General features: G+C 38.6%; 6 protein-coding genes across 6 annotated transcripts; 2 read left to right on the forward strand and 4 right to left on the reverse strand.

Moving 5' to 3' along the window:
• Nucleotides 1-18,399: 18,399 nt before the first annotated feature.
• On the reverse strand, nucleotides 18,400-31,345 carry LOC110153802 (transmembrane protein 182-like). Its single transcript, XM_055159415.1, has 5 exons — nucleotides 31,123-31,345; nucleotides 27,758-27,875; nucleotides 26,184-26,282; nucleotides 21,083-21,220; nucleotides 18,400-18,854 (listed from the first exon to the last, which is right to left on the reverse strand). The coding sequence occupies exons 1-5, from the start codon at nucleotides 31,279-31,281 to the stop codon at nucleotides 18,631-18,633; spliced, it is 738 nt and encodes a 245-aa protein (XP_055015390.1). The 5' UTR covers nucleotides 31,282-31,345; the 3' UTR covers nucleotides 18,400-18,630.
• Nucleotides 31,346-31,789: 444 nt separating this feature from the next.
• LOC110153801 (sodium/hydrogen exchanger 2-like) lies at nucleotides 31,790-43,702 on the reverse strand. Its single transcript, XM_020917723.2, has 13 exons — nucleotides 43,453-43,702; nucleotides 41,903-42,125; nucleotides 40,427-40,667; nucleotides 38,713-38,963; nucleotides 37,211-37,428; nucleotides 35,037-35,233; nucleotides 34,870-34,959; nucleotides 34,429-34,499; nucleotides 34,178-34,318; nucleotides 33,228-33,324; nucleotides 33,061-33,141; nucleotides 32,832-32,895; nucleotides 31,790-31,911 (listed from the first exon to the last, which is right to left on the reverse strand). Exons 1-13 carry the CDS (start codon nucleotides 43,700-43,702, stop codon nucleotides 31,790-31,792), a joined length of 2,046 nt encoding a protein of 681 aa, XP_020773382.2.
• A 521-nt stretch (nucleotides 43,703-44,223) lies between these two features.
• si:dkey-237j10.2 (uncharacterized protein LOC568721 homolog) lies at nucleotides 44,224-48,530 on the reverse strand. Its single transcript, XM_020917706.2, has 2 exons — nucleotides 48,248-48,530; nucleotides 44,224-45,875 (listed from the first exon to the last, which is right to left on the reverse strand). Exons 1-2 carry the CDS (start codon nucleotides 48,408-48,410, stop codon nucleotides 45,298-45,300), a joined length of 741 nt encoding a protein of 246 aa, XP_020773365.1. The 5' UTR covers nucleotides 48,411-48,530; the 3' UTR covers nucleotides 44,224-45,297.
• Nucleotides 48,531-49,205: 675 nt separating this feature from the next.
• sh3bgrl (SH3 domain binding glutamate-rich protein like) lies at nucleotides 49,206-80,529 on the reverse strand. Its single transcript, XM_020917713.2, has 4 exons — nucleotides 80,322-80,529; nucleotides 63,467-63,652; nucleotides 54,560-54,640; nucleotides 49,206-52,639 (listed from the first exon to the last, which is right to left on the reverse strand). Exons 1-4 carry the CDS (start codon nucleotides 80,364-80,366, stop codon nucleotides 52,601-52,603), a joined length of 351 nt encoding a protein of 116 aa, XP_020773372.1. The 5' UTR covers nucleotides 80,367-80,529; the 3' UTR covers nucleotides 49,206-52,600.
• Nucleotides 80,530-81,386: 857 nt separating this feature from the next.
• Nucleotides 81,387-84,591, forward strand: hmgn7 (high mobility group nucleosomal binding domain 7). The gene is made up of 6 exons (XM_020917714.2): nucleotides 81,387-81,541; nucleotides 82,493-82,525; nucleotides 82,712-82,741; nucleotides 83,321-83,368; nucleotides 83,463-83,582; nucleotides 83,677-84,591. Exons 1-6 carry the CDS (start codon nucleotides 81,527-81,529, stop codon nucleotides 83,722-83,724), a joined length of 294 nt encoding a protein of 97 aa, XP_020773373.1. The 5' UTR covers nucleotides 81,387-81,526; the 3' UTR covers nucleotides 83,725-84,591.
• Nucleotides 84,592-95,571: 10,980 nt separating this feature from the next.
• LOC110153800 (terminal nucleotidyltransferase 5C-like) lies at nucleotides 95,572-113,476 on the forward strand (the record flags this gene model as incomplete). Its single annotated transcript, XM_020917722.2, has 5 exons — nucleotides 95,572-95,712; nucleotides 102,343-102,657; nucleotides 105,530-105,871; nucleotides 107,981-108,479; nucleotides 113,436-113,476. Coding segments are annotated over exons 1-5 (1,338 nt in total), but the record flags the coding sequence as incomplete, so codon positions are not given.
• Between the last annotated feature and the right edge of the window lie 30,703 nt (nucleotides 113,477-144,179).

Here is a 144,179-nt window from a genome sequence, read left to right on the forward strand (position 1 = left end):
TGTTAAACCCTGATTGTAAGAGCGCATTTAAACACACTATAATGTATCACACTGGTGCGATGAACAAAGCAAGCCCCACGTTATCTGCCAATGCTGAGGCCTCCCATCTGTCTGCTCAGGTTTCTCTCATTACTCTCCAATCTCCAGTTCACCACAGATAAGAGTAAAACTGCAGTCGGAGATGCACACGTTTCTGTACTGCTGTTTCTCACAGTGGTGTAAAGGTGCAGTAATTAGCTGTCATAATTAGAGAGATAAGAATTACTGTGGCCGTGTTCTGGGCTGTTTTTATATTACGCAGATAAGAAAGGTTTGTGTAAGGCGTGTTGTGATACATGTCGGTGAATGTAGGGAACAGTAAATTAATTTATATTGATATTAGAATCCCAATTATGAAGCAGTTATTAAATTTGGTAGTAATTGGTTGCGTGCACTTTGAGAAACAGGTGTATTTGTGTCACTGAGCTGCTCGCAAACTGTAAACAATAGAAAGCTTTTAATTTGCAAAGTTCGGTTATTATCTGATTGGATTAAGAAAATGAAGGTGTGCGGGAAAAACTGAGACCTCTGTGGTTCAACAGACAAATGCCAAATATGAACTTGTATGATTTTAATTGTAACACTGACTATGTTTACATCCAAAAGTCTGATCATTATCTGATTTCTTAAGTCTGTTGGAGTTTCATGTGAGTAATCTGATTTCTTTGTTTGTTCACGGCTGTGCATACGTTAACAAGGGAAACACAGTTAAAGGCAAACTTGTAAGCTTTATTAAAAAATAAATAAATAAATAAATAAATAATAATAATAATAATAATGATAAAGACTCTGATTTCCAGATACCAGTGTTACTCTATTGAAAGCTTACCTCCTCAAAAATCTACCTGGAGTTGTGTTTTGTTTCATTCACATGTTTGGGTAATTCTTTGTTATTAGTCTGTCTACATCTCTAAAGCTCAAAATGCTGTGTTCCACTTCGTGATGTCATGAAGCGGTAGTTTCAGGAAGTTAACAGCTCCTTTTACCTTTTGCTCAGTATAGAAAATAAATGATGAATGAATGAATCTAGTGAAGGTGTATGAAGATTCAAAACACAGTGGAGCACTTCCTGGTTTACATTCAAGGTAAAGATGACAATACTGACATATACTGAAAATATTGACAACAAAGAATTAATAGATTAACACATTTAAGTGTTGTCATGATAGTTGCCTAAAGTGTTTTTTCAAGAAATGTGTATGTGTACAGTACAAAATGGGGAAAAAAAAAAAAAAAAAAAATGTGGGGTTAAAATTATATTTTGTATGCATAATATGTAATTTATTTTTGCTATATGTAAATATTTGTTCAATGTACAGAAGCAACCACATCATTTTTGAAACTATGTCATGAATAGGGGTGGGTTCATATAAGTTTTTCTTCTTCCCACTCCTTTTCAAAAACTGTGCTTTTCTGTTTTTTACAATGTACATGTAGTATATATGATTATTGTTTCTCTCTTGGCACAAACTCGGAATAAAAACGAATCAATCAATCAATCAATCAATCAATCAAGAAAACCAGCACATTGTAAACAGATATAAAAAAAATATGCTATTAGGCTAATGAAAAAGACTAAAAATGACTAAAATTGCTCTCAGTTTGTCAGTGATATAATATAGTCATGCTGGATTTTCCGAAAACAATTGTAGAAGCCTTTTGAGATTTTCTGCACAGGTAATATAAAAAAATCATGTTATTATTTGGGATTCACTGGAGGGATTTAAAGTATTTGCCGTTTCTCTTCCTGGTGAAACTGCCTGTTCGTGCCATTTCAGTTTTGCTCTGTGTCACTCAACTCAGCTTGAACCTTCTGTTTGTCTGCACATCTGCGCTCTATGATACAGCAGTTCTGAGTCTGAACCAAATTTACATTTTGGTGCACAAGTTATACTGTTTTAAAATGAAATTGTATATACTTAAAGGTGCACTGGAGGTTCCATCACCTGCTTGTATCCATGGAGAGGTTATTGCTTTGCACGGAATATTTTGCAGTACGTCATTTAAACTTTCTCTTTAAAAAAATAAAATAAAAAATTGCTAAATATACCTTGAAAAACATGTATTTTTACTGTGAGCCCTTGTCAAAATAGAGATTGTGGAACATGGAGACGTGGTGGACCTTTACGTTAGCACAATTGCATTTTAGTTTGTGGTGGATTGTGAATAAATATTGTGACATTTTATCCTCAACTTTCCCCCATGTCTCCTCCTGTCCTCCCCCTTCTCCTTTTCTCCCTTTCCATTCTACCTCCTCCTCTTCCTCCTCCTCTTCATTCTGCCTTCTGCTCTTCCTCCTCTTCCTCCTCTCCCTCTTAAACAAACTTGTGCCTCTGACATGTGACTGACTCTTAAATAAATCCTGCTCTGTGTGAGATCCTGGGCTGGTCCCTGTGACCCAGACTGAACCTCCGCTAGTGTAAAGCACAATCACGTCTGTTTGATCAGAGGAGCACCTGCAGAGGCCCAAGCAAGACGAAGAATCTCTAAACCTGTACTGTGAATCACCTGTAAATATCAGGTTAGTTTAGTGTTGTATTAAAACAAAACCTTGTGCCACTATAGGAAATGACATGAGACAAACTTTCCACATGCTTCTTCAGAATTTGTGCATGTACTGTGGTCTAAAGCAAGAAAAAAAAAGATCTGATGAAAAGTTTTTTTGTTTTTTGCCGTAGCATCATCTCAAAATAGAAAATATAAAAAGTTTAAAAAGAGATAGGCCATCTGAGTTTTTTGTTTGTTTTTTTAGGAAGTTGCTGCTCCCTGTATCTCTGTAAAGATATTGGTGTGTTTTCTGTTTGATTTGACTCAAATTCAACAGTGGTGTGATGGGTTTTTTTTTTCCCCCTTTTCTTCTCTTTTTTTTTTTGTTTTGTTTTTTTACATTTGCAAAAAAAAAAAACCTGTTTGGATTTTTAGAATATCTTTGTCATTTGGGGTAGTACTGGTCTACGACTGAAAAGAATTCATGATCTCGGGTGGTTTTTGGTCACATGTGGCATTACAAACTGCATGAGAAAAAATAATGCATTATTTTTAAATATATTTCTCCACAAAAGTAATAGAATCTTAGCACTATTTTTATCTTTGAATGTTGAATGGTTTCTAACTACATTTTTAAAAATACTGAATAACAAAAACTCGATAACAATCTCCTCAGCAACCCCACACAAGGAAAAATCACGAAATAGCCATTTTTTCCAGTGTGATTTTCTTGCAGTGCACTCTTTACTTTCTTGTCTCCTTCTCTTCCTCGCGGTCCTCCTGAGACACAGTGATAACCGGGTACAGACGGACGGAGGATGTGTAGAAGGGAGGGGGAAGAGGGGAAAGAGGGGGAAGAGAGAGAGCGCAGGGGCTGCTGGGATGTCCGACTCAGGGATATTTAATCCTCTCTGTGAGGGGTGAGCGTCTCTCTCCCTGTGTTTGGCTTGAGCAGATCAAAGCAGCGTTCAGGTCCTGGGGAGAGGGAGCGGAGCAGTGTGGAGCTAACGAGGCACTGATAGATGAGACCGACTCCACTGTCCTCAGCTGCAGCTCTGTCTCCATGCACCAGGAAAGAAAGAATAGAGAATAAAACAGCATATACGCACAAATATAAGAATACTTCCCCTTATTTTCCATTCAAATGCTTTGTGTAATATGCATTGTGGGTTTAATATTTACTGATAAACCTAAATTATTATTTTTGAAAAGATATAGCATGGGGTGGTATATAACAAGATGTGTAATATAAGGAAGGAATTACTATAACAGGCCAAATGATACAGGTGACCATATGCAAAATATAGTTTATCATTCATCGCAATAATAAACTATATGATGTTATGTTATGATGAGTCTATTCTGTTAAATTGCAGGAGTGAGGAAAACAATGAAATAATGGGTAACAACAATGGATAAGGGCCACATATCAAAACGAAGCAGAAGCCATAGCCTGGTAGCCTGATTCATTGGATGGTTTCACTTTGTGGAAACAGTCTGACGTCGCAGCGTTAGGATTCGTTCACTCTACTGTAAGCTGTACTTTTTTTTTCATTTAACCAATCACTGCTATTTGGTCGTGATGTAGGTAATGCCCCAAATCCCGTAGGAAAAAGGGCAATAATGTCTTTCCCCTTGATAAAATTCACCAAACATTCTCTTTGTTCCAGCTTTAAATCCTGGATCTCGGGAATTGTTGACAACACAGAATGTCTGTCTTCGTTTACATCCATCTCGACCGCTTTGTTTACTGTTGTGCTGTACCACAAAAGTGACCCAGACAGATGCTTGAGTTTGACGTCATGGCTTCACAGGTCTTCGCTGATTGGCCGGTGTGCGGTCTACAACTTCCGGGGTTCTTGCAAATCGTCTAGTGTATTCCAATTCCTGACTTAGTTGCGGGAGGGAAATGAAATTGAGCGGAGGCACTAGGTGTCACCAGCCTGGCTCATAGACTGGTGCTCAATACAGTGAATAACTGAAATATGTTTATTTATAACAGGATATAATGTCAAGCTTAGATCCTCAAAAACACACACTACTTATTTAATACTGGCTTTCTCAAGGTACATAAAAAAAAAAACGTGCAATATTTTGGACATAGGACCTCATTTAGTTAGCCAGTGTTGGAGACGGGTGGAGACTTTTTTTTTTTTTTTTTTTTTTTTAATATTCCATCCAGTTGTATTTGCAGAGGTCACTGGTGCTATGGTCATAGTTTTCCTGCCACTAAAAACAGTCTTACTCACTCCACAAAACACCAGAAGCAAATCAAATAATATTTGATAATGATAGAATAATGTTTGAAATAAAACTAACCTTGCATCTCATGAATCGTCGCATGTTGAGGGACTATTTTCTCATATATCATTCCGCTGCTGCCAATCTTTCTGCTGCTACTCAGACATAAATCCTTCAAATGCAAAGTTAGTTTTACTTCTAAAATTATTCTATCAACACAGACATTTACATCGACAGTTTGGCGTAATAATTGTTTTTCCTCAGGTGTTTTGTGGAGTGGGTAAGTTTTTAGTGGCAGGATAACTATGGCCATTGACATGCACTAGCCTAGCACCAGCGACCTCTGCAAATACAAGGAGTGGATGAATATTTTAAAAAGTGTCTCTACATGTCTCCAACACTCTGGCTCAGTAATATCCAACAATAATGTATTTTGTCCAAATTCCAGACTGTCCCTTTAAGATATTTTGAGCCAATTCACCTGGAAGCTTGAGGGTTACATAAAACAGCCATGTAGTTTGAACATAGTTTGGACATCCCTGAACAAAACTGACCAAACAACTTTATTAAGACTGTCTACCTGCTATTTTCTATCTCACAAATATTAACAAGACAGCAAGTATTCACTTTAAAATACTTATTCAAGATCTAGTTTTTAACATAGCCTTAAACTCCACATAAACTGCTGACTACTGTGTTTACAATCTGGCAATGCACTTGGATCAAAATAAGACGTATTTAAATGTTCTCATTAGAGGCACATACCTTTCCCTTTTCCTTAATTGTAAAAATAAGATTTGCTCTTTTTGCAAAAACATAGCGTTTGCCAACTTGAGTATAATATTACTTTGGAGATAGAGTCCTGAGCACATTTCTCTTCACCCCGAGGAGTTTGGGAGCGGTGGGGGCTGCCAAACGAAGGAGCAGTGATAACAAAACTGATGATTTCACTGTTTCCTTTTCTATTTGTATTTTAATTTTACACCAATCCCTTGAAACACACGCGAAAGCTAAGCCCGCGGCTCCCCTGCCACTCGCCTTCTGAGGTTTGTGCAGGTCTGTGATAGCACGCCTCTGAAATGGAAAAGAGATAAGAGTAAATAAACAAATAAATACAATAAAACTGAATTTGTGCTGGTTCAGTGCACACATAGGAGAAGAGAGAGGGAGAGAAGGAGGGAGAGAGGGAGGCAAGAGATAGAGAGAAAGGAGAGAGAGGGAGAGGAGAGAGAGAGTCAAATGAAGGCACGTCTTTGCAAGGTTTCCTCAATAAACCCACACAAAGGTAAATACCTAAGTGAATTCAGACTCGTTCCATTTATTCACACAAATCTGCCGAGGCCGATACAGAAGAGACACCATTTGGCTTTCCAACAATGAAGATATCAGTTTCCTCGGCAGCGTCTTCTCCAGATACCATCGTCCTCCATTTTGTACAAAAAGAAAGAAAAGAAAAATATACAACTCCAGGACAATAGCATAGTTTAGTGTCAGCTCGTCTGTGTTTAGGTGAAGTCACAGTGTTTGACCTGAAAGACCCAGAGGTGGACCAACCATCTGAAATATACTATTATAATTATATATAGTAGTTACAATTTTTATTTATTTTTTGCTCCTACTTGTTTGACTGAGGGATGACACAGAAACATGCCCAAGTGCAAAATGTAAAATGCAGAAGTGTAGATTTGTTTGCAGTGAACTCAGACATGACATCTCACATAACAGCATGTAGCATCAAATGATTAATAGAATTATTTTAAAAATGCAGTTTATGGGATTCATGTTTATAGGTGCCATTTTGTGTACTTTCGCTGCGGCAACAAGGCAATTTTTTTCATCTCTCAAACGCACAGAAAAAGAAAATACAAATGAATTTATAAAGTTGCATGTTGAAACTTAAGGTAGAGAGCCTGCCGCCTACTTGTTTCCATGGAAATGTTATTGCTTTGCCTGGAATGCTCCACAGTATGACATTAAAATATCTTTCATTTTGCAAGTACAGATTTTAATGATAAAATACCTGCATGACTTTATTTGACAAGATTAATGCCATACTGGGGGATATTCTTAGCAAAGGAAGGACATCCAGTAATGACATGGAGACAAACACATAGTGGCATAAGCACACATGTTTAATGTAATCCAGCATTATTTGTCTGTTTATCTTCTAAAGCTCAAAATTCTCTGTTCCACCTTATGATGTCATGAATATAAATAATAATAATAATAATACATTTTATTTAAAGGCACCGTTCTGGGCACTCAAGGACTAGCCAGGCTGGTGTCACCTAGTGCCTCCGCTCAATTTCATTTCTCTCCAGCGACTAGGTCAGGAATCAGAATAAACTTGAAGGTTTGCAAGAATCCTTGAAGTTGTAGACGGCACACCAGCCAATCAGCAAAGAGCTGTGAAGTGGGCAATTACTTGGACACCACTGAGCATTCCGGTGCATTACATACGTCACGACCAAAAAGTAGTGACTGGTTAAATGTAAAAAAAGTACCCACCTACCGTCGAGCAAACGGATCCTAATGCTGCAAGGTCAAACAGTTTCTACGAAGTGAAACCGGCTGATGAATCAGGCTTCTCAAGGACTCCAGACAAACAACAATTAAGATACACAATTAAAAACTGTAATTTCCAAGATCACTTCTACCTTTTACCTTTTGTTTAGCAGAGACTGGCAATTCCAGATCTGAAATCAATCATCCAAATGTGTAAATGAAACAAAACACAACTCCAGGTATATTTTTGATGAGGAACCAACATTATAACAGACCATAAAACTGTGTAATATGGACCTTTCAGTTTCGGGATTTTGTCATAATCTGATCCTATACAAACACATGAATCTCCCTGCTCCCTCTCTTTCTGTAACCATCCAAATATTGTGTGTTTGAGTCTGTTTGAAGAGCCCCACACCAGGCTCCTCTCTGCAGCTCTTTCTTCTCACATGTTTCTTAATTACACTATCATAGTTCTGTTAATTACCTTATCAGCTCCCAGTAATCCCACGGTCACTGACGGAGAGCTGAGAATCAAAGCTGCCCCACTCGCTTTCATGTGTTTAGTATACTCCTGATGAATGCAATTTTGTGTTTGAGAGAAGTTATTTTTGTGAATGATTAAAAGGGAAATAACAATAAGAGTGGTTTTGTTTTGTGTTGAAAGTGTGTTTTAATTGTTGCTCTAGAGAGATTGCTTGTTGTCACTGAACGAGGACTACAGTGTGGGACTGTAGATGAGGTATTCATTAGGCGGATTCAGTTGTTTCAAAAGCTAGTTAAAACCTTTGCATTTGTAATTTCTGTAATAAAAAAAAAGACCACGAGACCCCCCATGGTGCTTTGTTTTACTATACTGTTCAAGTAATACTTTGCAGCTGATGTCATCAACATTATCTGTGAGTGTGAAGCCAACTGAAGGCACTGCTCTGTTAGAAGCTCAGTTACCCAAGTCAGACTTGAATCTGAGCTTTATTTTAGCACAATCTGACCAGAAAAAGGTGACTTTGTTGGGACATGATTTGTTGGGACATACATGACATGAGTCTCTCACCCAAAAAATTCAGCTTGATCATCACCACAAGACGTAAAAAACAATAAAGAAAATAACTGACTTCCTCATCTTTGAAGCATTTTAAAGCTATGTCTAAAATTCAACCTTTTTTAATTCCTTTGAGTCTGCAAACATGACCCTTTGATTTCAGATTTATTCAAGCAGAGTATACAGTGCCTTGCAAAATGACACAACAACCCTTGCACTGGAAAAAAACAACATCTAGGTAAGTGAAAATGAGTTAAATTGAGAACATTTTACTTTATTTGAGTAGATTCATCTTGACAAGTAAAATTATCTACCAATGGAACAAATGTGCTTTTCTTAATTCAAGCAACATTTGATTTTGTTTCCTATTTTAAGTGTAGCAAGATGCATTTTCATATTTTAAGTAGAAAAAGTCTTTACTTGTCAAGTGAAATTTACCCAAATCATGATAAAACCTTCTCAATTCAAGTCATCTAAACTTGATTAGATTTAGTTTTTTGCGGTGTGTGAGCTTTAAGTCATGTTAAAATGTTGTTACCTCCTCAAAAACACACCTAGAGTTGTGTTTTGTTTCATTCATACATTTGAGTACTGTATTTTCCACACTATTAGGCGCTCTGGATTATAAGGTGCACTGTCATAGAATGGTCTATTTTCAAACTTTTTTCATAAATAAACTGCACAGGACTAAACGAAACACAACAGTTAGATGGTTCAGTCGGACTTTGTTTGCTGTTCACGGTGACTCTGGGCTTTGTTCAGTTGTGGCGTGTAGGGAGGGTGCTGTCTGGGACCGCTGGATTGTCGGCGTGTTCGCAGTGACTCAGTTGTTCAGTTGTGTCTAGAAGTGGCACATTGCACTCGCTTTTTCGGTTCGTTCCTCCGTTCCGTTCCTCGTCCGCGTGGAGTGATGGGTGTGGCTGCAGGTGTTTTTCGCTGCACAGTCTCTCTCTGCTCCGTGTGTGTTTGTGTGCGCTGTGGGTGGTGCGGCTGAAGTCGTGCTGGGACACCCGAGTGGATTCGTGTATAGGGCGCTCTAGATTGCGGGGCGTGCAGTTGTTTTTTGATGGGGTTGGAGGCTTAAGAGCGTGCCCTATGGTGCAGAAAATACGGTAACCCTTTATTATTAGTGTTTCTACATCTCCAAAGCTCAAAATGCTGTGTTGCACCTTGTGATGTCATGAAGCAGTAGTTTTCAAGTTAACAGCTACTTTTAACCTTTAACCTGGTCTGAAATGATTCAAATGATTCTAGTGAAGGTGTATGTAGTTTAAAAACACAGTGGAGCATTTCCTAAATTACCCCATAACATTATAAAGATGGAACAGAGTGCTTTCAGTTTGAGAGAAAAACAAATACGCCTAAATATGCAGGAAGTGTGAATGTGTGAATGAAACAAAACACAACTCCAGGTCTGTTTGTGATGAGGAAACAACATTAAAACATAGATCAGAAAAAAGTGTAATATGGGCCCTTTAAAATTTCACAATTTTACTGATTTATAGGCTGCATTAATCTCATTTTAAATTGAATTAAACAGACCTGGAGTTGAACAAACCTAACCAGTGCATAACAAGATTTCCTCATGTAGCCGTCTGCTTTTCAATGGAAGACTGTTTAACTGTTTGATGTTGAAATAATGGTTTAAATCTGCACGCTTTCAAATTGAGTTTCGTGGCTCGTGGCGTGTTTACCTTGAGCGCTGTGATGCATTACACATGTGTCAGAGTTACCTACATACGACGTAATGAAGAAATAATTAGCGGAGGCCTCTGCTCATCACGCGTGGAAGATAGCGAACAGTGTTAATTCCACTCCTAATATGTTAACGTATGCGCAGATGTTAATGTAGCCTTCGTAACAGCTCCTTCCTGTGTTCCTTTGCACCTCTGTGTTTTCCCAGCATGCATTTCACTCCCCTCTCAGCGCCTCTGCCAGAAAGAAGCCCTACTGGATCTGTCAACTTGGGGGGAGAATTTCCATTTTGCAGCTAACTCCGCAGCCTTTTGATGGATACGTCTTGGCGACTTTTATCTCTCGGTTCGTCTGCAAACTAATTAATATTTTTTTCCTCCTCGCCCCTCTCCTCTTTCTCTCTTCCCCTTCAGGCAAATATTTGTTTCCTCAGATGTGAGTGTGGGCAAACCTTCCTTGCTGCTCCATATGCTGCCAGCTGCCAATCAAAACTCCTCCTCCCCTCCTCCTCTTCTTCCCCTCTTTTCCCCCCCTTATTCTCTCAAATAAAAAGATTCAGGGTAGCGGTGGAGGCAGTGCTGTGATGGGGGTGAATGAAGACGTACTATAGTGAGAAGAAAAGGAGATGGTTAAGACACACGCCCAAAGCAGTATCAGTGCCTGTCCGTGCCGCTATACTTGCTATTCCAGTTTACCTTTTAAGTTATTTATTGTTCAAAATGGGATGCTTCTGAATAGGGGATGTTTGCCAGACAGCTCTGAGTTTTGGGATCTCGCTCTCACGTACACACATACTAGTACACGTAAACATCTAGCTCGGTTTCCACGTGTTTTGGGGACATTACATTGGCTTATGTTCATTTCCTGGAGACTGATCTCAACCTGAACCAGTAACTTCTTGCCTAAACTTAACCTAAACCCTGAGACTGTATGGAGGATCCGTCTCCTGTTTGTTTCCATAAAAAATGTTATGTTCCACAGTACAGATTAATTATGAGGGAGACAGGCAGTTTACAGCACTACACTATATTACAGGTCAGATCTGTGGAGAGTTTGCCTTGTTTACAAAAGGAATCACTGTTTTTTGTTGAGCAATAGAAACACCTGAAATGAATAAATGCTAGATGGATATGTTTAATGTACCATGGAACATTCAAGCGAAAGAAATGACATCTCTATGCAGACAAGCAGGTAGCGGACCCTCCACCTTTAGCCTTAACCTATCTTAAAGCTGCTCTAGCTCCACTTTTCAGATTGAGGATCAGCCACTTGCTTGACTCTGTAAAATATTTCAGAGTTGTTTTTAACACCAAAAGTGTTATTTTAACTATTTGAAAGTTAAATGGGGGTTCGAGTTGGGGTTATTTGCCAGAGTTGATGTGGATGAGGTTAATTCAACTTTCTCTAGTGTTAATTCAACTTCCCTTAGTGTTAATTCAACTTCTATTAGTGTTAATTTTCCTATTCACCAGTTCAAACTCTTGTGAGAGAAGACCAGTTTGAACCAGTGTTTGTACATAATTTCACCTTAAATTATCTAAAATAAAGTAAAAATAAAATAAAACACCTCTGTGTGTTGTTTAGCTAAATCAGAATAGATCTACAAAGTGTTATCTGTTTACTCTCAACTTTGGTCCAGTGTTACTTAATTAACATTTCCAAAAATATTAAATTAACACTAGAACAGACTGGACTCATATAAATTCTGAGAAAATGTTAAAGTTGATTCTGTGAAAGTCAATTTTAACACTCCACTTTTTGCTGTGTATATTGCTCATATTGGCCTTATTCCCCATATTCCCCTTATTCCCTGTATTGCACATACTGCCCATCGGAAAGCAGGTCCCCATAATGTGAGTGTGTGTACATATTTTAGTTCACGCAATCTGACAAATACTTGAGCACACACACATATATATATATAAAACAACAGACTGAGGTGTGTGCCAACCAAACCCATCCAAACATGTGTCGAGCCAGAGGAGGACCATCAGAGGAGCAGCAGGTGAGGAGCGGCTGAGCAGAGAGGGTGAGGAGAGAGTGAGGAGAGGTGCAGGGAGGAGGCCCCAGGACATGAGCTGCACCGCTGTGTTCACTGCTGCTGTCTGCTCCGATTAGACCTCTGCTCCGTATGAGTCTGTTAGCAACACACCGCTCTATAGACCGGAGCATTTTTCACATTTTTACTCTTGTTGGAAGGTTTTATTTGGTAGTGTGGAGCTGGTAGTATTAAAGATGCACCGCGTAGCTTTTCTGGAGGAGGGTCTAGCAGCTACCAGCTTGTCTCGTTGCTTTGGGATGTTCTACAGTAAAAATATAACTTGTATTTATTAATTTAGAGGTGTTTTTATTACTCAAAACTACCTCAAAGACATGCATTGTTACTGTGAGAGAGCCCACTTCTTCACAGATCTGACCCGTAACTTGGTGATGCGGCCTGCTTGTTTCCTAAATGAAATGCCATACTGTAGAACATTCCAGAAAAAACAATAACATCTACACAGAGTCAAACAGGTGATAGATCCTCTGCTAGAAAAGTTACACAATGCACCTTTAAGGACACTTCAGGTTCAGCTCATGACTCCCTCTAGTGGGTAACCTGGCAACAGCTCAATAGTTTTGCATTTTGAGTACTCTCATCAAACTATGACGGCTGTTCAGAAAAAGAACTTTCAGTATACCTTGAGGTGATTTCTTCATGTTACATCTTCTTGCAGCTCTGATTTCAAAGACAAATTGCGAGATTAAACTGCCATTGCTATGTTTATTTTGCTTAATTTGGGGGATGCTGTCGTCATAGCATTTGACAAACCACCAACAAGAGTCCCAGAATTTAGATGGATTGAAATGACAAAGTGAGTACAGTATGTGGGACTTGGTCAGTTTGAGAACTCACACATCTGGCTGTGCAAAGCTCCAGTGGGCCAAGCAAATAAAACAAGCTGCAGGGCATCTGAAAGAGTTGAGATCTTTGTATTTGTTCATTTCTGAAACAAGAGACATAACCTGACCTTGAAAATAAAAGATGAAAAAACAAAAGCTTATACAGGCCCTGTAATGTACTGAAATAAACTTACACTTTGTGATTTTCAGTTTGCCTTTGAACTTAAATCTATTTTCTGATCTGTGTTTTAATGTTTTCTCATCACAAACATATCTGGAGCTGGGTTTGTTTCATTCACACATGTTTACCACACAAACCCTGCAGATTTAGGTTCTTCTCTCAAGCTGAAAACACTCTGCTCCACCTTATGATGTCATGTGGTAATAGAGGAAGTGCTCCACTGTGTTTTCAAACTTCATACACCTTTGCAAGAATCATTTGGATGAGTTCAACGCTGGAATTGCCGATCTCTACTGAACTAAAGGTAAAAGGTAGCTGTTAACTTGAAAACTTGAAAGCTGGAAAAGAGCATTATGAGTAGACAAACTAATAATAAAGGGTTTCTCAAACATGAAACAAAACAAAACATCTGGTATGATTTTAATCTGGTAACAGCATCGCAACATTGCTCACAAGAGTCACAAGACCAGTCAGCTAATTGAATGCTGACCCTTAAGCCTTAATCTTCCTGTGAATAGCTATTTTTATACTTTTGTTTATTGTTAAATTTTTTTTTGGAGGAGGCATGTTTTTGCGTCCAAACCAGTTTTTATTCCAACAACTGAAAAAAGGCAACACACAGCGAAAACACCGTCCACCTGCTCCCCTCTGCCCCCACAGTAAAGATTAGCACTAGTGTGTGTCCAAGGGATTTAGTCGCTACAAAAGAGACAAAAAGACTACAGCTCCACCATAAGGCCTCTTTCTCTCTCATATCAGATGTTATCAGGGCGGCCATTTTGACAGGCTTTATCTGGAAGTGTCCGTCTGGCCCTGTGCACCCCTCAGTCCCCGCCTCCTCCCCGTCTCCCTCTCTCTATCCTGGGACATACACAAGAGGTGGAGGGGGGTACGCTTAGGGCCCATGGCGGGATAGGGACTCCTCACACAGAGCAGGTAATCGGCTCACAGTTAAGAGTTTAGGAGCTGGACTGTTTGGGTAAAAGTGTGGCCCTGCTTTGAGTGGATTAGTCACCGGTGTCAGACCAGGTGCTCCGGGGCAACTGAGGAGACGGGGCAGTCTGCAGAGGGTAGACTGGACAAAACTAGTACTTATGGTGGTATCAGTGATTTTGTGTGCTGAAATATAGTAATGTAAAGTCATTTTGTACATTTTTTAAAGTGCATATACTGATTATAAAGGCCAGCAGTTTATAAAAAAAAAAAAAATAAAATGTTAACAGTATATTATTGACTGATGAATGTTGTGACTTATTATTATTATTATTATTATTATTATTATTATTATTATTGATTTATTAATTAATTAATGTATTTATTATTTTTAACATGACAAAAATTTACACATTTTTCAAAGTTCTAGCAGGGCTGGACGTGAGTGATGTTCGACTATTTGACTGGGATAACTTTTTGGTTTAACTTTTTACATTTTTTCTTTGTTAAATCAACAATGTTGTAAAGGCCGCTGCTGTTGATTGATGATGATTTTGAGCTATATAAATTAAATTGAAATTGAATTAAATGGAAAACCAAGAGAGACTGAACAAATACTGTATCCTCTCATAATTATGCTTTTAATCTATGATAATCTATTAATCTTTTCTGTACATTTGTCAGTGCATGTTTATTATTTATACTAATACTTTAGCAGTTATTCAGCTCATGACTCCATCTAGTTGTACAAAGTGGTATAACACGCCTCACTTGTTATTTTTGAGCCCCAAAACATGGGACAATATTAAGGCGAAGTCTAACGTTTAAAAATAAGCTCTTAGGGACAGTAAACTAGCTTTCTCATTGAAAACAATAATACATTTTATCTATATTATGCTTTGCTAAATACTTAAAAGTAGGTTAAATGTTAAAAGCTGTTTTAAATAGATGAGTTTTGAGTTTCTTGAAGGTAGAGTGCAGTCACAAATGTTTAAATTTAGAATACAATCACACAAGTTTGCACCTAAATAATACAGGATCACTCAGCAGGTAAAGAATAATGTATAAATAGATGATGATTGACAATGATTTTTCAAACCAAATCACTATTTACACTTTAAAAGGCATTTAAAGTCTTCTTCTTCTTCTTCAAGTTCACATTTAACTGCAGTTGGTTAACTCCACCTGTCAATCACTCAGAGCTTGACCAATAGGAGAAGAGAGTGGAGTAAGGAGCTCACAATAAAGACACTGCACTATAGAGAAATCTTAAGTAGTAAAGCAGTGGGTCACAAAAAATCACAATAAAAAATCTACAGAGGATGAGATAATTTTATCGCTATAGAAACCGTAGTCCCCCCTGCTCCATACATTGAAAATTCAGCTAAACACAGAACAATAGAAAAAAGCCACATCTTATTCTCACACAAGAATAATGCCCTCTCATTATCCCAATCATCTAGATATATGTCCTATAGCTTCTTTAAACCCAATGGGGTTAATTTGCAAACCATTTATTATTTAATTAGGGTGTCATGTCTTTCGTCACGTGACCGCTGTATGCATATTATTATAACAACGTAATTGCTGACACTCCAAACGTGAGATTATTCCTTCCTTAAATGAAGTGATATTGTGAGGCCATTGTTAGAGATGACAGAGGACTTAATTAAGCCTGATTAGGGCGAGCTACAGTCACTGATCCTCTAAACATATATACACGTAATGACTTCCTTTCCCTTTGACACAGTGTTGTATTGGTGGCTTCAGTGTTTATCAATGGACGTACTGTGCCTCTGATGTGGAAAGCATGGGCGCCCTCTGGTGGACAGTTGAGACATTTATCCAGCTACTTGTTTTTATGTACTTATTTAAAGGAAGCAAGCGTAATAGCCAGTGTTGGGGAGTAACAGATTACATGTACCGGAGTTACGTAATCAGAGTACAAATTATGAGTAACTGTATTCAGTTACAGTTAGTGTTTTAATGAGTGGTAATTGGATTACAGTAACTTTGTTGAAATAAGTGGAATACACGCTGGCATTTTCCTGTTTTCACATTTTAGGCTGTATCCCTTTTTTTTTCTTCCTCTTTTTTTTTTTTTTTCAGTAATTCCACTCATTGCATTCATAACATAGAAATATATAAATATGCATTACTAAATATGCTGTTATTGTAAATGTACTTATATAAAAATGTAAATGTAAAATGTAAACCAGATCTAAACCAGGACTGAACCAGGACTAAACCAGGTCTAAACCAGGTTTAAAGCAGGTCTAAACCAGGTCTAAACCAGGTCTAAAACCAGATCTAAACCAGGACTAAACCAGGACTAATCTAGATCTAAATCAGGTCTAAAACCAGGTCTAAAACCAGGTCTAAATAGAATAAAATAGGACTAAACCAGGTCTAAAACAGGATTTAACAGGACTAAATCCTGCTGCATGGACCGTGTCTCCTCCTCTTCTATCAATAATATTTTTAATTTGGTTAAGTAAAGTCTGGGCTTTTTTATTGTCTTTTATCAGAAAAAACATCTTATGTGAAGATGACCTCGTCTTTGCTTCTCTACAGCAAACCAAGTAATTCAAAGTATTCAGATTACGTTACTCACTTTAAGTAATTTAGTGGATTACGTTACAAACTACATTTTGGAATATGTAATCTGTAATCTGTAGGGGAATACATTTTAAAAGTAACCTTCCCAACACTGGTAATAGCTGATTAGTTTAAACTGTACTGTGTAATCTTTCTTGTAGAGGGTTACTGCTTTGTCTTGAATGTTCCGCAGTATGGCATTAGACTTATGTATGATGCATTTATAGAATTACGTGTGCTTTTATGCTCAGAAATACATTGAAAAACATGCATTGTTACAGTGAACGTGGTCGCTTCTCCACAGATCTAACCTGTAACTCTGCCTGGTAGTTTTATCTGCTTGTCTCCATGGATATAGAGTTAATAAGTTGAATGCCATACTCTTTTAACTTTTGAGGCAGAGAAATAACTTCTGCTTGGAGACAATCAGGCTGCAGACCCTCCACCAGAAAAGTTTAGTGCATATCTTAAATTGCCTAAATTTGGAAAAAAAAAAAAAAAAAAAAGAAAGAAAAAGAAGAAAGAAAGAAACAGAAAAGAAAAAGCCAAATTAAACTGCTGTCACATTTTTAAAAAATATAGTCTGATAGGAGCTTTAATCTGACATATATAATGTGTTTTATTTTCACACTAAATTGTTAACTGTTTATTACTGAAGAGCATAAGAAAATATGATCTGAAATAGTATCTTGAGATGTTTTTTACTCACTGCAGTGCTCAGATTGCCAAAGATCCAAGTGCCAAAATTTAGATTTAATATATCCATGTTGTAGCCATACTTTCTTAGATTATGCATTAGACATTTTGTATTTCTTTGTGCTATAGTCCAGCAGATAAGATATAGATAGCTGTTGTGTTTTATTGTGAAAATCATCCAAACACACGTGAAAACATGACTGAAAAGAATTACAGTGGGACATGTACATATAAACAGTGGACCAGTGATATTTTGTCGTAAGCAGCTAAACTCAGAAGCTCTACAGTTGAGAGCTCTGGTTCTACATTACAGTGTCTGCATTACTACATGGTCTGCATAACTGTCATGTCGACATGATCGAGACATCTTCACACACATGCATGACCAGCCAGAAGTCTTTTCTTTATGTTTACCACTTTCTTCTTTTCAAATAAGCACAGAAGACATAAAATACATGACAAAAGATGTACGGGATTACAAATAATTAAATAACTCAACTATATATTTTATTTATATATTTTATATCAAATCCTCAAAGCATCCACTCTTTACTGTGTCGACAATGCTGTAAACCCTAGGCCTTCTCTCACTGAGCGTCATAATGAAGTGAAATGAAATGAATGAAATGTTTTCACTTCACAGGTGTGCCTTATCCGGGTCTAAAGCAGTGATAAACGCAAAAGGTTATTTTGAGTTTATATTTTGTTTACTACATTCCATACATGCTATTCATAGTTTTGATGTCCTCAGTGAGACTAAACAATTTAAGCTCTGAAAATTAAAATTTGAAAATATGTCCAAACTTTTGACTGGTAGTGTAGCTATATACTTTATTTGTCTGAAACTGTTTTACTGGATTAAGCAACTTTTTTTTGTTTGTTTGTTTCTTTCTTTGTGTTTTTTCTTGAGGTCCTTGAAGTAAACATGCCCCCTTCACTGGCCTCTCACACTTGTGTCTCATTAACATCTGTGAAAAGAGATGAGATCACAGTATAATGATGCATAATGATTAATATAGAATCTGGGCTTCCCCCGTGAGCAGATAACTCACGCAACAGTTGGACTCAACAGCTGAGAATGAGACAAAGTAACAGGCTGTTTAAAATAAGAACCTTTAATGAGAGGAATATCTGATAATATTGCCTTGAATTCCAGGTTTATCACACTATAGAGAATACAAAACTTCCTGAATAATTTCAAGATAGGGTTTATAAATGCTTTGTTTCAGTGTTGGTCATATGCACCAGATCTAGCCTACTATTTACATGAGACTAGTACTACTGAGTCCCAGGGCTGCACACCCAATCACAAGTCCTTTTCTTTATGCTTTTAAAACTTATCTCCCCCCAGAGCTCGGGCGATGCACATGAATGTAATCCCAGAGACGAGCACTAGGGGCACTCCAGCGGCCCCCACCATGAAGGACAGGCCGTAGTGGATCTGGACCTCCGCCGCCGGACACGTCTTGCCGTTTTCCTGAAGAATGTAACGCCGCACGTCCACAAGCTCCACCCACATCACGTACAGAAGCAGCACCGCCAGGAACAGACAGGCTGAGGAGGAGAGACAGTTATAATAAGATAATAACAGCACAATGTGTGGTCTTGAGAATCCCTGAACCCGTCTGATCTTGGAAGTTGAGCAGGTCTGGGCCTGGTGAGGAGCTGGGTGGGAGACCGCGGGGAATACCAGGTGCCACACAGTCGGGAGTCGTGGCTCTGATACAGACTGTTGTTGTGTCCTTGAGCAAGGCATTTCCTCAATCTCGCCTTGTATGAGTGTTGGTGGTGATTGGAGCGACTGAGGGAGCAGATTGGAAGCCTCGCCAACACCGCCGAGTGAAGAGTGAATGAATAATGCACTGTAAAGCACTTTGGCACTCTATAACCCCATGCATTATTAGTATTTGTAGTCCTTACAACAGAGTTACATGATTTTGGTGCATTATTCATTCGTTTGGACACACTTACATCAGTAATTTTGCCACTTTGCCATTGTGAACGTGGAGTATTAAATTCTCTAAAAAGCAGGTTGCATGAAGCATATCCTCCTGGGACCCGAGCATTAAGACAGACAGCATTTAGCATTTAGATTTTGTTCACTTTTCATTTTTCATTTTGGTTAATATTTGGTTAATATTTACAATTTTGTAACATGTTCTCTGTAATGGCCAGGGACATTTTGGTGTTAAATCCATGTGAAGTTAACAACCTAAAAAAAAACTACTTTTTTGATGACCAACATCTCTGACAAGCTTCTACAGTCGTCTCAAAAAACCTTTTAGACTTCCTTTTAATTTCTTAATTTGTTTTAATCATAGTGCAGCCACAAACTATTTCCTATCAAGTATTTGTTTATTTATTTATTTATTTATTTTTCCTGGACACGATGGCACCCTATAATCCCCCAGCCCTATTTAGGCAAAGGAACCTGTTGCCCCCATGAAACACTTCTCAAAACACTTCAAGACATCTTGCTGGGGGTGTTCTACATGTGGATCTAATGGTGGACTGTTGAGCAGATTTAAGATAGTCTGAAAACTCAAGAACATTTAAACAACACATTTTCAGGAGCTTGTGATCAATACAAGTGTTCATGGTCATGTTTAGGAGTTTGATTTTTGAGTGTGAGTAACTGAAAACTGTTGGCTCACAAATCAGCTGACTGTATTTCCAGCTAAGTCAGTTCTTTCTGGTTAGTTTGTGTTAAAATAAAGCACAGATTAAAGTCTAACAAAGCCTCAGACAGAGCAGTGCTTACAGTTAGCATCACACCCCCAGGGAATGTTGATGACAATGATGGAAAGTATGAATAGGTTTAAATGAAAATGTCTGGTATAAATACTTAACAACCTTAAATATAGAAAGTGTACTCATTAGGGGTACAAGTCTCACAATACGATATCGTCACGGAATGAACCTCACGATACGATATTTATTGTGATATTGTAGGAAAGCTCACGATATGGTGGGGAGGCTCACAATTAGGAATGTAACAATATCCAAATCTCTCGGTACGATATTTTCACGATGTACATCTCGCTTTACGATATTTATTGCGATATTTTGTGGAGGACAAGCAAACAAAACTGTCAATACGCTATTTTTTCCTCTTAAAATGCCTTGACAAGACTTAATCCAAAGAACTAAGACTTAAAAGTGCTTAGAGGTGTTATTTCTTCTTGTAGTCTACACTGAAATGGAGCAAAGGATCATGGTCTCAATTCAATTCAATCTTTATTAAGAACACGTAATATCCAGTTCATAGTGTTAAGAAGGAAATAGTAAGAACAAAACTACAAAAGTGTACATCTCACTTCATGATATTTATTGCGATATTTTGTGGAGGCGAACAAAACTGTCAATACGCTGCTTTTTCCTCTTTCTGGTCCTGTTGTCGCCATTAAGAGTCGATCTCAAAACCCTTAAAGATATACTGGTTAACTCAGTGTCCTCTATAAAGGACACACATGAATGGGCCGGGTCTCAGGAGGATAATATAAATAATTATTTTACCAACAAAGACATACACCCTCATGTCCAGTAGTTTTGTGCACTGTTGTCAATTATTATCTCATTAATTCATGTTTACACTTGTTGTTATAGTAACAGCTGTGTTGCTTTCTGTTTCCTGTTTGATCCTCGTCATGTGACAGGTCTGGACAGCTGACAGTGAAAGCAGGAGCAGGCTGTATTCATGTATCTACGTTCAGATAGCCCCGCAGCTCAGAGTCCACTCTCTCAGGGCTATAATTACCACACATGTTTGCGTGTATTTTTACCGGCAGCGATGAGGAGAGCCCCGCCCACTCGGTACAGTTTGTGGCTGTAGAACGGGACACCACAGACCAAGAGGAACCCACCAATCAGAGCGCAGAGCAAGGCCAGGACGATCAGGACTGTCCAAAAACCTCGAAAAACTAAAAGAAAAAGAAAAAGTGAACAGCTGTGTTACGTAAGAGCTCTAGACATAAACAAGAAAACAACAAACAGAATACAGTCAGATTTACAGAAAAAATATAAGAGCAGTTATTGCAGTTAAAAATACATTAATAGCATATTGAATATATAATCATTTCTAACCAAATACGGACCTAACATGTAATTAACCTTGGACAGGCAACCACACTGCAAAAAACTAACATCTAGCCAAGTTAAGAATACTTGAATTAAGAAAGTTTTATCATGATCTGAGTAAATTTCACTTGACAAGTAAAATAATCTACCAAAGAAACAAGGCTTTTTGTACTTAAAATATGAAAATACATCTTGCAACATTTAACATAAGAAAAACAACAACTCTTTGCACTCAAAATAAGAAACAAACTCAAATGTTGCTTGAATTAAAGGTGCACTACGTAACTTTTGCTTGCTTGTTTCTATGGATGTGTTATTGCTCTGCCTGGAATGTTCCACAGTATGACATTAAACAGCTCTTCTTTACATTTATTAAATTACGGGTGGTTTTACATCTAAAAAATACCAAGAAAAACTAATTCTGACTGTGAGTGGAGTTGACTCTCCACAGATCTGCAGTGTTGGGAAGGTGACTTTTAAAATGTATTCCCCTACAGATTATAGATTACATATCCTAAAATGTAGTTTGTAACGTAATACATAAAATTACTTAAAGTGAGTAACGTAATCTGAATACTTTGGATTACTTGATATTGTCATGTTTTGTTGTTTTTTTTTAAACTACATGAATGTAGCGAACACATCCTGAAAATTCATGTTTGTTTTCTTCAAATTGTCTGTTGAGCTCAAGTCTTCATGAACAGACTTTTGTTTACTGTAGAGAAGCAAAGACGAGGATCTGGTTTAGTCCTGGTTTTAGTCATAGTTTAGTCCTGATTTTAGTCCTGGATTAGACCTGGTTTAGTCCTGGTTTAGATCTGGTTTAATCCTGGTTTAGACCTGGTTTAGTCCTGGTTTAGAGGTCCTGGTTTACTCCTGGTTTAGACCTGGTTTAGTCCTGGTTTTAGTCCTGGTTTAGCCCAAAATGTGAAAACAGGAAAATACCGCAGAGTAATCAATTTATTTCAACAAAGTAACTGTAATCCAATTACCACTCATTGAAACAGTAACTTTAGCTGAATACAGTTACTCATAATTTGTACTCTGATTATGTAACTCCGGTACATGTAATCTGCTACTTCCCAACACTGCAGATCTGATTTGTAACTTGGTCAGCTTTGGTCTCCATGAAGATAAAAAGGAAGAATACCACACTGTGAAACATTACAGACAAAGGAATAACATCTCCATGGAGACAGACCCTCCTCCAGACAAGTTACACCTTTAAGAAAAACACACACTTTTTCCATTGGTAGATCTTGTCCAGTTGAATCCACTCAAATAAAGTCAAATGTTCTTAATTTAAGTCATTTTAACCTGCCCAGATTTTGCTTTTTGCAGTGTTTTCATTCATTTTCAAGGGAGCAGTTTGTCCCCACCCTCATGTTTGGTGAGACGAATACTTGATGTGAAATCCAAATATAGAGTAAGATGAGTGCTTTAATGTGTGCACAGACATTAAGACTTACATAATGCTGCCACATACACAGTTGCAGACAGTTGACTATTTTGTTGCTTATTTTTCCTACAGTGTTGTCTTAATGATTCCATGTGCATTTTTTTGGCCCAAATTTGATCATTGTCTAATTTCAGAAGTATTGTGTAATCTGATTTCTTTCTGATGGTTCACATGCGCAGGTTCTTACAAATTAAATAATGCAAAAAAGGGGCAAAGTAATGCGGTGAAGAGAAAAATGAAAGAGAAAATATTGAAAGTGGTTATATAATTGTTTGTACTTTGTCTTCCAAATCCAACCGCTCATGAGGTTCAGTCTAATGTTTAACTGACTCATGTCACCAGGTGTTTTGATGGTCAGATTTCTGTTGTGCATCTACCTGTCAAAGTCCAGAGAGCCTTGGTATACTATTGATACTTTGCAGTGACCTCTTGCTGGGGGTGTTCTATATGTGCCCCTAATGGTGGATTGTTGAGCAGATTTAAGATAGTCTGAAAACTCACGAAAATTTAAGCAGCGCATTTTCGGGAGCTTGTGATCAATACAAGTGTTCATGGTCATGTTTAGGAGTTTGATTTTTGAGTGTGAGTAACTGAAAACTGTTGGCTCACAAACCAGCTGATCCATATTTCCGGCTAAGTCAGTTCTTTCCAGTTAGATTGTGTTAAAATAAAGCACAGATTAAAGTCTAACAAAGCCTCAGACAGAGCAGTGCTTACAGTTAGCTTCACAGCCCCAGAGAATGTTGATGATGTCTGGTATAAATACTTAACAACCTTAAATATAGAAAGTGTACTCATTAGGGGTACAAGTCTCACAGTACAATATCGTCACAGAATGAACCTTACGGTACGATATTTATTGTGATATTGTAGGAAAGCTCATGATATGGTGGGGAGGCTCACAATTAGGGATGTAACAATATCCAAATCTCGCCGTACGATATTTTCACGATGTACATCTCACTTTACGACATTTATTGCGATCTTTTGTGGAGGCAAAAAAACCTGTCAATACGCAATTTTTTCCTCTTAAAATGCCTTGACAACACTTAATCCAAAGAACTAAGACTTAAAGGTTGTATAGAGGATTTTTTTAGGGGAAGTGAAAATACAGTCCTTTTTCAAATGTTGTGCATGCGTGACACCACCTTCCTCCTCCACAGCTCCCTCAGTAGAAACATCTCCTCCCGCCTCCTTACTCTAGAAATCACGCTTGTTTCCAGTCAGTGCGCGTTCAGAATTACTGTTGAAGTGACCCGTCTAGAAGTATTTTAGCGACCGACGCATCAGTTTTTAGTCCCTTCGTCTCTCTGGAAGGAATCTCCAAGAATCACCTCAGTTTGTCTTCGCTCCTTTTCTCCTTCTCTTCTTCTTTCAGCGACCTCAAAAACGGACTTTCTTTTGCGGCGAACTGCTCGTGGATTCTCGTCCGCCATCGCAACAAACTTTGTGCGAACTGCGAGGAAGCGACAGTTTGAAAAAGCCTCTAAGAACCGCTGCATAAACCACGTAATCCCCGCGCGATGACGAGTCAGTTACACTAGAAACGTAGGGAGTTTGATTGACAACAGCCAATAGAAAATGAGGCAGCCTTGTTTCCTACTGGCTGATGTTTTTTTTTGGTCATCATAATTACAAGGCTGCTGCATCTCTGTAATGGTATTTTAAACTCTCATTGACAATTTAAAACTGAAAAAAAATCCTCCATACAACCTTTAAAAGTGCTTAGAAGTGTTATTTCTTCTTGTAGTCTGCATTGAAATGGAGCAAAGGATCATGGTCTATGTAGTTCCCTCTGTCTATTTCTGCACCATAACTCTTAATTTAAGCAAAGAGACTTACAATTCGATATACCGTATTTTCCGCACTACTAGGCGCTCTGGATTATAGAACGGTCTGTCATTGTTTTGAATTGTTAGGATTTTGGTTTTTGTGTTTTCTCCCCCTCCCTCTTTGTTTTTTCTTTAGAGCTTGAGTGTGGCAGGGGGCGTGGCTGGCTTCTCCCAGAGCAGATGAGACAGACCTGCAATCAATTCCTTCATCAGCCTCTGTACAAAGCCTTGGTCTTCTCACCACCACTCTGCCAGATAATTCCGTTCTGTTCGGTAGTGCTCAGTCTGCCTCTTGGAAATATATCTGTTTTGTTTGCTGCTTCTGTGTACTTCTTGGACTTACCTGCATTTGTCTCTGCCCAGGTGTCTCCGTTGTCTTCAGCCGTAACCTCTGGGAAAGCCGGCCAGCTCCCTGCCTCCTCAGTCTGTTTACCTTTTGGAAATAAACTGTTGACCGTGTTCTGGCTCTGCTTTGGGGTCCGTCCAGTCAAACCGTAACAAGAATGGTCTGTTTTTGTACTTTTTTCACAAATAAACCGCACCGGAAACACAACAGTTAGATGATTCAGTTGGACTTTGTTTGTGGCGTTCACAGTGACTCTGGGCTTTGTTCAGTTGTGGCGTGTAGGGAGGGTGCTGTCTGGGACCGCTGGATTGTTGAGGTGTTCGCAGTGACTCAGTTGTTCAGTTGTGTCTAGAAGTGGGACATTGCACTCGCTTTTTCGGTTCGTTCCTCCGTTCCATTCCTCGTCCACGTGGAGTGATGAGTGTGGCTGTGGGTGTTTTTTGCTGCTCAGTCGCTGTCTGCTCCGTGTGTCTCTGCGTGCGCTGCGGGTGATGCGGCTTTGTAGTTTACTTAAGTCGTGCTGGGACACCTGAGTGGATTCATGTATAAGGCACTCTGGATCGCAAGGTGTCGTTTTTTGATGGAGTCGGAGGCTTAAGAGCGCGTCCAATAGTCCAGAAAATACGGTATTGTAATGATTCACAATATTATTGTGAAAACTTTGACGATATGATATCACAAAATTTCGGTTATTGTTCCATCCCTTGTACTCATGCTATCTGTGATTTATGTTTGGTGCACCTCTAATTTTACAATAAAAACAGAGGTGCACTGTGTAACGTTTCTGGTGCTAATGTTATTACTTTGTCTAGAATGTTTCACAGTATGGTGAAAGACCAAGTTTCAAGTCAGATCTGTGGAGAGGCAACCCCACTCACAGTCAGAATGCTTGTTTTTCTAGGTATGTTTGAGTTATAAAATCACCTGTAATTGAATAAATGCAATGTAGAGCCTATTTAATGTCATATTGTGGAACATTCTCAGCAGAGCAATGAGAAACAGCAGGTGAAAACAATCAAAAAGTTACACAATGAACCTTTAAATTGTACAATTTTTTTATTTACCTATGTGCAGTACTTTGGCAACAGACTTTGTTTATAAAATGTGCTATAGAAATAAAGTGGATTGGGATTGGACGGTCATCTCCACAGACCCGTCTCATCACTTACCTGCTGTGGGGTCGTACATGGGGTGGGGCACAGGTCCGATGGCGACGGGCAGGGGGAACAGGTAACCATGGATACACACTTTAGATTCGGGTTGGTTTGCTGGAATACAAAAGAAGTTTCTCACATGAATATTCAGATTGCGGTTTTACAAAAAGAGAGTCCTGATTAAGCACAGAATGGACTATAATTTAATTTAATGCTATTGGTAATTTAAATACATTTATAACTGCCCTGTCAAATATCATATTCCTAAACATTTGTCTCTTGTCAGAAAGACCACAGACCTGGGCCTTTTGCAGCTGCTTCGTGGAAAAGCTTGGAGACATGTCTGGGGGATATTTAATTATGTAACAACTTTTTATTGCATTTGGCACCGAAATCCCACTCAGATCCAGACGCTCTTTTGTGTACTGGCCCCATAGGTTTTGTTCTCACTGTCTCATGGAGTAAAAGAAGCCAGGAATCAGCCACAGTTGTAGTCTTCATACTTTCATCCCTGTACTTTTTTACTGTATAATGCTGTTTAATCACTACTGACTGTTACTTAACCATAAAAGTGAAATATGCGTAATTGATGTAATTGTAAGTTTCTATCTACAAATGGACAGTGTTGGGGAGTAACAGATTACATGTACTGGAGTTACATGTAATCAGAGTACAAATTATGAGTAACTGTATTTGGTTACAGTTACTGTTTCTATGAGTGGTAATTGGATTACAGTTACTTTGTTGAAATAAATGGATTACTCTGCGGTATTTTCCTGTTTTCACATTTTGGGCTATTCCCTTTTTTTTTTTCTTTTTTTTTTCTGTAATTCCACTCAATGCCAGACACTAAACCAGGTCTAAAACCAGGTCTAAACCCAGGTTCAAACCAGGTCTAAAACCAGGTCTAAACCAAGTCTAAACCAGGTCTAAAACCAGGTCTAAACCAGGTCTAAACTAGGTCCAAACCAGGTCTAAAACAGATCCAAACCAGGTCTAAAACCAGGTCTAAACCAGTTCTAAACCTGGTCTAAACCAAGACTAAACCAAGACTAAACCAGGTCTAAAACAGGATTTAACAGGACTAAACCATGCCGTGCGGACCATGTCTCCTCTTCTTCTATCAATAATATTTTTAATATGGTTAAGTAAAGTCTGGGCTTTTTTATTGTCTTTTAGCAAACAAAACATGATGTGAAGATTTCCTCATCTTTGCTTGTCTACAGCAAATCAAGTAATCCAAAGTATTCAGATTACGTTACTCACTTTAAGTAATTTAATGGATTACGTTACAAACTACATTTTGGTATATGTAATCTGTAATTTGTAAGGGAATACATTTTAAAAGTGACCTTCCCAACACTGCAAATGGATGCGGGTTAGTCCTGTAGCATCACAGGAGTAGTTCTCTCCTTCACAGTGGTTCTCCTCCATGTTCCTCTTTATTTTTCCTTGCGGATAAGGAGGGTCTAAGGACAGGGCATGTTCTGGGGCAGTTATCCAGTTACATATTTTGGTCAGTCTGCTTTCTAACGGTGATTTTGGTGAGTAGAATAACAGCCCGTTGTCTCCCAGCGGGTGATACTCACTGTACAGGGTGGAGAGGTGAGGTTCTGCTGTGATCTCCACTGGAAACACACAGCGCCAGAAGAAGCCCTCGTGATGAAGGGTGAGAGCCGAGGGGGTGACATGCTCCAAAACTGTGATCTGACAAAGAGAAAGACAGTACAGCTTAAAATAACATAGAAATATACAAATATGCATTACTAAATATGCTGTTATTGTAAATGTACTTATATAAAAATGTAAATGTAAAATGTAAACCAGATCTAAACCAGGACTGAACCAGATCTAAACCAGAACTGAACCAGATCTAAACCAGGACTGAACCAGATCTAAACCAGAACTGAACCAGATCTAAACCAGGACTAAACCAAAACTAAACCAGAACTGAACCAGATCTAAAACAGGACTAAACCAGGACTAATCCAGGACTAAACCAGGTATAAACCAGAACTAAAACAGAACAGAACCAGGACTAAACCAGGACTACAGCAAGACTAAACCAGGTCTAAATCAGGACTAAACCAGGACTAAACCAGAACTAAACCAGGACTAAACTAGGACTAAACCAGGAATAAACCAGGACTAAACCAGAACTGAACCAGGACTACAGCAAGACTAAGCCAGGTCTAAATCAGGACTAAATCAGGACTAAACCAGAACTAAACCAGGGCTAAACTAGGACTAAACCAGGAATAAACCAGGACTAAACCAGGTCTAAATCAGGACTAAACCAGGATTAAACCAGAACTAAACCAGGACTAAACTAGGACTAAACCGGGAATAAACAGGACTAAACCAGAACTGAACCAGGACTACAGCGAGACTAAACCAGGTCTAAATCAGGATTAAATCAGGACTAAACCAGGAATAAACCAGAACTAAACCAGGATTAATCAGGTCTAAACCAGGACTAAACTAGGAGTAAACCAGGACTAAACCAGAACTGAACCAGGAAAAGTTACAAAGTGCACCTTTAATGCTGTTTTAACCTTCTGCATCTGTGGGCTGTATCTGTAAAAAGCTCTATATGGATAAACTTTAGTGACTACAGTATATAAAAAACATATAAAAACCCGAGTCCTTAAGACATATAAAAACACATAAAAAGTGCTGTGAAGTCCCTGATGTGAGTTTTGTCAGCAGAGCGCAGAGACAGACTGAATGTGGTTGTGATTACAGCCCTTTGGTGTGTGCACTTTTCTACACACACATGAGTCTGCAGTGGCCTGTCTCTCACATGATTGATGGAGCTGAAGAACATGAAGAAACTTTGTTGGAAATGTGTCTCGACAGCTGCTGCTGAGATGGAGGGAAACCTCAGCAGCAGTTCAAAGAGGATGGAGCTCCTTAGCCTCCTTGGTGTACTGTCCCATCAGAATTATAGGGTTTTACTGTTCTTTTTTTTTTCCTTTCCTTTTTTCATTAATCAAAACTTAATTTTCTTCTTCTTTCTACTTTTCTTCTGGATTTTTAGGGTTTGATACATTTTCTGTCTGTTTCTGATTGCATGAGCATCAGAGCCGAGACCAAGTCGTTATTTTTCAAGCCTCAAGTAAGTCTCAAGTCTTTGACCTCAAGTCCGAGTCAAGTCCCAAGTCAAAGACAGGCAAGTCCAAGTCGAGTCTCGAGTCACTGGCCCATAAATCCAAGTCAAGTACAAGTCGTCTGCTTTGAGCTTCAAGCCATTTCAAGTCTTTAAACCAAAGTACAAAATATAGCTTTGGTTTTTGCAATTAATATGACTTTTAAACTAAATTGTACTTTAAAAATTCATGATGTATTTATATATGAGTATTTATGAGTTGTAGAAATGCATTATTTTTTTCCTTTTTAAATGTCTTGACAAGATCTTAGTGTATTTTGTCATGAGTCTGCAATGAAATGGAAGGATCATGTTTTTTGTAGTTCTGTTTTACTGTATTGTACTGTATATTACTGTAGTACATTTGAGGATACCATCTCACAGTACTTCAGTTACATCCGAAGTAACAAATAGAGAACTTGGATGGACATGTTAAAATTTGTTCCTGTAAAATTAAGCACTGCACAAGAAAAGTATTTTCGAAAAACATTTTTTTTAGGAGAAGCATCAAGTCTTCTCAAGTCACTGGGCTCAAATCCAAGTCAAGTTCCAAGTCACTGACCTTCAAGTCCAAGTCGACTCGAGTCCCAAGTCTTAGTCCATTCTATCATGTCAAGTCCCAAAAAATAGTGACTCAAGTCTGACTCGAGTCCAAGTCACGATTTGCAGAGCATAGTCAGAATCTTAAACCACAATAGCTCAGAACTTTCCAGAATGTAGACAGAACCCTAGAATATGTTTAATATTGATTATAATGTTGTACTTTTTTTTACATATATTGTTTTTATTTAGCATCTATTTACTCAACATGCTAGACTTTCAGGACTATTTTAAGAGATTTAAACTTTGTGTATCATGCGTTTTACATTTGTGCCTCCTTAAAAAATACTCTTTATGTAATAGTTTTTGTGCTGAAATAGCTCATGATACACTACATCGTATATCACACACACACGTCTTATTATCAAAATATGTTTTACTTAGTATGTCAGTGATCCCAGGAGAATAACAAGTGAGACATAACTGGTCCCCATAATCCAGGAAACATTTCAGACCCATATATTGTAATGGCAGATGTCTGTGTCTGTCATCACAACAGCTGACCTTTTTTTTATAAGAGATAGGAATACATCTGAGGTCACACTTCGCTGACAGTCCAATATCTGTCCACATTTAAGTTCACACTTCACGCACCACATCAAAACTAAACTGGGACTAAACCTGGATTAGAGCAGGGCCAGACCAGGGCCAAACCAAGTCTACATCAAGTCTAAACTGCACTCAGACCTGTTTTAGCAAGATAGTATTACAAGTATTACAATCACAGCTTAACCTTTGACATTACTTGCCCCATGCTGAGGACACGAAGGCAGGTTATATCTATAGCCCTAAATCTATAACCCCAAATCAGGAGCTCAGCTTTCTGACTAAATAACTGGCTTGAGAACGACACAAAAAATAGACGTTCAATTTCACATGTGAGCTGTGGGCTGCTATATTAACAGTTTGAAAAAATATATATATTTAGCTCAGTAAAATCAAGGATGTTACCACTTTTCTTTTTTTTTTCTCTGTCTTTAAAAAAAAATTGTGCATAAATCAGCATATGATAAGTATTCAATCTGAACTCTCCATTATTGAGATCATATTTAAAGCAACATTTGACAAAGTTTAAGCTATTTGCATTTAAAACAGGGTTCAAAATTACGCTAATCTAATGCCTAATAATTTAGATCTCATTGCGTTGGCATGGTAACATCCCCAATCTTGCACATTAAAACACACAGGAACATATATTTGCCTTACCACTGTACCATTTTCATCTTGCGTCACTTTCAGCATCTCCGTCCGCCCGCAGTCATCGCTCGCCACCAACCAGTAATCCGTCGCAAACGCCAAGAAAAAACACAGGGTCCCCAGCACCCCCAAAACCCCTCCAGACAAGGCCGCTGCACCCACCTTCATATCGCCCTATGCAAAACTACCCCTCTATAGTCCCAACATAAGCCCCTGAGTTTAATAGTGGTCAAATCTTTTACCCCTGACCAGTAAACACACAGGACCACTCCCCAGTACAATGAGCTTTCTAGGGCATAGACAGTACAGGGGAGGGGAGGGGGAGAAGCTATTTTGGGGTCTGTAACTTGGGGCCTTGTCAAATTACCAAAGCGAAGTATGAAGGAAGAAGCGAGCTAGTCCCACCGCCACCACCGTGTTGGTAAATGCAATAGTATTTACGACACGGGGGTATTTCAAAGCTCGGCGCTACACTTGGAGTCTCACTTTGAAAATAAATTAGACGGGACGTGCAAATGACCTACGACCCCCAGCCAAAAGTTCAGGCACAGTTTATTATTGTACACAGCAAGGTGAGTCATTAACCCAGTCCTGAACCCCCAATACTGTCAGTGGGAGTAGTGCAAAAGAATGGAAAGCAATAGGAAACAAAAAGGTGATTTAATTTATCAGAGAATCAATTGTTCTTTTCATTTTCTATGTCAAAGCTGAGGTGTTTTTTGGGTCCGTGTTTTGGGGCTGTCTGTAAGTCTGGGAGAGGGGAGTCTAGGGAGGCACAGCTTGGACTTATGGCACAAACTGTACACAGAAAAGACAACAACAACAACAACAAAACAACAACAACAAAAAAAACAACATGTTATTACTACTACCACTACTAATACTACACACTTTACATAGAAAAGACAACAAAGAAAAAAACGTGTCACTACTAATACCACTACTACTACTACAACTATTACTACAACAACTACTACTACATACTGTACACAGAAAAGACAACAAAGAAAAAAAAAAAGAACTAGTTACTACTAATACCACTCCTATTACAACTACTATTAGTACTACTAATACTACAACTACACACTGTACATAGAAAAGACAACAAAGAAAAAACTAGTTGCTACTACAACTACTACTACTACTATTACTACTACTACTATTAGTACAACTACAACTACTACTACTACTACTACTACTCTACTACATCTACTACTACTACTACTACTCAACTACATCTATTACTACACCTATTACTACTACAGACTGTACATAGAAAAGACAACAAAGAAAAAACTAGTACTACTACTACTACTACTACAGCAACTACTACAACCACTAAAACTACATCTTCTACTACAATGACTATTAGTACAACTACTACTACTACTACTACTGCTACACACTGTACATAAAAGACAAGAAAAAAATAGTTAGTACTACTAGCATTACTACAACTACTACTACTACAGCAACTACTACAACTACTATTAGTACAACTACAACTACTACTATTACTACTACTACTACTACACACTGTACATAGAAAAGAAGAAGAAAAAGTAGTTAGTACTACTAGCATTACACTATTAGTACAACTACTACTAATACTACAACTATTGCAATTACTACTGCTACTTTTTTCCAAGTTGAGTTTTTAAAGGGTGATAAAATAGATTTTGGAGAAGATGAGTGGTGTCGTCTATAACAGATCTCACCAGTGTGGGATCTGCGCAGTCCACTCCTCAGAATGTGGAGTTCATTAAACTCTGCATCCTCCACCTAAATATTGAATTCAAATCTTTTAATAAATGGGTAATATGAGTAAAACAAATTTAACTGGTCTAATTTCTAATTCGTGTAATGTTATTTGTACTTGTACAAAATAAATAAATACATGTTTTCTTAACATCTTAAAACATCTGCTTGTTGGTATTGCTTTTGTACCTGTGTGTCCCTCTCTCCCAGACTCCTGTGTCTCTGCAGGCTCCTGTCCTGGTGCAGAGTGTGGCGGCTGTAGGCGGGCATCTGAAGGACACAAAATCACTTTATAAATATGATTGTTTATAATTATAGACTACACTGTTACTAAAAGTATTGCTGTGTTTTTGTACCCTGCTGTTGAAATGATGCAGGTTTCTAGAGAGGATTCTTCTGATACTGTCCATCTCTTCTGGAAGCAGAGGGCGACTGGCGGTTTGAGGAACTGTTCTGAACAAAATCATTGAAAAAGTAAAAGTGTTCTAAATAACTTTTCTGGTATAGGCTTTTCCACTTTTTGTTTCTGTTGCTGTTGAGATATTATTAACTATATTGGAATCTTCCGTGGAGGGATTATCATTATTACCCCCCTTTTAGTTTTTTTTAATGCCTTGCATTCTTACTGTGGGTCACTTTTCCACAGATGATTGTATCCTCTTGCATTTTGGTAATTGTTTGACTGTTTTATTGTTTTTATTGAATTAAATGTTTTAGTTTTTTGTTTTTTTTCTTGGGAAGTGTTAAAAGTGCTATACAAATAAAATTATATTATTATTATTATTATTATTATTATTATTATTATTATTATTATTATTATTATTATTACTTCCTCTTAAGTTTTTGTCTTTCTTACCTTGTTAGTTGTGCATAAATTCTTCATGACAGAATATATTTTTGTGGACCTTGTTGGATGAAGATTTGGTGATGGGGCAGATTTATGAAGCTGGTGAAAAATACATGAGGCATTTCCACAGATATTTTGCCAAGAAAAAGCATTAACGTAAGTGATGTTTTCTCTACATCGTGGCACTTCCGGCCGTTTGAATGAATCCAACACAACACTGTTAATTACACCACAGCATTGTTAGTTACATACGTGTTATAGTGTCTGTGTTACTTTAGAATATTACTCTATTACTTATATACAATTAAGCATAATTAATTAAACTTTTAAATAAATCCAAAACAAATATGTGATGTGGTCTGAAAAACCTCTGTGTTTCATTTCTTAGAGTGCAGGTTTACATTGTAAGATAAATAATATATGCGGTTCATACCATAAACATAACATTGTGAACTATACCTGGCCTGTATTGTTGTCTCTCTGTGTGCCCCCTGCTCTCTTCTTTCCAGCTCCTGATAAACTCGGAGAATACTGGAGCGATTCTGCTGCTCCTCTCGAATCAGGAACCGACGCAGGAACTTTGTGTTGAACTGCTCAAACCTGTGCATCACAAAATGTCACACTTTTTAAAGGGCTCCATAGGGCTGGCTGTGTGATCAATGGCGTCCTCTAGTGGTGACTGTGAGTACTTGAGCAGACTGAATCCTTACTTGTCTTTCCAGTAGTGCTGTCCCCAGTATCCCACCACATCCTCGATCCCAGCCAGAAGGTGATCTATGAGCTGGGAACAGAGAAAGAATATGGTTTAATTTTTAGTAATTTAATAGTCCAAGAAAATGCTTTAGAAAGAAACATTCAATTCCCAAATCTTTAAATTATATTCAGGTGGTTTTCTGTTTGAGAGAAGAACTCAACCTAAACACATAGGGTTTGAAGACGTATTAATGAAACAAAGCACAACTCCATAACTTATTATTATTATTATTATTTATTTTATTTTATTTTTTTATGAGGAGACAACATCATAACATAGCATATAGCAGAAAATAGCATTATATGAGCCCTTTAAATTATTATACTTAAACTACTATTCTGCTAGTACACAAAATGATTTCAAAACCCCAAAACAGCCCTGGTATTCTCTCTCTCACCCGGCTGTGGATCTCCTCACTGACAGTGGGCAGAGCTCTCTTCTTCCTCTTTACATCCAACAAGTCCACCAGAGGCTTTATGGTCATGCCCTGAAATGCAAAATCACAAAATAACCTTGCATATTTATGCAGGAGTATTATTATTTTGAGTAAAACTTTGACCTAACCTGGACAAACACAGTGAAGAGGATGACGATGATGGTTGTAGTGATGAAGAGCCTCTTCTTGGGAAAATCATCGATGAGAAAAACGAGAGAGAAGCAGATCGCCCCTCTGAGGCCACCGTAGGCGATGATGAACTGGTCTCTGAATGTCACTTTGTTTCTCCTCACTTTGTTCACCACAGCAGTGAGCAGCAGCACTCCTGAAAAATGACACGGGGAAGTAATAGTAGTTTACTATATTTATGAGTCATTTTAAAGCTATAACACAGACTTCGGGTGTAAAGCACATTGTCTATATGTAATTAAATATATTAGATGTCAAGTCTGACAAATCGTAAGGCCTAGAGTTTGTGTACCTATGCACTTCTCAACCCAAGAGCAGAAGAATGGGAAAAACCGTGTGTCTCATTTTGTTCTTTATCAAACAACATGAGAAAACATTTCAATCTGAACTCACTCAAAAATAGACTAAGTATGCGCTAAGAATATAATAACATAACTTTGGTGTTTAGTCCCCAGAAAAGAACAATGACTGATGTACTGGAGGTGATATTATGAGACAGGAGTGTTCCTCTTGGGGCCCACACCCTGTAGTGATGAAAAACTCCTCTGCAGAGATGGGGATGGGTTGGAGGGGGGGCTGTGTGAGCTGAACAGTTAAAAGATATTGCATGAGCGTTGTGAGTCTGGCACAGAGAATAGCTGGTGGCACAAGTGTTGATAGACTGGACCGGCAGCATACGGCAGGAGAAGAATACCCTGAGCAGGTAAAGCAGAAGGGAGCCTTCCAGTCTGAATCTTTGGCTGTCATGGTGTTAATTTTCATTGAATTATTTTACTATTCGTGACCCAGTTTTATTTTGTATTTCTCTAGCCATGTGTGTGTTTTGACTTCTTGTTGTATTGATTGTTTGCCCCACCCTAATGTCTCACCTGTGTCTCATTTATGTGCATATATACCCTGTGTTCTCCTTTGCCCTTTGTTGGTTCATTGTCATTATGGCTGTCATGTCTGTTTGGATTTTTTGTGTTTGGTCATTCTTTGTTTTATTGAACAACTTCTGCTCTAGATGTGACATTGTTTCTATATAAGCCCTATATTACGCAAAATGGACTCTTGAGAGCTTGAAGCCATGCATACAGATGTTGCTTATATATGTATTGTTATGTTAAGATAATCATGTATGCCGATGATACTGTGGTATATACTCATGGTAAAACTGTGCACGGAGTTGCTCAAAAACTGTCAGAGGAGATGACTGAGGTTTCTGCTTATTAAAAAAAATATTGACTCACTTTAAATATCGACAAAACTGTCTTCACTGTTCTTTACAAATTGTCACAAACCTCAAAACTATCCTGAAATTCTGATTGGCAGAAGATTAATAATGTTGATCAGGTGACATATCTGGGATATTCTGGAACGAAATGTATGTTTTAAAAAGTTAAACGCTATAAAATTCAACATGGCCAATTTCAGATACATCTCCTTGACTACTGAATCTAAATGCAATGATAACGCCACACGTTCTTTACTGCATAACGAGTTGGTCACAGACTTGTAAATCAGCTCTGAGGCCTCTACAATCTTTATATAAAAGCCTCTAAAGACCCATGACAAGAAAAGTCGGCTATTCCACCATTGTCATATTCTTGTGAAACACCTTTTGAAAACCTGATAATGTACACATAAATGTTTGTCTGCTGTATAAGATCATTCATGATACTGCTGCTCCTCTACTAAAACACTTTGTTTCTGTGAGCTCTGAAACTAGTTCCCGAGCCACTCAAAATGCTCTGTTCCACCTTGTGATGTCATGCAGTGGTAGTTTTCAAGTTAACGCCTACCTTTTGTTCATTAGAGATTGGCACAGGCTGTAGTCATCCAAATTATTCTAGTGAAGGGATATGAAATTTAAAAACACTAAAAGCACTTCCTGTATTACCACATGACATCACAAGGTGGGATAGAGCTTTTTGAGCGTTGGAGGTGTAGACAGACTAATAATAAAGGATTACTGTTCGAGAGAAGAACTCAGACTAAATATAGGATGCAGGATTAGTGTGTTAAACTTGTGGGAATGAAACAAAACACAACTCCAGGTATGATTTTGATGAGGAAACATAATAATAATAATAGAAGTGATAACATTTGTCAGATGATGCAGTGTTTTTACCTGTTCCTCTCCAGATGAGGCAGAGCAGCAGAGTGGAGCAGACGAAGGCCCAGCTCCACATGTGCACGTCCTGGATGGTGGACACGCCCAGAAAGATGAAGATCAGAGTCTCACTCACACTGCTCCACATCTTCAGGAAGTACTGGATACTGCTGTTACTGCGCTCAGACACGTTAGCCTCCACGTACTGCTTCATGGTCACTGCACACGTCACTATCCTGAGAGAGAGGGCAAGTTTAGACAGTGAGAAAGAGGTCTGTATAAGTAAGTGTAATCATTTAGGGCTTTAAACTAGAGACACACTGATTCAGCAGTAGTAAAAACCAGGTTATTACCAGGTTTTAGGCTGTGCAAAAGTGCAAAATTATTAAGATAATTTGTGGTAAATTAGCGCAGATTTCACTGATTTGATCCATACTCTTTTTGGCTGTAGGCTGGGACTCATTTGAATTTTTAAAAACAAATGTATTGAAAATATATTTTTACATATTTTTATACATTTACATATTTTTATATCTGTGCTTATTGTAAACCCAGTATTTTAGGCGAGGATTTCCACTTCAATTCATAAGATAAGATAAGATTCGCCTGACCTATGTGAAGTTTTGATTGCACATACCTCTGACCTATGTGCGGTTTTGATTGCACATTACCTTGACCTATGCACAGTTTTGATTGCACATTCCCTTGACCTATGCACAGTTTTGATTGCACATTCCCTTGACCTATGCACAGTTTTTGATTGCACATTCCCTTGACCTACGTGCGGTTTTTGATTGCACATTCCCTTGATGTATGTGCAGTTTTTGATTGCACATTCCCCTGACCTACGTGCAGTTTTAATTGCACAGTCCCTTGATATATGTGCAGTTTTGATTGCATATCCCCCTGACATATGCACAGTTTTGATTGCACATTCCCTTGACCTATTTGCAGTTTTAATTGCACATACTTCTAACCTATGTGCAGTTTTGATTGCACATTCCCTTGACCTATGCACAGTTTTAATTGCACATTCCCTTGACCTATGTGCAGTTTTGATTGCACATTTTCTTGACCTATGTGCAGTTTTGATTGCACATTTCCTTGATATATGCACTGTTTTAATTGCATATTCTCTAAGCCTTACTTTATTTATTTTTTTAACTGCACTATCTAAGTTTAGCAGATTAACGGCTAATGGCACGAAAGAAGAATGTTTGAATCTGTTCAGTTTACAGTTTGGGATCCTGTACCTTTTGGCTGATGGCATCAACTCATTACATTCATTACATTTTTTATTTATTTTACTGGTGCTTTTGTAGTTATGTTGTTTCAGTGTGATTTGCATCCAACAACTAGTCTGATTAAACTAGTGCATGTGGCTCTCAACCAACTAAAATGCCTTACAAAAAAGCACATGTGTAACTTTATTCAGGCTCATTTCTACAACTTTTATGTAATATTTATGGAGTAAAAAAATAAAAAATACAATACAAATGTGTTGTATTGTGAAGACTCACGCTGTGATGCCAGAGAGGTGGAGCATCTCGGACGTGAGGTAGGACAGGTAGGAGTAGAGGAAGACGAAGAGGGGGGCTATGACTGGGACTCTGGGGGTGAACCTGGAGGTGAGAGCAGCCACCAGTCCAAAGAACAGCCCCACAAACAGACCCCCAAAGCCCACCACCAGCACCCTGCACCCCCCCAAGAGGACATCCAGACCAGAGACCGAGGGCAGGCGCAAGAAGGACTCAAACAACTGGTACAGAACCTACAAAGAAAGTTTCAAATATAGTCAAATGTTTTTTTTTGTTTTTTGTTTTTTTTTGTTGTCTCTCCTAATTCAAACTCAAAATATGAACTATAAACTATAACTATACTTAATATAACGAGAAACTTACCAAATAATCCCAATTCAGGACTCAGTCAGATATTTTATAGTACAGGTTTATGTCCACATGTTATAGGCTAAAAAAGAATAAAATACTTATCTCTTCAAAACACTAATTACCTTTTCTTTGCTTTCTCACAATTGTGATGAGTAATGCACATTTCATCTGAAAAAACATCCATTTTTACTGTAAGTGGGATTGTCTCTCCACAGATCTTAACAGTAACAAGGCCTGGTGGCATTACCTGCTTGTCTAGATACATTTTATGTCATACTGACTCCATGGAGACGCGATGTTGGCAGACCCCCAGTCACAAAAGTTCCACAGTGGATCTTTAAGTTATTTTGTAGCCTCTAAGTAAGAGGTTTTCAAACTTTTCACATCAAGACATATGCCTTAAAGTAACACTAGATCTAAACCAGGTCTATTAGATCTAAACTAGGGCTAAACCAGGTCTAATATAAGACTACACAACTGATACACACTAGTTCTTGTCAATGATTAAAGATGTATTCTGTAACTTTTCTGGCAGAGGGTCCTTTAAATGCTTTTCTCCATGGAAATGTTATTGCTTTGTCTGGAGGTGACAGACCTTCCATCCGGAAAGGTATGTAATGCACCTTTAAACAAAAATGTACTGGATTAGTTTGCAGCGAGGTGTGAAGCAGCAGGATGAAGATCAGCTCCTCCTAATTCGAGGCCATGGTTCTGGACTGGAAAAAGGTGGCTTTCACTCTCCGGGTGGGTGGAGAGTCCTTGCCTCAAGTGGAGGAATTCAAGTATCTCATGGTCTTGTCTGTTAGTAGTCAGCGTCAGTGTGATGCAGTCGGTGTATCGGACTGTTGTCATGACGTTTGGGTAATGACCGAAAGAACAGGATCGTGAATAGAAGTGGTTGAAGTGAGTTTCCTCTGCAGGGTGGCTGGGCGCTCCCTTATAGATAGGGTGAGAAGCTCAGTCATACGGGAGGAGCTTGGAGTAGAGCCACTGCTTCTCCATGTCAAGAAGAGCAGCTGAGGTGGCTTGGGCATCTGTTCCAGATGCCTTCTGTACGCCTCCCTCTGGAGGTATTCCGAGCATGTCCCGGAAAAGACTCAGAACAAGCTAGAGGGACTATTTTCTTTCAGCTGGCCTGGGAATGCCTTGGGGTCCCACCGGAGGAGCTGGAGGAAGTGTCCGGGGTAAAGGGAGTCTGAGAGTCTCTGCTTACACTGCTGCCCCGGCCCCGGATAAGCAGAAGATGTACAGTACTAAATTCAAGGCAATATTTGACATGCATAGTAATGCATGTTAAATATTTCAACTTTGAAATATCTGACTGACCCCCTCAATCCTTCCTCACCACAGTCACAGCATCGTTGAGCAGAGACTCTCCAAACACCAGGATGTGGAGCTGCTCGTTCACGTGCATCTCCTGAAACACAGAGAGGACGGCCACGGGGTCCACGGCAGCGATCAGGGACCCAAAGAGGAGACAGTGAAGAAGAGATATGTCCCCCAGAGATGAGGGGCACAGCAGGCACACACCGTACAGAGACAGGCCTATACCAAGCACGTTCCACAGGGTCCCCAACAACGCATACCTGAGAGAACGAGGACAGAGGGACAAACACAGGGAGTTACTTAAGTCTGTTTCTCAGTTATTTCAGACTGGATTAAGGAGTAATTATGACTATCACTTTGTTAATAATTTCTTTTAGGTATATTTGACCTCTGTTTACCAAGTTGGTTAAGGATTAAAGGTCCTATATTATGTGAAATTGACTCTTTAGCCATGTTATGTTATCTCCTCATAAAACATATCCAATCCAGTCCACTTTATTTATATAGCACATTTCATAAACAGTTTTCCAAAGTGCTGAACAAATGCATAATAATAAAAACAATGATAAAGTGATCAAATAAATGCTCAGATTTAATCATACTAGTCTTAAAACAATAAAACCAGTCAAATAAAATAAGAGCAAAGACCATGGAATAGCAATAAATAAATAAAACCAATCAAATAAATTAAAAGGACCACACAACTCACACGGTGTTAAAACCCAGAGAATAAAAGTGGGTCTTAAGACGAGACTTAAAACACTGTGGGGGCTGTTCGGACGTGGGCAGGAGAAGAGTGTTTCAGAGCTTGAGTCAGGCCACAGAGAAGGCCCTGTCCCCTTGGGTTTAAGTCTCGTTTTAGGCAACAGTGTGTGTTGTGAGTGTTCTGTTTCATTCACACAAGTTTGAGTAACTCTTTATTATTAGTCTGTCAAAATCGCTTGGGCACCTTGTGATGTCATGAAGCGGTAGTTTTCATGTTAACAAGTTACCATTAGTTCAGTAGCGAGTGGCAATTCCAAGACTAAATCATCCAAATTATTCTAATGAAGGTGCATGGGGTTTAAAAGCACAGTAGGGCATTTCCTGTATTACCACAACTCCGGGTATGTTTGTGATGAGGAAACAGCATTATAATAGATCAGAAAATGTAGTATGGGCCCTTTAAGTGGTCTTTTAATGTGTACACCTGCTTGCTTAGAAGTCTTTGTATCAAGTGATAAGCGATACCAACAGACCAGACCAAGCCAAGCTCAAGATCTGGGTCAAATAGAGATGACAAATGTCTTAACAGGAACAATAAACTGTGTTACCTTTTGCAAAGTAATCCAGCATAGGGTAACGCAAGCCATGACCAGAAAATTGGAACTTTTCACTTTATAGTTTTGAAATAGAGTTTGACTGAGAAGAAAGAATTTAAGATCATGATTACACCCCATCTTGTCCATGATCTTAAGTTCTTTCTTCCAAAAACAACACAGAGCAAAGGTCTGACCAGAGGATGGTGCCCAGGTTTTCAAAGAACAGTCTCCCCGGCAGGAAGTACCCCGCATCCAGCACGATGGGGGGCAGCAGGAAAAGGAAGAAGGCATCAGCGCTCAGAGTGGGCGGGGCCGAGTGACGGACGCCATAGATGACGCCGCCCACCAACAGTCCCACCATGATGAGGAGACAGCTCTCAGGGACCACCGCAGGGACCCGGCCGGACCAGTGGAAACCTGAAGAGGATACAACTAATGTAACATGTACTAGAAATCTTCAGTGAGGTTTATGCAAAAGTTGAATCCTTTATCTGAAAGTTTTAAAGTAGTTTAGCCTTTTTAACCAGACTTGTGAGCAGAACCATTAGTGACAACAGTTTTAGTGCCACTTTGCAACAGCACAATCCTCTTAAGGATAAGGTAAGGTAAGGTAAGAGCTAAGGTATTCCTTTTGAAGATGTTATAAAATACCATAAAGAAAATAACTCTAAAATCTGGGTTCAGTTTAGTAGATTATTCCAAATATGTAACCTCTAGATAATACAAGTACGGCTTGAAAATGCAAGTAAACTGTACAATAAAGTGAATGTGCATAATGTGGAAGTAACACCAGGCTCTAAAAGTTCATTTGGCAAACAGTTATAGAGTCTGGTTTCACATAAGTTAAAGATATTTTTGATCTATACATTCTTAGTCTCTTTGTGTCTCATCATCAAAACTGTGGTGTATTTATTGATGAAATAAAATGCTTGTTCACATACAGTACAGTGCACTAGTGATCAGTGTAATGGAACTAAACTAGAGGAAGTGGTGAGCATGTGAGAAATATATATAGTGCAATTTATGTTTTAACTGCCAAAATGCAGATAGTAAATTCTCAAATTAATTTTAATATCACTTCTTTCAAACGTCACAGGACTTTTTTGAACCTCTGACATTATTAAAAGAAAACATTGCTTCCTCATATCAGACAATCCTTCATATACAAATAAAGAAGTCATGAAGTTCATCCCTGGTACTATGTTAAAACTAGTATGTTAAAATGGTGAAAACTTACTGAAGTCCACCAATTATAAATTAATGATCAAAAATGATCTGTTATCTGATTATATTCATCCATCTAACAAATTGTTTTATGTCTTTCTACAGCTTTTAGAAGAGTCATTATATATTTCGATGTTAAAGAACTTATATTACAATTGACTCTTGTGAGGTTTAAGTAATATTAGAACGTTGTTACCTCATGGAAAACATATCTAGAGTTGTGTTTTGTTTCATTCACACATGTTTGAGTTATCCTGCATTATTAGTTTGTCTACATTTTTAAAACTTGTGATGTGATGAAGTGGTATTTTTTAAGTTAACAGCTACCTTTGACTTTTTGTTCAGAAGAGAATAGAAATTCCAGGGCTGAAATCATCCAAATGATTCTAGTGAAGGTGTAAGGAGAGATCACAAAATATAAAACTGGATGATATTATGATGTTACTATATTTTCTTATTTTTTTCTGAACTTGACCTTTCTCCTTTCAGTATTATAATCAAATCTCACAGTGGTACTCACCCAGTTTGGCCAGCGACGCAAGCATAATCCACAACACGATCTCAAACGGCGCCTGCACATGGTGGTAGTCCACGCTGAAGACCCCCAGAGCCATCGGGACATCCACCAACGGGACCCCCTCACTGCTGCCGTTCTGCCCCAGAGATGAGTGCATGGGCTGGGGCTCGGAGGGGTCCACAGGAGGGGTACGGGTGGAGCATCCCACCATCAAACAGGTGTGTACGAGTAAAGAGAGGAGCAGAGGAGCCATCACGCAGTCATAATGGGACACAGCAGAGAGACAGACAGACAGGGACACAGGCAGAGCAGATAAAAGGAGAGAATACAAAACACTCTAATGTGCACTGGAATCCCTGAGCTGGCATTAGCGCACCAGCCAACACCTCTGACTCTTCACATGACAATACTATACTGTATACACAATAGACTGTAGAAAGAAGTGGGCTAAGGGGGTCTGATGTCACCCACAGTGAATTTGGAGCTGAGTTTCATTCATATTAGGAATAGGAATTTATTTGCAGACAAAATAGTGAAATAAAAGCACCAGGATCATGTTGAGTCAATTGGAGCCAGAGTCAATGGAGCCAGAAGCACCCCCATGATCATTTTCTATTTGGAACGCAGCGGCTACAAGGTTAGCTATGTTCATGTTGTTCACAAAAGCAGGTAACAGTGAAGTCGTCAGTATGTTTAATTTGCACTGGGAAATGTACTTGATTTCAGGAAAGAACTAATTATTTAAAAGATAAGATAAAAGAACTGAACAATATCTGAGTTTTATTACACGAGGAGGTGTAAAATATATGAATCTTTATTTAACATTTATTTTTGTTTCTACATGCAGGTAATATAAATAACATTTGAGTGATCAAGAAGACATAGTTATATATATTTTTTTACAAAACTAATTTCACAGTCAAAAATACTGCATTTCCAAGAGGAAATTACAATTGTCACATCTTTGTTTTTTTAAAATGTTTTTGTACACAAACTCTTCATACATCCTGTATAATTTCATAATGAAAACATTATTTCATTACATTATTAAGTGTCAAAAAGACAGATAGCAAAACAGCAAGCAAATCATTGTGATTAAAGGTCCTATATTACATAAAAGTGATTCTTGTGAGCTTTAAGTCAAGTTATAATACTGTTACCTCATCAATAATGTATCCACAGATGTGTTTTGCTTCATTCCCACATGTTTGAGTAACCTTTTATTATTAGTTTGTCTACATCTCCAAAGCTCAAAATGTTCTGTTCCACCTTGTGATGTCATGTAGTGTTTTGTAGAGACTGGCAATTCCAGGACAAAAATCATCCAGATAATTCTAGTGAAGGTGTATAGAGTTAAAAAAGAAAAAAAGAAAAGAAAAGTGGAGCACTTCTGTTTTTACCACATAATATCACAAGGTGGACCAGGGTGATTTCCATCTGAGAGAAGAACACAGCCTAAATACACAGGATGTGTGTGTTAAACATGTGTGACTAACTCAAAACACAACCCAAGTCACGTTTTTGATGGTTGAACATGGATCAAAAAATAGCATAATATGCACCTTTAATGCACTTGTTCAATCTTGGCGATAGCGTACACATATAATACCGTTATTTATTTTTAACAATCCTTTTGATATTGAAGGCAACGTTCAGCTGCGATACTTATTTACAACAGCAGGTGGCGTTTAAGAGCATCATTTTACAGGAATCAAGCTACAGTATATGTCATAATAGTCATTATTTAAACAAATGTGTGAAATAAACAAAAATATGCATTTCATTCCGTCAGTTGTGTTTCTAATTTCTATTATTATATTTATTATTATTATTATTTGTTGTGTATTGTCAGTCTTGTTGAGAGATCCTCAGGACTGGGGAGCTGAAGTTGGTGGAGCAGTGCCCTGTGTTACTCGTGCGTAAATAACTGATGGTTTTCTCACTAGAGGTTGACGCTTCTTCTACACTGACTTCTTCCTGTGTGTTGGGCTCCAGAGGTTGCACCAGACCATGCAGAAGACTGTTCCCTATGTTGGAGTTACATCTTGCCAAGTTTTCTGTCAGATGCTGTAAATAAACTTCTTCCAGTTTCTTCTCCAACATCCCGTTGAGCACTGAGTTTGTCCTGAGCTCTGGGATATCCACGCTGATATTCACGCTTCCCCCCATCACTAAGTACCCCTGGTCCGGGTTGGGGTCTGGGCTGGGATTTGGTTGGACTGGGACGTTAATGGGAGGTGATATGAGAGGTTGAGAGGTGCACTTTGCTACTGGGATGGGCCCTGAATCGGCCACTTGGAGGTCGGGGTAGAGCTCTAGAAGACTGCAGTCCACCACCACCGGGTCAAGGGTCAAGTTTGGAGGCCTTCCCGGGATGAGGAGACCTGAGGGGCTCTGGCAAGGGACTGGTGCTTCTCTTTGACAACCTGGAAAATAGTTACGGAGTTAAAATGAGATTCAGAAGCAGGACCACACCTCAACCTCCTTCTCCTCTTCTCCAGCGAATCACAGCTCACCTCAACCACACATCTAATTACCTTTCTCTTGTTTGTCTTTAGCCTTAAGAGATCTAGGGGGGTTCTAGGTGTTATTATTGATGAAAAACTTGGTCTACATACACTTTATTGTTCTTTAGTCGCACCATATTTGACGTATTGTGCTGAGATCTGGGGTAATAATTATAAAACGATATTAGAACCACTCTACTTATTACACAAAAGAATAATTCATAACGTTGGGTTTTACTTAAGGATTTGATAAGTTTTCAGACACCAAAAATAATGTACAAAAAGAAAAGAGCTACCAAAAACTATTCAGAAACTTTTAATTGAAAGAGAAAGTCCTAAGAGTCCGTACAGCAAAGAAAGTTTTTGCATTTCAGGTTGTGGGGTCAAAATTTTGAACTCTATGGGTGATGAGCTCAAAAATGGCCAAATATAAACAATAGTTTAAACATAGATATAAAGAAATGATTATAGCTAAGTATGCAGAAGAAGGAATTTAAGTTTATTTGCTTTCTGAATGTAAACTATAACATATTTATTTTGTATCTAGAGTAATGTGAATGATTATAAGAGTCTGGCAGAAGCACACTATTGCTTTAATGGGATTGTAAAAGGGGGAGGGGGTAGGTAAGCGTTGATTCTCCTCATTTTTTGGAGATTATATTTGTGATGACCAATGTAAAATAATTGCCTTTACGTATCTGTTGACTACTGTATAAAAATGCAGTTTATCATTTGCTTCATGATAATGCAATTTATCATTTATCAATTTGTATTTATGGAAACATCCAAACAAACTTATCATTATCATTATTATCTACAAAGGGGGTGATGTATTGGTTGGGCTGGCCACATGAAATGGAGCACACATACTGACGCATATGACTTCATCGTATCATCCATCAATAAATATCTTCACTGCATATATTGTTGCTACGTGGTCCTTGGTGGTGAAATGTATGTTAGATAAAAGTAAGTAAAGTTCAGCTTCAGCCTAAACCACTTTGACGTGTATGATACCGCTTCCTTTTGACTATACCTAAAGGCTGAAGATATTAACTTATGCAACTTATGCAACAAAACAACTTTGATCCATGTTATAATGTTTCCTCTCATCATTAGTTGACTTATAGTTGTATTTTGACTGTTCCTGTATTGTCCTTTATTATCCAACATTTACCTTCTATCTGCACAGCTCTCTACTTACATACATAAACTCCATATCGTACATGCAGGGTTTGAAAATGCACGTAAACAGTGCAATAAAGAGGAACTAGGACAAGCCTCTGGAAGTTCATATAGCAGACAGCCACACGAAGAGTCCACTAGTTTTCACATAAGCTAAAGTTATTTTCGATCTATACATTCTTAGTCTCATTGTGTCTTATCAAAACTGTTGTGTATTGTTTTAATGCAGTAAAATGCAGACTAAACTAGTACAAGTGGTGGGCGGGTGAGAGTTATAAAGTGGAAATTATGCTTCAACTGTCAAAATGCAGATTGTAAATTCTCAAATGCATTTTTATATCACTCCTACCAAACTTCTATTAAAAATGGCACCTTTTAAATGCAGACCTACAATACTTCTGATATTACCAAATATTTCAGGGTACGTTCACACTTGGCTCAGTCTTGGTCAACTCCTGATTCATGTTCTGACCAAAGATTAGCTCAGAGGTTTAGTTCCAGTTTTGTCCCAATTTGACAGTGGTTTTGGTGATGATTACACAAGTACAAACACGCACTTAAAGTAAGCTAAAAGTATAATCAGAAAGCTATTTCCTGAGTGAAACTGCTTACCTATTCAGCATAGTAATTATATTTAAATAATTTGTTTGTGAAAAAGACAGTGGTGGAAGGAAATGAAGTACAAACATAAAAGTACAATACTTTTGGTGTCTGTCTTACTTTACTTGAGTGCATTTTACAGTGAATACATTTTATTTTTACTTCACTACATTTGAGAGCATGTTTTTGTACTTTCTACTCCACTACATTTTAGATTTGGACCGGTTTGAGACCTGCTTAGACTTTTTAGCATATTCACTTTAGTATTTCATCTTTGAGCAAACTAGATGCACAAAAAACAGCTAGAAAAATGAACAAATCAACCGACCCACTTCAAATCCTCTAAACTTGTTGTCAAAATCACTGCATTTCACCTTTTAAATGTTCTAAAACTCTCTGCAAAATACTACTGATACTTGTATTTGAGTAATCTTTTGCCCCAGTATCTGTACTTTTACTTAAGTAACAAACTGAGTACTTCATCTACCACTTGAAAAAGGCCTTACCTGCTGCTGCCAGATCCTTCTGTTCTGTTTTGGTTGAAATGTTCGCTCCTCTGCAGCCCTTATCTACGCCATCAGCTTCTTTCCCGTTTATTTTTGTCTTTATTTCGACTGCCTTTGTGTCGTCTCTGTAATTCAAAACTGTCAAAAACGCTTCGCCCAACATGCTGGACCCCTCTGCTTCTCCTTCGAATTGTCTCAAACTGAAAACTGCACTTTTAATTATAGAGGTTGACTGGCTTGTTTCACTTCTGCAACTGATAACATTCCGCCCTCTCTACTCACTTCCTTAAAACGAATTCAAATCTTTTAAGTTTATGGGAAATAGCAATATTAACCACAACTAATTCACTTGTGTATTCTATTTTGTGGTCAATTAAAGGTGCTTGTTTCATTTACTCAATTACAGGTGTTTTTATTTAATTTTTTCACTTTAAGTTGTGTCACCTGCTTGTCTCCATGGAGATTTTAACATTTTATGCCATTTTGTGGAACATTCCAGGCAAACCAATAACATCTCCATGGAGAAAATATGACTTCAGACACGCCATTTAAAAAGTTACACAGTGCCCCTTTACAAGTCCTATATTATATTTACAAAATTGACTCTTGTGAGCTTTAAGCCATGTTGCTTCCTCACAAACATGGCTGGAGTTGTGTTTTGTTTCATTGACCTGTTTGAGTAAAGCTCAAAATGCCCAGTTCCACCTTGTGATGTCACAAAGTGGTAGTTTTCAAGTTAATAGCTACCTTTTACCATTTGTTCACTAGAGATCGGCAATTCCCGGGTTGAAATCACACACATTTTTTTAAAAAGTAAATGTATGTGGTGGTTTAAAAACGCAGTGGAGCACCTGTTTTCTGCTTGAGAGAAGAACTCAGCCTAAATATGCAGAGTTTATTGTTTAATGTATATTTTTGATGACGAAACAGCATTATAACATAAATCAGAAACTAAATCTACACTTTTCTTAAACTTACAACCATTTATTCAACATAAAAATAACAGTTCAGTTACAAATGCAGTTTTTTGTTTTTTTTTCTAACAAGTAGATTCTAATAACAATTTTGTTTAAGGACCTTGTGATTGTGTAAAACTGGAATTGCCACTTTAAGACAATGAAGAACAGGGCACAATGTGATCAAACAACAACTCAAACAATCCATTCACATCCTTTTGTCTGGAGAGTTTGGTCATAAACAAAAATCAACAATACACAACAACAAAATGTTATAGGTAAACATAAAACCATTAGAAAACTGGCTAACACTAATTTAAGGACCACATATTAATGGTTAGATAGTAATAAATTGTATACAAAGAAGTGTATTAGATATTTCTATTTGTATTTATAAAGTACTTTACTTTACTAATCGCAAAAGAAAAAGTCTTAATCACTTTTTAAATCCAAAAGGCCTACTATTACTTTTCAATACCATTTCAATATTCTGTATTTTTTGTGATCTTGATGCAATTGTTTTAAACTCAGATTGCTGTTCTTATTATAGATCCATGGGTTGCTTGTGGACACTGCCTTATATCTGTCTGAAGGGAGGATGGACGTAATACTTATGAGCAAAGGATGCAATTGCACTTTATTAACTATGGACATTATACACATTTGTGCTTTATAAATACAAAATATTATCTAAAAATCTATTTACCATGGCATACAAATTACCATGTGGTTAGGGATCAATATGTGGTTCTTATACATGTAAAGATGCACTGCGTAACTTTTTGGGTGAAGGGTCCCCCAAATGCTTGTCTCCATGGAAATGTTATTGCGTGGAATGATTCAGAGTATGGCATTAAACTTTTCATCATGGACACCAAACCAGGCCAAGTTACAGGTCAGATCTGTGGAGCAATTTTGAGCTATAAAAGCACCTGTAACTGAATAAATGTAAAGTAGATCTGTTTATGTTTATGTATTTACTGTGGAACATTCCAGGCAGAGCAAACAGAGAAACAAAACGACGACGAACCCCAACCAAAAAGTTACATAGTGTACCTTTAAGTGTTACCAAAATGGCTAATAAAAACTACAAAAGGTGCTATTTTGGCAAAGAAAACTTATTTAGGTTAGAAAAAGTACAAGTGAGTTTTTGACTTCAATTAACAGTCCAGTATTTCTTATCTGTGGTTGTAGTAATGGGCAAGTTTAGCCACTATATTATTTGTATGGGTGCACAGAAGCAGAAAAAATACATGTGGTCTGACTTGTTTCCTCTCCCTCTCCACAGACATGCAAATTTAAAAAAAGTCTAACATTGTAAACGCATCTTGGGAGAGTGAACAGCTCAACTGACCCCAAATAAGTAAAAGATCAGTGAAATGTGTTTTGTTTTAACACACAAATGGTGATGAGTGGCCAAGATAGAGAGAATCAGACCACAGCAAATAGACCACTGAAATGTCATTTAAAGTAGGAGTAGTATTAATATTTAATTAGTCTACCAGGGAATGTATCGTGCTAATGCAATGGAGACAAGTTAGAACATTGAACATAAAAATAGGACCAACGTCACGTCTTGCCGTTTAACTTCCTCTTCTGTTTCCCTGAACTTGTACACCATTGTTTTCTTATCATTTTGGTCTATAAGGTTGAGAACACAGGCTAAATTTGGTTCCTTTTTGTGACGTGTATAATGTATATATACATATAGTCTGCTACTCCATACAACTGTGTACAACTGTGATAAAATTGTCCAAAATAAAATTATAGCAATGTGACAGACACAAAAAATCCCACCATACTGTTAAAGTGTTTTTTTGTCATCATAGTTTAAGGTGCACTGTGTAACTTTTCTGAATGATGGTCCGTTATCTGCTTCTCTACGTGGAGATATTGTTTGAAATGTTCCACAGTATGGCATTACACTTAGTTACCTCTAAGGAGACAGCCGTTGACACGTTACATGTCAGATCTGTGGCAAAGCGAGCCCTCTCGCAGTGAGAATGCAAGTTTTTAGGTCAATAAAAACCCATGTAACTGATTGTTATTTGCAAGTTGGATAGGTTTAATGCTTTACTGGAACATTGAGTGATAGCATCTCCATGGAAAAGGAAAGTTACACAGTGCAAAGTTTATACCAGATTCTAATTGACCTGACCAGCAGAACCACACACTTTGACAAAACATTACAGAGACGAGTGGATCTGGAGCTGTGTCCTGTCTCATGTTTACAGATGGCGTGACTGACAGACAGATTAACCAATCAAAGAGAGACGCATGATCTATTAGGGTCAACAGCAAACAAGGGTGCTTACACGTAAAATAAGGAAAAAAAATAAAATAATAGGATTGGAAACAGCACAGATTTTTTGCAGAATCAACAATCAAAGCACCAAACTGTTATTTATCTCCGGGAAAAGAAGTTGTATATTTTGTTCTGAATGTTACGAGAATTTTCGAGAGATGTCTTCTGATTTAAGAGACACGTGCTAAAAAACAGCAGCTGTGGTTGGATCGTCTCAAGACTCAAGCAGAATGCAAAAGGGACTGGCTGGTCAGGCAATAATTCTGTATGATCAGTGGAATGCCAAGAATGCAAGTAAGCAAGTATTCCCAGTGCATGCACATAACATTGGATGCACCTTGCTTGGTTTAAGAGCTATAGAATTATTTATATTTTAAAGCTACACTGTGTAACATCCCCTCACTTGCTTGTCTCCATGGCTTTGTTTAGCAGCATGGCATTTAACTGATCTATCTCCGCGGAGACCATTAGATGATGCAACGAGATCGAGTTACAGGTCAGATCTGTAGAGAGCTGACCCCGCTCACACTAAGAATACATGCTTTTTAAGGTATTTTTCTCAGCAGTACTTGAATAAAAGATAGATAAGTTTAATGCCATACTGTGGAATATTCAAACAAAGCTTTCAAGTACACAGTACACCTTAAAACATTTTTTTTCTATGCCTGTGTTGTACATTTGAGTGGAATAAGTATCATACTGAGTAAATAGGGAATTGAATAGGTCAAAGAACCAGCTCACTTCTGTTGCAGTAAACATAAACTGACTTAACTATGGTTGCACATTTAAACATGACTATTTGTGAACAACGCTATTTAAAGACATAAAGCTCCACAAAGCTCATTCACACTGGTGCTTGTGGTGATTGAAGTAATATTATTAGGCCTGTATTATTATAGGCTGAGTGCTTGCAAGAGAGCAGTTCGTAAAAAGCTCTTGTCACTCGAGCTGGCAAGGCACGGCTTTGAACGTAATTATAAAAAAACACCACAACAATTATGCACAGATTGAAATAGCAAAGGCCTTCAGCTCCTGTTTAGGTCCAGGTCTGGTCCAAACTTGGATTACACTGTAGACGGACTTCCAAAGCTACTATTGGTCCTGCATCTTCTTCAATAGAGCCTCTGCTTCCTGCAAAAAAGACACATGGGAGAAAATGTGATTAAAATGGTGGCGCTTATATATGACATGCCATAGAAAGGAGGAAAGCCCCTTTGTTTCTATAGTAACTGGCACACCTCGTCGCAGTACCGCCTGTGACAGAGAGGTGGCGGTTGTGAGCTGGTGTGAACGCATGACTGCTTTGGGGAATAAAGAAAGGGATGAGTTATGTAATAGAAAGCATGTGTGGCCAGGGTAAAATGTTTCGTTGGATTTGAGGGGGAAAAACAGCACCCAGGACCCCGAGAGTAATGCATTTTTAAATAGGTACGCTGATATCTGCAGAAGTAACTACGTATAGAGAAGTAGTATTCCAGTACGATTCATCTATTACACTATACAGAATATATTAACTTTTCTAAAAATCAAAGGAATACATATTGGTACTTGATCACGCAATTTAGGTTTCAAACTACACGGCGATAGTAGTGTGTGTGAGTGATTTTTTTTCTCTAATTTGCGCTAAATAAATGCACAACAAATGGTAGAACAAACATAAACCTTTTTTGAACATATGGCATGTTTTTACGCTGCAGCTGAACGTGAAAGTACTCAGAAACTGCTTTGATTGCACCATTCAAACATTTTAGTGCAGGGATTTTTTAACTAAATACTGTAGTTGTCAAAAATATTGCAAATCAGATACTAATTGATACTAAAACTGGTATTGAAAGTAGATACTCATCTGAACAAGTATCAAGAGTAAAAACAAAAACAAAAAAACACTTTAACAGGACATGATTATACTTTTCTGGAATCCTTTTAGAATTATTCCTATTCTGGGCTTCATCAGAACTAATATTAGAGCACATGGAAACAAAGAAAGTAGTAAAATTTTGTGCAGAAAATGAAATGTGAAGTGTGCATTGCCTAAAGGTGCACTGTGTAACTTTTCTGGTGGAGGGTCCATCAAAGACCAAGAAAAACAGGCATTCTGACTGTGAGTGTTGCCTCTCCACAGACCTGACCTGTAACTTGGTCTGGTTTCCATGAAGATAAAATGGTTTAACACTATACTGTGAAACATTTCAGACAAAGCAATAACATCCCCATGGAAAAAAGTATTTGATGGACCCTCCAGCAGAAAGCATTTTTTACTTGTCCAGAGAGCATTTTTACTTGTCATTATGGTCGTAAAAATGTTATTACGTCGAGCTGCAATTTTGTCAAATCATTATTGTTCGTATTTCAAAGTGATGTTGATTAGATTAGGATTCTGTTCAGAGTGCATGTTGTAAACAGCCCCAGGAGCAATAACCTTTGGGAAAAGAATTAAAAAGGAACTGATAAACTACTACAAGAATGTTTTTGGAGGTCAAAACTACAGGTACAAGATTTTTTAAATGAAAGACATGATATTTTGTTATTAACAGGGAGCAGTCTGTCATCTACCAGTACATATAATTACAGCCTTTGCGATTTGATAACTGTGCTAACTCAAATACTGATTTGAATATGGCAACAACTTCTTGTACAGCTCTAGTATTGGTATATTAAGCCTATGAAGCCTTAAAGTACTGAAATTGAGTTACGTTATAGTTATACAATTTTAAAGAGCCCATAATACACTATTTTCTGATCTATGTTATAATGTTTTCTCATCAAAAACATACCGGGAGTTGTGTTTTAATTCATTCACACATGTTTAACACATAAACTCTGCATATTTAGGCTGTGTTCTTCTCTTAAACAGAAAACTCCATGCACCTTCACTAGAATCATTTGGAAAAAAAAAGGTATAAGGTAGCCGTCAACTTGAAAACTACCACAACATGACATCACAAGGTAGAATTGAGCTCTGGAGATGTAGACAGACTAATGCAGGGTTATGCGTGGTATCAGTATAGCAGATGGGTGTGTGGTGTTGAATTTGTGTAATGTAAGTCTAACCTTAGAGCCTGGGGGAGCTGTCAGACCCAGAAATGCATACACAGCGTTGTCCTCTCTAGCGTCAAAGAAGGCTTCATAGTTCTGTCAGAAAGGCAAAAAGATCAATGTCAACATATAACACATAGAAAAGAAACTCAAATCTGGGTTTACCCTGGTTTATTCTCTTTTATTTTATTTTTAGGGAGAATGGAGCACTGCATAATTTAGTAGTGTCATGTCTTTGGACTGGCTGTGACCTATATTCAAGTCCCATTTTAATCTATATTTCATGAGATAAAAATTTCATAAAACTGCTAAGAAATATACTTTGTTTCAGAATTAAAATGATTTACTAAATTAAGTTCAAGTTCAGGTGAATTTGTTTTGCAGCAATGTTCATGTTTGGCATCAGTACACATTAAGACAATACAGACACATAATCAAACATTCACACATTCACACTGGCTCAGAGTTACAAAAAAAAAAAAAAAAACATAACCCCTTTGTTCTACAGCTTGGCAATTGGAACCTGCGTCCTGAAGGGAAGAGGTGGAACTCGTCAGATAGGAGATGGGAGTTTTAGCTCACAATACTGGAGGCCATACACTGCACCAGCCTGTGTACAGGGCTGCACATATCTGGTGTACAGGGCCGCACCTGCCCGGAGTACAGGGCCTCAAGACTCAGCTGGGGCGCACCAGTCTGCTGGATCATTTAATGACCTGACTCACTTTATTCCTGTTCTTCAGTGCCAGACTGCCCAACCATACGACCAATGGATAAAAAACATTCGATAAAAGATCTGTCGAATCAGTTTTATCTTCAAATCAACAGCAGAAGGAAAACATGGACAGACAAAGACTACGTCAGATATATCAAGATTTGTTAGTTCTACTCTAACAGAGGAGAAAGAGACGGTATACTTTTAGTGGCAGGGAATTCAAACCACAGTACGTATTTTTTTGCCAAAGAATCAGTTGCTTATTGCACTGAAAAACATGTGTTCTTATTGTAAGCAGACTTGCATTTGCAAAAACCTGACTGTTATTTGGAGGAGGGCCTTCTTCTGCTTGTTTCCATGGAATTGTTGTTCCATTGGCTACAATATCCTACAACATGGCATAAAACTGGCAAAATCTCAGTGGGGAATGTTCCGAAGCTTTATATTTCCATGGAATCATGCAGGTGACATGCCACCTCCAGAAAGTTACAAACTGTAGCCTATCTTTAAGAAAGACAAGGCCAGAGTAACAAATAGCTTGCGCTAACTGATGATGACATGTATGTGTATTGGCAGAATGTTCACCAGTTACTTTGGAGAAAAACCTTTGGCTAATACTCGCAAACTTGTGACTGACGTTATGTGAGAAGAACTTGTTTAAAGTCAGTTTAAGTCAGTTCTTTCTGGTCAGATTGTGATAATAAGCTAATAAGATAACAAGCTTCAGATAGAGCAGTGATGTGATCAGCTGCAAAGTATCAATACAATGCACCCCACACATAACCTTATATTTGTCTGTTGTAAATGTGCATGCAAAGTTCCAGTGTACTGAGGTCCTTTTAAGACAGTTTGATAAATTGGAGCAGACATGTCCTGTTGTTTAAAATGGCCCCTGCGCTGCTACAACCTGAGGAATGATAATGTGGACCAGATTTGGATTTGGGGCCTTGGGGTCACAGTCTACAGTCACTGCACACACGTTTCACACATGAGAGAAATGAACAGACTCCCCAAGTATCATATTTAATTGGTCATAATGAGCATATTTAGAAACCGAACCGAAAGAAAAGACAATACCTATGCACCCCAACTGAGTCTGACCACAGTTTTATTAAAGCTAAGGAAGGCTTTAGTCCTTGTTTAATTCTGGTTTATTTAGTCATAGACCTTTTTTTTTTTTTCTGGTTGAGTGTAGAGATGCTATAGCTGTGCCAAAAAATGTTCCATAATAAGTCATTAATCTTTTATCTATCTCTATGAAGGCAAGAAACAGAGGACACCACAAGGCCATCTTTAGGGAGGCTTTTTCAGGCATTTTTGAGCATTAAAAAAACAAAAACAAAAAAATGCTGGGTATATTTAATGCCATACTGTGGAATATTCCAGACAAAGAAATAACATCTCCATGGAGACAAGAAGCAGAGGACAGCTACCCATTTCACAGTAAGAATGGGTGCTTTTCAGGTATTTTGGAGCGATAAAAACACACAAAATAAATGCTGGATAGATATGCTGAATGCCATATTGTGGAATGTCATTAATTTAGGCAAAGCAGTTGCATGGAGACAAGCAGATAGTGTACGCGCCATCAGAAAAGCTCCACACTGCATCTTTAAGCACTCAACATTAATCACTGGTGGTTTTGTAAGTGTTTGTGTAGCTTTGCCTTGCGGTTTGCGAGTCAGAGCTTTATATCATAGCACCTCTGTGTAAAAAGCCCATTGTGAGTCCTGTGTTATTTGCTCAGTTCTGCCTCACTGCTCCGGCCTTTGTGCTGGAGCAAACAAGGTTACGCGTTCACCTATTTACTGTGTGTCTTTCTGCAGCCTCCCTCCTCGCTCCCACTCCCACATACCAGCGCTGTGGAGACAAAGCACCATACAGCTGTTTGATTCTGGGGAAAAATGTGACTTTCTTTGTTTGGGAAATTGGATCTAGGGCTATACTCCTCTGTGCACGCCTAACAAATACCAAATTCTTAAAGGTGCCTTGTAACTTTTTGGCTGGGGGTTCGTCACCTGCTTGTTTCTATGGAGATGTCATTGCTCTGCCACTGTTCCACATTACATTTATTCAATTATGGGTGGTTTAGAGCTCAAAAATACCTAGAAAAGCAGGCAACTCTACAGATCTGACTTGTAACTTGGTCTGGTTTGGTCTCCATGAAGATAGAAAGGTTTAATGATATACTATGAAACATTCCAGACAAAGCAATAACATCTCCATGGAGAAAAGCTTGTGACGGATCCTTCAGAAAAGTTACACAATGCATCTTTAAGTTTGATATATTGCTACAGAAATTATGCAATTAGCTATAATATGCTAGACAGCTTTTTGCCCCTGACAGTATAACTCTGTGTAGACTGACCCTAAGTTCACCATATTAAAGGCAGGGGTGTAGTGGGCGTGGTACATGGGGGTACGCCGTCCGCCCACTTCCAACGACGTGAGATATAAAAAAATTAAAAATATAAAATAGCTACAACTTAAATGTCAAACTGGAGCTATTGGCAACGGTGAAAACAAACTGCATAGGCTCATGATATCTGCAGGACTGTCCTATAGTGATCTGCAACATAAGAAACCAGGACTGAACCAGGACTAAAACAGGACTAAACCAGAACTAAACCAGGGCTCAGTGTTGTGAGGAGCCCGGAGGTGTGCCCGCAGACTGTCGGGTGGCTGCAGATGAAAGGACCAGTCCAGAGCTCTATACTCTGGACTGGTCTGGACTGACTATACAGCCATCGCCTGATCACACTTGGCAGACACCCTGCTCCACAGGCTCGGGATTCTCTCTCTTCCTCTCAAGTCCAAGATTAATCCTGGTTTATAGTCCTGGTTTAGACCTGGTTCATGAGCCATGCGCTTAAGTTTCGTTTCTGTAAAACGTAAACACACGTGCACAAAACTGCATTAAACACATTATAATGTCAAAATGGCTGATGTGGCTCTAAAGTCGTTGTGCTTTATATATTGTAAAGTTTAGTAAAAAGTTTAGTAATGTAAAGTTTATTTATGGAGAAGATTTTAATGAATAATCTGTTGCAGTGTCACTTGTACAATAGTGTTTGGAAACGTTGGGTTTGATCTGCAGTGGATTGTGGGAAACCTCAGAACTCCTTACTGCTGGAACATGGATCTATTAAAATAAGGAACATCCTGAGTTTCTTCTGCTGAAGGAGCTCATGGTTCTGGTTCTGGTTTGGATAACAGAGTTAATGCAAAGATGAGCTTGTCTTGAGTTGTTTTATCTATGAATGAAAAGAAGGAAATATGTATTATTAATTTTATTTTACAGTTAAATTATTATTTATGTAATTAGGTTTTTTGTAATCTTAAATGTTCCTATATGAACTGCCGACCTGTTACACTTCACTTAAAAAAAAAAGACCTTGTGGAATTTGGCAGATTTGTTTTTGCAGTTTTCAGTTTTAGGGGATTATTTTTTTCTTGAACATATATCGAGATATATATCGTATATCGAGATATAGCAAAATATATCGAGATATATTTTTTGATCCATATCGCCCAGCCCTAGTTGTAGCCTATGATTTATGTTCTGTAGGTGATTATGAACGGCGTAAATGTTAATAACATGATTTTGCATCATTTTGAGTAAAAAAACAAAACAAAACATCAAATATTACAGATTTTTACTGGGCTGACACCTTTATGTATGTTATGTTGTTTGCTGTGTTTTAATATTCAATCTATATGACACCTGTGTGTATTTCCGCATGTCAAGTTGAGTGTATTGCTTTTGGGGTGGAGGTGAATGGGCGTGGGGGGTTCATCACATCGATGATGTCACAAATTGGGTAAACCTTCTTAAAAAAATCCCCACTACGCCACTGAATAAAGGCACATTAACCTTTCTGGTAGAGGGACCTCAAATGCTTTTCTCCATGAAGATGTTATTTGTGTATTTGTTATTTTGTTTGTCTTGAATGTTTCACAGTCTGGCATTAAACATTTCTATCTTCAGGCCAAACCAGACCTAGTTACAGGCCAGATCTGTGGAGTGATGACCCAGCTCACAGTCAGAATGCCAGTTTTTCGAGGTATTTTTGAACTATAAAACCACCTGCAGTTGAATAAATGTAAGGTAGATGTGTTTAATGTCATACTGTGGAACATTCCACACAGAGCAATGGCATATCCATAGAAACCAGCAGGTGACGAACCCCCAACCAAAGAGTTACATAAAATAAAACATGAGTTGCAATAAATACATACCACGATTTTTCAACTCTCGTCAACTGGAAATGTTAATGCACAACTAAAAGTAAATTTGTTTGTGCAAATAAAGTGTATAAATAGAATAACAATTGTTTTCTTTAGTTCATAAATAGATTAATTATTGTAACAGGCCTAGGGGTGGGTAATATTGACAAAAATTAAAATATCACTATTATTAAAAAAATAATAATCTGAAATGAACCACAAAGGTGCAGAAATAGCACTTATCTCTTTCACTTATCCCCTTATTTGGGAGGTCATGTAGCATTTTTATTGTTCTTTTTAAACATTTTCTGCTAACTTTTTGCAGTTTTATTTATAGAAAACATATACTTGAATTTTGCATATGGTCAAAACAACACAATATTTTTTCTCTGTATTTCCCACCACTAGAGAGGCCTACATCTGTGCTTCTTGTGGCCCCCTCCTGTTGCCTCCTGTTAGCAGCCCTGTAGTGGACTTGTGCGGGTTAAACAGGAACAGATGGGGACCATGCATAGTGCTATAGAGTGGGACAGAGCTCAAAGGACTTAGAGACTGAGATTATAACAAACTAGTGCATGTTTCTTCAGTATTGTGGTGCTTGTAGTCCTTGATCCTAGAGAGGCAAAGTTATACAGCACAGCACCACTTACGGTTCAGGTCAAATCGATCAAAGGTGAGATGATAATGCTGCTAATAAGTGCTAAACAGCTTGCTAAAAATACAATTGTATCAATAATAGCATTGATTAGGTTTCAGAGCACTAAGGATAAATATGCATTGTTTGTTTTCAGTATTATTGAGTTAAAAGGTATATGACACTAATTTGACTCTTGTAAGCCATGTAATAATAAATGTAATAATGTTGTTACTTCTTCAGAAACATACCTGGAGTTGTGTTTTGTTTCATTCACACATGTCTGATTAATCATTTATTGTTAGTCTGTCTATATCTCCAAAGCTCAGAAAGCTCTGTTCCACTTTGTGATGACATCAAGCGGTAGTTTTCAAGTTAACAACTACCTTTTCCCATTTGGATAATTCCAGGTCTGAAATTATCCAAATGGTTCTAGTGAAGGTGTATGGACTTTTAAAAAATCCATGCAGCAGTAGTTTTCAAGTTAACCTAACTTTTACCTTCTGTTTAGTAGGAAATTCCAAGGACAGAACTCATCCAAATGATTCTAGTGAATGTGCGTGGAGTTTATAAACACAGTGGAGCACTTCCTGTATTACCACATGACATCACAAGGTGGAACAGTGTTTTCGGTTTGGGAGACACAGCCGAATATCCAAGGTTTGTGTTTTAAACATGTGTGAATTAAACAAAACACAAGTCCAGATATATTTTTGATGAAGAAACAACATTATAACAGATCAGAAAATAGCGTATTATAGGGCCTTTATGGGTTTTAGTTTATAAAGCTTAATTTGTACGTGCCAGTTCAGTTCAATTAAATTATAAAGGACTTTATTTTAACAGTCACTGGCCAATAACAAACTGCCCCAGAGCATCCCTGTCCTTAGATCCTCCTTCTCGGGAAGGAAAAGCAAAGTGTGTGAAATCTGGAGATATATTTTTAAGTATAGAAAAATAGTCCTTTATTTTCACTGTAGGAAAACTATTGTGGATCAGCCTGTCCTTTGTCCAGAGAGGCTGCTTGTGTTGGAGGGCATGGACATGGGGACGTGCCCAGAGCCAATCTTCTGATCTGAGTCATGGGACTTTACAGTCTATATAAATCATGTTCAGTTTTATGCTAGTGTAGTGAAATCTGAGTGGATTAAAATGTGTCACTCATGTAGCTGATCTATAAGATATTTTTCCATAGATTTATGAGGCTTCATGCACTCTTCAACTAACAGACTTAAAGGGCCCATATTACACTACTTTCTGATCTATGTTATAATGTTGTTTCCTCTTCAAAAAAACATACCCCAGAGTTGTGTGGCCAATCTCTACTGAACAAAAGATGAAAGCTGTTCACATGAAAACTACCACTTCATGACATCACAAGGTGGCACAGAGCATTATGAGCTTTGGAGATGCAGACAGACTAATAATGTAGTATTACTCAAACATGTGTGAATGAAAAAAACAAAACACAACTCCAGGTATTCTTTTGATGAGGTAATAACATAGCATGGCTTAAAAGCTCACAATAGTCAATTTTGTGTAATACAGGACCTTTAAACTCCGCTAATTCATCGTTACTTCTGACTTGTTTGCACTAAGCAGATGCAGCAAGAATGTTAAAAAGCAAATAGTACAGTTAAGCCTTCACATACTTTTGCACAGCACTCACACTGTGTATCAGTGAAATGCCTGAAATGTATTTTAGTTTGTAATCAAAAAACATTCTCACAGTTGCAGCATTTCTTTAGCAACACTGTTAATAAACTGACACACTTGGAGATTTTGAAAACTTGCCACGAAGGACGCCCTGGGACAGTTTTAATATATTGTTTCTAGTGAATGTTGCTCAGTCTGCTCATGTTTTATTGACCAATGTTTAATAGTTTCTAACTGCTTCTGTTGGGTAAACTGACCAGTTGCAAAGTCCTATAAAGCGACTGATGTAGTGATTTTAAGCTATAAGGTTTACTCATTATTTTAACTGGCTTGGAAATAACATCGCAAAAAACAAAGAGAAGCACAATCAATATAAAATGATGCCTTTAAAGCCATGTGTTTTTATTGCCACTTGCTCCGTAGGCCTTTAGTCAATGTTTCCTTAGCTGACCAAATATTTTATTAGTCGTCTAATTATTTTATAGGTATTACAATTCACGTAGACCAATGGAGAAAACTTCAATGAATTATCCAGCAATTTGAGAATGGATTGTGAATTTACTCGGCCTTTATACGCACAAATATCTAAGCTACTAGTACTTTTCATGTCCTTTTATTTGTTTATATTCAGTGTTGGGGAGTAACAGATTACATGTACCAGAGTTACGTAATCAGAGTACAAATTATGAGTAACTGTATTCAGTTACAGTTACTGTTTCAATGAGTGGTAATTGGATTACAGTTACTTTGTTGAAATAAATGGATTACAAGGCAGTATTTTCCTGTTTTCACATTTTGGGCTAAAACCAGGCCTAAACTAGATGTAAACTAGATCTAAACCAGGACTAAACCAGGACTAAACAAGGACTAAACAAGGACTAAACCAGGTCTAAAACAGGATTTAACAGGACTAAACCATGCTGCGTGGACGTGTCTCCTCCTCTTCTATCACTAATATTTTTAATTTGGTTAAGTAAAGTCTGGGCTTTTTATTTTCTTTTAGCAAACAAAGCATCTTATGTTACGATATCCTAGTCTTTGCTTCTCTACAGCAAATCAAGTAATCCAAAGTATTCAGATTATGTTACTCACTTTAAGTCATTTAATGGATTAAATTACAAACTACATTTTGGGTACGTAATCTGAAATCTGTAGGGGAATACATTTTAAAAGTGACCTTCCCAACATTGTTTATATTGTACTGTATTATATATGGCCAATGACGATTGTTTAGAATCTAGAGAACCTATGACTGATGATCTCTGCCGATACTTTTGGGCCAAAATGTAGAGCAGACTGAGGTAATTTCTCCCAAATTATCTAATTAAAATGTAGTATCAACTCATCCACAACCTTCTTTTACCAGAAACCGTGTAGAGTCCAGGGTAGTCACATATCTGCAGTACTCTTTGGACTTGCTTTATGCATCTATTTTTCATGGCCATTTAGACAGCTGGTTGTGCCAAAGAAATATCAGCATCTGCCAGAGATTTATGGCTGAAAGCCAATGCAGTAAATATCGGCTTGATATATCGGTCTGTCTTTAATTTTGAGATTCTTATTTTGCTAATTCCTCTTTTGGTCAACTAATCACTGCACCGGGCCAGTCTTTCATTGACCAAGAATTTCTTTGGTCGACAACAGTAACAGCCCTAATTACATCATACAGCTCCACCACAGAGCCTCTTACCCCGCAGTACTTGGTCTCATTGAAGATCTGGGGGGGCAGTGGGTTCCCCGTGGTGGGCCTTGAATCTTCCGGTACGTTCTCTCTCATCCACTTCCTGTTCTCCTCGTTGGCGGCAATGTCACACTCCTCGTACTCGATCTTATTGGCCGCCAGGAAGCCCATCACGTCCTGCTGCTGCTTTTTAATCTGCGAGCCCGGGGACAAGACAGGAAGTTATTATTAGACCCACCAGGAAGTGACAAACGGTCAATGGACGGTTATAAAGACACTGTTTGTGCAGGTTTGTTTTATGTGAAGTGGATTCAGCGTTCAAAAGGGGGAAGTCAGGTCATGTCATTCCAAATGCATTTAAAGGTGCACTAAGGTGGATGTCTGCTACTTGCTTGTCAGATGTTATTTCTGTGCACGGAATGTTCCACCGTATGGTATTAAATTATCTGCCTTGCGTATATTGACTTTCAGGTGTTTTATAGCTCAAAAATACCCTGGAAAACATGAATTCTTACTATGTTAAGGCTTGCTTCTACATAGATTTGACCAGTAACTTGTCTCTATTGTGAAAAGTTTATTTCCATAGTGCATAACATTCAAGGCAAAGCAATTACATCTCCATGGAGACAAGGCGGCGACTGACCCTTCACCAGAAAAGTTACATAGTGCTGGAATGTCAAATGTTCAACAATATGGAATTAATTTAATCTTATGTATCCATGGAGACAACCAGCTGACGCCACCAGGCCAAGTTACAGGTCAGATCTGTGGAGAGGTAACCACGTTCAGATTGAGAATACACTCTTTTCACTCAATATTTAGCACTTAAAACTGTTGAATAAATGCAACATTGAGAAGTTTAATCAATGCTTTACTGTGGCACATTCAAGGCAAAACATTAACATCTCATAAGGCAAGCAGAGGGGGGGCTTCCAGAAAAAGTACATAGTGTACCTTTAAATAAGAAATGCGTAACTGTATAATATGATTCATGTCATATTTTTCTCCAGGGAAGAAACAAGTGCAATCGGAGAAAGCAACCTGGTCCCCCATGAGGCATCAGTGGGGTCAGTTCATCACCACGGAAGAAGCTTATGAGGAGCCCAGACCATATTACATGATCGTTATATCCACAATGCAATGTGTGTATCTGTACAGGCCCATGAACATTTGTGTGATATTGGTCACACATGAGAATGTCTGTGTTTACGTTTTCTGAGATTTTGAGACCACTCCCATTGCTCTAGCTCGATCCTTCACGGAGTTATGACCAAAAACGTATATTTGACCTTGGTTACCTTGACCTTCAAGTGACATTGACCGGTTTCAACCTGTAACATCCAGTGTACCCCGGTTATGTGTGTGCCAACTTGTGTGATGATTGGGTGAATATTTTAGGCCACAGATGGTTCAGAAATTGGCGAAATTGCCTATCCTTTATAATGGCGTGACCTTTCAATTGACCCGTGAGACTTCAAATGACCTTGGATCGTCACCAAACTTTTTTTTGTGGCATCGGGCACGAGAGCTTGACCCACGTACCAAAGTTAGTAACAATCAGACAGTCACACAGGGTGAAAACAAAACCTGGTCAACCCTTCGGGGACCAGGTAATAAAGCATACGCCCAGTGTCTTAAATTAAAAAAAAGAAAAAAAAGATGTAACAATATCCAAATCTCTCGGTATATTTTGAAGATCTACGTCTCACTGTATGATAAACTATGAATATACTACTTTTTCCTCTTAAAATGCATTGACAAGACTTAATCAAAAGAGCTGATTTTAAAAATGCATATAACATTTATTTCTTCATGAAGTCTGCACTGAAACAGAGCAAAGGATCATGGGCTGTGTAGTTCCCTGTTTTTTTGTTTTGTTTTTTTTTTAGCTATTGTTGCATCTTAGGTATTCATTTAAGCAGACAGACTTCTAATTTGATATATTGTGATGGTATTATGATACCATATATATTCCGGTTATTGCTACATCCCTAATATTTACTATAGGTTGGGTCTTGAGTGATATAAGAAGATTAACCGGGGTGTTGCATGCATACATCTACTAGTAAGTCAAAGAATTAAACTGTAATTTTAAACTTCCACATAATTACCAAAATATGAACTAAACAGCAATACAATATGAGAATAATATTGTAATTAATATGTAGAATGCACAGTTCTATGGCACAGTTCCCATGTTAAACTCATCAACGGTGCAAGCATATAAGGAAATTCAGTCTACACATGTGTCTGTCATCTTCCTACTTCTGCTTGTGTGTGTTGTGACCATGAAATCGTCCAATCAGATAGCAGCGTGAGTGAGAGTAAGACCAGGATGTCCAAATTAGGTCATACGGAAACAGGCTCTCCTCTGGGACACAGGAGGAGGTAAGTGGTCAAAACACAAGCCAAATAAGGCCAGCTTTAAGACGGGCAGGGCTGCACCGCACAAAATCAAATACAACGAAAATGCGGTCATGGTAAAGCTTAACAATAATGTAAAAATGTCTACTGGCAAATATTGTGATTTTAAATGCATTTCATTTCATATTTTAAAACAGTCTCTTAGCATTAACCTTTGAGAGAAGACTGAAATATTAACTGCTGAACTAATACAAGAAACATGCATTTCAGAACATGTTTGTAGAGATGTAAACTGCAAAGTTAGAAGTTTTTTTTTTTGCTTCTTTTTGTTTTGATTTATAAGACAGAAAATGTAATGTATGCAGATAGATGTTATGTTACTTCAAGGTCCAAATATTACACAAAAAAGTGACTCATGTGAACTTTAAGCCATGTTATAATGCTGTTACCTCATCAAAAAAAAAAAAAAAAAAAAAAAAAAAAAACTGAAGTTGTGTTTTGTTTCATTCACACATTTGAGTAATCCTTTATTATTATTTATTATTATGAGTCTGTCTACAACTCCAAAGCTCAAAATAACATAGATATATATTATAAGCCCTTTGAATTATTGTATCATTTATCTCTTGTTAATTGCAACCATAACAATCACATCTCCATTAATTTTGCAGTCCTTTATGATAAAAACAGCTGAACCAGACAACAACCTGGGAGAGAAGAAGCTCCTCCCAACCTTATGGTAAGATAGAAGTACAGCGGATAATTCCACTGTGTTTTTATAACAACTTTGCGGAATTCAAATAAGGAACTAAAATGGAAGCTTATCAGAATTTAATCTTTAGGAGAAGTTGTTTACTTTGGTCAAAGAACCATAATAGTGATTCCCAAAAGGAATTAGCTGGAGATAAATTACGGGAACTTGTCCAACAATTTTACAAACCTCTAGAGGAGAAATCAAGATAATCAAATTCTGCAAATATGAAGAAAAAAAAAAAGGATTAAAGTCTGCGAGTCTGGTCCTATTGCTGCTTTTTTACCGCACAACTACTATCATCACAAAACTATTATTAAAGGGCCCATTTATAATACATCTATATTATCATGTTGTTTACTCATAACAAACATACCTGGAGTTGCACATTTAAGCTGGGCTCTTCTCTCAAACGGAAAACAATCTGTTCCACCTTGTGATGTCATGGGGTAATACAGGAAGTGCACCACTGTGTTTTTAAAATTCACACACATTCACTAGAATCATGTGGATAATCTCTGTACCTTTTTTGTTTAGTAGGAAATTCCAGGGCAATTTCGGTTGACTTGAAAACTACCGCTGCGTGACATCACCAGGTGGAACAGAGCATTTTGAGCTTTGGAAATGTAGATAGTAAAAATAAAAGATTACTCAAACATGTGTGAATGAAAGAAAACACAAGTCCAGGTATGTTTTTGATGAAGTGACAACATTACAACACGGCTGAAAACTCACAAGAGTCAATTTTGCGTAATATAGGACCTTTAACTAATATACAAAACTACTACTTCATGGTTTTGCATTACTGAGGATGTTATTATGTATTTACAGTATTACTAGGACCCCAAACTGTATTTCTCAAAGTGTGGTAGAGGTCCACTGGTAGTACTATGTGAACTCCTCTAGGTGGTATTCACTTCAAGAGGGTGATAATATTGCGCTAAGTTGTTTGTTGGTGCTCTGAAAAAAAAACTTTTAGGTGGTAACTTGATGTGAAAATTTGCAGAACCACTGGCAAGAATAGATTAACGATTAACTATTACTTCTGCTTCTCCTTTAACTGCTTTGTGGTTCTGTTTATTTAGTGTTTGGATCTTGCTTTGAAGTGAACTCTATCAGAAATCTATATCTCTTCTTCCCCGCCGTTGTAGCTGGTCTCTCCCTTAAAACAAGCCTGCACTGTGCCATTGCCAAGTAAAATTAATTTGCAGGAAAATTGTCCACGCTTCATCTGGCCTTGGTCTAATTGCAGTGTAAGAACTCCCATCTCCCCCGTTCGGTCGCACAGCTCTGGTCTCTGGAGTCAGAGCCTGGCACGTGCTTTCAACTGTGTGTCTATATTTGCCTTATTCTGGAAGTTGCATGGGCACTGTCATCGTCATTAAGGTTGTATTACTTAGAATCGGGCTGCTGATCTTAATAGAAAATAAGTTATAAACAGACTACAAAGCCATTTTAAAGTTTCCATATTACACTATTTTCTGATCGATGTTATAATGTTTCCTCAACAAAAACAAACTTGGAGTTGTGCTTTGTTTCATTCACACATTTAAACACACAAGCCCTGCATATTTAGACTGTTCTTCTCTCAAATTGGAAGCTCTCTGCTCCACCTTGTGATGTCATGTGGTAATACAGGAAGTGCTCGAGTGTGTTTTTAAACTCCACATACCTTCACTAGAATCATTTGGATAACTTCAGGCCTGGGAATGCCAATCTCTACTGAACAAAAGGAAAACGGTAGCTGTAAACTTAAAAAAACTACTGCTTCATGACATCACGAGGTGGAACAGAAGATTTTGAACTTTAAAGATATAGACAGACTAATAATGCAAAGTTACTCAAACATGGGTAAATGAAACAAAACACAACAACAAGGCATTGGTGCACATAAACTAGGGATGGGCATGATTAATCGATTAATTGATAATTGATCATTAAGAATTTCATCGATTACGTTAATTTTAATCGACAAACCGAATGTAGTTTGCTGTGCGTAGCGTGACCAAACAGGGGTCTGTACATGTGTCTCTCTGCACTCAGAAGGAGCGAGCAAACACAAACAGTCGGTCAGTCTGCAGTGTACCGAAGCACAAATGCGTATTTAACGATGATTTGTACAAGAAATTCCATGCTTTCCGTTACGTTCGGGACACGTGTGAGTCCATGTGCACAGTGTATAAAGCAGCACATATGTTTCGGTGTCCAGTGGGAAAAAGTTTTACCAGGTGAGAGTCGCGCAATGTCGATGACGAGTCCCAACCTCCCTCCCCCCGTACAGTGTCCTGGTTTTGACAAACGCAAATCTGGTCACACTAACCTGTATTCCACTGAGTCATGTCTTTTAATCTGACAGAAGTTGACCGCATCAGCGACACAAGAGCTGTAGTTTTATCTTCGCTGAGTTTATGCAAATTAGCGATGCTGTTTTAAGTTTAGTTTCTGTGAGAGTTGCGCATAAGTGAATTAAACACATTATAATTTCAAACGGGCTGATGTGGCTCTAGAGTCATTACGGTTTATATGTCGTAAAGTTGAATTTATTTATGCACATTAGTAGTGCAGATAGTAATAATAATGATGATCATTTTAATATAAAAACGTTAATGATTAATCGATAATCGATCGTTAATTCTTCCGACGATCGATTAAGAAAATTTCATCGAATGCCCATCCCTAACATAAACATTGAACATTTTACACAAATCAGCCTATTTTACATCGTATTTTAGCAGCCAAATGTTTTCAAATTCTCCATTTAAATGAATGGGAATGGATTGATTATTATTTTAAAAGTGCACTCTGTAACTTTCTGGATGAGCGTCCATCACCTGCTTGTTTCTATGGGTATGTCATTGCTCTGCTTAGAATGTGCCACAGTATGACATCAAACAGCTCTACTTTACCACTTACTTTATTCAATTACAGGTGGTTTAATAGCTCAAAAATACTTAGAAAGACAGACATTCTGACTGAGCGGGGTCACCTCTCCACAGATCTGACATGTAACTTAGTCGGGTGTGGTCGTCATCATGATAGAAAGGTTTAAAACCATACTGTGAAACATTCCAGACACAGCAAAAACATCTCCACGAAGAAAAGCATTTGACGCCTAACGCAATGTTAAAAATAACACATCAGAAATCAAAGTGTTGCTCAAAAAGATAATAATAGCACCGCATCTGTAATTCATAGTGTATAAATACAAATGTTTGAGAAATTACACCTCAAGGTTTGTTTTTCTTTTTCAAACAAATGCTTCATTTTGGTTTCTAACATTAGTAACACGGTCAATCCAGTTTTAGTGCCTGCCAGCCAAAACACACACACTTTAACAAAACATTACAAAGACGTTTAGGTCTGGAACACTCTGCCTCCTTGACTTCAGATGGGCGTGACTGACAGGTGGATTAACCAGTGAGAGAAGCACACGGTCCATTTACTGTATGTGAAAACAAATGGCACCTACTACTAAAATGTAAAATTAGCAGCTGCAATTGGGCTGTCCCAAGTGTATATAAGGACATTTAATGCTCTGGCTGATCACCAATTAATTTTGCAGGTCTGGTAAATATCAACAATAGTTTTATTATCATGAAATCGAATTAAAACAACTGGACTTAAATTTTTGCCAACCTCTACTGAACAAAAGCTAAAACACAAAGCCCTGAGGATGCTGCTTGGTTAGTAACAAAATGTAGGCTGCAAAAGTTTAGTAAGTCCAGTTGTTTTGATTCAGTGTCGTGGCAATATCTTATTCCTAGAGATCTCCAGAACTGATTAAAAAAACTGACAATACATATTCCTGCATGTGTATTCTCACAGCGTTCTATGTCCAACATGAGTTACAGTTACCTTGAGAAATGCAAGCTACCTTCTCTGTTTTCATGGTGCATTAAAATGTCTGTAAAAGAGGATTTTCTGCTCTTTGGTTTCACACCACATCACACGAGTGGCAGAGCTCCCATCAGAGGAAAAGGTCAGATTTCAGACATTAACCAAAGACATACAGCGGCAGGCATTGATCAGACTTAGTGCCCACTACACTCACACACACACACAGTTAGGATCAATATAGAGCATGCTCTGATTCAATTAACTCTTCGAGCAGCTTTGCAGAGTTAAAGCCTATTTGGCTGAGGCTGTTGAAATGTAAACACAGTGGATGGAAAACATGGGAAGTACAGGCAGCTCAGTGGAAAATATAATAAATCACAAATATTCAAATGATTATTTGCTTAAAGAGAGGTGGAGCGCCAGCGTTGCCTAAAAATAAGAGAACAAATAAATGGAATTAAAGTGACGTATCTGAAATATAGACTGACTGTTTTTCCACTCAAGGAAATATTGGCGCTCACACACTTAAAGGGCCCATATTATGCTATTTTCTGATATAATGTTTCCTCATCACAAACATACCTGGAGTTTTGTTTTGTTTCATTCACACATGTTTAACACAGAAACCCTGCATTTGTCTTCACTAAATTTGAAAAAAACAAACAAAAAAAACAACAACAAAAAAACAGTGATGTCATGTGGTAATACAGGAAGTGCTCTACTGTGTTTTAAAACTCCATACACCTTCACTAGAATCATTTGGATCATTTCAGCCCTTGATTTGCCAATCTCTACTGAACTAAATGTAAAAGGTAGCTGTTGAAAACTTTAAAACTACCACAACATGACATCACAAGGTGGAACAGAGCATTTTGAACTTTGGAAATATAGGCCGATTAAGAATTACGGGTTACTCAGACATGTGGATGAAACAAAACACAACTCCAGGTATGTTTTTGAGAAGGTAACAGCATTATAACATGACTTAAAGCTCAAAAGAATCAATATAGTACGACTACTACAACTACTGCTACCACTACTGCTACTACTACTATTACTACTACAGTGACTCCTAATCTAAAACTTACCATCTTTGCCTTTTGAGCAGACTTGTGTACTCATTTACTACCTAAGCTCCGAGTGTTTATAGACCAAATAGGCTTACTCCTGATTACATCAAGTCTGAATTGGATGGAAAACACTGTGACGTTTACTGAAGTCCAGACCGTCTCCCTACAGCCTCGCCCAAAATACAACATTGCAGCATTTAGTTAGAATTATCCTCATCATGGCAGGATTACAGTCTACAGTGTCACAAAGTATGCCTGGTCTTATCTTCTGAACATTACACTTTTCAGATTCTAGGATGTGATTAGGTCAGGATGGGGGTGGGGGCCTGTTTTCTCTATTGATAGTGTGCAGCTGATGCCATCAACATTTCCTGGGGGTGTCATGCTGACTGAAGGTACAACTCAGTCTGAAGTTTTGTTACTCAATTTAGACTTAATCTGATTCGTCACTACATTTTTTTTTGTTTAAAATCAAACTCCTAAACAGACCATGAATGCTTGTATTGATCACAGGCTTCTGAAAATGTACGGTTTAAATCAATATTGTGTTTTTTCTTGGGTTTTCAGACTATCTTCAAACTTTTTTGGCAGTGTTTACTAATGTGCGCAATGTGTCTCCATGGTAATTACAGATAAAACCTTCCCAGAGTGACCATAAAGTAGGCTATCAATTGATTACATTGTACTTTACCATGAAATATCAAAAAATAAATTCACAAATGTCGAATCTGATCAGTTCTAATAGTGACTAGACTCATTTTAACAACATTTTACATGCGAGATCTGTGTTAAATATTATTGGCCTATACAATGTGACGTCATCTGAAACCCACCACCTGTTTCTGTAGGAACACCTGTCCTCTGCGTTTGACCCATCCTTCAATGTCACTGGGGCAACCTGTCAGGAGCAGTGGGGGCTTTAGTTCTGTACCCATTTCTAGATCTTGAGCTGGTCTTGGTCAGGACTACATTAGTTGGAGGATTTTAACTGTTGTGCATGTTTTGGACGGACGGGGGAAACCGGAGTGCCCAGAGGAAACCCACCCAAACACAGGGGGAAAACATGCACACTCTGCACAGTTGGAAAGCTATCTTGAATTTTGTCAGTAAAAATAAAACAAGGCCCAAATCAAGTATCATATATTAGCTGTAAGGGCATTTAAACATAAAAGCATAGATGCCAACTAACTGTAGGCCTGTTACAGTAATGAATATATCGACTTATCATTCAACGTAGACTCCAGACCTTTATTCATCATCAGATTCTCAAAAAGATACACTAAATATTAAATGTTAACTTTGTCAGTATTGCAGTTAGGGCTGCTCTGTTATGGAAAAAATCATTATCACGATTATTTTGGTCAACATTGAAATCACGATTATTCAAAACGATATTTTTTATTGTTACACGGTGCATTTATTCAGCATTTCTCTCTCTGTCGCAAAAAAAACAAAACAAAACAAAAAATTTTGTTATTGATAATTTACGCAAAACTTTCAAATTGAAAATAAATATAGACTACAAATATGAACCTTACAGCAGTTTTGCAATGTATAAAATATAAAATAAATAAAATATACTTTGGACATGAAATAAGGCATAAAAAAACAAACTAATACATCCAGCTGTTCTACAATCTCTATATTTAAAAAAAAAAAAAAAAAATAAAAAAAACATATACTTATTTATATCCCCAAATAAACTTTGCTTGGACAGTTTGGAGATTGTTTGACACACAAATTGAAACCGTGATCAAAATTCAATGAATTGCACAGCCTTAACTGCTGGGAAAAAAAAAAAAAAAAAGTACTGGTTATGGACATTTGGGCCAATTTACCTGGAAGCCTAAGTGTTTAAACAACAGCAACAAAAAAAAGTCTGAACATGCCTGGTCTATATTTACTTAAAAATGTGTTGTTGTGACAAGTGTACTCACTATAACCACCAGGGCTCAGCCAAATGTGCCCTATCAGACAGACTGACAGCTCACTACTGACCTATGGACTCAGTGAGACAGACATGAGCTGTAAATCTGATCTGGAGCGAAAGTGAAGACTTTGACACAGATCCTGCATGTAAGAGCTCCTTTGTGCTTTTACAATGGCAATAAGGAAAGAACGCTCCACTTTGGCAACAGCAAAAACAGGAAAAGCTCGTCAGAAGGTTTAATTTTTGCATGAATAAACAGACTTGTGAATTTGAATGTGAGGGTCAGCATAAAGTTTGTGTTTGGAAATGAGTTTTTGCAATTCAAATGTTTGTGTAGCTTAGTTGTAAAGTCATAGAAGGGGAATTTCTCCTGGGAGTGATATGAGGTAGGGTGTCTTTGTCAGTTTTACATAATAGGGGCAGCGTTTGTTGGTATGACCTCATCTTGGCGCTCAGCTCTGATTGAAATCTTAGCTCCGTCTCTGGGGAGTTCACGTCCAGTCACCAGTAGAATGTTTTCTCAGGTATAACAAACACATTCAAAATGACTGTCGTTGTTTTTTTCTTCTGCATTAGCATCAGTTGCATAAACCTTTTGCACAAATATGAAGACAACATTCAGACAAAACCTTTTTATGCACAAAACTATTCTAGCTACTTATTTTGAATTTGTTGTTACCGTTTATATTTTTGCTCTTTGTTAATATAATGTTTTGTGTGAGCTACTGTGTCCAAATAATTTCCCTTGTGGATCAATAAAGTAAGTATAGACTAGACTACTGTCCAAGCCCAAAATGCTCTGTTCCAACTTGTGATGTTAGTTTTCAAGTTAATGATTGATCCAAATTATTCAAATTATTCTGGTGAAGATATATGGAGCACTTCCTGTATTACCACATGACATCACAAGGTAGAACAGAGTGTTTTCAGTGTCTAAGTCAAACTAGAAATGGGTCATAGATAGAATTACTGGTTGATTAATATGTGAAAGTTGTTTGATTCTAGTCTGTATAATCCCTCACTCGCCTGGTCCAATGTAGAAAAGGCTTCAAAAGTTAAGTCCTCTTGAAAATACCATCAGACTGTCTCACGGATTGGAATCTTGATTGCAAAAACAGATGACTACCTTTTGAATTTCCACCACGAAGGGCCGCTAAAGGGCATAGGTCAAAATCGACTGGCCTAGGAAGTATTCAGGGAAAAAGAAACCAAATAAAATGACATCTTTGCAAATGTAAGTGTTCCAAAAGGTTATAAATTGCATGAATATAGGCTAGAATGACAAAATAGGCCACAGATTTATGTAGTTTTTTATAGATTTAAAATGTGTGTATTTGGAAGACTTAATTCCCTACGTCTTTTCTTCATGATGTAGGTAATGTGCCGCGAACGGAGCTAACTGGTATATTAAGCTTTTCCCAAATCTCGTAGGAAGAAGGACAATAATGTCTTTCCCCTTGATAAAATTCACCAAACATTCTCTTTGTTCCTTGATCTTAGGAATCGTTGACAACACAGAATGTCTGGTTCTTCACTGATTGGCTGATGCCCGAACTTGCACTTCTGGGGTTTTTGCGAACCGTCTATTGTATTCTGATTCCTGACCTAGTCACTGGAGAGAAATTAAATTTGAGCGGAGGCATTAGGTGGAGCCAGGCTGGCTAGAAATATGCAAGGTTTGTGTGTTAAACGTGTGACTGAAACAAAAACAAAACATAACTCCAGGTATGTTTTTGATGAGGAAACAGCATTATAACAGAGATCAGAAAATAGTGAAATATGAGCCCATTAAAACAAAAGAGAACTAACATAACAAATACTAAAGTAAAGTAGTAGTAAGTAGTAAAGTAGTGTTACTAAAGTAACACTAGTGCAAAACATAACTGATATTTTTAGATTAGCAGATGGAGACTTTCTATGACATAAAAAACAGATTGTCACTCAGCCCTGTTTATAGGGAACATCATTGTTGTGTACTCTCTGCACTCACTGTTTTTAAGAGCAAATCAATGGTCGCGCTAATGTACTCTGCAGACAGACACACTCTCAACTCCAACACTGTCTCTGAAGCAAGTATTTCTGAGACTCTGCTTCTAAGCTTCAGTAAATGTTTAGCCAGTTAACCTTCTCTACTCGGTCAGACTGCAGACTCTGAGCTTAAACTTTTCCTAAGAATCAACTGAGTGTCTCAACTCAAACAGACAGTATAAACAACAGATATATTTGAATTAAGTCAAGTCCAAGTGCTCACTGAAAGACTGGCGTGGTAGCTCAAGAACGTTTATTATATACGGATGGGACAAGATCTCGTGCCACAAAATCTCATGAGACGGAACTGCCACAAGATCGTGCACACGTACTAAAAATGATCTTGTGAGAGTCTTTCCTCATGTTTTTATGGTTGGATTGAAAAAATACAGTACTGCACACAAAAAGCAGAGCTACAATCACAGCAGAAATATTAAATAAAGTAAATAAAGTAAATAAAAAATGGTGAGGCTAAAATTGGGCACAATGTATTTATTATAGCCTAAGAGCCTGTTTACACAAAAACGCTTGCAGGTAAAAACAGCTAAATATTTTATTGGAAGTGTCTTTCTGTCTGTCTTTAAAAACGCAAAAATCTGAAACCACCCTCCAGAGTGGAAAAGTTAAATACGCTCCGTCGTAGCGTTTCCGTCTACACTGCCCAAGATGCAAAACTCTGGTCAGATCTGCTCACGTTACGTTCACTTTTACATCACATACATAAAGTACACAGAAACAAACATGTCAGATCATTTCCATGTGTCGGACCTTCAAGCTGCTCTAATAAACTTACAGGAGGCTCCCAACAAATGTACAGAATATGTAGAGATACTATTAGTGAACGGAGAAGGATCTGCAAACACCTCTGTCAAATTCTGGATGCACCAGTTCGTCACAGGCAAGACAGACGGCTGTGGATGAGACCCTGGAGAACCAGTCGATGGTGGGACAACTTTGTGGAAGGAGTAGCTGATGAAAATGTGTGGCGTGGCTTTAAGTACAAGCGTCCCCAGTCAAATCCCACACACTTTTGCATCACCGTATGCACGCAGATTTCTTCCCGAAAACTCTCGTCTAAACACGGAATAAAAAGCGAAGACACGACGCCACTTTTGCGTCTTCCGTTCAGACCGTCATCATATAAACGTAGCCTAAATAATGTCAAAATCTCATCTTGTCTTGTTCTTGTAGATCAAGTCTCGTGTCTTGTCTTGTGGAAATTGGATCTCGTCCAACCGCTAAAGGCTTGAGATGCACCAAATCAGCTTTTACAATTCTGATACCAATTTCGATACTGTAACTTTAAACATCTGCCGATACCCGATATCAACCAATACCAGCGCAGAGACTAAAAACACCATTTATTTCCATTAAGCAAAAATAAAATAAGACAAAGCTGATCCAAATGCGGCTGTTTTTTATCCCACAAGTAATCACAGAGCAACTTTGTATAAACACAAGTTCAAACATTATGAGTCTTTCTGAGCCAACTATGACCTGTAAATAGTCATATTACATCAGTTTATATGTCCAACCAGGATGCCGGCTAAACTGAATCTGATCCAGCTTTTTTTGTTTTTTTCAGTACTGGCACCGATATCTGATACAGTATTGGATCGGCACTTCCCTAATAAAGGCATTAAAATCACCAACCTAAGGATTACTTTACATAAACTCTTTGTCAGTGGGAAATATGATGCTTGTTCATGTTTGACACTTGAGTTAAATGGCCACACTTAAAGGTGCATTGTATAACTTTTCTGTTGGAATGTTCCACAGTATGACATTAAACAGCGCTACCTTACATTTATTCAATTATAGTGGTTTTATAGCTCAAAAACACCTAGAAATAAATGTGTTCTAACTGTGAGTGAGGTTGCCTCTCCACAGATGTGACCCATAACTTGGTCTGGTTTGGTCTCCATGATGATAAAAAGTTTTAATACCATACTGTGAAACATTCTAGATGAAGTAATAACATCTCCATGAAGAAAAGCATTTGATGGAAAGTTACACAATGCACCTTTAACTTTCTCTGCTCTTTCAGACATTTTTCAGGCTCTTAAGCTTTTCTCAAGAATCAACTGAGCGTCTTCACTCAAACGGATAGTACCAACAACAGATATATTTAAATTAAGTCAAGTCCAAGTGCTCCTTGAAATACTTGACTATTCAAACAGCACCTGACTAGGCAAATAAAAGAGGTTTTGCATAGAATTCAGGATTATTCATTCAAAGAAGAACTCTTAACCAGCTGTTAACTAAAGTTTTGAATAGAAAAGTTTTACAAGACGTGCAGTAATCATGTGCCGTTGTTATTTACTTTACTGTTACTACCAATTTTTTACTGCTGGAGTGAGCTACCCAAGATCCCCAAGATGTTTTCTTTTATTTATTTCTTTTGTTTATTTATAGTCTTATGATCTAGTTGCTTTTAGTGAGCTACCATGATGTTGCCTGACAAATCCAGATCATCTCTCTTTGTCAGACGAAACTGCAGATTTATGTTATTAGGTTCTTTTCAGACCAAGAGTTTGTTTTCATACCTGTCAGTTTCGACTGCTCACTAGCGCTCTTCCTCAGAGTGGTCACGTGATGTTGCTGTGACGTGTCCGGTCAGCTGATCTATACAGGTTTTTGGCGCTGTCTTCCTACCAGTGGAGGCAGGACGTCAGCACCATCTGCAGTCTGACTTCCTCAGGACAGTATCAGGAAAAAAGGAACATAGAACAGAATGCGAGAAGGAAACAGTGAAGGCGTGTACACGAAAAACAAAACACAAAGCAGAACAGGAGGAACTCAAATCGGCCATTTCTGACCACTGTAAAAGAGAGAACCAGATTATGGACTGGGATGGAGCAAACATCATTGGGACAGAGGAAAACAAACATCGCCACTGGATTAAAGAGGCAATCGAAATACGGAAACGTGCCCACGGGACTATAAACCGGGACGAGGGGGCTTTTTTACTCTCACACACCTGGGATACTGTCCTGAGGAAGTCGGACTGCAGATGGCGCTGTCGTCTTGCCTCCACCGGCAGTAAGACAGCGCCAAAACCTGTTTAAATCAGCTGACCGGACACGTCACAGCAACATCACGTGACCACTCTGAGGAAGAGCGCTAGTGAGCAGTCGAAACTGTCAGGTATGAAAACAAACTCTTGGTCTGAAAAAAAACCCTAATAACATAAATTATCGAAAGACCAAATGAACCTCATCGGACTATGAGACTGCAGATCATTCATTCATTCAGTCATTCATTTGCCAGGATGATCTATAGCTGGAGAACTTTTATCATTACGCTGTTTGGGAACCATACAGACACGGGAAGAACCTACAAACTCCACATCAAAAAGCCCACATGCTTCAAATACAAGTGTAACAAAAACGCGTCCATGTTGCAATGACCTGTTTTCCTCACAGCATTATTGTGGTGTATGGGATGGGCTTGGTACAAACAAACCCACTGCAGCCAGCCAAAGGCAAATCTCCAAAGCTGTGTGGCGTAGTGTCTCTTTGGGCCTGTTTGCTTTTATGTTATGGCTAGGGCCGCACAATATACTGCAATTAAATCAAAATTACAATCTGAGTTGGCACAATTATCAGATCGCAAACAGACTGTGCGTAGATAATAGGATTCACATAGCAAACAACAGAAATACTGTAAATAGTGTTTAGATCTTAAAGGGCCACAATTATGATTTTCGATCTATGTTATAATGTTGTTTCCTCATCAAAAACATACCTTGAGTTGTGCTTTGTTTCATTCACACATGTTTAAACACGCAAACCCTGCATATTTAGGCTGAGTTCTTCTCTCATATAGAAAATACTTTATTCCACCTTGTGATATAATGTGGTAATACAGAAAGTGCTTTTTAAATTCTATACAACTTTACTAGAAATATATATATAATTTCAGGCCCGGAATTGTCAATCCTAACTGAACAAAAGGTAAACCAGGCAGTTAAATGCAAAACAATCACTACAGGAGGTGGAACAGAGCATTTTGAGCTTTGGGGATGTAGACAGACTAATAATAAAGAGTTCTTCAAACATGTGCAAATGAAACAAAACACAATTCCAAGTATGTTTTTGAGGAGGTAACAGCATTATAATAAGACTTAAAGCTCACAAGAGTCAATTCTGCATAATATAAGACCTTTAAGCACTGTTTCAAAAATACTGCTATTGATGCCTGCTAATAGAAACATGAGGTCACTTCCTGTAGTTCAGATGATCAGATGTAGCTCCACACACCACTAAACAGGCACATGCAAACATGCTTTGAGAGATTAGGTCCATGTTTTGTCTGGACTCTGGGTCTGGGGCTTACGCGTTCCTGAGCTCCAGCTGCATTTCTGAAGGGGCCCTGGAGAATTGCATCACCGTTATTCCTCTGCTGCTCCAAAGACCTGACTGAGTGACACTACACGATGTGGGCCTATATACACATACCACTGCAAGACCCCTGCACATATAAACGGCTCATAACATCACAGTGCAGGCATTAGAGATGTAAATGTTTGCTGATGTAAAAATACTTTGAGCTTTCCTGTTTTTGTTAGTGTCAGTTGCAGTCTGTTAGTACAGGAAGCTTGGTGACAAACCACAGCTGAGAGAGGGGTGCCCAGCCTCTCTTCCTCCTTAAAAGTTTTTTTGTTTTTTTTTTTGATAAACTGAAATTAATTCTGTCTTTGTTCAGTGTAGAAGGAACGAGAGCTGGACAGAGCCCAAGAGTGATGATTCAGACCAGTGCATGCTAAATGATTATAATGTTTGGAATAGCTTTGTGAGTTCAATAAAAGTTCAGCTGCTTCCATCCCTCTGCTTCCTATAACAAAAACAGAGCTACATAACTGCTATATGGTGCTGTTCTTACCGAAGTGGATCCGGAGGACGATGCTATGTAGACTTTGATCACCATGTTGAAGCCGTGATGCTGGCGCTGTTGTAGCGGTAGAGGTGCTCTGTTTCCCGGTGACAGCCTCACTGCGCGGTTCGGGCGGAGACAGCGAGCACCAAACTTCCCGGAGGCTGCTGCTAAAGCTGTCGCGAAAGGCAGCGCAGACTATCTGCGCAAATGCTCAGCGCTGTGGATGAAGGTTTGCATTCCTCCTCCGCCTCTCCGCTGCACCCCGCCCCTTCAGCCCTCTCTCTGCTTTCTCTGGGCTCACACTCCCAGACACGTACGCGCACGCAGCGAGGCGCAGTAGACCTATCATGATGGCTTGAATCTTTCTCACCGGCCCATTGTCTGTGGCCCTATTGTCCTGTGTCCAGAGCAAACACTGGTCATGCCTCGTCCTTTCTCCCAAATATCACTGGTGTTTTTGTCAAAGTGACAGAAGAGTTCATAATTTGCCGTGATTTCAGAGGAGCGCGCCTTTGTATCAGCACAGGCAGTGGAAGCGCCTCCACGCCGGCTCAGAGGCGCTACATTTATTTCGTAGACTTTGTAGGCCCCCTGCAGGCGTCTGGAGCGGGCGACACTGAGGCTTTTTCCCTGAAACGAATTTAGGAACGCCGACTGACAAACAAAAAATGTGTCGGAGGGGAGTGGGCGCCATATTGGACTCAAACATGAAGTGAATAGTGGTGAAATGCCTCCTCGCGGGGCGCAGCAGATGTTAGGACTTGTCTTTGTACGAGCTATAGGGGATGCATGGCTTTTACCCAGGCGCATGTTACGCTCGGTACAATGTTGCGTTCAAATGAACACGGGATTCTCTGTTTGATTGAACATGAGCGCGCGCAGGCGACTTGCCCTCGTTTGCAGTGCCGTTTTGTTGCTTTCCTCCCTTCTCGCTCTGCAAGAAGCCATTCGCAGAGACCCAAGAAGAACATCACCGGCTCCAAAAATGCTCCAAGTGCTCTGCAGCCTCGAAAGGCGCCTCCTGATTGGCCTAGAGCCTATCAATCATGCCTTTAGCCGCACCCCTCCCCCCATTCAACCACTCTCCTCTCTGTTCCAGTGTGTTTACTACACTGCCGACCATAGGGGAGACACTCGTCTTCACATGCACTGAGCCCAACAAGAAAAACTGTTTTTAGTTGTCTTTGTAAGAAAATCTCCAAAAGATCAACATGCCCAAGAGAAAGGTACGTATTTTCCAAATACTGGAAATTATTTGAAGACGGTAACAGCTAATAACGGTGTGCAAAGGATTGGGAAGACATCCTCAGAGACATTACTTAATTATAACGCAATGAATAGTCGTCGTTTTTTGTTGGTAATTTTTGGGCAGGTTGTAGATAAAACGTGTATTTTTTGTGTGTTGGAATGAATATTTTCCCATTCGGACATGACCTATAAAATGCGTTTGAGTGCGCGAGCCGCTGTCCTTTGGGGAGTCAGAAGTCTCTCGGTCTCCATGCAGTTAAAGCACAAGCAGCAGCCATGCTTTGCAGCTCTTGTCCACCTTCGTCGCCGACCTACCGAGAACAAACGCCTCACTTATCGCCATTTCTGCACCAAACCGGACAAAAGTACCACGAGAAAATGCCTTAGTACCTTTACTTTGCATTTTGACCACAAAAACAAACATTGGCCGTCACGTTTCGATAAAATTATATATTTTCTCTCTTTGTTCATGGTCCCAAATGGCTGCAATAACGTAGACCTGCCGTATGGTGGCGTCTGTGAGCTTCACTGGTCCCTCCCCCTTCTCAGAGACTCCCGCGCCAGCTTTCAAATCTGAGCTCCATGCTTTGAATGAGAGAAAGAGATGGGGGAGTGAAAGGGAACAGCGGGGCCGGGGCCCTCAAAATGCGGCTCCAGCGGCGCACGAGGCTCGGCTCTTACCCCTTAATCCTGAATCCAACCAAAAGTGCTTTATCCATGGCCCACATTTACTAAAATACACCTGGATTTCAAATAAAATTTAATTTACAGGTGAATCTGAAAAGTTTTTTCACCAGGTCTGTAATGATGAATAAAAAGCATTGGAGACATTAAACAAATGTTCCCTCTTTTTATAAACCTTCAATAACCTGTTAAAATGGGTTTTTGATGTATTATCACTAATGTCTTTGTTTCTCTGTGTCTTTCAGGCCGCGGCAGCTGAGGGAGGTGAGAAGGAGGAGGTAAGCACCACAATGTCAAAAACACTTTCTAAATGTGATTAAAACTTTGATTTTACTCAATAATTGATCAATAAAATGATTTAATGTCTCCTTTTGTCACCCTTGGTTATGTTTTAACCTGTAACTTCTGAACATGACTGTTTTTAATATAAAAAGATGTAAATAACCCTTTTTATTCTGTTTTAGCCCCAAAGGAGATCGGCTCGGTTATCAGCGGTAAGAAAACTCAGGGAAAACACTCCACACATGTTCATTTACATTAATACCATGATTTAAAGTGATCAGTTAGTGAATTTTATGTAATACATCTAATTTACCACGCTAATTTAGTTTAAATTAGTAAAAACAACATTAAAACAACATGTTTCACCTCAGTAACACACATTTAAACTTCATAATGACTATAATTACAAACGACATCATTTTACCTCAGTCAACGCTATAAATACGCTTTTAAAGTGCGTTACATGGTGGAAAACTAGTCAAATTTGCATTCACAGTAATATTGGACCTTTATAAGCAATTAAAACCTAAATTATCTAATTAAAATGTAAGTACAAGTTATTCATGATGATAATGTAACTAAAATCACATTTTAAAACTACATTTACATTTAAGTGTCCAAGAAATAAAAAAATATCGATGTATAAACTGCACACAGGCAATTTTAGATGCCTTAATCAATATTTTGGAGGATTATGATCAGTTATACTTAAATTAACATTGGGAAACAATACAGAAGGGATTATAGTGTTTAAATTCTTATTTCTAACTTAATTTTGTCCTTTTTTGCAGAGACCGGCCCCACCTAAGCCTGAACCAAAGGCTAAGAAGGCAGCCAAGGTAATATTATGAAAACCTATGTCTAAGAACCACATTAACAATCAAATGTAGGTAATTTGAAGTAAAATTCTAATAAAACTTTGCGAATTTACAGAAAGAAAAGGCTGTGAACGACAAGAAGGAGGACAAGAAGACCAAGAAGGCGAAGGAGAACGCAGAGGCCGAAGCCAATGAGGAAAACCACTCTGAGAACGGAGACGCCAAGACCAATGAGGTACGTGCGACACTTAAAACGACGAAAATGCGCTTCTGTAACTTGTAAGTGGAGTTGTTAATGGATTTTTCTGCATTATTTGTGTGTTTTTCAGGATGAGGCAGCTCCAGAAGAGGCCAAGGAGGAGGCTAAGTCTGAGTAGCAGCACTGCCCTATCTCACCCTCCCTCAGCGCCCCCACTTCCTCCGATAAAAACCCCAGCCAATCTCACACGGTTTCCCTCCAAGGCGTATTGTTAACAGAGGAATATTTTTATCAATGATTTTATAAGTATCCGTACAGATTTTTAGCACAAAAAGCAAAAGCTGAATAATATGGAGCACCTTGCAGACTTGCAGTGGTCATATCAAAAAAACGTGTCTGCAAGATTTGAGAAAAAAAAAAAGAAAAGAACACACGCAAATCTTTTTTAAATGGCATTCATGATTGTTGAAGGCTTGTTTTGGTGTAGAAAGTGTGTCCCTTTTTGCCGGATTGGCTACTATGTTGTGAGTTGTGTACCCCTTGTGTTCTTTCCCTTTAATCTAGATCTAAACCTTCTGCCGATTTAGTCCTCTCCTCTCCTACAACTTTTTCTCCATGTTTTATTAACGGTTCAACCATTGGTAATGTGGGTGATTTCTTCTTTTAGACTCTAAATGTGCAGTGTGCAGTTCCCTTACGCTTCTGTCTCCTGATCTATTGTTTTATTTTTTCATTGAAATTGTGTTTTAAAAGAAAAAAAAAGTGTGATGTCCATAAGAAAGAGGAAGACGAACATGTACAAAAAACATTCCGGGAACAGCCTCCTCCGACCCTGCGTGTACAAAACAGCTACTGCTCCATCCACATTGATGCTGTCATGTCAGCTTTTCTAAATAATTACAAAATACAACTCTTTTTTTTTTGTTTTTGTTTTTTTTAAATCGAATGAATTTGGAAACCTCTCTGACAAATGCAGGTGTCTGGTCCCTCTCTTATGTTCTGAAATTCTCTTAATAAAAACGAGTCCTGGGAATTTTCCTCGAAACGTTTGCGTTCGATTTGTTCTTTAACTCTAACGTGAAGGTCAACTTAAATACAATAAGATTGCATTGTCACTAAGATAATTACACCCTAACATGTATATCTTAACTAATTCAGCATTCACTTTGTTCACGTACACAATATTAGAGAAAGAAGTGGTAAAATGTAAACCTCTTGGACTTTGGTAGATAAATATATTCTGATCTTTCTCCATAGCACATAAACAGGCCGTCAATTAAATTAAATAAAGTTCAGTGTAGTTGTAACTTTAAATACACGTCAACAGTCATGATTTGAGTCTCAAAGGTTAAAATCCAATGAGTTGTACAGACAGTTAAGATGGAAAGCTACACTGACGACTTCCAATAGTTATAATGCCATCTTGAAGCTTCTCGAACCCGCTTTTAGGGCTACAACTGCACTGTGCCTAATCTACATGCCGGTAAAGCATTAGTTGTTGTTAATCTAAGTAAAGTGAAAACTCCCAGCCAGTGTTGAAATTTCAGTATGAGGCTACACTTTGTTTTGTAAGACTATATCACAGGGCCAACTATCCATACCATGTTTAAGACCCTGGTTCTCAAAATGGCTGACCTTTGTAACCCCAGTGTGTAGCGCACAAAGACACATTAGATCATCCTCAATCAGATCAGTTGCAGCAGATGCCCTCAAAAGTGTTGTGGGGTCAACCTAAGTTCATAATCCATGTCAGTCCAAACAATGCCCTAATTAAATCAATACCAGTGAATCTTCAGTGAAAACCGTAGGCCTAACATATGGTTGAGGGTCCCCTGTCCCATTTCATCCTCTTAGCATATGCATTTCTAATTCCCTTAAGGCTTTCTTTTACACGTAGGCCTAAGTATGCAGGAAACCAAGCAGAAAAGACGACCTAGATTCACCCCAAATCCCCTCTCCAATTTGCTCATAAAGTAGCTAATGAAAGAGGTGCGTAATTTGGTTCATAGTGCCATGACGCACGCTTCAATTCACACGTCTTAGCCTATACCGACTACATAAGTAAGTGCTTCTTGCCTTGTAAGCAATCACACAATGAATAGGACTCAATGTCTTGTTTTTCTGCTAATGGAAACTTGGCCTGCAGCTTTAAACAGCGCGTATGTAGGTTGTTTACGCACATTTGCGCCACTAAGAGCGCTCTAATTTGAATTTTGCGGTTAAAATAGAGCATATTTTGGTAAAAGGCTTGCATGGTAGCAGTTGGATTTCTAAGCTTCTTTTAAGGACCGCAGTCGTTGTCAGCGTTAACGAACACGTTATTGCGTTATTTCATTGTCTGTATTGTACGTCTGAACGCGTCTGGTCGCATATTCTTCCGTCCTCTTCTATAGCACTTGCAGTCTTTGTAGCCTGCATTGTGATGGCCGAGACTCCTCCATTTTGTCGATATTTTACTGGGAGTTGAAGTTGCTGTTGCGCCGCACGGACACTAGAGGGCGCCCGTGTCTTAGTTTTGGATGCGCGCGCAGTACCCAGTGGCCCGCAGCGAGTTGTAGCCTGTCAGCGTTTAATTAACATGTTGTATTTAGGGAGGTGTCCAACGTGTCACAGCGTAGCCACGGGGAGTTATCAGCGAGCACGGTTACACTAAGAAAGATGAGTTGTTCAAAAGATGAAATAACGCAGGGATTCAGTTGCGGAGCTCAGAAGTGGTTCTTTTTATAGGATTTCAAAATGTCACTGCCTCTTTGAGCTGTACAGTTTACCCTTTAGATGCATCTGACATGTATCTGGCAGTTTGATGTGTATTTTTGTGAATAAATGTTTACTTAAAAGGCCCATATTGCGCTCTTCTGATCTATGTTATAATGTTTCATCATCAAAAACATACCTGGAGTTGTGTTTTGTTTCATTCATTCACACGTTCTTGTTCTTGTCGCAAACAGAACACTCTGTTCCACCTTGTGATGTCATATGGTAATATAGGAAGTGTTCCACTGTGTTTTTAAACTCCATACACATTTGTTAGAATCATTTGGATCATTTCAGCTCTGGAATTTCCAATCTTTAGCAGACTAACAGTAAAATGAAAACCTAACCAGTAATGTGAGTAACCTGAAAACTACCACTACATGACATCACAAGGTGGAATTTGAATTTATTTGTTTGGAGGATGAGCCCCTTGAGATGTCTCGCCATCTCTTTTTCAAGGGGGTCCTCATAATTGCAACAACAAAAGACATACAGTTAGGATACATAAATTCAAATGACTGTTTGCAGTGTCAGATTAACCGGAGTTACGTAATCAGAGTACAACTGTATTCGGTTAGTTACTGTTTGACAGTTACTCTGAACACGGCAGTGTTTTCACATTTTAAATATATTCCAGGTCTAAACCAGGTCTAAATAGAATAAAATAGGACTAAACCAGGTCTAAAACAGGATTTAACTGGACTAAATCATGCTGCATGGACTGTGCTTCCTCCTCTTCTATCCATAATATTTTTTATTTGGTTAAGTAAAGTCTGGGCTTTTAATTGTCTTTTAGCAAACAAAACATCTTATGTTACGATTTCCTCATCTTTGCTTCTCTACAGCAAATCAAGTAATCCAAAGTATTCCAAGAATACGTTACTCACTTAAAGTAATTTAATGGATTACGTTACAAACTACATTTTGGGGTATGTAATCTGTAATCTGTAAGGGAATACATTTTAAAAGTGACCTTCCCAACACTTTTGACACATAATAAATCAAATTTGTGTTCAAAGATAATCACAAAAACACAGGAACGTAGATGTAGACAGGCTAATAATGCAGTGTTACTCAAACGTGTGAATGAAACAAAACACATCTCCAGATATGTTTTTAATGAAATAACAGCATTTTAACATGGTACTCACAAGAGTCAACTGTGTGTAATAGAGGACTTTTAAGAGGAAGATGTACCAGACACTACATCTAAGAAAGTAAAGCCAATGATGATACCTGTTTATCCTTTTTCTGTTAAATTTACTTTGCATAAGTTACACAATATAACTTTTCTGGTGGTTTATCTAGAACACAGGTGTCAAACATAAGGCCCGGGGACCAGATCCGGCCCTCCAAGACCTTTAATGTGGCCCTTGGGTGATTTTCTTCTAAAATATTTGAATTACATTTTCTATTAAAATCTTGTTAATTTTCTGTCGTGTTTCACAGCAGCGTCTCTGTACGTGGCCCCTCCCACCAGAGCAGCACAAATAAAGACTTGTCTCTTTTCCAAACGCTCTTAAAGGAGTTTTGACTGTTGACCGTGACACCCTCATCAGAAAAATGTCCAACATGAGAAAAGTGGAGCCGAGTGCAGGATTTTACAACAAAAATTGACTTATTCCTGTTTGCATATGAGTGAAAGTTAAAACATTGTGTTGAAATTGAATTTTTCTTAAAGTTTCAGGTTGTTCATAATATAAAATTATAATAAGCAAGAGTTCATCAATTAAAAAATATTTCTGTAATACATTTGCATTTCTCTGCACAAATATTTGAACTTATGTCATATAAACCCCCAAAATAATAATGAGTTTTCTGATCCGGCCCCTTTGGGATCAAAGTAGGTTGGATACGGCCCCCAGACCAAAATGAGTTTGACACCCCTGATCTAGACTGTTCCCCAGAATGTCATTACACTTGTTATATTGTTATATGATATATTTGTTTTATGATGGGGCTTATACTGCTCAAAATTTGCCTTGGAAAACATACAGACTCGACAGGTCTGACCTGTAACTTGTCTTGGTAGAGTTGGTTGTTTCCATGGATATACTGTAGGTTTACTGTGGAACATTACAGAAAAAAGCATTAACATCTCCATGGAGACAAGCAGGTGGTGTTTCAAAATTGTATTGTCCAAAAAGAAATGTAGTGGTAAAATAACCCAGTTTAATATTTAGTTCATCCTCATTCAGTTTCAAATGAGTGATGTAATTTGTCTTGAATGTCAAAGTGATTATGTTGAGTTTCAGTATTACCTTTTACCAAGAAACCCCATAAACATAACCTTTTGTTTAGTATCTGTATTCTACTTGTGTTTACACTTTTAATATTTTGGCTCTTTAATTACTTGAATGTGAAAAGACTTCTTTACCTTCAATTACGTATTCACAGATTAAAGGGCTTTACATTACTGTATTTTCTGATGTTATAATGTTTTTCACAAACACACAAACCCTGCATATTTAGGCTAAGTTCTTCTCTCAAACTGAAAACACTCTGTTCCACCTTGTGATGTCATGTGGTGATACAGGAAGTGTTCCACTGTGTTTTTAAACCCCACACCTTCACTATCATTTGGACAATTTCAGCGGTGGAATTTCCGATCCCGACTGAACTAAAGGTAAAAATGTAGCTTGAAAACTATCACTTCATAACATCACAAAATGTAACAGAGCATTTTGAGCTTTGGAAATGTAGACAGACTAATAATGCAGTGTTACTCAAATGTGTGAATGAAAGAAACCACAGCTTAATGTATGTTTATGGCCAGGTAACAACATTAGAACATGCCTTAATGGTCACAAGAGTCAAATTTGCTTAATATAGGACTTTTAATACTTAATTACTCAAATGTGGAAAGACTAAGCAGATTTTAACCTCCAACTGAACATTAACATTATACGTATTTAAAGATTATCTGAGTACATACACTTTCCCATCAGCAGTGTTGGGGAGTAACAGATTACATGTACTGGAGTTAAGTAATCAGAGTACAAATTATGAGTAACTGTATTCAGTTACAGTTACTGTTTCAGTGAGTGGTAATTGGATTACAGTTACTTTGTTGAAATAAATGGATTACACGGCGGTATTTACTTGTTTTTATATTTCAGGCTATATTCTTTTTTTTATTTTTTTTTCCTGGTAATTTCACTCATTGCCGGACTCTGAACCAGGTCCAAACCAGATCTAAACCAGGTCTAAACCAGGTCTAAACCAGGTCTAAACCAGGTCTAAACCAGGACTAAAACCAGGTCTGAACTGGGAGTAAACTAGAACTATAACGAGGTCTAAACCAGGACTAAACCAGGTCTAAACCAGGACTAAACCAAGAGTAAAACCAGGTCTAAACCAGGACTAAACTAAAACCAGGTCTAAACCAGGACTAAAACCAGGTCTAAACTGGGACTAAACTTGGACTATAATGAGGTCTAAACCAGGACTAAACCAGGACTAAAACCAGGTCTAAACCAGGTCTAAAACCAGGTCTAAAACAGGATTTAACAGGACTAAATCAGGCTGCATGGACCCTGTCTCCTCCTCTTCTATCAAAAATATTTTTAATTTAGTTAAGTAAAGTCTGGGTTTTTTATTTTCTTTTATCAGACAAAACATCTTATGTGAAGATTTCTTTGCCTTTGCTTCTCTACAGCAAATCAAGTAATCCAAAGTATTCAGATTACGTTACTCACTTTAAGTATCTTAATGGAGTAATCTGTAATCTGTAGGGGAATACATTTTAAAAGTAACCTTCCCAACACTGCCCATCAGTAATAGCGTTTTAAATTTGAAGTAACTGTATTGAGTATAACATTTGCTGACTGAACCTGTGATGCTCATGTTACGGTTTGAGGTTTTGAGTTCTGGTTTTGAGGCACTGGTGTATTTTTAGCTGTGCATCTTCATCCTGTTTGAATAACCCCCATTATGCCCTGATCCATTAGAATGAATGAGGAGACGCAGTAACTGGCACTTTAAATCAGAAGCATCATGTCTGAAGAGCCTCTATTGACTTTATACAAAACTCCACCAAAACCACTTTTTATTTGCATGTCTGACACTTTCCAGTGCTTTTACTCAGGGCTTTTTGCGCCTAAAGTTGTATTTCATTTTTTAAAGAATATCAACAAATGTATCATAGTTTAATACATTTGATGAGTTCAATTATAAATATGATTTTCTAAAGAGCTTTTACAAAACAGTATCAACATATGAGACTATAAACTAAAGTTAGAGCTGGGTACCATTCAAAAAAAAGGTCCTATATTACGCTAACTGACTCTTTTGCACTTTTAACCATGATAAAATCTTGTTACCTCATCAAAAACACACTTTAAAAACACAATGGAGCACTTCCTGTATCACCACAGAACATTACTAAGTGGAACATAGTGTTTTCTGGTTGAGAAAACAACTCAGATAAATATGCAGGGTTTGTGTGTTAAACATGTGTGAATGAAACAAAACACAATTCCAGGTATATTTGTGATGAGGAAACATGATAATACAAATCAGCAGTGTTAGGAAGGTTACTTTTAAAATGTATTCCCCCTACAGTTTACAGATTACATACACCAAAATGTACTTTGCAACGTAATCCATTAAATTACTTAAAGTGAGTAACGTAATCTGAATATTTTGGATTACTTGATTTGCTGTAGAGAAGCAAAGATGAGGAGATCTTCACATGAGATATTTTGTCTGCTAAAAAACAATGAAAAGCCCAGACTTTACTTAACCAAATTAAAAATATTATTGATAGAAGATGAGGAGACATGGTCCACACAGCATGGTTTAGTCCTGTTAAATCCTGTTTTAGACCTGGTTTTTGTCCTGGTTTAGTCCTGGTTTAGACCTAGTTTAGACCTGGTTTTAGTCCTAGTTTAGTCCTGGTTCAGACCTAGTTTATTCCTAGTTTTAGTCCTGGTTTAGTCCTGGTTTAGACCTAGTTTAGACCTGGTTTTAGACCTGGTTTAGACCAGGTTTTAGACCTGGTTTAGACCAGGATTAGAACTGGTTTTAGTCCTGGTTTAGACCTGGTTTAGACCTGGTTTAGTGTCCGGCAATGACTGGAATTACCGAGGGAAAAAAAAAAAAAAAAAAGGGAATAACCCAAAATGTGAAAATAGGAAAATACCACCGTGTAATCCATTTATTTCAACCAAGTAACTGTAATCTAATTACCACTCACTGAAACAGTAACTGTAACTGAATACAGTTACTCATAATTTGTACTCTGATTACATAACTCTGGTACATGTAATCTGTTACTCCCCAACACTGCAAATCAGTAATAAAGTAATAAAGAAATACAGGCCCTTTAACACCATAGCAATAACATCTCATATTACTGACTAAAATTCTACTAGAAAATGTTAAGTAATGTTTTTGTTTTGATGTCTGCTGGCTGGTCGAAAGTGTAATGTAGTGTCACCTAAAAAATATATTTTCTGCTTTAACGTTCTAGACAATGACAGTATAGGATGAGAAACAGAAAAAGTTCAATTACCAGTAACAAAAATTCTGGCGCAGAATAAACATGTGTTGTGTTTGTGTTTATGTTTATTTACTTTATTAATAAGATAAAATGGCACTCTTCAACCACGGCAACAGGGAGAGTGCAGTCCATGAGACCTTTTTCCAGATCTTGAGCCAGTGTAATGTAGTATGTAGTGTGTGGTTTTAAGGATCTTAGAGTGAATAAAGACTGATGGCTCATTCTAACGTGTTAAACATGCACACATTTCAATTACTCACTGTACTGAGCACCAGTCTACGGCCCTCAACCAGCCCTCTGCTTCGTCTGTGTTTAGATATGTGGTCCTTGATGAAAAAAGTTTGGACATCCCTGGTCTACATCTTCAAAGTCAAAATGCTCTGTTCCACCTTGTGATGTCATGAAGCGGTGGTTTTCAAGTTAACATCTATCTTTAAATTTTAGTTCTTTAGTTTCAGTAGAGATTGGCAATTCCAGAGCTGAAATCATCCAAATGATTCTAATGGTGTGTATTACAACATGACATCACAAGGTGGAACAGTGTGTGTACTGTTTGAGAGAAGAGCTCAGTCTAAATATGCAGGGCTTGTGCATTAAACATGTGCAAATGAAACAAAACACAACTCCAGAGAAAACATTATAACATAGATTAGTGGTGTGCAAAAATATTTATATATCGGTATATCGCATCATTTAATGTGATGATATAGTATCGATATCTTGGGCTGCTGTATCGATATATCACCAAGAGTATTTTTGGTATATTTTGCTAAATTATTTTGTTACAGTGCTACAGTTGTGTTGTTTGTTCAGAGGAAAGAAACTTGTTTGTGTGACACATTTGACATTTTCACTGTTTTGAGGATTCAAATGTTTGTGTTAAGTAAAAAGAGTTTTAGTATAACAGTTATGATTTAGACATAATTTTTTATTGAACCATATCGAATTGATTTGAAATATATCATATCAAATCGAAAGTGCACTGTATCGAGATATGTATAGTATCGTGGCCTATGTATCGAGCTATGTATCGTATCGGCATAGATCATAAAATAGCGTAATGAGCAATTTAAAATGAACAAAATGGGTTCTCCTCTTCAGATCCAGTATTAGTAACCTGAGATACCTTTTCGGCTTTGTGCCAGTCTGCCCAAATTCAGTAATGCCCATATTAAAAACTAATTCTTAGGTATTAGGTGGAGTTTCACAGTAATGAAAAGATGAGACTGTTGCCATAGCAAGTAATTCCTAACAAAATATAACATCTTTTGAACCATCTGTCCTCAAAATGGCACCATATAGGAAGAGAAAGCTGAAATCCATGAATTGGTAATAATGTTTGACAATACTATGAGTCAACTGGCCAGGATCTTACATTTGCCAAAACAGCAGCAGGAGTATACAGACAGTGCATGCCCCTGATTCTTGAGGTGATGCCCGTTCAGAAATAGCGCAGACAGAATCGCCTCTGGCCCCCTCAGCTGTTTCTGTTTGATTATTTGTTGTGGCTTCTTGGAGAACTGGGCTGATGGTGAAAATCAAGAGCGTTAATTCACTCATTTCCTGCTTCGTTCGCGAATAATCCAATTTAAAGGCACGTGTCAGAGCTCCAGAAATTTCCTCTTTCAAATGATTAAACGCCTCACCAGATTTTGATCTTATTGCGACTGTATATTATTTTTAGGCTGACTGTAGAGGCTAAAGATGATGTATGAAACTGAATGCGAGTGTTATGTGTGTATTTAGGTAGCTAACAGTGCGTTTTATGATTGTAGCGTCAGCGTTGCCCATAAACAATCACCTCTCGAAAGTGAAGTAACCATCTTGCTCTGCTTTTATCTTTGGAGGCACTCCTGGCTACCTTTCGTCATACGGTCACGATTTTGCATGGCGTCGTGCCCGCGCCTACGTCACGAGCATTGGAGAAGAAGATGAAGTGAACAGAGGCGCGTGCCCAGGATAGACAAGTTCCATTTGGGTCTAAAAATAGTTTGTTCCCGGTGTCGGTACGTCGTGGTACACGTCTGGTGACGTCATTGGTGCTTTTTGTTGAAGGAGTAAATTGACCTTTTCTGCCGAGAGCCGTTCCCAGTTTACCTTCCTGCTTTCATTTATGTTCCGCACACTATTTTTACGCACAAACGAGAATAACTGCAGCTCTTTTTTAGTTCAGATACTACAACAGGGTGTTTTGATCGCGCTGTGTGTATGGTTCATATACACAGTGTATAAGCTGCACCGCGCCTTGATGACACAACGTGCGTAAACCCTGAGCCAAATTACAAATAACGTTACGCGATGACAGATTTTCAGTGCGCAAAGTGACACGGGACCATTATGAAACTTCAGCTATTAGGAACGTGCATCACGATTCCAGAAAGCACCAGAAATGTGTTGTTCATGCCCGTTGGCTTTGTTAGAATATCTGAATTGGTTTTGGTTATTTAAAAAAATCCAATATTATACAACTGTCAAAGTTATAATGGAGGAAATGGTGATGAAAGTTTCTGAGAAAGAACAAAGTGGTGTCCGTGCGTGTACGTGCACCGGGGGCACGGGGGGCGAGCGGGGGGATTAACGGATGGGTCACGGGGGGAGCAGTGTGGATGACTCATACTGTGTGTTCAGCCTGGACACAGCCCTAAATGCGAAGATGTGAATGGCAAATAAAGGACCATGTGAGAAACAATGTAGGATATATAAAACTATGCAAAAAGTGGGACACATTATGTGATTTTCCTTCTGATGTTTGTACAATTATTATGGTTAGTCGTGGATTTGAATTGCCTAGATTGCGTAATAATCTCTTGCTCTTTATTCAATCCCTTTCGAGACCAAGGCCACTTTTGGCTCATGGTGCGTAATGGCTAGTTACTTAACTTGAAGCACAGTTGGAGTCTGCAAAACCAAAACAGATAAACCACTTTAACACCAGGTTTAATGGGCCATGTACTTCTAAACAGACTGAGTGTCATTTCCCTTTTCTCCCTTCCTGACCTCAAAAGCTGTTAAACATTAATTTCCCCACACAACAAGCACCATTACGCACTCGCTACAAACCAAACTGTACCGTAATAAAAGCCGTGCGTCTTTAAGTGCGTTTGGCTTTGCCTTGGATTTTGTCCCAAATGATTCCTTGGTTTAAGGGGATAGTACCCGTGATAGGAATATTTATAATACTTTTTACTTCAGTTGAGATTCAGTTTATGACTAAAGCTGCAGAAGAAAGTTGAAATACAGGAAGTATGAGTTCTTAATATGAACTATCTATCTATCTATCTATCTATCTATATACGCGTTTTAATGTTTGCAGTTTAGTGCAAGAGGCATGGACATTTAACCTCAATCCTTAACTATTGCGTAAATTAGACAAGTTTCAGCACATTATTGTTGCTAGGTAACGGTTATGGCATTACCTCTAGGTATGTCACATCTACTGTCCATGTCCAGTCATTAAACTCAACAAAATTGGACAAACTATAAGGAAAACAAGGTGATTGCGTCTTAGTGTTCAGTACAGTCATGTTAACAGTGTTTTAGTGAAACGTATAGTCTAACGTGTCGTATGAACTTTAAATTTAACTGCTGCTTTAATTATTAGTGCCATTGCCAAGTGGAATTACCCTTGACACCTGTTAACGCCCCCATTTTTCCCACCGACGCCACCAGGACTCCCGGCGGCTCGAGCCTCGTTGTTATGGCCGTCTCCCGCTGCGCGCACGCACGGTCGCACACTCCCCGGTCATAAGTGAATGACGGCAGGTCGCTATGGAAACTGCGTTACGCTCCGGGCTGCTCGAGGGAAGAAAACAAGAGCGCGAGGACTCTTCTCAGTCTTCATTTCAGCACCACGCGTCTACCGGACAGCGCCCGGATGACCTGGCGCTACAGCACACACAGCCAGCCCTCGTTTGCCTTATAAGGGACAACCGATTAACGTATCATAAACACCGCCGTCTATCCGGTGTGGGCAGGAGCGAGTCCAGGAAACAAAACAGACTAACAAAGAAAAAGAAGTAAGAAGGCACTCCGCGACACAACCTCTTTGGACACGTTGTACTTGGCTCCACAGTTCGTTTAGGGGCAAACGCTCCTTCTAATACCACAGCAACAGGTAAGGAGAGCTCCCAGTGCTGTCAACTTTACTAAAAAGCTTCTAGTTTAGTTGCATGCATGAACTATATAACGCCACAAATCCTCTTAACTCGCTACTTCACTTACTGTAACTGCAATAGTAGTTTAAACCTACAGGCAAGACCTGTCCAAGTCTGGGAAAATATTTCTTCATTGTATAAACGTATATTTTGAAACATTCTTGCAAATATTTAATTATGAAGTATATATTTTCATGCACATTCTAAGGAAATGAGAGTTGGTTTATCAGTCCAGGAAGTAATGTTAAATTCAGAAACTTAATTCATTGAGGATTTCCAAAACTTGACAACTTTGGCAAATGTTTTATTGTAGACACATAAATAGACACGTGACCACATTGCATATATGACTACCAGTCCAAGTATTTTAACATGTTCAGAATGAGTAAGTAAGAGGAGGTGAAGCTGACATTTTCAAGCACAAATCCAAACCCAAATCAGCAGCAGCATCTTGCATGTAGCATGTTTTGCCTTCTCAGCCTGTGCCCTGCGTGTATCTGTGACACAGTGGGATTTGTTGGGTTTTCAGTGGCCATAGATTATGTGAGAGCTGAGCCGATACGCCTGGATGAGTCACTCCGGCTGCAAGTTTGCAGAAATGTGCGAAAGGGGAGGGGGAAGAGGGGGGGAGAGCGGGGTCTGAGCCAGGGGGGAGAAAACAGTCCTGCAGAGGCACTGTGGTTTATTGTGATCCCCGTGAACCTCGGGACCACACCAGACCATTTTGGATGAATATTTGGGGAGCTTTTAACGAGATTTCAATGTTTTCTGGTAAGCTTGATGTTAATGTAAGTTCATGCATGGCCATATACAAGTAGATGCATCTCTGTACCAAGTCTGTATCTGTTTATTTATTTATTTATTTATTTGTAAATGTCTAAGTAGCCTTTTAATGAGTTTGGATGATGACGAGGACAATGATTTGTAATTGGCTATGTAGCTCTAGATGTTTTAAAACTGTAATCAGCTTTTGAAAGATTCTGAGCCCCCTTTGAATTTGTTTATTTTAGTTTTAAGTTCATGAATGAAGTAGATATTGTCGATTCATTTGCCGTTTGTTTACGCTGACTAGGCTGTGTTGTCAAAAGGAATTTCAAATCATATTTCTTCTTCTTCTTCTTCTCTGTCCAGCTATAGATGTAGTTTCTCCAAGTCTGTGGAACACGCCAGGGAGGGCATCTGGCTTAAATCAAAACCCGTGCATGATTGAAATGAACACACATTGTAGCAGGAGGCAGATTATTTGCTGTGACAATGCAATGAGAGAAAAGCTTTAAAACAAAAGACCCATTTCCCCTCAGACACTTAGCTAAAGAGGTGGTCTGTTTTGCCCTGGACCAAAAGCTCTTCCGTGTTTGATAAACTGACCACAGAAAGCTCCCCATTACCTCTCATTAAGACTCAAATGTTTACGCCGCTGCCATTGACAATCATAGCAATCATGCCCATTCATTCTCAGCCCCCGAGTGACAAGTATTGATTAGAGCTAACAAAAGATAATAATGCTTTTCTCACTGCAGCCCTGCACTTTGAGACACTTTCCCTTTACGCACAAACAGCCTCACATAATCTCAACTAACGCTGAGTTCTGGTTCACTTGATTAGACAAACGCTTATTGGAGAACATGTCGATTTTTTTTTTTTTGGCTACTTTGTGAAAGCTTTGTGCACGGCTTTCCAAAAAGGGATCACAGCACGTTAGAAGAGAAATTAATTGTGTCGGACTGAATTATACTTTTAAAAAAAACAAAAAAAAAAACGTGTGTGAACAGTCCCCTCTGGATCCTAGCTGGAGTTTGTTGTGTTGTACTGCTAGATAAGTGCATACATGTGGAAGTGGAGAGTAGAAAATAGATGTATGTCTTTAATTAGTGACGTTGGTGTGATTAATGGAGTCTGGTGCTGATGACTCACTCGGATTAACCCTTGCCACGCCGCCGGAAACAATCAATAAACAAAGATTAAAAACTCGCCACATTGATTTTTTTTTTGCTGCATTTGCGGTTTATATTCACAGGGGTATGAATTAGACATACAACAAGTGCAGTTCACTTGTATTTTATTGATAACTCTGTTCCAGGAAACATTTTATTGTGAGACGAATCTGAATCAAAAGCAAAAACAGATGTGTCCATTTTGAAAAATTGCCAATACTGTATCTATATATATATATTTATTTTTATTACCATCGTCTATTGAGATTATGAATGGCAATAATGTGTAGTAGATGGAATAATATTTTGAAAGTATAGTAAAATACATTTGGCTTTTGAAAATATTACTATACTAAGAGTAAACTGCAAGTCTGTAAATACTTCATTAGTTGCTGATATAAAATAAATACAACAAAATGAGACTTACCTTTCCGTTGATACCTGTTCGTGGGGCAGTGCGGTGAAAGATTATCAAGTAGATGTACAGAGACCAGTTTAAAGCAGCACTTTTTTGGTGGAGGGTTCGTCACCTTCTTGTTTGTTCCACAGTATGGTATTAGACTTATCTATCGCCATGGAGACAAGCAGCTGACGCCATTGAGCAAAGTTACAGGTTATACTGTATGAGTCAAAATGCGACCACGTTCACAGTAAGAATACATGTTTTTCAAGGTATTTTTCACTAATAAAAACACATGGATATGGAAATTATTATAGAAATAGCATCTCCATGGAGACAGGCAGCTGGCCGACCTTCCACCACAGATAAAGTTACACAGTGCAGCTTTGAATACTGTAGTTGATTTTCATTCAAGGTAACCCATAACCTTATTTCTAAACAAGTATTTGCCACTATGTTATCTCTCCAGAGGAAAAAATCAATACATAATGATTAAAACTGTCCCTTTTCAGCATTCTTTAATACAATAATTACAATGAGAGTGGTTTAGTGATGATTCTGAAATCCACAAACCCAAGCTTGATCTGTTCATACTATATCAACACCAGACTGTGTATATTAATGCTTATGAATGTGAACATTTAAATACAATCTCCTCACAACATGCCGTATTTTCCGCACCATAGCGAGTGCAATGTGCCACTTCTAGACACAACTGAACAACTGAGTCACCACGCGCCACAACTGAACAAAGCCGAGACTCACCGTGAACGCGCCAAACAAAGTCCGACTGACCCATCTAATTGTTGTGTTTCGTTTAAAGTCCGGTGCAGTTTATCTGTGAAAAAAGTTAGAAAATAGACCATTCTATGACAGTGCGCCTTATAATCCAGAGCACCAAATAGTGCAGAAAATAACGGTACAACTATTTATTTATCATTTATGTTATAATGTTGTTTCCTCATCACAAACAGACCTGGAGTTGTATTTTATTTCACTCACACATGTTTAACACACAAACCCTCCATATTTAGGCTGAATTCATCTCACAAATTGAAAACACTGTTCCAACTTGTGATGTCATATTGAGCCAATTTGCCAATGCTGAACACCCAGTATGAGTCAGCCAATGATTGCCAATCTCTACTGAACTAAAGGTAAAATGTAGCTGTTAACTTGAAAACTACCCCTACATGACATCACAAGGTGGAACAGAGTATTGGAAATGGAGACAGACTAATAATGCAGAGTTAGTAAAACATGTGTGAATGAAGCAAAACACAACTCCAGGTATGTTTTTTTAGGAAGTAACTCCATTACAACATGGCTGAAAGCTCACAAGAGTAAATTTTGTGTAATATGGGCAACAAATTTTCTGAAAAAAAAAAAAAAAAAAAAGCTGTAGTAAAAGGTAATAAATAGCAGAGATTAGTAAACATTATTCAAAAGTATCACATCATTGTATCTTGTACCCACCTCGGCTAATTTGTCAGTGTCTAGTTTCTCTCATAGGATTATTTATGCAGAGCAGATCTGTGGAGTGCTCCATGTGTTGCCGTGTCAACACAGCAGTTACATTGGCATTGTGGTGAAGCTGTGAGACAAGCTGTGAGTCCCAGACAGCAGACTGAGAGAGAGACTGACCAAGCAGAAAGAGGAGAAAGAGGAGAGGAGGAGAGGAGGAGGAGGTATTTAGGAGTAGTACTATCACAAACATTTTCAATACTGAGGCATTCCTGGGCAGTATTGACAAAAGTAAGGACCTAGAAATGTATTTGGAGCATCTTAGTTTAGGTTAAAGGCATACCGTGCAACTTTTGTGATGGAGGGTCCGCGCTAGTGTTCGTGAAGATGTTATTGGTTTGTCTAGAATGTTCCACAGTAAAGCTTAAACCTGTTTATCTGAAAGAAATCAACTACAGACTACATTACAGGTCAGATCCGTGGAGAAGCAACCCTATTCACAGAGAGCATTTTTAAGCAATAGAAACACCCGTAATGAATAAATGCTGTGCCATACCATGGAACATTTCAGGCAAAGCAATAAAATCTCCAAACCTGTGACGAACCCTGCACGGGAAAAGCTGCGCATTGCATCTTTAATGTATCAGACAAATTTGAAATGGCAGTGAAATTATCCATACAAGTGCACAAGATATCACTTGGTATCCTTGTTTGGAGTTTACAACATACTTCATCATCATTTTTATCACCTTATTTTTCATAATAAACAATGTACTAAATAATATACTTTTGCATGATCTTATAAAGAGCTTGAAAATCAGTTTCTGGATGCTAAGAAAAAAAGGAATATCCCAACCAACACTTTTCAGCATCAGCAGTAATTTACAAATAAAAGTCAGTTGTGTATTTTGAACCAGCCTTGAAGGAGTCCTGTCTATACCAAGGCCCTGTCGAGAGGAATGTCAGTAGACTTCAAAATAACAATGAAAGATGGTTGTTTTTGGGGCTAGAATTACAGCTCAAAGGTGACACAATATTTTATTATAGCAATTTACTCCCCCTCCCATTTGACCTGTGTATACTGGTCAATACAGTTTCACTCACTCTCTGTTGTTCCAGTTATTTCAAACTCTATTGTAAAATGATCAGGTACTCCACCCTGATTATTTTATATTTTACATTGCGATCTCACCGGTTAAAGGCAAGAGAGTAGTTGGCCACGGTTCACTAAAAATTGTCCAGTATTTTTACAATGACAAATAAGGATGTACAAATAACCAACATTTTGTGATACTGTATCGTCAAAAGTCTCAATAATATCATGGGCCATCACAATATATGGCATTGCAAGTGTCTTTGCTTAAATTCATTGTTATGCAGCGGCAATAGCTATATAAACAAACACAGAGAACTTCATAGACCATGATCCTTTGCTGTTTTAGTACAGACTGCATGAAGAAATAACTGTTAACAATAACTAAGCACTTTTAAATCTGAATTATTTGGCATATGACAGAAAAGTTGCGTATTCAGAATTTTGTTAACCTCTTTAAAATATGGCAACAAATACCATACCGTGAAACACATCGTGAAAAACCTTGAGAGAATTGGATTTCGTTGCATCCCGAATGACAAATGAGTCAATATTATCCTCTTCTAACCCTCATTACTTATTTACCATAACTTAAACTGTTTCTCTATTTATCTTTAATGGCCCTCATTATAAGAAAGAAGCAATGAAAAATAAATAAATAAATCATATGCTTATGTAACTTGTCTAGTCTATTTTCTTTAGAAAGAAACAAACATAATCACTGTTCAATACAAAGACAAAATTCAGTTTTTAAACATTGATATTTTTGTTTTCAACCTCCTGCTGATACAATATAACTGTTTTATGAAACATTCTGTGCATACTTCATTTACCAGCAGTGGCTGAGTGGCTTTAGCACTCATGCCTCACAGCAATTTAATTACCCATCTGACAGTAATACAACAAAATAAGATCTACAAGAAAACAAAACTTGCTTACTTACTTACTTTAGATCTTCTTTTATTATGTATGTTTCTACTTTATTTTGACTTGTACATATACATTTATATATATATATATATATATATATATATATATATATATATATATATATATATATATATATATATATATATATATATATATATATATATATATCCATTACTAACTGCAAATGTACCATGTATCATTAAATAAAACTTGCTTATTCACATCATATATCCAGTGTGTATTCCAGGGCAGCAGTATGTCTTAAGCTAAATCACCACATATTAAACCATATCTTATCTGTTGACAACATTACTAAAAATACTACATTCTGCTGTTGTAACTCCATTTACCTAATACAAAATTTTACTACCAGTGTAGCATAGATAGAATAAAATGTACTTATTCGCATCATGTATTTCCTGTCTGTTCTAGGGCAGCATTTGTCAGCATTACTAGCATGACTACTTTCTGCTGCTACTGTTATGAAAAATGTAAACATTAAACTATAACTGCAGAACAGATAGAATACGACATACTTATTCATGTCATATCTTTTTATTCCAGGGCAGCAGTATGTCTGAAGCCAAACCAGGCCAGCGCTTTCACAGTCTGAACGCTGAGCAGGTGGAGGTTCTGCATCAGGTTCTGTCCGACGTGGTTCCGATCCATGGGCGCGGTAACTTCCCCACTCTGGAGCTGCGTCCTCGTGACATCATCATCGCCGTGAGAGACCAGCTGCAGCGGCAGGGCATTCGGGTTAGGGACGTGCGCCTCAACGGCTCCACCGCCAGCCACGTCCTGGTGCGTGACAACGGCACCAGCTACAAAGACCTGGACATCATCTTCGGAGTGGAGCTGCCCACTCAGGAGGAGTTTCAGGTAAACTAAAGAGACGCAAATTTACTGTAGATTTTTACTTTATTTTACTCCAGGAGCCAGATTTGCCTATTGATTATATTGCATCTTACCATGAAATATCCAAGAGGTAAACTCACAAATGTTGAAAGTGATTATTTTTATTAGTGACTAAACCCTAAAAAGAGTTATCCAGGCTGTTGCCACCTTGTGCCTACGCTCAATTTTATTGCTCTCCAGCGACTAGGTCAGGAATCAGAATACACTAGACGGTTTGCAAGAACCCCGGAAGTTCTAGACTGCGCGCTGACCAATCAGTGAAGAGCTATGATGCTATGACGCCAAACTCAAGTGCCTGTGTGGGTCCCTTTTGTGGTACAGCACAACAGTAAACAAAGCAGTTGAGATGGATGTAGACAAAGCCATACATTATTTTTAGGTTAGTTATTTTATTTCAAACCTGCACATACAATTCACAATATAACAAAACAAATGCAGATACAAACATGCAGGTTTAAAAATGGAATGGATGAAGCAAAGTTTTTACATTTCCAATCCCCTCCCACATTTGACAGACTTAGTATATTCAACTTAGTATATTATACATTCTGTGTTAGCAACAATTCCCGAGATCGAGGATTTAAAGTCCCAACAAAGAGAATGTTTGGTGAATTTTATCAAGGGGAAAGACATTATTGCCCTTCTTCTTACGCGATTTGGGAAAGTCTTACCAGTTAGCCCCCCCAGTTAGCGGCGCATTACATGCGTCACAACCAAATAGCAGTGATTGGTTAAATAAAAAAAATCCCTGCCTACTGTTGAGTGAACTAATTCTAACTCTGTGAGGTCAGATTGTTTCCACAAAGTGAAACTGGCTGATGTATCAGGCTAAGAAACAGCTATAAATAAATACTAAATATATATTAGTCTATAGAATGAAACCCTGCAATAATATGTAACTTTTCTGGTGGGTGGATTCGTCACCGGCTTGTCTCCATGGAGATGTTGTTACAATTGTCTGCAATGTAAAATGTCAAAAACACCTGTATTCTGATCTGCAGCATAATCTGGTTGCATCATCGTCATGTCTCTATGCAATGGATACATTTAATGCCATGCTCTGGAACATTCTGTGCAAAACATTAACAGCTCCATGAAAACAAGCAGCTGGTATACCCTTCAGTAGAGTGCACCTTTAAGAATCAACCAATTTAATCAACCCAAAATACATATTTTCAGTACATATTGTTAGCAGTATATTTGAAACAGGTCAGACGTGGTAAAATGCACCTCTGCTGGTTCTGGGTATTGTCAAAAATTCTACTCTAAGCAAATGTTTTTCAGGACTAAACATATATAAATAGTGCTCAAATACTCAAATACGCACACAACCTTTAGATCTGCCTTATTCACTGCAGAAAGGTTTAGGAATCAATGTGTAGGTTATTTATGTTAAGTGAATATCTGAAAACAGCGTATAAAAGTAAAGTGCTTTAAATTGCTATCACGTAAGCTGAGAAAACAATTTAAAGTGAAATTGATTCTAAACGGGTACAAAACGATGAGCCAATATAAATATGAGGAGCAGCTTATTACTTTTAGTTGTAGGGCAGACAGACTCCCATCGCCACACTTCACTCTTAAACACTATTGATTAACTCTGTTCTCATAATGTGACTTAATACCGTGATACCTTCTGTAAGTCTCCCTTAAGCCTTTTATATGCTCCAAGTCTATTAGACATTTTACACAGGCCAGGAGGTTCCTTTCTGCAGATTTAACCTAACTTCAAGCAGCTTTATTATCTTAAGCACTGTACACCGACTCAGCTCCCATAGCCACGTTGGTCTATTGATTTTTCCTCTCTTAATAAAAGTCATTGTAATCCTAACAACACTACAATTTGCCCAATCAATACATACAATACAATAGTGCTGGTCTCATTTGTAGTAATTCAAAGGGCCAATATTACTTATTTTCTGAGCAGTGGCGGCAGTTAGCAATTTAGGGGTCCTAGGTGAAATTGAGTTTGGGGCCCTCACTATAATGCACATTTTTATTATTCCTCATTATTCTTGACACATGCACATCTCTATTTACTTGAATTATGGTGGATTGGAAACGCGCCTTATTAGTTCGGTCGCCTACTAGATAACCAGACCTGAAAGTAGTTTTATTTTTTTGCTAGTACAATTATATTTTTGTTTACATCCATTACATATGATTAAGATAAGTAAACTACTCTCATTTAATGTCATACTGAGAGAAAATCAAATTGCCCTCAGCCTTTAGGGACTCTGAGTGCAACTGGTTGGGGGCCCCTCCAGGTTTGGGGGCCCTAAGCAGCCGCCTACTTTTGCCTAAAGGTAGCGCTGCCTCTGTTATAATGTTGTTTCCTCATCAAAAGCATACTCAGTGTTTTATTTTGTTTCATTCACACATGTTTAACACACAAACCCTGCATATTTAGCTCTTCTCTCTAACAGAAACAGTTGTCATGTGGTAATACGGAAAGTGCTCCACGTGTTATTTGTTTTTTGTTTTGTTTTGTTTTTTAACTCCATACACCTTCACTAAAAGCGTTTGGATGATTTCAGCCCTGAAATTGACAATCTCCACTGAACTAAAGATAAAAGGTAGCTCTTAACTTGAAAATCTACCACTTCATTTTGAGCTTTGGAGATGCAGACAGACTGATAATGCAGGATTACTCAAAGATGCGTAAATGAAGCAAAAAGCAACCCCAAGTGTGAAGTGACAACATTATACCATGGCTTAAAGCTTATTAGAGTCAGTTTTTCATAATATAAGACCTTTAATGAAACAAGCGATATTGCGGTGGGACTTTGATTCATTATTACAAGCTGTGATTTTGATGTTGTGTTTGTTTGTGTAGGTGATAAAGGAGGCAGTGCTGGGGTGCCTGCTGGACTGCTTGCCCACTGGGGTCAACAAGGAGCGGATCAGCAGCGCGACAATGAAAGAGGCCTATGTGCAAAAGATGGTCAAAGTCTTCAATGAGCACGATCGCTGGAGTCTCATCTCTCTCTCCAACAACAGTGGCAAAAATCTCGAACTTAAATTTGTCAGTTCGTTACGGCGACAGTTTGAGTTCAGCGTGGACTCTTTTCAGATCATTTTGGACCGTCTCCTTGAGTCGTACATGGCGCAGGACTTGCAAAGAAAAACTAAAGACGTTGACCTTAAAGAACCCCCGAGGGATAATCATAACAAGCAGGCAGGCGCTTCTCCTAAACAAGGTGAAATGGAGAAGTCTAGCCAAACCGCACGGACAGACACAGTGCACGAAAAGGAGTCGCAAACTGAACTATCTTTGCAAAACAACCACCAAACAAAAGACTCAAAGCTCAAAAAGAAAGAAAAGTTTGGTCAAAAAACACCCGCAGAGTTGAAAGACATAGCTGAACATGGTGGAAATGTCATACCGGCGATCCAGACTACTTCAAATGAGGTTTCCAAGCAGCAGAGTGAAACACAGGAAACTGAAAGTGAGATTTTGGACACGACTGAACGCCAGAAAATGGCAGAACACTCAGTCCAAATTTGTTCGTGCGATGACAGGGAGGCACTATGTTCAAACCAGGAACTGAGTGTCCAGAGAGAGCCATCTAGCCACTCAGAAAAGGCAGAGATAACTGAGAAAAAGGGACAATTTCAGCTGCCAGAAATCTCAGATAAAAGTGGGGGCGACCTGGCTCAAGAAATGGTCGGTAATGGACACTCAGATGAAGGAAAGAGTTCAAACCAGGAGCAAAACGAAGATGAAAATGCTGCTTCTACTACAGAGGCAGAAAGATCTTTGAAAGCAGCAGCAGAGTTACACACACTAGTGACAAATCTGAAGAAGAGAGCTGTAGAAAGCGAGACTGGGGAGAAGGTGGGAACAGAGAAAAATGACGACAGCCAGGAAAGTGAAACAAATGAAGGAAGTTTAGCTTCAGAAATGCACCACAAAGACTCTGCAAGTTCAGATAGTTCCTGCTCCACCTTGTCAAATCATCAAGCTCAGAGTATGTCAGATACACTAGAAATTCCCCATACACTTTTAACAGAAAGCGGAGAAAAAACTCAGGATAATCTACCTGCACCATCCGGCCTTCTTCTCATCGACAAAAAAACCTCGAAAGCTTCGGAGAGACTGTCGTACATGGTGGTGCTCAAACACTCCTCTCCAAAACCTCCTCGGAGAATGTGCCGAAAAGTGTCCCCCACTTCCATTCCGCAAAACGAAACTGTCCAGACGCCATCTTTGGGTCCTTCTCCCTGTCCCAGCCCTGAACCCGAAGAAACTTTGAAATCAAATGACGATATTTTAGATTCATCCAAAATTGAAAATCACACCACTTCCACAAACGCAGAACCAAGCTTACACCTTACCTCATCTTCTAATGATTTAACGCAGAATTCACTTTTAGATAACCGATGTGAGAGCGCATCCCAAGACTCACCACCGCCACCTACAGACCAACAAATCGAGCCCGTCACCGTTACTTCTTTAGAAACTGCCTCTGCTGTAATACAATCAGACCCGCCTGACTTAGTGAACCAAGAAAGTTCTGAAATCCAAAAATCAATTGAAAATACCTCAGAAGTTGTGCTCAGTGACGCCGTAAAACTTCAGGAAATAAAAATAGACATTGACGAAGCGAAGAGCGTATCACTTGAGATCCCTCAGTGTACAGCCCCTCCCGTTTCTTGCCTTGCGCCTCCAATTTTAAGCTTCTCCGCTCCATGCTACACCCCGTCACCTCCCAGCCTTAGCCCTCCTCCTTGCATAACTCCTCCATCTCTTTGCATAAACACAGTTAGTCCTAGTACTAGCTTTAGCTCCGCTCCGTTGAGTTTCAGTCCTACCTCTTCTTGTCTCAGTTCTCCTCCGTACCTCACCCCTCCCATGCTTAGCCTTAGCCCCCCACCCTCCTGCCTGAGCCCCCCCCTCCTCTGCCTCACTCCCCCGGTGGATTCTTCAGACCTAGTAGCTCAGGTATCAGCAGATGTAGACATGCCTTTGATTCTCCACACAGACAGTAGTGAGCAGAACATGAAAGAGGCCGACACTCAGCCAGCCGTTCCCCTTTTAGAGACAGTGGATGAGAAACAGGTAGATTACATATCGACTCTGCCTCAGGGCTCTAAACCTGTGTCTTTCCCCATCACCATCCCCAACACGACCGCAAATGTGCTGCCTCAGTCCAAAGAGCCAGTGGAGTCTGCTGCTCCCATAGTGGACGTGGCGCCTATTGTGATGCAAGAAAGCAAAATTCTTTCTCAAAATGTCACGGCTGAACCTTGTCTGAATTCGATTGGCTCTGCCCCGGATGTGGAGGTCCTGGCTGAAAGCATGTACGGGGATTTCGAAGCCGCTATGGACCACCTACGCTACAGACTCATAGCGACGAGGAATCCAGAGGAGATCCGTGGAGGAGGGCTTTTGAAATACAGCAACCTTTTGGTGCGGGATTATCGTCCAGCCAGCGAGACTCAGATAAAGACGCTGGAGCGGTACATGTGCTCACGCTTTTTCATAGACTTCCCTGATGTGCAGGAACAGCAGAGAAAGATCCTGTCCTACTTGAAGAATCATTTTATCGGCGAAGAGAGGAGTAAGTACCAGTACCTGATGACACTGCGGCGCGTGGTGGATGACAGCACCGTGTGTCTGATGGGACATGAGCGGAGACAGACCCTCAACATGATCACAGTCCTGGCTCTCAAAGTGCTGGGCGAACAGAACATTATCCCCAACACAGACCATGTGACCTGCTTCTACCAACCTGCACCCTACATCACCGAGCCCAGCTACTGCAGCTACTACATCCCCCAGGGGGGCTCTACTCTGCTCTACCAGCCATACCCTTTACACCTGCACTCACAGACGGGACTGGTCTAGGGCTCACTCAGCAAACACAACCACAGCTGAGTAAAGACAACTGTGCTCAAATCAAATCTGGAGAATAGATTATAATCCAGGGATAAACTGTTGGTCTATAATAGACCTCTGGAGGTGGGATTGAGTGGGTTTCTCAGTAAACTCCGTGAGGATCTAACATGATTATATGTAATTATATGGGCTTTGTGGGAAAATAATAATTCTTCCGATATTGTTAAAATTCCAGAAAATGCCGTATGCACTGCATGAGTCATCGGCCTTTGGTCTCCATGGGAAACCAACTGCGCTGCTGACACTCGCCGACACAAACACACAAGCACACACACAAACCAGGGCCTGTTCCAGCTATTAGTGGACAATAGACTTACAAAAATGGACCCCAAAGTTATCTGTGTTTATCTAATAAGCTTAGGAATAAAGGGTGGTCATTTCCTACCCTTTGTAAACATTGGCTTGGTTCCACATTTTATAGACTCTGTGGTTTAAATGAGAAAAATGTTGTTGTTCAGTAACTAGCATGCTCTCTTATCTCTAAACTCTAAATTATCTGATCAAATTTTGGTCCTCACAATCTTCAACATAAAAATGACAGCAAAAGCATGACTTTTTAATATGCTTTGTCATTGTATAGTTGAAGTGTTATCTCATATTTAGTCCCATATTGGTTTAATTCCAAATTCAGTGTAACAAGTTCAGAAATTGCCCCGCCCCAAATAACATTTTACACAGACCCTCACACTCACAGTGTCTAGAATGGGCCCTGCGTTCAGACTGTACATAGACACTCCTATCGGCAGGCCCTTCTCGTGAACTTTTCCATGTTCTTACTGTGGCGTTGTCAATGGGTTTGTTCAGACGTGGACTTTTTGCCTGTGTTTGATATTGTGCATGGATCAGAGGACTGTTCTCTCACTGCCAAATACTGTGTGACTACTATGCTTCTTAACAGTTCAATGTATCTTCGTTATTTACTAAAGAGTCATATTTTGGGGTATAAAAAACATTACAGAGACTACCAGTGTGTACAGAAATCTCACACATGCACGCACAGCCAAAACATATACACAATTATATGCACACAAACAATGCATGAGTAGCTTACTATTTATTTAGACAACATACAGAAGTCCAAGCAACGGATTTTAACTAAATAAAAGTATCTATTTTTGCAAGAATTTCCAAGATTATACTCAATGGTGATTAAAAATGTGATTTCTATGTGGTAATTGCCAACAACAATGCCTTTGCAATAGTACTGTACAGTGTATAAGTTACAGTATTGTGTGAAAAATACGCATTGTTTTCAGGTTCCATGTGTTAGGATGTAGTGCTTGATTCCTTTCCGTTGTGGAGTCTTTTCTGTGAAGTACTGTACAATCTAGTGTTGGCTTTATTTATCGATAAAGTTTACTCAATGGAGGCGGAGAAACCATCTTTGGGTCATCTCAAAATGTGATGGATATGATCTGTCAAATTGTTTACATTTAAGTTACCCCTCCTGGATTTTCAAAGGCTGTGCTCACGCTGGACTCAATAGTGGCCCGTTTGTTTTTCATGTTATAATATCGTTTAGATTGACACATATCTTTATTACAAATTTGCAGTCAAAAAAGGCAAACAGTACAAAAAAACATACAAAAGAATAAGAGTTTCCAATATTACTCTATAAAACTATAAAATCACCATCTTTCCTGAATTACTCCTGAAAACTTTTAGACATACAGTAACATTTCTTAAAGGGCCCATATTACGCTATTTTCTGATCTCTGTTATAATGTTGTTTCCTCATCAAAAACATACCTGGAGTTGTATTTTGTTTCATTCACACATGTTCAACACACAAACCCTGCATATTTCTCTCAAACAGAAAACACTCTGTTCCATCCTGTGATGTTGTGCGGTAATACAGGAAGTGCTCCACTGTGTTTTTAAACTCTATACACCTTCACTAGAATCATTTGGATCATTTCAGTCCTGGAATTGCCAATCTCTACTGAACTAAAGTTAAAAGGTAGCTGTTAACTTGAAAACTACTCCTTCATGACATTACAAGGTGAAACAGAGCATTTTGAGATTTGGAGATGTAGACAGTAATACAACATGTGTGTGTGAAACAAAATACAACGCCAGGTCTGTTTTTGATGAGGTAGCAGTTTTGTGTAATATAGAATAATAATAAATAATATATAATATAAAACAGCTTATAGTGTATTAACTCTTGAGGACACAAACAGTTCACTGGCACCGGTCCATCTGGGACTTTTTAACAGATTTCATTGTCAGCCACTCAGTCTTTGTAGGCCCTTTTTTCGATAATTCACACACAATAGTGTTTATCATTGTTTATATGAAAGAGCCCTCTCCAGAGAAAATCCATTATTTCACAGTTGTTTCAGTACTGTCAACAATTTGAGAGAGGACACTGTATATTCAACTGTTCTTGCATGACAATAAATTAGCTGTTCTTTTGAAATTGTGTTACGACAACATTTGATCATAGAGACAAGTGTTTATTTTAGTGATTTAACATAGATTATCAGAATGGTTTATTCTAAAATTGCAGAACATTTGATATGATTTAAAACTGTGCAAGTTAAAAAACATGGTGAATGTCAAATTTCTAACATACTCTTGAATTTGGCCTTCAGCACCACGGACAGCTCCAGTGTTGATTTGATTAATAACACTTTTTATTTATAATCCACTTGTTTTAAGAAAACTAGGTAAATAGTTCCACCAAGTTAATGAATCTAAATGAGTTAAAGGTGCACTATGTAACTTTTTATGGTGGAGGGTTTGACAGCTGCTTAACTCCATGGAGACCTCCCTATTGGTTTGCCTGAAGTGTTCAACAGTATAACATTTCACTGATATCATGTCACTCTATGTCATTTAACCTTTTCCTTTTTCCAAATCTCAAAGTCTTGGCCCGTTTCATGTCCAGTGTGAAGCAGCCTTTCTCTCTTCACTGGGACTAGGGAGAACCGGTTCAGATCCACCTCAGTCTAAGTTCAGAGCGACTTCTATGACCAAAGATGGTTGAGCGGGGACTTTAAGTGCCTAAACGTGGGACATGTGTTTGGAGGCATGTCTCATCTGTCTGCATTGGGGGTGGGACCGGGATGGGTTTGTGTCCAGTTGTTGACCCCTGTTATTGCTGCCTGTTTTGATGTCTTCTTTAATGTAGTCCTTTGTTGTATTTTGTTCATGTATTTTGATAAAATAAAGGAGAAAACAAACAAATAAAGACGTTTGGGGTGAATGTGATTTGATTTAATAACACTTGTGATTAGCATTTATAGTTAGGGTTTGTGTTTTGCATTTATGTTTAGCATTTGCAGTGAATAAGATCCAGGACTAAGAAGTCAGCTGGAAACTAACACACCCTTTTTCAGTGTTATTATTAGATTTTTTAAATCAACATAGGGGTTTATCTGGTCAAAATCATTACACATCACTTGTCAGAATTGAATTGCTGAAGACAATTTAAGATAAGAAAATAATCTTTATTTATTTCTAAAGGTGCACTATGTAACTTTGAGGAGGTGAAATGTTCCATAGTATGGCTTTAAACTAAATAAACATAAAAATGCAATACAAAAATAACTGCATTGCTAAATGCACAGTTCCAGATGTTTAATACTATACAGTGGAACCCATCCATCCATTTTCTTCCGCTTATCCGGGGCCAGGTCGCGGAGGCAGCAGTCTAAGCAGGGACTCCCAGACTTCCCTTTCCATGCACACTTCCTCCAGCTCTTCCAGGGGGAACATTTTTGGCAAAGCAATAACGTCTCCATGGAGATCGGAAAAATGACATTGTCCACACTGTATTGTAAACAGTAGCGCTGACAAAAGATATTCAGGTTATCAATATTTACCATCTACATCTCCATCTCCCACCATAAAATCCCAATCAAGTGACAACATCTTACCATGTCCCATCTTCTAATATGTAAACAAAAAACAATATTGAATATAGACATCAAATACCTTTAATATAATTTACAGGTATGAAATGAAACCACACACTATAAGCTGAAAACAACAGCTCCCTGCTTGGACTGATTTGGTCTTGTCTTGTCTTGTCAAAAAAAAAAAAAAAAAAAGAAACACTGTTGGAATCCAGGCTCTTATCGCAAATCACCTGTCCTTCAGATGTGTGCGGAGCCACTGACGCACACGCTACGCAACACAGTGGTCTCAACAGTGTGTAAATGTGAGAAGAGCGTGGCCACTGAGGTGTGAGGGGAGGGGGAGGGGCTTGGTGCTATAGCAGGCTGTGCACAGGGTCTCTCGGTAGTAGCATCAGGTGGTGCTGCTGCCTGGGATTAGTAATGGGGAATGGGCCAGTGTAATGAAACAGAGATGACGTCCACAGAGAGACAAAGAGAGGGAAAATAGCGGTAATTGCATGGGGTTTATGGGAAACTGTGTTCTGAGAGGAAAGAATGTAATGTCTGAGAATGTGGTATGATAATGGTTCTCAAAATAGGCCATTGGTATCGCATAAGAGTAGACTTCGGGATTGTGATGGAACATCTCATAGTATTTCACTGAGTTTAATGTTAAAGCAATGGGATTTTTAGATGCTAAATAAAAGTATTGTGACCCTAGTGGGATGTTCTGTGTGTATCTCTATGGGTGTTTTTTCACGTTTGTCCTTAAAATGTCCATATTACACTATTTGCTGATCTACATTTTAACGTTGTGTTCTCACCACAAACAGACCTGGAGTTGTGTTTTGTTTCATTTACACATGTTTAACACACAAACCCTGCAGATTTAAGTTGAGTTCCTCTCATGTGGTATTACAGGAAGTGCTCCCCTGTGTTTTTAAACTCCATACACTAGAATCATTTAGAACATTGGATTTCTGTTGACCGTATTTTAAAGGGCCCATCTCATGCAATATCAACTTTTCAGAGCTTTCTACCTTCTAAGAGTGATGTGTGATCCTTGTATATGTCGCCGAAGTGGTTTTTATATTGATTCAGCGTTTTTTTGTTTGTTTTTTTTTACAAATTGCAACGTATTTTTGCCACCCTCCCACGTAACAACGGACTAAAGCTGCTACAACGATGACGCAGCAGCTACACCTATGATGCGTTTGACGTTGCAGAAAGTGCTTTGCACCCACCTCCCTCCCCCGCTCCACCGCCTCTGCCACGCCGCCGCCCCACCTCCACCTTGCATCGGCTGATAATTCCCACATGAACACCCTGTACAGGTCAATAGGCTAAACTATCAAACAGAAACTGTAAACAAGTAGGTGTGTTAGTTTCAGAGTAGTTAGTTACCTTCTCCCTGCAGACAGATATAAGCAAGTGTCCACCAACATTCTGACCAGAACTGAAGAAGCAGCTTGGATGAGCTGCGAAACGTCTTCAACCAAACTAACTTTTTTCCAGTCGACAAAATGAATTTTCTCCTCGCCATCTCTCCTCGGTTAAAATATTGTGTTGTTTTTTTTTTTACCCACAAGAGTTCTTGTGTAACAGGCCCTCACATGAAAAATATAAGCATTTTTAACTTATTTATGTATTTATTTATTGTGATAATTGACTTTCAGTTAAACATATAATTAATGATTCTACAAAATTGATCTAATTGTTTTATTTATTGAATGTACTTTAGTGAGAAGCTTAAATTATAGAAATTTGTAATATTATACATGTCTTTGCTCCACCAACACACCACCACTACTACATTTTTAATCCTACATCTCATATAGTGTCCTATTCAAACATAATGATCCTCTTCCTTGGATCCTGACAGTTATCAGTGTGCACCACATAATAAGTACTACATACAGTCTTTTACAACTCCACAGGGATCTAACGCACAGCGCACACATACTCACGCATGTGAACAAAAAACATAATTATTATTTATGTAGCTGTCAGCCCACCCAGTGAAATGAGCCATTATAGGCACATCAGGCTCCATCAGGATCCTCATTTCACTGAGTCTATAGTTACAGTGTAAGGGCTTCGAAAACACTGACACTTTTACTGTGTGCTTCACCCACACCTCTGATTAGGTCACGGGGAGGGTGGGCTGGGCATTTCATTTTAAAACCAGGAAAAAGAAGGCTGTTCCACTGCAAAAATGTCAGAAAATTAATGAATGAATAACTTTGGTTAAAATGACTTAAAGGGACAGTCTGAAATTTTGGACACAGGACCTCATTTCCTAGTGAGCCAGAGTGTTGGAAACATGTGGAAACACTTTTTGAAATATTCCATCCAGTCCTTGTATTTGCAGAGGTCGCTGGTGCTAGGCTAGTGCATGTCAATGGCCATAGTTATCCTGCCACTAAAAAACCCTCTTACCCTCTCCACAAAACACCCGAAGCAAAAATATTATTACTCCAGACTGTCGATTTGAATGTTTGTGTTGATAGAATAATTTTTGAAATAAAACTAACCTTGCATCGCATTAATCACCACATGCTGAGGGACTATTTTCTTAGCAGCAGTGGAATTTTTCTTTGCCAGTAAGATAAGTGCGAGGTGATATCAGTCCGCCGCTGCCAAGCTTTCTATCAGGAAGTACAACTCACTGCTGCTGCTTCGACAGAAATCCTTCAAATGCAAGGTTGGTTTTACTTCTAAAATTACTCTATCGACACAGACATTTACATGGACAGTCTGGTGTAATAATAGAGTTACTTCGGGTGTTTTGTGGAGTGGGTAAGACTGTTTTTAGTGTCAGGATAACTATGGCCATTGACATGCACTAGCTTAGCCCCAGTGACCTCTGCAAATACAAGGACTGGATGGAATATTTAAAAAAATGTCTCCACATGTTTCCAACACTCTGACTCACTAGGAAATGAGGTCCTAAATTCTGGACTGTCCCTTTAAAATCAGAAAACATAACTTGTATTTGTTTTGTATTGACTATGCTAAATTACATGACATCTAGAATACTGCGGCTGGTTCCAGGGATATTTTAGCCAGGCTGGCGCCACCTAGTGCCTCCGCTCAATTTTATTTCTCTCCAGCGACTAAGTCAGGAATCAGAATACACTACAAGGTTTGCAACAGCCCTGGAAGTGCGAGTTCAGGCACCAGCCAATCAGAGAAGAGCCAGACATTCTGTGTTGGCAACGATTCCCGAGATCGAGGATTTAAAGCTGGAACAAAGTGAATGTTTGGTAAATTTTATCAAGGGGAAAGTCGTTATTGTCCTTCTTCCTACGGGATTTGGGAAAAGTTTAATATACCAGTTAGACCAGTTAGCTGCGCATTTCATACATCATGACAAAATAGCAGTTATTGGTTAAATTAAAAAAGTACCTGCCTACTGTTGAGCGAACGAATTCCAAGTGAAACCGGCTGATGAATCAGGCTAACTGGACAGGGCAAGGCACATCATATTTTAACACACGATCTGTTACAAATGTAATTCAAAGTGCTTTTTAGAACAAGACGGTGTTGCACAAATCACAATACGATCATTACAAAGAAATAAATGATAAGATGATAATGACTATTTCTGTGTTGGATCTTCTCATTTTCTGTGCCGTTTACAAAAATGCATTTAATTGGGTTTGAACAATATTACCTAATTTTACATTTTTACATACTATTTTATCTCTGCACCACATCTACAGTCTTTTACTTCCTTTTGCCTATAGAGAAATCCATTATCATAAATCATAATCTCTCCTTCCTTCCTTTCTATTCTTAACCCCTGTGTGTCCTATATTCCTGTTTACTCTATCTATACTCCCATTTCGTGCGCATACTACCTTATATAGCCTATATCGTATAATAATATAATAACTTTTCCTGTTTTCCTCATACATCACAATTATAGCGTATTACCCCTTTTCTCCAATGAATAAATCCATAAGAAATCTCTCCATCCCTCTCTCTTTACCGCCTTTCTTTTCATCTTCGTGTATATTATTATTATTACCACATTAATATCTCAACGGGGCTGCTGGTGTGGTCTATAAAATGGAGGGTTACAGGTTCAATTCCCGATTAAGATGTCGTGTTGCTGCGTTCACAAAGTTCACGCCCATTGACACTCCAGTTGTACATGGAAGGGTATATGAAACTTCAGAAAAATTAGTCTCCAAGGTTCACAGAGTATGAGAAAAAAATATAATAATCTTAAACTTAATCCCCGTCATAATCTGTGTTTTCTATCTCCCGTGTAATCCAGTTTATCTATACCTCTTCCTTCCTCTTCATATCTAAATTTACATCTTATGCTTCCTTAATCTCATGAATCAATCGCTTCCTTTAATACTCCTGTCTCTTCGCCTCCTCTTGTTCTTCGGTGTGTGGGTCTCCCCTGTCTTTCCCATCATCCTCTCTGCTCGTCTCTTGTCTCTATGGAAACGCTGAGTGGACATGAGCGTGCCTTATAGGTCCGCGAAGGCACTGATCCAGCCACTATCAGATCACACGGAGTACAACTACAACGCGCCCATGAACAACGCATCATATGGAAAAGAGACTATACACTACAAAAAAAAAAAAAAAAAAAAAAAAAAGCAAATATCTAGATGCTGAATTATGGGTTTTCAGTCGGGTTGTGTTAAAGGCACACTATGTAACTTTTGGAAGGTCTGCTACCTGCTTCTCACCGTGGAGATGTTACTGCTTGACCTGTATGGCATTTCTGTTTTGCGTTTAATCATTAGAGGGTGTTTCTATTGTTCAAAAAATACCTTGAAAAATGTAATGAAAGTGAGGACGCCTTTCCGTAGAGCTGACCTGTAACTTTTAGCCTTGTGGCATCAGCTACTTGTCTCCATAATGCTAATAAATACCATAATGTTGAACAAATCAGGGAAAACTATACAATCTCCAAGGAAATATGCACAAACTTTACACAGTGGATGTTTAACTTTTAAGATGTAGATATATTAACTTGCTTTTCCTCTAATTTGGTATATGAAAATATGTTTAACTTGTTTCGATACAAATCCTATTTCAACCAAAATGTTTAACTTATTGATTAAGAAAATTACACTTAGTATTTGCTAGCATTTCTCATTTGAAGCTAAATAATCCTAGCCTGATTCATCAGCCGGTTTCACTTCGTGGAAACCGTCTGACTTCGAAATCTCTGCTATTTGGTCATGATGTATGTAATGCGCCGCTAACTGGTCTAACTGATATATTAAACTTTTCCCAAATCTCGTAGGAAGAAGGGCAATAACGTCTTTCCCCTTGATAAAATTCACCAAACATTCTCTTTGTTACGGCTTTAAATCCTCGATCTCAGGAATCATTCCCAACACTGAACATATGGCTCTTCGCTGATTGGCTGGTGCCCGAACTCGCACTTCCAGGGTTTGTGCAAACTAGTAGTGCAGGGGTGTTCAAACTTTTTTCATCAAGGGCCACATATCTAAACACAGACAAAGCAGAGGGCCAATCGAGGGCTGTAGACTGATGCTCAGTACAGGAAATAATTGAAATATTTGCATGTTTAACACATTAGAATGAGCCATCAGTCTTTATTCAGGCTAAGATCCTTAAAACCACACACTAAATATTAAATATTAGCTTTATCAAGGTAGATTTTCAAAAAACTTGCAGTAAATTAATAATTTTTCAATTGATGCAATGTAATTTGGGCCAGTTCACCTGGAAGTTTGAAGGCCAAGAAAAACTTGTATGAGGGCCACATTTGGCCCCTGGGCCATAGTTTGGACATGCCTGGTCTCGTGTATTCTGATTCCTGACTTAGTCATTGGAGAGAAATGAAACTGAGCAGAGGTACTAGGTGGCAACAGCCTGGCTACTGTCCATTGTCCATTATATTGTAATAAGGATGGAGCATAATTGGTAACTTTTAGCAGTACTGTTACTTTCAACTGTAGTTATCGTAAATTCCGAAGAATAAGTCGCTACTTTTTCCTCACACTTTGGGCCCTGCGGCTAATAAAATGATGCAGCAATGGACGGATTCTTTGTTTGACACATCCAAATTCCATTCATATATACGGTCTACTGTTGGCAACACAATGGATACACACAGCCTGAGTGCAGAAGACACCGGTGTCTGTGCAGTTCACACGTGGATCTAAGGTTAACATGAAGTTGCTACACTGGCTCAAATAGTTTATTGCTGTGTGATAAAATAAGTTATGATGCTAAATGAACATTAGTGAGGGGATACGCCTTGCCTGTATGCGTAAATTATGAGAAAAAATGTTTCAAACTTCAGTAGCCAGACATCCACTCATACCTGTTTGATAGAACTAGCCCCGCCTCTGAGAGAGTCTGAAATTTGCTGAAATCCTACGAGACACTGACATGATACAGACAGGACAGTGACTCTGGCAGGAGACATGCGCTGTAAAGTGCGGGGAGAGACGGGGGTTATGCGCTGAGGAAGATTCTAGTTTGACTGTGTTTTGAACTGTTATTTTGTGCTTCATACACACACCCTCCTCATGGAAAACACACGAAGAAATGCAGATGATACAGCTTTAATTAAGTTAACTATAATTGATGTGACTGTTGAAGGAGGAAACAGAGCTGCTGCTCGTGAGCTCGGCATCAGTGAGTCGATGGATTTTGGCGAGATTTTGGTGATGGCAGTGTGACAAAATGACTCAATGCAAAAAGACGACAAAAGCTTTCAGAGGCGATAAAGGCAAATGACCCGAGCTTGATAACGTTCTTGAAGACGTGGACACCTGCGGCTTATATTCTGGTGCGCTCAATAGTCCGGAAAATACGATAAGTATGAGTAGCTAACAACAGCTGCAAAATAGAAGAATAGGACGTTGTAACGTCGGTTGACCGTGAGCGGCTTGGGGTTCAGTGAACAAGGTAAAAAACAAATCCAGACACAGACCGGTACTTGTGGTCCACAGTTTACTTTTGTTTTTTCAATGATTACAAAAGTGCAAGTGCAAAAAGTGCAGGGTGCAAAACGGAGGCAGGCAGCAGTTTCCTCTCCAGCAGCAGAACACAGACTGATCTTGAAGGCGCCTTTTATGCCGGTCCTACTGATTGGATAAAACCACTATGCTAAAACAGGGATGGTTAAAATTATCATTAGCGTAAAATTAAAACCTAAACCTCCATAAAACAACCCAAAACCCAGATAACTATTAAAACCACCAACTATATACATAAAACCCTAAAACCATTACACCAATTGAATGTTAAAACCCATAAACCAATAAAACACCTAAAAAACCCCCTGTACAAAATGTTACACGTGGTCCAGCCCGGAACCATAAACCTGGACAGAAGATAAAATGGGGAGGTAAGTAAAAGCAGATCCACCATTCATTAAAACACAATAAAATACACTAAACACATCAACACTTAAAACATTCTAAAACAGACATTGCACCATATTTATTGCACAAAGTCCATTTAAAATGTAATTTGTTATTGTCTCCCTTTTCCTCCAGGGACAAGCAACTTCCAATTAAAGTGCTGTGCCTCAGGAATAAAAAATGGTTAAAGGAAAGCCAATAAATATTTTTTTAAAACCAATTGTGTGCAATTTATTTTGTGATGTGCAAATATGTTAAAAGTGCTGTGTGCTAGGAAAGTGCAGTGTTTTAAAGTGCTCTAGTGAAGGGTGAAGGTGCTAAGTGTGGTTCTGGGGTAACAAACCAGCCTGTTTGTTACAGACGTATACTGGATTAATCTAAATCTTGTAACTCAGAAGTGTTTTAACCTCCATAGGAAACGTAACATATTTCTTTATAATTATTGTTTTGTGTGTTTTTTTTTATTTTTAATGTTCTTGTTGTGTAAAGCACTTTGAATTACCCTGGTTACAAATTGTGCTTTAAATTGTATGTTCCTTGCATTGCCCAGTATCTAGTAATAAGAATGGAGCATAAATGGTTACTTTTAGAAGTACTGGTTCCTCCAAAAGCTGAACCCCCCATCCATCCATTTCAGTTTTTTTTTTTTTTGTTTTTTTGTTTTTGTCCCGGGAGGGGTTGCAGCGCCAGACTTGTACCGGGGTCTTGCACAACTACTCTACACCACTGAATGGTGCTTTAAAATTTGATGTGCCCAGTCCAAAGAATGTAGCTTAAATGGTTACTTTACTGATTCCTCCAATATTTTACAACTGTAGTTAAGTTGGAGTACTTTAAAATAAAATGGAAGAATAGGACGTATACTGGATTACACTAAATCCTGTAACTTTGAAGGGTTTTAACTCCCATACGAAGCTTTACATATTTCCTTATAATTATTTATAATTATTGTACTGTGATTTTTGGACACTCTCTTCTTCTGTAAAACACTTTGAACTACGTTGGTTACTAATTGTGCTTTAAATTATTTGGTCCTTGCATTGCTCAGTGAACAGAAATAAGAATGAAGCTTAAATGGTTACTTTACTGCTTCCTCCAATATTTTACAACTGTAGTTAAGTATAAATACTTCACAACAAAATGGAAGAATAGGACCTGTACAAGATTGCCAGAATGGAGCATAACTGGTTACTTTTAGAAGTACTGGTTCCTCCAAAGTTGACCCCCCTTTCGCCGTCTTAGTTGTTTGTTTTTTTTGTCTGGAAGAGGGGACCCAGCGCCGGACTTGCACCGGGGCCTTGCACAACTATTCTACACCACTGAATGGTGCTTTAAAATTTGATGTGCCCAGTCCAGTATATTGTAATAAGAATGAAGCTTAAATGGTTCATTTACTGGTTCCTCTAATATTTTACAACAGTAGTTAAGGATGAGTACTTCACAACAAAATGGAAGAATAGGACCTGTATGGGATGACACTAAATCCTTTAAAGCAGAAGAAAACAAACTTTATTGTACTGTGATTTCTGGACACCCTCTTCTTCTGTAAAGCACTTTGAATTGTGTAACATTACAAATTGTGCTTTAAAATTGTCTTGCATTGCCCAGTGTATAGTAATAAGAATGGAGTATAAATATTTACTTTTAGCAGTACTGGTTCCTCTAAAGTTGCAAAGGTTGTTAAGTATGAGTACTTAAAGGTACTCAGGTGTCACATCCATGTAGATGTACTTCATTTTCAGCTGGGAATGTTTCACAGTAAGGAAGGAGATGTGGACAGAGGGAGGGAGAGAGAGATGAGCAGAAAGGGCGGGAGAGAAGTAGAAAAGGAGACAGTGAGAGGTCGGAGGAGAGTTGAAATGATAGAAAGAGGGTGATGAAATAATGGGAGGCGGAGATGGGGGAGAGTAATGGAAGAAAGGGTGGATAAATAGAGAGCAGAGAAGAGAAAGGAAGGAGAGAGGGACGGGGGGGGGAGACAACACGAGCATAAAGGGCAGGAGAGAAGTAGAAGAGATGAAAAGATAGAAAGAGGGGGTGAAAAAGCAGGAGGCTGAGATGGGGGAGAGAAAGGGAAGAAGAAGGGCGGAGAGAGAGAAACAAGGAGAGGAGAGAGAGAGAACACAGAGGGAGAGATGAGAAGGAGAGAGGCAGAGAGGAGGTAGAAGAGAGGGAGAGAAGTAGAAAGAGAGACAAGGATAAGAGAGAGAGCAGAGAAGAGAAAAGAAAAGAGTGGGAGACAGAGAAGTAGAAGAGATGAAAAGATAGAAAGAGCGGGGTGAAAAAGAGGGAGGCGGGGATGGGGAGAGCAAGAGAAGAGAGAAAGAAGGAGAAGAGAGAGAGCGCAGAGAACAGAGGAAAGGAGAGAAGAGAGAGAGAAAACGGGGAGAGATGAGAAGGAGAGAAGCAGAGAGGAGATAGAAGAGAGGGAAAGAAGTAAAAAGAGAGAAGAGAAAGGAAGGAGAAGGGGACAGAGAGAGGGAGGGAGAGAGAGACAAGCATAAAGGGCGGGAGAGAAGTAGAAGAGATGAAAAGATAGAAAGAGGGGGGTGAAAGATGGGGGAGAGCAATGGAAAAAAGGGTGGAGAGAGAGAAAGAAGGAGAAGGGAGAGAGTGTAGAAAACAGAGGAAAAGAGAGAAGAGAGAGAAAACAGAGGGAGAGATAAGAAGGAGAGAAACTATGAAGAGGCAGAAAGGAGGTGGAAGAGAGGAGGGAGAAGTAAAAAGAGATGTACTTCATTTTGAGACTGGAATGTTTCACAGTAAGGCATTAAACTTGTCTATCTCCATGGAGACAAACAGGTAAAGCTACAGATCAGCTCTGTGGAGAGGCGTGCCCGTTCACACAAAGGTATTTCTGAGCAATAAAATCACCTCAACGAAACAAAAAAACTCAACAGACTTTTAATGCCGAACTGTGGAAGAAACAAAACAAAGCAATAACATTTCCCTGAAGATGTAAAAAAAAAAAAAAAAAAGAAGTGGCATATCTTCCACCAGAAAAGTTACACAATGCACTTTTAACAACAGCTGCAAATCGGAAAACACACTCAGTCCTGTTTCCCAGAAGTGTTTTTAGCCCTGAAAGGAAAGAAAGACTTTTTAATATTATACAATTACCTTTTCTAACGGCTAAACGTCAAGGACAAAAATAATAAAGTAACAGAAATAAAAAGTGCAGGAGAGGAGACAGAGTCAGTGGGATGTGAGGACGTGAAAGGAGGAAGGGAAGACCCACACTGAAAACGAGTGGGCGACTAAAGAAAAAGCAGCCAGAGCATATAAAGCTAAAGGCTGCTAATAAAAAAACAAAGGAAGACAGGAGAGAGCGAAGGAGAAGAGAGAAGAGAGAAGAGAGAGAGGTAACACAGCTGAGAAAGTTAGAGGGAGAGAAGGAAAAAGAGGAGAGGAGACAGAGGGTGAGATGAGAAGGCGGGAAAAGGGGAGAGAGCAAGAGAAGAGAGAGGAGGAAGAGAGAGAGAGAGAGAGAGAGCGAGAAGAGAGAGAGAGAGAGATGAGAGAGCGAGAAGAGAGAGAGAGAGAGAGAGTGAGAGAAAGAAGAGTAGAGAGAGGAAGCAGGAGAGAAGTAGAAGAGATAGAAGAGAGAGGAGAGAGTGAGAGAGAGGAGGTAGAGAGAGAGTAGAGAAAGAGCACAGAGAGGGAGAGAGATTAGTAGAAAGTGAGAGAGGGAAGTAGAAAAGGAGACAGTGAGAGGAGGGAGAAGAGATGAAGAGAAAGAAAGAGGGAGAGATGAAAAAAGGAGAGATTTGAAAGCAGGAGAGAAGGAAAAAGGGAGGTGAAAAGGCGGGAGGTGGAGGGGGAGAAAGCAAGAGAAGAAAGGGCGGAGCAAGGGAAACACGGAGAAAGGAGAGAGAGGAGAGGAGAGAGAGGGTGTGAAAGAGGAGAGAGAAGTAGAAAGAGAGACAAGAAAAGGGAGGGAGAGAAGGAAGGAGAGAAGAGAAACCAGGGAGAGATGAGAAGGAGGAGGTGGAAGAGAGGGAGAGACGTAGAAAGAGAGACAAGGAGAAGAGAAAGACTAGAGAAGACAGAGAGAGAGAGAGGGACAAGCAAAAAGGGAGGGAGTGAGAAAAGGAGACAGTGACGGGGGATGGAAAGAGGGAGGTGAAAAGGTGGGAGGCGGAGGGGGAGAGAGCAAGAGAAGAAAGGGCGGAGAAAGAGAAACAAGGGCAAAGGGAGAGCGCAGAGACCGGAGGGAGGGAGAGAAGAGCGGAAAAGAGAGAAAACAGAGGGAGAGAAGTAGGAGAAGAGAGAGAAATGGAGCGGGGGGACTGCGCTGGGCTCTGGGAGTGGACACAGAGAGAGGCAGCGTGGGAGGTTGTCAGCTCTTCAGTCACTGGGGAGCCACAATGAAATGACTGTAGTGACGCTCGCAGTGATGTCAGGGGGCGCGCACGTACACACACACACACACACACACACACTATAAGCACGTGCACGCTCCGTTTCTCCACGTGCACGCTCCTCCAACACGCAGGTACACCACCATTTTCCTAATGGGCTGTTCACTGGTCTCCTCCCGACACTCTGCGATATAAAGAGAGTGTAACCGCGTTTTTTTGTTTTTTTTGTTTTTATGCTCGTCCCCGTGGAGATTCACCCAGAAGGTTCCATAGTAAGAAATGAAACTCGCTTTATTGTGAATATTAGTTTGTACGACCAAAAACAAAAACAAAACAAATCTTTAAATTTTTCATTCTCATTACTGTTTATTTTGCATGATCATAAACGATAAACTTTTGTGTTGTTGTTATGATTATTATTAGTCTGTACGACCATAAATGAAAACCAAAATGCTTACTTTTTTCATCCTTATTACTGTTTACTTTGTACGTTTACAAATGTTAAACTTTAGTGCCTTCTTCATCACTATTATTAGTTTGTGCAACCATAAACGAAAACAAAAATCCTTATTTTTTTCATCCTCATTACTGTTTACTTTGTACGATCAGAAACAATAAACTTTTGTGTTGTTGTTATCATTATTATTAGTTTGTACGATCATAAATGAAAACTAAAATCCTTACTTTTTTCATCCTTATTACTATTTACTTTGTATGTTTATAAATGTTAAACTTTAGTACCTTCTTCATCACTATTGTTAGTTTGTACGATCATAAACGAAAACAAAAAATCCTTAAATGTTTTATTCTCATTACTGTTTATTTAGTACGATCATAAGCGATGAACTTTGTGCCTTTTTTGTCATTATTGTTGGTCGACCATAAACGAAAATATATCTCTGCGTGTATGTATATTTGTGTATATGTATGTTTGTGTATATACATTTATACTGAATATATGTACTGGATATCTTAGATGTGTATGTACATGTATGTATGGGTGTACATGTGTGTACATAAGTATATATGTGTGTATATTTATGCAGTACATATGACAGGTAAGCACTTCAAAGGTATTAAAAAGAAAAAAAGTGTTAACAACATGATTGCGTAAAACAATTTGGATAGGACACTTTAAGTTTTTTTTAAACTTCACCCTACTCCTTTTGTAGCCAGGCTGGTGCTACCTAGTGCCTCCACTCAATTTCATTTCTCTCCAGGGACTCGGTCAGGAATCAGAACACACTAGACGATTTGCAAGAACCCCGGAAGTTCGAGTCCGTGCACCAGCCAATCAGCGAAGAGTCATGTATTCTGTGTTGGCAACAATTCTCAAGATCGAGGATTTAAAGCCTGAACAAAGAGAATGTTTGGTGAATTTTATCAAGGGGAAAGACGTTATTGTCCTTCTTCCTACGAGATTTGGGACAAGCTTAATATACCAGTTAGCCCTGTTCGCGGCGCATTACATACATCACGACCAAATAGCAGCGACTGGTTAAATAAATAAAAAAGTACCTGTCTACCACTGAGCAAAAAAATTCTAGGTGAAACCAGCTGATGAATTATCACCTGCTTGTTTTTATAGATGTGTCAGTGCTCTGCCTGAAATGTTCCACAGTATGACATTAACAAGGTCTACCTTAAAAAATTGGGGATTGCCTCTTCACAGATCTGACCTGTTGCTTAGTCTGATTTGTCTCCATGAACATAAAAAGGTTTGCAGTAATGCCACACTGTGAAATATTACAGACAAAACAATTTTGTCTCAACAAAGAAAGCAAACAGTTACACAATGCACCTTTAATATTATTTTTACCATAAATGACCTTGAAAAACATGAACAGGCTTGCCTCGCCATATATCTGACCTGTAACTGGCCTGGTTGCATGATCTACTTGTCTTTTTTTTTTTCTTTTTCTTTTTAACAGTCTATTCAGCCTTGATTTCTCTAATGTAACAGATTCAACAAGTTTCACAAAAGCTTTTTAAAAATAATTACTCATCCAATCCATGTCGTGTGATTGCGGAAACAAGCCCTGCTATTTTATGTACTTTCCAATTATGATTTCTTAGTTCAAGTGTTAGTCAGGCTGCTGCTGCTTCATTTCCTGACTGAGCTCAAGCTGTTGTTGTGTCTCTGGGCCAGACACTTCAAACCCATTCGTCACTTCAGCTGTATTTGGGTGATTGCCTCAGGGAGGGAATCTGGAATAAAGCAATCAACTGCTTTACAGGCAATGATGGACAAGAGAGCAGAGAAAACAACATGGATAAATGGTCAAAGCAGAGTGAAAGAGCCAATATTACTCTGAACTGTGTTATAATGTTGTTTCCTCATCACAAACATTTCTGGATATGCACATCTAAACTGAATAAAAAAAAAATAAAAGGTAGCTGTAAACTTGAAATAACTTGAAAAGTACCACTGCATGACATCACAAGGTGGAACAGAGCATTTTGAATTTTGGAGAGGTAGACGGTCTAATAATAAAGAGTTACTCAAATGTGTGAATGAAACAAAACACAACTCCAGGTCTGTTTTTGATGAAGTAACATTCTAAATAGGACTTCACGGGCATTATTTATTGAACAGAAGAAACATCAATTGAGAGGTCGGACTTTTTTGCCACATGCGAACTGAACTTAGTCAGGCTGACGCCACCTAGTGCCTCCACTCAATTTCATTTCTCTCCAGCTTCCTAGGTCAGGAATCGGAATACACTAGACGGTTTACAAGAATCACGGAAGTTGTAGACCACACACTGGCCAATCAACGAAGAACGTGAAGCCATGACATCAAACTCAAGCGCCTGTCTGTGCCCCTTTTGTGGTACAGCACAACAGTAAACAAAGCGGTCGAGATGGATGTAGACGGAGACATACATTCTGTGTTGGCAACGATTCCCGAGATTGAGGATTTAAAGCCGGAACAAAGAGAATGTTTGGTGAATTTTATCAAGAGGAAAAACGTTATTGCCTTTCTTCCTACGGGATTTGGTGCATTACATACGCCAAGACCAAATAGCAGTGATTGGTTAAATAAAACAAGTGCCCGCCTACCATTGAGCAAACTGATTCTAATGCTGCCACGAAGTGAAACCAGCTGATAAATCAGGCTAGACTGAACCATGACTGAACCAGAACTAAACCAGGACTAAACCAAAATTGAACCAGGTCTAAACCAGGACTGAACCAGCAGGATGATCAGTGACGGCTGCGCTTAGCCCCGTGGGGCATGGAGCTCTGCGCCAGACCTTTCACCTGCGAGTCTACGCGGGTGCACCTCCAGGCCTGTCCCGATACTCAGTCCTGGTTCAGTCCTGGTTGAGTTCTGGTTTAGTCCTGGTTGATCAAACAGTGCATTAGGGCTAAAGTGACGAGAACACAGTCGCACATCTTTAGGCAGCTGTACTCGTCCGACGGCATTTTCCCATTGTTCTTTTGTTGTTCTTTTTTTAGCATCCTGTGGAAAGCAGTAAGTGCTCACATTAGTTTCCTTGTTGCCTTTAGACTGGAAATTACAACTGAAAGTCTCGCACTTTGGCATTACATCAGTTGTTGACGTTAGCAAAACTGAGCTCAAGCAGAAGTTGAACGACGACAGAAAACAACAACCTTGTGATGTCATCGACCCAGAGTGCTTTGTGCGTGAAATTACTGTTGGATCAGTTGTTCTGAACGTGGATGAAAATGTGTGTACTTTCTTATAATGACAGTTTTTTTATGTTTAAATCAATTATTAGCACAAAGATGAAGGGTTGGTGTGGGTTTGGTGGACAAGGTTGTAACCAAAGACCGCGAGTAAAACAGACATATATCAGGAAAACTAATTAAGGAATTTTATGATCCATGAACCAGGAAGTAAGGCTGGTCTGCTGTTAGTATGTTAATGTTACTGTGAGGCCAAAATTCTTCTTTGGCCTCTGAAAGTTAAGAAAAGTGCTTTAAAGCTAATTTGGGGGAATAATTATGATAAGAATGAGATAGCAAAGCGAGGGATAAGTTTGGACAGCTTGCTTTAAAATAAAAAATAGGCACAGTGCCTTTAAGAATGACTAAACCATTCTGCGACAAAGGGAATTCACTCTAAGTATTGTTAATTGCATAGCTAACATTTAGAGACGCACAAAGATTAATTCTATTATTTTAACAACATACACACAGTCACAAATCTGGTCTATTGGGAAAAGCACAGGATAAGAGCATACACTACACTATTGCACTTTAAAGGATTAACCACGCAAGAGTGAATCAACAGAAAATATTGTCCAGCTTTAAATATATTGTAAATATTGTCCAGATTTAAGTTTTTTTATTTACTTAAAGGGCCCATATTATGCTATTTTCTCTATCTGTTGTATAATGTTGTTTTCTCATCAAAATCATATCTGGAGTTGTGTTTTGTGTTTGGAGTTCTTCTCTCAAATGGAAAGCAATCTGTTCCACCTTGTGATGTCATGTGGTAACACAAGAAGCTCTCCATTGTGTTTTTTTTTAACTCCACACACCTTCACTAGAATCTTCCGGATGATTTGAGCCCTGAAACTGCCATTCTCTACTCAATCAAAGGCGAAGGTTTGGTCTCACAGCTTTGGTGGGGACATATGTTTTATGAATTCTTTCTAAAAACACGTCCAAAATAACAGAGCGGTGGTTTCATTTTTTCCAAAATGTAAAGTTTGTGTCCATTGCCCTTCTAAGATGATTCTTTACCACATAACAGCGATGTAGAAGTTTGTAGCAGATTTCCCTTTGCTTGTTGGTGATGAGATATTTGTGAGCTAATGTCTGTACATTTTACCATGTAATATTGTCAGTCGTTTGGGAGGTGCACTTACTTAGATAGTTACAGTTCTTCCTCGGTGACTCATTATAAGGCAAGTTTAACTGAAGATGAAGCCAAGTAAGTTCCTTTTGAAAAGTTTTTTAAAGTTTGGTGCAGTGTCTTCACTCGCGCCTGCTCAAGTCGCTATCTTCGCGTGCTGGTCCTGTCCTGCCACTTCCCCAGTTTAGGCTCCTGGCACCACTAATGACATCACTCTGTTGCAGCCAGTAAAATTACAGGAGGTTGTCATATTACTGAATACATCTCAGAACGTCTAATAAACAAAATGTGAACTAAAACTTGTTAAATTAATACTACTGAGTTTGTAAAAATAGCGGAATAAATTTATATTTTTGTTTATTCAAATAAAATGGCAAATATTGGTAGGGGCTATTTTGTCTTCCCCAAATATCGGTTGTGACATGTCCCCACTGTCCCTATCCAAACCTGCCCCCTTGTACTGAACATAAGGTAAAATGACATCACAAGCTGGAATAGAGTATTTTGAGTTTTGGAGATGTAGACAGACTAATAAAAAAGTGTTACTCAAACATGTGTGAATGAAACAAAACACAACTAAAGAGGTAACAACATTCTAACACGCTTGATAATCATGCCTAATATAGGACCTTTAACTGAATACACAATTTGAAACTTGAATTGATGTTTAGTCCTTTTACAAGCTTCAGTTTCTCCCCATCAACTTAAAACATGGAAAGCAGCCAACTATACTCCAGCCTGAGTCCCTTGTCTGAAAGAATATTGTACAATAAATGGACATTAAATTTTATATTGCTTTATGCTGTGTATTTTGTGTTGACAACAATATTCCACAACACCTGTACTATCTCTATGAGGGATTAAAGGCAAGTCAATATCAGTCATGGTTCAATAAAATGAAAGCGAGTCTTTGGAGATGTGTTCTTCCGGTCAGGATCAATGGTTAAGACTGTAGTGTTTAGGGTGTACGTCATAGTTTTATTACCTCACTCTTTACAATGTGTAGTCAGGACACAGAGATAACAGTTTTACAGGCATTGGCTTTTGGTTTTTCATAGAGCAAGATCTTTCATAATATAATATTGACTCAATTCTATGCAGCCACTGTCTGTTGTTAAAGCTTCCATGTTTACAATGTGTAACTTTTGTGGTGGGGGGTTGTCTCCTTAGAGATTTAACTGGAATGTCTCATAGTAAGAAATTAAACTTTATTGTAGGCTGGATTTATTAATATAAGTGTTTTTATTTCTACAAATTACCTTGAAAAACTATACTTACTTACACTGAACACGCTTGCCTCGTCACTGATTTGATCTGTAACTTTGCGGTGGTATCTACCACCAGTGGTCTCCATGAAGATACAAGTTTAAAGCCATACTGTGAAACATTCAAAGCAAAGCATTTATATCACCATGGAGACAAACAGATGATTGAGACTGTGCCTCATAAATGTTACATCATTTACCAAATCTGGTCCAAATGGATCAGTGGTGTTAAATCAATCTTTTAAAGATTTTGCAGATCAATACAAAACATACTATAGATTGTGTTTTGTTCTGTTATTCTGCACATTTCAAGGGCCCATATGAGATGATTTTCTGATCTTTATTATAATGATTATCATGTTTTCTCATTAAAACATACCTGGAGTTGTGCTTAATTTCATTCACACATGTTTAACACACAAACCCTTGCATATTTAGGCCCTATCCACATCTACGTATTCAAGATGTTTTCGTTACAGATGCAGTGTTTATCCACACTAATCCGATGGAAAATCGCTCCAGAAACAAAATGATCTGGTGCCGCCAGCTCCCATGAATTCATTTGAGTATGGATCTCATCTGGCACCGTGAGGACGCGTAAAAACATTGATACGCTGATGTAGGAGCTCTAGCTGTTGTCCTTATTGGACCACTTCACTTTGATTTGCACCTTCCTGATTCACTGGGTTCGTGTCATTGGTCATCAACACTCTGAGCCGCCATGTTTGTCTTAACAGCCAGTGTTATGTTCAGTAACAAGTGAACCTCGTCATCGGTCCATGAAAAGACTGTTTTCACACTTGCCATCTTCCTTGGCTCGAAATCAGCTGCTGCACCTTCAGACAGGGTGCTCCACTTCCTTGTTTTTACCGCTCATGTGACTTTGTGACAATGTGACGCCAGCCTAGTCATGTGACCAGAGTTTCAGGTGGGTTCGCGTTATGTGTGGATGGGGATGGCTTTGATTGTGAACACAGAAATGATGTGTCTGAACACAAATCGTTTCTGATACGGTGATACAGCGTTACGGTGATACGGTGATTTGTTTCAGTGTAAATGTAACCTTAGGCTGAGTTCATCTCTCAAAAGTAATCCACCTTGTGATGTCATGTCAAGGAAGTGCTCCACTATGTTTTTAAACTCCACACACCTTCACTAGAGTCATTTAGATCATTTCAGCCCTGGACTTGCCGATGTGTACTTCACATAGGTAAAAAGGTTACTGTTAACTTCAAAACTATCGCTTCAAGACATCATAAGGTGTCACAGAGCATTTTGAGATTTGGAGATGTAGACAGACTAATAATGCGAGATTACTCAAACATGTGTGAATGAAACACAACACAACTCCGGGTATGTTTCTCATGAGGTAACAACATTCTAACAAGGCTAAAAGCTCATAAGTGTCAATTGTGCGTAATATAAGACCTTTAATACATATTTAGTTCAGATTTGATTTTATATCTGTGTCCCTGTTCACCTGTCCCTCTTTAGTTCCATCCTTGTCTTTGGGCGTACTTTGCGAATCCCCCTCTCCCTCTTTAAAACATAATTATACAAATCAATTCCTCTGCCAATTTTAAAACTCATCTGAGTCCTCTGATTATTAAAAGTCATTTTAAAATATGATAATTACAGCAGAGAATAAAGCTGGGAGAGGCTGTTGGCATAGAGGACATTATCATTGCTCTCTGCTTAATGTTGTGTGACTAATATAATGCATACATAGACCTACTCATCGTCATTCATGATTTTTTCTTTTTTTTTTCATTGAGCAGATACGCCTTTTGCGCGCTTCACCCTCTTCGCCCCCGGACCTCCTCCCACCCACCTGCTTCCTCCTCTGCTATGACTCAGTCCTCATCCAGGGTACAGCAGAATAAGCACCCTGCATGATGGAAAAACAGCCAAGAAAACCACTTTAGTCAAAGAACCACAGCAATTGGCAAGCAAAGTGGTTTTAGCATATTTAGCAATCTCCTATATGGGACAAACTCATACATAACATAGTATTTTGACAGTCTTTTTAGATGCCTGTGTACCAGTGCCCATACTTAGTCATAGGCTCTTCAGAATTGACAAAAAAAACACTACAGCTTGCTTTTTGTTATGCTGTTACTTTTGTGCTAATTCAACCTTAAATTGGGAAGCCAGTGAGGGGTGTTTTAAAAATAGTTCCCCATTTCTCTGGATAGAACAGGGTATGCCGTCACTACTCCTCTCTGACAGGGATGACTGATTTCTTAAAGGAAAACATGCCAAAATTGTTCTCTCAGCGCGTCAAATCTGTCCATCAAAATTAAAGTTGCAATTTTACTAACTACGTCATTCTCTGTTACTTTATTTTTGGTTTACCCCTGTGGTGGAAAGTAAAGAAGTACAAAACTAAAACTACTGTATCATTTTTAGGTACCAGTACTGATTCTTGTGAGCTTGAAGCCATGTTACCTGCTCAAGTTTAGTGGAGATTGGTAATTTCAGGTCCAAATTTAGTGAATATCGGCTATATATATATATATATATACGATAAAATAAAAAAGATCAGAAAATAGCCTAATGGATGGATGGATAGATAGATAGATAGATAGATAGATAGATAGATAGATAGATAGATAGATAGATAGATAGATAGATAGATAGATAGATAGATAGATAGATAGATAGATAGATAGATAGATAGATAGATAGATAGATAGATAGATGGATAGATAGATAGATAGATAGATAGATGGATAGATGGATAGATGGATGGATAGATCATTTTATTACGAGAACTGAATTGGTCAGCCGTAACCACCCCAATACAATCAGATTAACAGTCCAATAGGTCCTGCTCAAAACTTGGACCACGTTGCTCTCTAGAAAAAAAAAAAAAAACAACCCTTCTCTAAATCCCTCTTCTTAACACAAGTACAGCCCCAATTTTCATCAAATCACGTAGGCCATGAACTTAACATAACACATACAATAACAGCTAAAAAACAGGAATAAGGTTTTAACAATTATGTTGTAATGTTGTTTCCTCATCACAAACAGTTGTGTTTTGTTTCATTCACACATATTTAACACAGAAACCCTTCATATTTAGGCTGAGTTCTTACTAATAGTGATATTACTTTATCTCAAATATGTAGCTGTAGAAGCAGTAATAATGGCCCTATATGCATTTTACTAGTTAGTCGACTAATCTAATCTTTTCTTTAGTCGACTACAGCCCTATTGCTGATGCTACATTTCAATATATTATGTTTTTTTGCATGTTAAAATGACAAATGACTTCAAACCTTGACTTTAAAGGGCCCATATTACACCATTTTCATGTCTATTATAATGTTTCCTCATCACAGACATAGCTGGGGTTCTGTTTTGTTTCATTCACACATAACACACAAATCCTCTTTAGTTCTCTCAAACACAAAAAAAAAACTCTGTTGCACCTTGTGATGTCATGTGGTAATACAGGAAGTTGTGTTTTTAAAATCCATACACCTTCACTAGAATCACTTGGATAATTTCAGTCCTGGAATACCCTGGAATTGCCACAAGTAAAAAGTAGTTGTGTGTTATGGTCCATGTTGTTTAGTTGTTGTTTTTGCTTGCAGTTTTGAGTTTTACTTCCTGAATTGATTGTTTGCCCCGCCCTTGTGTGTTTCACCTGTGTGTGTGCATTTATACCCTGTGTTCTCCTTTGCCCTTTGTTGGTCCGTTGTCACTGTCAGAGTCTCATCTTGTCTCTTGTCGTGGCAGTTTAGTTTGAATTTTGGATTTTTTTGGATTTATGGATTTTTAGATCTTTCTTTGTTATTAACGAACTTTTACAGCAGTCCTGCATTTTGCAAAACTATCAGTACACGAAATCATAAGGTAGAACAGAGCATTTTAAGCTTTGAAGATGTAGACAGGCTAATAAATGTGTAAATGGAACAAAATACAACTCCAGGTATGAGGTAACAACATTCTAAAATGGCTAAAAGCTCACACAAGTCAATTTTGTCCTTTTATGTTGGCCTACACCCACTCGAAAAATTACATATACAGCTTTGAGTATAAACATTAAGTACTTCTTCCACCACTGGTCAAATCATATCTTTTACGCGTTGATAATTTGTTTGAAAACAGTAAATAGAAGGCGAGCGTCCTCTGCCTCTTCATCCCAAAGGTATTGAGTTTGTGTAGCGATCCGTGGGCCGCTAACTGTCAATTAATCCAGACTAAAAAAGAGCCTAATGAATCATATTGTTTTCCATGTGACAAATAGGAAGGTTACATAAGAGCAGAGCAGCCATCCGGACATCAGGGGTATTTCCAGTGGAGTGGGTGAACACATGCACAGCTGTGGTACGAGTCTAGACACTTGTTAAAAGAAGGAGGCACATGGTGAAGGCTTAAAGGTCTTATATTATGCAAAAGCGACTCGTGTGAGATTTAAGATATGTTATAATGTTGTAATGCTGCCAATGCTGTGGTGTTTTGTTTCATTTACACATGTTTGAGTAACCCTTTATTAGTCTGTTTACATCTCTAAAGCTCATAATGCTCTGTTCCACCTTGTGATGTCATGAAGCGGTAGTTTTCAAGTTACAGTTACCTTTTACTTTTAGTTCTTGGCAGTTCCAGGTCTGAAATCCAAATGATTCTACTAGCCAAGGTGTATGGAGTATAAAAACACAGTGGAGCACTTCCTGTATCAGTACGTGACATCACAAGGTGGAACAGCATGTCTAAATGTGCAGGGTTTGTGTGTTAAACGTGTGTGGATGAAACAAAAACACAACTCCAGGTTTGTTTTTGATGGAGAAACATTAAAACATAGATCAGAAAATAGCGTGATATGGGTGTAATTGGAAAGACTCCATAAATCTTGCACTGCGGAGTGAAGCATTTAAACAAGGCTATAATAGAAGCCATTAAATCATCAGAATCAGTCTTGTGATTGTGTGTGAACAGACAAAAGACCGTTTTAATTGCCGGTGTAAAGTTCTTGAGATTGCAGTCTGTGTTTTGTTTTTGCCGGTATTGTTGGTCTGTTATTTTTGCTACTCTCCACTCCAACTAAAACTACAAAATCAAACCTGAAATTGTCCAGAAATGTGAGTAAGAATGGATTGCAGATCCCCTTGGAGCCCTTAAAGGAAGCTCCTGGGCATCTCTGTTTGTCCACGTGCTCGTCCTGTCCTTGGGTTTGGCACAAATGGAAACAATGACAGTTTTAAGATTTATGCACTTCTCTAAGATACTCTCCTAGAAAATATGTGTTCATTATTTCTGATAATTAATTAAAGGGCCCATATTATGCCATTCTTTGATGTTGTAATGTTTCCTCATCAAAAACATACCTGAAGTTTTGTTTTGTTTCATTCGCACATGTTTAACACAACCCCTGCATATTTTAGCCAGGCTGACACCACCTAGTGCCTCCGATCAGTTTCATTTCTCTCTAGCGACTAGATCAGGTGTCAAACTCATTTTCACCAAGGGCCACATTTGGATCATGTTTGTCATTGAAGGGCTGGTTGTAAATTTAAGACTGCAACTGTAACTGTAAAATCGGTATGGGTCCGGTCAAGCGGTAACCGGAGGGAAACAGGGGCAGATTTTTTACATTCAAATAGCTCTTATTCAGAAACTAGAAGGGCTATTGAAATAAGTAAAGTAACGGAGGGAATGAAATATGCAGCACTTTTTGGCCAATAAATCCAAACAGCGATAACTAGCGGTTCTCACTTACATATCCTTAACAAACTGGTTTGAATATTTGCTTCATATAGTTTTCTACCATATGGTACAAGATTAGGTTGAAAAACCTCTTACTTTTTGAGTAATGAGATTTTTTATTAAGAAAGGTCATGGTAACGGAGGGAAAAGTAACGGAGGGAAAATTGTGCAAACAAGTAGAAGGTGCAGGATTTTACATAATTTGTCGCTTTTTTCTTTCGAATACTTTAATATTACTTCAAAATGAAAGGAAACTATTTCTATAAAATATGTCAGTCCTTCCAAGCAAATTTTTATCATTTTTAAATACATTAAAAAATAAAATAAAATCATGTACCTTCATCAACAATTCAAAGATGGAATAACACAAGATATGATGAAATACATCCATTTATTTACATGATTTGCAGGTCTTTGAAATTTGGGAAATAATTTTTGTTCCATGTTTCATACATGGTATGTTTAAAACATATGTCACTTTAGAACCAAAAATGGTACAGAAAAAAGGTGAACAGTTTCATAAACTAGAGTACATATGTATCTGTTCAATACATTTTTATGTCAGATGCATTAACTTGAATTTTTGGCCTTGCTGTTTACTTCTGCTTAACTGGGCCCGTATGTTACAAAATTGTAAAAGTCTGTATTTTATTTTTTACTTTATATTTATTCATTTTGTTTATTTTTATGTTTTTTACCTTTTTATTATTTACTGGTTTTCTTGCTCTTATCTGATTGTACTAGTTGTATTGTCTTAATAAGGACTAGTAGAGTTAAGTAGAGCTTTACTTTATATTTCTATTGGATATGTTTTATCTGTATTGTGCAGCACTTAGGAAACTGTTTGGTTTATGAAATGTGCTGTAGAAATAAAGTGGATTGGGTTTGATTTAAAGGTTTAATTTAAAACATTCACATTACTCATTCAATAACATTCATCAAATAGCCGTCCTTCTGGATCAGTTTTTCTTTTCTTGGACATTTTTGGGGAAATTTGATGAGTTTTCTTGGCCTCTCAAGTGGCGAGAGGCAGTCACTTCACGGGAAACAACGGCGGTGCATTGTGGGAGATGTCGTAGTGGCACAGAGTCACAACATAATAATAAATCATACCTTTTAACCTCCTGTGGGCCACCTAACACGGCCAACTTGCCACATGTGCACTAGACGATTCGTAAAAACCCCAGAAGTGCAAGTTTGGGCGCCAGCCAATCAGCGAAGAGCCATACATTCTGTGTTGGCAACGATTCCCGACATAGAGGATTTAAAGCCGGAACAAAGAGAATGTTTGGTGAATTTTATCAAGGAGAAAGACGTTATTGCCCTTCTTCCTATTTGGGAAAAGCTTAATATACCAGTTAGACCCGTTAGTGGCGCATTACATACGTCACAACCAAATAGCAGCAATTGGTTAATTTTATTTTATTTTTTTAAAGTACCTGCCTACTGTAGAATGAACAAGATGAATCAGACTATGCATATTTAGGCTCAAACAGAAAACACTCTTTTCCACCTTATGATGTCATGTGTAGGAAGTGGTCCACTGTGTTTTTAAACTCATACACTTTCATCAGAATTATTTGGATCATTTCAGGCAGCCTCTTCTGAAGTTAAATGCTGCCGAGTGTTTTCATTTTGAGCTTTGGAGATGCAGACAGATATAAAAATGCAGGATTACTCAAATACGTGTGAAAGAAATAAAACACAAACACAACTCCAGGCATGTTTTTGGATGAGGTAACAACATTTGTGTAATACAGGACCTTTAATCATTCTGGACTTGGTTATTTGTAAAACTATAAAAGTGTCTGCTGATACTGTTCATATTTGCCGTGTATACAATATATGAATGGGGAATTACATCATGCTCCTACGTCACGCCTGTAGTGTTTACGTTGTGGCGTGTGGGTGTATGTGCTGAATGGTGGTACAGCGGTGGTGTGTGTGTGTTTGTTTGCATGTGTGTGTGTGTTTGTTGTGTGTTTGTGTGTGCGTTTGTTGTGCGTGTCCTGTTGTTTATGACCACGATCTAAAGCACTGCTGCCTTCACTGGAGCATGTATCAACCTGGGACTCGGAGGAAGAGAGAGGGAGAGAGGGAGAGGAGAGGAGTGGAGATATAGAAGAAAAAAAAAAGAGGAGAGTGAGAAAGAAGGAGAGCGAGGGAGATGGGAAAGGGAGAGAGAGAAAGAAAGGGGAGAGGAGGGAGAGAGAATGAAGGGGAGGAAGAGCGAAAGGAAGACAGTGACGAAGATAGGGAGAATAAAAGAGAGAGACGGGGGGAATAGGAGGTCAGAAGAGGAGAGAAAGAGAGAGATGGGAAGAACAAGAGAGGGAGAGGGGAGAGGTGAAAGAGGACACGGTGGAGAGATGGTTAGAGGGAGAAAAAGAGAAAGACGTGCACAGAGAGAAGAGAGGGGGAAGGGGCTTACTGTAGGAGTGTTAGATAGAGAAATGGAGAGTGAGGGAGGTAGAGAGTGAGAGAGAGAAGGGAGAGAATGGTGGGATGCATGCTGGAGGTGAAATGATAGAAAAGAGGGAGAGAGTAATCGATTAGAGGGAGATAAAGAAAGAGAAAGAGAAAGAGAGGTAGGGCGAATGGTGCTAGGAGTGATAGAAGAGGGGGGGAGAGTAAACAATTGAGAGGAGAGAGAGATATGGAGAATGAAGGGAGGAAGAGAGGGAGACAGAAGGAGAGAGAGAAAGACAGAGAGAGCGGTGTGTGAGAATGGTGGGATGAAAGGTGCGGAGTGATAGAAGAGGGGGAAGAGTAATAGACTGAGAAGAGAGAGAGAGATAGAAAAAGAGGGATTGAAGAGAGAAGAAGAAGAGGGTGATAGAAGGAGAGAGAGGGATGACAGTGGGTAAATGGTGGTGCTAGGACTGATAGAAGAGGGAGAGAGAGCGATAGATTGAAAGGAGAGAAAGATGGAGATTGAAGGATAGAAGAGAGAGAAAGATAGAAAGAAAGAGGAGGGGTCTGTTTGTGTCTACTCTGATTGACGTCACATACACCCACTCATTTCCATCTCGTCTGCGTGTGTGGACAGAATAGATCCCCCTCTATCTCTTCCTCCTCCCTCTCTTCTTCTTTTTTTTTTTTTTTTTTAATTCTTCATCTTCCTCCTAATCCTCTCCATTCACTTATTTACGAGACACCCCCTACCGAGTGCAGTTACATAAAACAAGATACAAACAAGTCCAGATAAAAAGACATCAACATCCTTATTTCTGTACAGCCTAAGACCCTTTAATCCCCCAGAAACTTACCCAGCAACTATGGGCTTTAAGAGGCGCAAATGAACCAAAGCTGATATTGTGGTGTTTTATGGGGAAATAAAAGTATGGCAGGTACTACAAACCAGAGGTGGGACTTGGACTCGAGTCAGACTTGAGTCACTATTTTTGGGACTTGAGACTTGACTTGATAGAATGGACTTTGGTTGCGTTCAGACTGCAGGGCTTAACGCTCAATTCCGATTTTTTTGTGAAATCCGATGTTTTTGCGAGGTCGTTCACATTTCCAATTAAATGCGACTTGTATGTGATCCCCTGTGTGAACAGTAAACGGCCCGAAAGTGTCCCGCATGCGCACTGGAGGACACGATGACGTCAACCACAGCGAGCGTGCTCTGTGTTTACGGAAGTTGTCCAAACATGGACACGAGCATTGAGCACCTGGAGATTTTAAAGTTCCTCTCGTACCGGAGCCAGAACATGAACAACTTACTTGAGGAGGAGATTGAGAAGGAGAAGGACGAGGTTTTTGGCCGTGGCGTTTTGTGGGACAGTGGCAGCGACGTCCGTTGAAAGGAACGTGTGGATGTAGCCAAGAGTGGTGAGTGGTGATGTGCTTCACTTCAGTGACACGGAGTTCATTAACAATTTTCACCTACTTCAGGGCAGAATAGTGACGTTTATGGCTTGTTGATAATGCGTAGGTCGGATGGATGTGCTTTGGCCGTTCACACTGAAGTCGCATGTCAAAAGATGGGATATATATCAGTTTCAGGAGCACATATCCAAGTGGCCTGGATCGCATTTGAAAAAATCGGATCTGTGTCGTTGACATTAAAAGATCAGATACAGGTCACATAGAAGCCAAAAATTCGGATTTGGGTCACTTCAGGCTGCAGTCTGAACGCAGCCTAAGACTTGGGACTTGACTTGGGCTTGAAGGTCAGTGACTTGGGACTTGACTCGGACTTGAAACTTGTGACTTGAGAAGACTTGATGCTTCTCCTAAAAAACTAACAAAAAAACAAAAATGTTTTTAGAAAATGCTTTTCGCTTTACAATTTAAATGTGGTTCTTAATTTTACAAGAACAAACTTTAACATGTCTCCCCACTTCTGTTTGTTACGTTGGATATAACTGAAGTACTGTGATGTGGTATCCTCAAAAGTACTGCATTATTACACAGTACAATACAGTAAAACAGAGGGAACTGCTAGAACATGGTCCTTCCATTTCAGCGCAGACTACATGACAAAATAACTGTTATTAAGCTCCTTTAAATCTGAATTCTTTCTATTCTGACTGTAATGATTCACACTAAGATCTCGTCAAGAGATTTAAAAAGGAAAAAACTGCATTTGTACAACTACATAAATACTCACATATAAATATACCATGACTTTTTAAGTATAATTTAGCTTAAAATTCATATAAATTGCAAAAATCTAAGCTATATTTGGTATTTTTGTTTAAAGACTCAAACTGACTTGGACTTATGGGCCAGTGACTCAAGACTCAACTTGGACTTGCCTGTATTTGACTTGGGACTTGACTTGGAGTTGAGGTCAAAGACTTGAGACTTGCAAAACAACGACTTGGTCCCAGCTCTGCTACAAACTACTACGCGTAAAACTGGGTAGATCAACAGTGATGGGAAGAATACTTTCATCATACTGAATATCTAAATTAAAAAGTATTTTGTAACCCCAGAGTGTATAAAGAAGTGGACTACGGGAGTGTGGCATCACCCATAGCGTTCGGCTCCAGTCAAATGAAACCCACTGAGGCCGGCAGGTACAGGAGAAAATTTGGAGAAGAGTTCCATATCCAGAATATGAATTTATTTATGGACAAAAGAGCAAAATAAAAACACCAGGATCATGTAGAGCGGGTTAATGACAATAAAGGCTTTCTATTCTTTTCTATTAATATGAACATATTAAAACCAAAATGACAAGACTCACTGCAGTAGCCAGGCTGGCGCCACCTAGTGCTTCCACTCAATTTAATTTCTCTCCAGCGACTAGGTCAGGAATTGGAATACACTAGACGGTTCAGAAAAACCCCGGAAGTGCGAGTTCGGACACCAGGCAATCAGCGAAGAGCCAAACATTCTGTGTTGTCAATGATTCCCAAGAACGAGGATTTAAACCCGGAGTAAAGAGAATGATTGGTGAATTTTATCAAGGGGAAAGACATTATTGCCCTTCTTCCTCCGAGATTTGGGACAAGCTTAATATACCAGTTAGCCCTGTTAGCGGCGCATTACATACGTCATGACCAAATTATTGGTTGAACAAAAAAGTACCCGCCTACTGTCGAGCAAACGAATTCTAACACTGCAAGGAAACCGGCTGATGAGTCAGGCTATCACTGCAGTACTTACAGACAGAAGGGTGACAATTTTTCAATATAAAGTCATTTGGAGTCAGAGTCGATGGAGCTGGAAGCGCGCCAGTGCTCACTACCTATTTGGAAAGTGACGACTAGTAGGTTAGGTATATGTCCATTTATATATACAGTCTGTGTTTGTAATGTATTCTGATACATGGTCCAGTCAGAGTACTGTGTTCTGATTACTTAGAGTACTTTTGCATCAAGTCACATTTAAATTTGTATAAATACTGAACATATGATTAATAAAAGCTTTACATTTGTTATGCATTTCCTATCATCTCACTGGAGAAGGAAAAATCCCATATGCACTCACTCTACCTACAAGGATAGAGGTGCATTGATTCTGCTTTTCCTGTTCTGATAACGACACCAATACTTTGGATTTGTCATAGTACACTCCAGATTTTCTGTTTCTCCCCTGTTATCCCTCCCCCACACTCACAATACTTACCTGCCTCACCTGGAACTGCTGGACAAGCATTTTCAGGAGGAAATCTGCGTCCATATGTTGACGCAAAAGTGTGTGAAATTCGACTGGGTATGTATGCCATTCGACATTTTTGTGTACTGTATGTATGTGATGTAAGAGCGTACGTGACGTGAGCAGATCTGACCAGAGTTTTGTGTCTTGGGCAGTGTAGATGGACACTCTGGAGGTCTCAGGTTTCAGATTTTTGTGTTTTTAAGACCCAAAACGCTGTCACCATCTAAACAAAAGGCACTTCCGATCAAATATTTTGTCGTTTTTACCCGCAAGCATTCTCGTGTGAACAAGCCCTGAGTTCTTCATACTGTCTCTATCGGATTGTCACTTGTTCTACGTGATAAACATTTGCATCGGCCTTTTTTTGAATCTTTTGCCAAGTCTATTTTTGCAGTTTACTTACCTGCTCTGTTTGTCTCTGCTCCAGCACCTCCACCAGCCTGCTTGCCTCTCAGCTCCAGCCATTCCAAACCTTCCTTCCACACCTACCTGCTCCAATTCTTGCAATATACCTCAATTACTGTAAATAAATCATTATTAAACCTTCATTGGGTTTTTGTCTGCTTTTGGGTCCTCACCTTGTTGAGATGTGACACTATTTAAGTCTCTGCTGATACCTGATATCAACTGACACAAGAGCAGTGAAAACATAATTTATTTCCTTTAAACAGAAATGGCATAAGGTTAAAAAAAAAAAAGATCCAAATGTGTTTTGTAGATGTTATTTATAATTTAAAGTAATCACAGAACATCTTAAGACATACAAGTTTACCATTATGAGACATTTTGGGCCAACACTGACCAGTCATCTGATCATCTTGACACTTTGAAGTGATATTTTCACCAAAATTTTCAATATCGCCACCAGTATAATATCAGTGCATGCCTATATAAAAGGAGTGAGAGTGTCTAATTTAGTTTGAAGCCTAAATTGTGAGATAAAATACCAGAATGTCTTCCTCTAATTTTAAAAAAGTATTCTGCATGGCACCGAATGAAAAAGTAACTGTACCAGAATACAGTTGATCAAAATTAGTACTCTATGCGTTTTCTTGATAATTTTTTTCAGTTAGTTCCCAACAGTGATCGTGGATGGCCAGACAATGGGATTGGTACAAGCAAACAATAATGAAGTTTGCAGCCAAGAAATGCCCTGTTCTGGTAATTCAGAGCAACTGTCAAACTATATGTCGTCAAAATGTCCCCATTGAAAGCATTTTAACTGGACATAGACAAAATACAATATTGTTGTTTTGGTTTTTTTTCTTTGACAAATTGGCTTTCATTGATTGTTTGCTTTGGCAGTCCTCCTGACTTGCAGATTTTCCAAACAGTGCCCTGGATAGAGGCCAGTCAAAAATGCTAGCACAGTGAAAAACTATAAAGGGACAGTTTTTATTCCCAAATCCTTCAGTCTCGTGCTCTCATGCTCTGGTTTGGTTGATGGAAGTCCTTTAAAAGTGTTAATGCAGTCTAAGCAAACTTTGGGGAACAAGCTATAGAACAGGCAGAAATATGTTGACAGACAAGCATACATCTTCAGATTTATGCATAAAGTTATAGGCTCCATAACTGCCATATCTCAATACTTGACAGGAATGACATAAATTCAGTGCAGTTTCTAACTTTGTGGAGAATTTATGTACAAGTTTGTATGGTAGGGTGTGGGGCATTTGCCATCACACAATAACATTTTTATTATATTTAACATTTATTTCACCAGGAAAAATCCCATTGAGATTAAAACCTCTTTTTCAAGAGAGTCCTGGCCAAGAAGCAGCAGTTTAAAGACCCATCAAAATAACTCTTTTCACATTGTATCTTCTGCACATATACAAGCACAATTTGGGTTTTGGAACATCCATTACACAATAGTTATGAAATCTTACTGATTTCTTGGAGGCAATCACAGACCAGGAACTATGAAACACCAGCTATTGCTCATCCCCCCGTCCGTCCTGAGAAAGCACAGGTTCCGCCCTCCAAACGTGATGTAGGCTCTGAGTGAGCCGCCCTTCCTCCGCCCATCTCAGGGAAGGAGGGGGAAACAGGCATGCGCCCTGTGGCGTAAGTGTACAGC

This window comes from Boleophthalmus pectinirostris, unplaced genomic scaffold (genome assembly GCF_026225935.1).
Source record: "Boleophthalmus pectinirostris isolate CB_2022bp ecotype Guang Dong unplaced genomic scaffold, ASM2622593v1 HiC_scaffold_23, whole genome shotgun sequence".
Classification (NCBI taxonomy): Eukaryota; Metazoa; Chordata; class Actinopteri; order Gobiiformes; family Gobiidae; genus Boleophthalmus; species Boleophthalmus pectinirostris.

Bases quoted from the DNA above. Each gene is read 5' to 3' on its own strand.
- LOC110153801 (XM_020917723.2), bottom strand. From the start codon at position 43,702: ATGGCTCCTCTGCTCCTCTCTTTACTCGTACACACCTGTTTGATGGTG. The intron at 33,325-34,177 runs GTATAGTTCACA...GATTTTGTTCAG, and splicing joins GAGACAACAATACAGGCCAG to AACAGTTCCTCAAACCGCCA. The intron at 32,896-33,060 runs GTACAAAAGCAA...TTCAATATTTAG, and splicing joins TGGGAGAGAGGGACACACAG to GTGGAGGATGCAGAGTTTAA.
- si:dkey-237j10.2 (XM_020917706.2), bottom strand. From the start codon at position 48,410: ATGTTGGGCGAAGCGTTTTTGACAGTTTTGAATTACAGAGACGACACA. The intron at 45,876-48,247 runs GTAAGGCCTTTT...ACTATTTTCCAG, and splicing joins GAAGGATCTGGCAGCAGCAG to GTTGTCAAAGAGAAGCACCA.
- LOC110153802 (XM_055159415.1), bottom strand. From the start codon at position 31,281: ATGAAGGTGGGTGCAGCGGCCTTGTCTGGAGGGGTTTTGGGGGTGCTG. The intron at 27,876-31,122 runs GTAAGGCAAATA...TCTCTTTGTCAG, and splicing joins AAGATGAAAATGGTACAGTG to ATCACAGTTTTGGAGCATGT. The intron at 26,283-27,757 runs GTGAGTATCACC...TTTGTATTCCAG, and splicing joins TCACCTCTCCACCCTGTACA to CAAACCAACCCGAATCTAAA.
- hmgn7 (XM_020917714.2), top strand. The intron at 83,369-83,462 runs GTAATATTATGA...GCGAATTTACAG, and splicing joins AGGCTAAGAAGGCAGCCAAG to AAAGAAAAGGCTGTGAACGA. The intron at 83,583-83,676 runs GTACGTGCGACA...TGTGTTTTTCAG, and splicing joins GAGACGCCAAGACCAATGAG to GATGAGGCAGCTCCAGAAGA.
- sh3bgrl (XM_020917713.2), bottom strand. From the start codon at position 80,366: ATGGTGATCAAAGTCTACATAGCATCGTCCTCCGGATCCACTTCG. The intron at 63,653-80,321 runs GTAAGAACAGCA...CCGGGCTCGCAG, and splicing joins CGTCCTCCGGATCCACTTCG to ATTAAAAAGCAGCAGCAGGA. The intron at 54,641-63,466 runs GTAAGAGGCTCT...CCTTTCTGACAG, and splicing joins ATGAGACCAAGTACTGCGGG to AACTATGAAGCCTTCTTTGA.